The sequence below is a fragment of the Aotus nancymaae genome, unplaced genomic scaffold (assembly GCF_030222135.1).
Source record: "Aotus nancymaae isolate 86718 unplaced genomic scaffold, 86718_ANA_hifiasm-v0.15.2.pri h1tg000011l, whole genome shotgun sequence".
Classification (NCBI taxonomy): domain Eukaryota; kingdom Metazoa; phylum Chordata; class Mammalia; order Primates; family Aotidae; genus Aotus; species Aotus nancymaae.
Window position 1 is genome coordinate 30,428,046 of NW_026988422.1, and position 143,572 is coordinate 30,571,617.

At 43.1% G+C, this 143,572-nt stretch overlaps 3 protein-coding genes, 1 long non-coding RNA gene, 1 other non-coding gene and 1 pseudogene across 17 annotated transcripts in view; 5 read left to right on the forward strand and 1 right to left on the reverse strand.

The window, feature by feature from the left end:
• The first annotated feature begins 8,988 nt into the window (after positions 1-8,988).
• On the forward strand, positions 8,989-22,821 carry HOMEZ (homeobox and leucine zipper encoding). The gene is made up of 2 exons (XM_012466951.2): positions 8,989-9,098; positions 17,570-22,821. Exons 1-2 carry the CDS (start codon positions 9,059-9,061, stop codon positions 19,177-19,179), a joined length of 1,650 nt encoding a protein of 549 aa, XP_012322374.2. The 5' UTR covers positions 8,989-9,058; the 3' UTR covers positions 19,180-22,821.
• RNF212B (ring finger protein 212B) lies at positions 12,612-81,094 on the reverse strand. Of its 11 annotated transcripts, none has more exons than XM_012466986.2 (16): positions 79,850-81,094; positions 59,493-59,593; positions 56,686-56,738; positions 54,957-55,031; positions 36,524-36,639; positions 35,238-35,298; positions 32,317-32,345; positions 30,865-30,911; positions 30,605-30,647; positions 28,711-28,771; positions 28,280-28,328; positions 25,586-25,625; positions 24,572-24,669; positions 23,873-23,934; positions 21,527-21,607; positions 13,114-13,200 (listed from the first exon to the last, which is right to left on the reverse strand). In XM_012466986.2, exons 2-15 carry the CDS (start codon positions 59,590-59,592, stop codon positions 21,539-21,541), a joined length of 903 nt encoding a protein of 300 aa, XP_012322409.1. In that variant the 5' UTR covers position 59,593; positions 79,850-81,094; the 3' UTR covers positions 13,114-13,200; positions 21,527-21,538. The 11 variants fall into 11 exon arrangements, with proteins under 11 accessions (XP_012322418.1, XP_012322413.1, XP_012322468.2 ...); XM_012466966.3 differs by lacking the exon at positions 79,850-81,094 and adding an exon at positions 62,134-62,218; XM_012466980.2 differs by lacking the exon at positions 79,850-81,094 and adding an exon at positions 62,063-62,138.
• Positions 34,902-42,959, forward strand: LOC135274230 (uncharacterized). The gene is made up of 3 exons (XR_010342028.1): positions 34,902-35,016; positions 40,510-40,627; positions 42,629-42,959. It is a non-coding gene; the product is annotated as an uncharacterized LOC135274230 (long non-coding RNA).
• Positions 35,617-35,713, forward strand: LOC135274383 (U6 spliceosomal RNA; annotated as a pseudogene).
• Positions 81,095-90,158: 9,064 nt separating the features above from the next.
• Positions 90,159-143,572, forward strand: part of SLC7A8 (solute carrier family 7 member 8) — a 58,894-nt gene continuing 5,480 nt past the window's right edge. Inside the window, exons 1-9 of one of the 3 annotated variants that reach the window (XM_012466912.2) lie at positions 90,159-90,503; positions 90,908-91,100; positions 109,154-109,358; positions 110,939-111,090; positions 131,912-132,037; positions 134,490-134,643; positions 135,890-136,013; positions 137,390-137,493; positions 142,883-142,979. In XM_012466912.2, coding sequence (XP_012322335.1) covers positions 90,950-91,100; positions 109,154-109,358; positions 110,939-111,090; positions 131,912-132,037; positions 134,490-134,643; positions 135,890-136,013; positions 137,390-137,493; positions 142,883-142,979 — 1,113 coding nt within the window. In that variant the 5' untranslated portion in view covers positions 90,159-90,503; positions 90,908-90,949. Of the gene's footprint in view, positions 91,101-109,153; positions 109,359-110,938; positions 111,091-121,507; positions 121,643-131,911; positions 132,038-134,489; positions 134,644-135,889; positions 136,014-137,389; positions 137,494-142,882; positions 142,980-143,572 lie in introns of those variants that run through there. The other 2 variants (XM_012466904.3, XM_012466921.2) reach the window with 2 other exon arrangements.
• On the forward strand, positions 119,789-119,895 carry LOC135274366 (U6 spliceosomal RNA). Its single transcript, XR_010342209.1, has one exon. It is a non-coding gene; the product is annotated as a U6 spliceosomal RNA (small nuclear RNA).

Genomic DNA, 143,572 nt, shown 5'->3' on the forward strand with positions numbered 1-143,572 from the left:
TTTCATGGAGTGCTGCGGTACCAGGCCTGTAATGACTATGTTTCTTCAACCCTCCCATAGAGGGTGCACTCTTATGAGCAGGTTTTTGGGTGTTTTTTTTTTTTGTTTTTTTATTTTTTCTTTTTCACTCCTCCCCCTCTTGTTAGTTTTTTATTTTGTTTTTCCTGAGAGTCTTGCTTGCTCTGTCGCCCAGGCCGGGGCACAGTGGCGCAATCTTGGCTCACTGCAACCTCTGCCTCCCAGGTTCAAGTGATTCTCCCTGCCTCAGCTCCACCCCCCCCGCCCCGCCCCCCAGTGTCTGGGACTACAGGCGCACGTCATCACACCTGGCTAATTTTTGTATTTTTAGTAGAGATAGGTTTCACTATGTTGGCCAGGCTGGTCTTGAACTCCTGACCTCAGGTGATCCACCCGCCTCGGTCTCCCAGAGTGGTAGGATTATAGGCGTGAGCCACCATGCCTGGCCAATTTTCGTGGGTTTTGTTATTGTTGTTGTTGTTGTTTGAGATGGAGTCTTGTTCTGTTGCCCAGGCTGGAGTGCAGTGCCATGATCTTGGCTCACTGCAACCTCCGCCTCCCGGATCAAACAATTCTCCTGCCTCAGCCTCCCGAATAGTTGGAATTACAGGTGTGCGCCACCATGCCCGGCTAATTTTTGTATTTTTAGTAGAGACTGTTTCATCATGTTGGCCAGGCTAGTTTCAAACTCCTGACCTCAGATGATCCACCTGTCTCAACCTCCCAAAGTGCTGGGATTACAGGCATGAGCCACTGCACCCGGCCCCCAATTTTTTTGTATTTTTTTAGCAGAGTTTTTGCCATATTGGGTTTTGCCATGTCTGTCAGACTGGTGCTTTTGCCATATTGGGCAGGCTGGTGTCCAACTCCTGACCTCAAGCAATCTGCCCTCCTTGGCCTCCCAAAGTACTGGAATTACAGGGATGAGCCACCTCACCTGGCGCAAGCAGCTTTTGTTGCCAGTTGCTTCCTGGGTGCTTTACCACCAGTTTGTGAGCAATCTGCTTTGTGTGAGACTGTGAGAGAGACCTCCTTACTTACTACCCTTCTTTTGCTAGAAGCTTTTCCGGAAGCTAGAGGTGGTGCTGGTTAGAGAGCTACCTTATTTCTTCAAAGCCCTATTCTCTTTCTGCTGGAATCCCCTCTGGCTATGCAAAAAGCTGAGGGGAAGGAGCTTTGGAGGAGTTAGGCAGCCTTGGTGTAAGACACTCCCAACAGGATCCTATCATCATTTTGGGTAGTGCGAAATTCACCAGGGCCCAACTCGTCTCTGGCAGCCAGCACCAACTGCTTTAACCAACAGTTAAAGGGAAGAGCTTGAGAAAAGCCCTGCATTCTCCTTGGGTGGGGGACTCCTTCCTTAAGGAGGCCATCTGAGTTACATTCTGCTCCTTAAGTGCTGGGTGGAAGAGCAAAGCTCTTATCAAATGCAACCCCCTAAGGCAAAGAGGGAGAAATATGGAAAGGAAAAGCAAAGACCTCTGTCTAATTCAGAATGGAGTGATTATAAAAGAAAGGAGTCGGCTGGGTGCAGTGGCTCATGCCTGTAAATCCCAGCACTTTGGGAGGCTGAGACAGGTGGATTAGGAGATCAGGAGTTAGAGACCAGCCTGGCCAATATGGTGAAACCCTGTCTCTACTAAAAATACAAAAATTAGCCGGGCATGGTGGCGTGCACCTGTATTCCCTGCTACTTGGGAGGCTGAGGCAGGAGAATTGCTTGAACCCGGGAGGCAGAGGTTGCAGTGAGCTGAGATTGCGCCACTGCACTCCAGCCGGGGTGACAGAGTGAGACTCCATCTCAAAAAAAAAAAAAAAAAAAAAAAAAAAGGAAGGATTCCTTGAAAAAGATTAAGTTCTAACAGGATTGATTTCTACATCACTTGAATGATGGAAGAATCCAATTACCCGCAAAGTAATTGGAATGTTCCTAATAGGGAAGCCCTAGCCTGAGAATAACAGATGCCTCCACATTACATCATAATGGCCAAGTTGTGATGTCAGCACTGAGCACCCACTCTTGAGTAAGTGTTGTAAGTGAAGCCAGACATGCTGAAGAGCAGAATCAGCATAAGGAGCAGACACCCCAGGAGAGGTAAGTGGCTTATTGCCCAGAATCTCTGTGGCCCCAACCTCACTGCAGACTTCTCACATCTTAATTTGGGGTTAGGTGTATCTGAATTTTTTTCCAAAAACTTTTTTTTTTTTTTTTTTTTTTTGAGACAGAGTTTTGCTCTTGTTACCCAGGCTGGAGTGCAATGGCGCGATCTCGGCTCACCGCAACCCCCGCCTCCTGGGTTCAGGCAATTCTCCTGCCTCAGCCTCCTGAGTAGCTGGGATTACAGGCACGCGCCACCATGCCCAGCTAATTTTTTGTATTGACGGGGTTTCACCATGTTGACCAGGATGGTCTCGATCTCTTGACCTCGTGATCCACCCGCCTCGGCCTCCCAAAGTGCTGGGATTACAGGCGTGAGCCACCACGCCCGGCCCTCCAAAAACTTTCAATGCAGCATTTGCTATCCCAAGTCTATCCCAAATCCTCAATCATTACAGTTCTTACTGTCAGCCCTCCAGCTCTGGTATTTCTTAGGAAACAGAGCACAGGGTACTGGGGGATAATTTCCCCAAATGGCACGGAAACTCAGCACATTCGTTTGGTTAGTCCCAGGGGTAGATCCAAGTTTTTGGGTGCCTGAAGAGTGCAATATTTGGAGCCCCTTTTAAGAAAAATAAATACAAAATTAGGGGAAAAAAGTGAATATCTGTTTTAGAATGAGAAAAGCTGTCAACAATTTTTTTTTAAAGCTGTCAACGGTTATCTATCCAACAACCTATATATTTATTTCTCTACAATTTTTTTAAAGCTGCATGCTCTTTGATAGACTTTTCTATATGTTTTCCTAAATAGAAAAGTAATTCAGTGTTCCAGAAAGATTGATCATATTTCAAAAATCCCCCCCCCCCCGCTTTTTTTGAGACAGGATCTCACTCTGTCACCCAGGTTGAAGTGCATTGGTTGGACCATGGCTCACTGGAGCCTTGACCTCCCCAGGCTCAGGTGATCCTCCCACTTCAGCTCCCCGAGTAGCTGGGACTACAGGCACACCACCACACCTGGCTAATTTTTTATATTTTTTTGTTCCCCAGGTTGGTCTCGAACTCCTGGTCTCAAATGATCCACCCACCTTGGCCTCCCAAAGTGCTGGTATTACAGGTGTGAGCCACTGTGCCTGGATCCTAAAGACCTCATTTTAACACAGTTACCTCTTTTACCTCCAAACACAGTTACATTCTGAAGTACTAGGGGTTAAGACTTTAACATGAATTTTTGGGGGGATAGAGTTCAGTTCATTATGTTATACCTACGTGGGGATAATTTATTCACAAAAGTAACAGCAAAACACTTAAGTATACCTACTAAACCCACACTAAATGTATTCCTGCCAGGCATAGTGGCTCATGCCTGTAATCCCAATACTTTGGCTGGCCAAGGTGGGCGGATTGCTTGAGCCCAAGAGTTCAAGACCCACCTGGGGAACAAAAAAATATAAAAAATTAGCCAGGTGTGGTGGTGTGCCTGTAGTCCCAGCTACTCGGGGAGCTGAAGTGGGAGGATCACCTGAGCCTGGGGAGGTCAAGGCTCCAGTGAGCCATGGTCCAACCAATGCACTTCAACCTGGGTGACAGAGTGAGACCTTGTCTCAAAAAAAAAAAAAAAAAAAAAATGCAGCCAGGTGCAGTGTCTCATGCCTGTAATCCCAGCACTTTGGAAGGCCAAGGTGGGCAGATCATGAGGTCAGGAGTTCAAGACCAGCCTGGCCAACATGATGAAACCCCGTCTCTACTAAAAATACAAAAATTAGCTGGGCATGGTGATGCGTGCCTATAATCCTAGCTATTAGGGAGTCTGAGGCAGGAGAATTGCTTGAACCGGGACCTGGAAGGCAGAGGTTGCAGTGAGCCAAGGTCGAGCCACTGCACTCCAGCCTGGGCTACAGAGCAAGACTTTGTTCTCCAACAACAACGAAAAACAAAAACGCAAAAAAAAAAAAACAACAAAACACCACCACCAAAATGTATTCCCAACTCCTTTAGCCAATCCCACAATGTCCACTGCCACCTAACAAAAGGAGACATGTGATGGACGGGAAATCAAAGGAAAGAGAGCTCAATTTTTTTTTTTTTTTTGGACTTAAAAAACTTTTTTTATTTCAATAGTTTTGGGAAACAGGTGGTGTTTGGTTACATGGATAAGTTCTTTTTTTTTTTTTGGGAGATGGAGTTTTACTCTTGTTGCCCAGGCTGGAGTGCAATGGTGCAATCTCGGCTCACTGTAACCTCCGCCTCCTGGATTCCAGCAATTCTCCGGCCTCAGCCTCAGCCAATTTCTCCATGTTGGTCAGGCTGGTCTCGAACTCCCGACCTCAGGTTATCCACCCACCTTAGCCTCCCAAAGTGCTGGGATTACAGGCATGAGCCACCACACCCAGCCATGGATAAATTCTTTAGTTCTTTAGTGGTGATTTCTGAGATTTTGGTGCACTCATCAGCTGAGCAATTTTCACTGTATCCAGTGTGTAGTCTTTTATCCCTCATCCCCCTGCCCGGCCCCATCCCCAAAATCTATTGTATCATTCTTGCACCTTTATGTTCTCAAATAACTTCTAGGCTTGTTTGTTAAACAATCCAATAGTAAAGATAAACCTCTTACAAGAAATGTCTGAGAAGAATAATTTTGTTACTATCTTTAAAAGTGTGAAAGCAGCTAGAGGAGGAAAAAAATACATTAAACTTTAGCTCAATTAAGTTTAAGTTTACAGTCAAGACATGGGAAATTGTTAATATACTGGGTTTTTCTACTGACTTCTACATCCATTTAATTGCAGAATAAAAAATTAAGATTCAAAATTTTCTTTTTTAAAAAATTTTACTTTAAGTTCTGGGATATGTGTGCAGAACTCGCAGGTTGGTTACATAGGTATACATGTGCCATGGTGGTTTGCCACCCCTTCAACCCGTTATCTAGGCAACCTCAGTCTTAACCAATTACCATTTAAATATATTTTTTCAAACTTTCCAAAAACCTGTGATCATGTTAACACATTGCTGGGGCTCCTCCCATGCCTTGGATGAGGTCTGTGCAGGGAAGGGCTCTGAAACTGAGATTCCTTAACTATAGAACAAGGGTGTCCAATTTTTTGGCTTCCCTGGGGCTACATTGGAAGAATTGTCTTGGGCCTCACATAAAATACACTAACACTAACTATAGCTAATAAACTTAAAAAAAACCTCATAATATTTAAAGAAAGTTTACCAATTTGTGTTGGGCCGCATTCAAATCTTAGCCATCCTGGGCCACATGCATGTTGAACAAGCTTGTTATAGAGTATAATGTTAGCTCTGATAATGGAAGGGAAAGAAAGCTTTTACTAGAGATGAAGCATTAACATCTCTACAATGAGGATGACTGGAGTCCCAGTTCTTTAGCGGTGGTCCCTGGAAGAGCTGGGGTAGGTTAATGTCTTGCTAAATGTGGGACCCTTATCAGCCTGGACATCTCCCTCCCCTTCACTTCCCCACCACAGTCCATTCCATCTAAAGCTATAGGGAGAAATCCACATAGAAAGAGGAGCTTCAGCCTGCAGTCTAAAACAGGCAGGAGAGTTTCTTTTCCCTTTCTTGGATTCCCCTTGTTCCTAAATCTGTCTTTGATTCTGCCCCTGACTCCTGACTCTTGGCATGTCTTTCTGAGACAAGAAAGGTGACTGGGCCATCCACCTTCTATAATTCCAAGCCCATGATCAGTGACATTCAGAGTGACTCATTGAACTCTCCAGGGTCAGGTGTTTGGTTCCCGACAGTTCTTACCTGGCTTTCTAGCCAGACAAGCATGAATTTCTCTCAGTCAATGCAGTCTCATTAACTGTTGGGATTATGAGGGAATAACCTGTCCACTGGTAACAGAGTTGCTGCTGCTGCCTAAAATCTTTCACTTTTCCCTTCATTGCCACAAACCAATGAGGCATTGTGATAATCATGATTTAGGAAAAGGTCTGTGTATATCACCAGCCTTGGCTCAAACTCTAAAGGATCAAACTGTTGCTAACCTTAAAGCTGATTTATGTATGTCTTTCCATTTTTTACCCCGAGATGTTTTTGCCAGATACTAGTTTGAAGGATGTGGGACTGGCTATTAAGAGTTGAGATTGCTACTAAGTGAAATGAGGGAGGAGACGAGCAGGTGCAAATACAAGGGCAGCAACAAAAAAATAGAGCTCAGTTCTGCAGGAGAGATATGATGCCTGGCCACCTTAAAATAGCTCTGTACCTCAGGATTTAGCAACAAAGCATACGTTATGATGGTTTCTTGGAGGTATGTAAGGAGAGGGAGTGGTGAGGTCTGAGAATATGGGACAAAGTCTGAAATTGTTTTATATTATATATACAGCATTACAATACCTAAGTAGGCAAGAAGCGACTTTTTCAAAGACCAACATGAGAACAGAAGAGTCACTTCAGAAAAGATTGTTCCCAAGTTTTAGGCATGTTTACTAAAGAAAAGTTGTAATCAGAAGTCTTCCTGAGGATGGACTAGGTGTGGTGGCTCACACCTGTAATCCCAGCACTTTGGAAAACTGAGGGTGGATCACAAGGTCAAGAGATGGAGACCATCCTGGCCGACATGGTGAAACCCCATCTCTACTAAAAATACAAAAATTACCTGCGCGTGGTAGTGTGCGCCTGTAGTCCCAGTTACTCGGGAGGTTAAGGCAGGAAAATCGCTTGAATCTGGGAGGCAGAGGTTGCAGTGAGCCAAGACTGCACCATTCCAGCCTGGCAACAGAGACTATATCTCAAAAAAAAAAAAAAAAGTCTTTCTGAGGATTAGCAACTCAAGTAAATAGACCAAAAGCAACCCTTTAGAAAGGTTCAGTCTGGCTCGGTGGCTCATGCCTGTAATCTCAGCATTTTGGGAGGCAGAGTTAGGTGGATAGCTTGAGTTCAGAAGTTTGAGACCAGCCTGCCCAATATGACAAAACCTCGTCTATACAAAAAAATACAAAGATTAGCTAGGCATGGTGGCACGTGCCTGTAGTCCCAGCTACTCGGGAGGCTGAGGCAGGAGGACTACTTCAGCCTGGGAGGTCAAGGCTGCAGTGAGCCCAGATTGCACCACTGCACTCCAGCCTGGACGACAGAGTGAGACCCAGTCTCAAATACAAAATTTTTTAAATAGAAAGTTTCAGATTGCTCTCATGCTGTTTTAATTTACAGTTTAAATACAGGTTGTTGGGGTTCAGTATGTGCTCAGAAATTACCTCAAACTTGCTCACAAGTTACATTAAAGCAGAATCACATAAAAGTGTGGATGTAAGAGTACATTTGGTTATAGATTACAGAGGCAACATCCCTAACCCCTTTAGACATCATCTTATGTGCAGGAAAAGGCAAGGACTAGCGTCATTTATCTTCTAAGTTTTAGAGACAGGGTGTCACTCTGTTGCCTAGGCTGGAGTGCAGTGATGCAATCATTGCTCACTACAGCCTCCAACTCATGGGCTCAAACGATCCTCCTGCTTCAGCCTCCTAACTGGGACTACAGGTGCACTCCACCAAGTCCGGCTAATTTTAAAATTTTTCTGTAGAGATAGGGACTCGCCATGTTGCGCAGGCTGATCTTGGATCCTGGCCTCAAGCAATCCTCCCTCTTTGGCCCCCCAAAGCATTGACATTAAGTTTGTGAGCCACCGCGCCCAGCCCATTTATCTTTTAAGGAATATAGTGACTCAGGCAAGAGATACGGAGGACGGTGTGCCCTATCCTGTTTTATCTTCAAAAGGTCTTTCCAGAGACTTCAGAGTCAGAAGCTTTGTGAAGTTATGTTGCCAAGCTGACATGAGCAAGCCTGCTTCTTACATTTGTTACTTTGTCTCACAGAAGATGAGGAATCCTAAAATACAAATTTTGCCCATAACTTTATACTGTGTGGGATACTGCTTTGGTGAAGTCCGTTTTATTGTCATCCTTTTCTTTTTGTAAATTAAAAAAATTTTTTTTCTTGAGACAAGGTCTCGCTATGCTGCCCAAACTGGCCTCAAATTCTTGGGGTCATTCTCCCACCTCAGTCTTCATCCCTTTCTAGACAGCGAAAAACAAATATGCAGAGCTCCAGGTCCTCTTTTCTAGGGCAAGGAGGGGAGCCTGAGGGTCTGGTAGGTCCCAGTGAGGTGACTGCTCCAGCACTTTGTCTTTGGGAACATCTGTCTGGTGCCAGTTTGACCCAAGGAACGGCCTAAGTCGCCCGCAGGCTCCTAAGGTCCTCGTCTTTTCCGGGTGGCAAGACATCTGATCCATCTCGAGAACACGTTCCCGGTTGCTTTAGGCGCTTTGTTACAGCTGACGGGGCTGGTGGCGGTTGGGCTTTCCGCTGGGAAAGGCGCAGCTCGAGTGTAAGGCTCGGGAGGGGGCACTGAAACGGTCTTCTGGAACGCTTCCTTCAGGAGGAAACAAATTGGGAGTTGTTGGCGGTCCAGACAGTTCAGCAAAGTGCAGCGTTCCTTCTTGGGGAATTTCGGAAGGATCCTGGCCGGGTGTACTCCAAGGTCCGGCGCCGATAGGTCGAGGGTAGAGGGAGGTACCAAGCTGGGCAGCTTGGCCCCAGGGGGACATCTTCCCTGCCCCACGCATCCAATAGATGACCCCAGCTGAGGCCCACGCAGCCAATAGTCGACTTCAGCCGAGACCCACGCAGCCAATGGCAGGCCTGCTGTGCTTCGCCCGTGCCCGCCCGCCGGCGCCCACCAATCAGGACTCGGGCCACCTTGGCACCGCCTCTGGACGCCCACCCCACCCATCCGCCCCGCCTCCAACTTGCTCAGCAGGGCTGGGTACACCGGCGCGCTCTCCGGGACTGGGGGGCGGGGGGGGGCAGTCCCGGTTTCGGCCTTCGCGCGGGTGGGCTCGGAGCGGCCGCACCGGGCAGCAACCCCACTCCCACTCGGAGACCCCTGCCCTCTCCCCCACTTCCCCCCGGCCCATGGTGCGAGGCTGGGAACCGCCGCCCGGGCTGGACCGCGGTGAGTGATCCCCAGCCCCTTGGACTTCCCCTCCCAGCTCGTGTACGATCTCCGACCTCTGGAGCCCCATCCCCGCGCTGGTGGGGGGAGAATTCTAGGTTCGAAGTCGCCCGGTTCTCTCTTTTTTCTCCTCTGGACTTTTTGGTTCCCTGTTGTAACTAGGGGAGGGGTGAGTGTCTGCGTAGGGGAGGGAAACGTTGGGTTGGGGCGCCCTTGGCGAGAGTAGGATCGATATTCGCCTGCTTCATAGGGCTCATCGCCCCAAGTGCAACAACTTTTTGTTCCCTGACCCAGTTCGGAGCCTTCTGGACTGCCTGTGAAATGGAGGATAGGAGAAACGTTTCCTTCCCAGCCCCCTCCAACACGCCCCCCCCACAACCCCCATAGCTACCTCCTGGCGACCTCAACACACGTATAGAACCTGGCCTTGCTTCTGAGGATCTGGCCTTTGGGAATGAAAGGTTTAGAAGAAATTGCCCCTTCTGACTCCCGTACCCAGCCATACTCAGAAAACCAACCAGGAAACTGAGAACCCAAGTCCTCTGGGGTTCCTAGTGTTGCGTCCTATTCTGAGACTACTAAACTGAAAGAAGACTCAAGCTGAGACCTGTTTGGTAATGTGGGCCCAGAACAGGAGATTTTTTTTTTTTTTTTTTTTTTTTGTCATGTGAACCTCCTTCCCATCGTACACTTGAAGCCTTTTTATATTATATGATTAGGTTAGATGGTAGTAACTGAAAAAGCCAGATTGGGAATTTTAAAGATAATGAATATATATCTTAAACATTATAATTAAAAGTACGTTCATTTCACCAATCTTTTGATGTAGTGGTGAGACTGTTTTTGTGTCTAAGTCAGCTGTTCGGAGTTCCCAATCCTCTTTCTAATATTAACTACACAGGGAGTCTCAAAACTGGCTATATCCTGAGAACTTTTAAAAACTGTGGATGCCTGGGCCCCATACAGACTATTGAATCTGAATGGGGAGAAGGGTGGCCTTGTTTTTAAGCTTCCCAGGTAATTCCAGTGTGCAGTCTGAGACGAGAGCCACTCTGGCACTTTCATCATCTTTGATTTCCTGTTTTGCTTTATTTATAAAAATGAAGAAATTTAGACACCTTTGAGTGCAGAGGACTTTCAAGATTAAGTTCCACCCCTCAGTCTTTTACAGTTGTCTTGCTCACTCCCAACTCAACAATTTTTAAAATGCATATTCTTCTCTGTGTTATGTCTCTCCAAAGCATTTGACTTAGTTTTCATAGGAACAGTTTTTAAAAATCAATATTCCTGAAGGAACAATTTTAATGCAGTGAGTTTTCATAGGTTTATGTGAGATTTAATTACATTATTGTATAGACACTGAAAAGGTATGGACATAAGAAGGTTTGTAATCACACAAAACTGGCCCCAGCACACAGGACAATTGAATGAAGCAGGTGATTTTGGCTCACTAGTAGCCTGCTAGCCTTTAGTTTCCAGTGCACTGTGGGTATTGGTCATGTAATCCAGTGGTCAGTTAAGCCAGGCTCCTGGCCCAGTTGAGCACTGCTCCCTTCCACTCTTTCCAGCTAATATCACAAACACCTTGTCCCTTCTAGATGCACTTGAATTCTTGAATATTCCATCAACTCTTTACTTCATTCACATTAAGCTGTTCATCTTTAAGCAATTACCACTATTGCCTTTATTAAGTTGGAAGGATATGAATATGAGGCAGTAATCCTTAACCTGGCTTCTTTTTTTTTTTTTTTTTGAGACAGAGTCTCACTCCCTCACCAAGTGCCAGGCTGGAGTGCAGTGGTGCGACCGTGGCTCACTGCAACCTCCGCCTCCCAGGTTCACCTTAGCCTCCTAAGTAGCTGGATTGCCAGTGACCGCCACTCCTAGCTTTTTTATTTTATTTATTATTATTTTTTATTTTTAGTAGAGAAGGGGTTTTGCCATGTTGGTCTGGCTGGTCTCAAACTCCTGACCTCAGGTGATCCGCCTGCCTCAGCCTCCCAAAATGCTGGAATTACAGGCATGAGCCATCATGTCCATCCATAATCTGGCTTTTGGCAGTCACTGAAGCTCCGGAGTTTATTGTGTAAGTGTGAATGTTTATTTCAGGAAGGTTAGTCATAACTTTCTGAGGGTCTGTAACTTTTGTCTGATTCTCAAAGAGGTTCATGAACCAAAAAGTTAAGCATATAACCTGAATATCACTGTAAGTCTTTAAGGCCCTTAAAACCGTATCCCAAACACATTTCAGGAGTACTTCAGATTATCTCTAAATAAAGATTTCAGGAATTCTGCAGGATCATATCTAGTCTCCCACTTTATTTATTTTTATTTATTTATGTATTTATTTTGAGACAGAGTCTTGCTCTGTTACCCAGGCTGGAGTGCAGTGTCGCGATCTTGGCTCACTGCAACCTCTGCCTCCCAGGTTCAAGCGATTCTCCTGCCTCAGCTGTCCCAGTAGCTGGGACTACAGGCACATGCCACCACAGCCAGCCAATTTTTGTATTTTTAGTAGAGACGGGGTTTCACCATGTTGGCCAGGCAGGTCTCAAACTCCTGACCTCAAGTGATCTGCCCGCCTTGGCCTCCCAAAGTGCTGGGATTACAGGCATGAGCCACCACACCCAGCCTCATCTCCCACTTTAACCATCTCCAACTTTAACGATAAGCCTAGGTTCAAATCTAAAGTTCTAGAGTCCTCTTTTTCCTAGGACTGTATAAACACAGAAACTGGAAGTTTCAGACAGCCCATTTTCTCTGCCATCTGCTTAGGGATATGGAAAGTCCAAGGGAAAAGAAGAGTGTTATACTGACTCAGAGAGAGAAAGAGGGATACTTTTTTTTAATTTTAAAAATTTATTTTCTTTCTTTCTTTATTTTTGAGACAGAGTCTCACTCTGTCGCTCAGTCTGGAGTACGGTGGCAGAGTCTCGGCTCACTGCAACCTCCGCCTTCCAGGTTCAAGCAATTCTCCTGCCTCAGCCTCCCAAGTAGCTGGGACTACAGGCGCGCACAACCATGCCCAGCTAATTTTTTGTATTTTTAATAGAGACAGGTTTTGCCATGTTAGCCAGGCTGGTCTCGAACTCCTGACTTCGTGATCCGCCTGCCTCGGCCTCCCAAAGTGCTAGGATTACAGGCGTGAGCCACCATGTTTGGCCTTAAAATTTGTTTATTATTGATTGATTGATTGATTGATTGAGACAAGGTCCCTCTATATTACCCAGGCTGGTCTTGAACTCCTGAGCTCAAATGATCCTCCTGCCTCCCAAAATGCTGGGAATACAGGCATGAGCCACTGCACCCGGCCATGACTCCATATATTTTTATTAGTGATCTTTAGCAGTAGGACATATCTGGCATGTTTAATAAGGATACAAATGTAGAAGGTGTTCAGAATAGATGCTCATCACCACCACCACCACCTCCTCTGCCCTAGTACTCCTCACTTCAGCTTTTGATTCCCTTCTTTTTCTACCTAATCCAAAATGGACACACAAGAACACAAGATACTGTAGTGTCTTTATTGTGATTTTGATTACTACAGGTTCTACCCTACTTCTTATAATTCTCATGAGCCACCCTGGTTGTAGTTTTCTCCTAGTTCAAAGCCAGATTCTTCTAGGGAAGTACCAGCTATACAGCTGTGTGCTTTGATTTAAATCACCATTCTGTTTCAGGAAGTGTTCCATAACATGTTTTGTGTAAGTGAAAACAATATGAATAGTACACCAAATATGTTATTTGCAGTACTGTATGTTACATTGAACTATCAAGCTGATGCCGAGAATATGAAGGACATCAAGCCACATAAATGAAAACAAAATGCTTCCTTACAGCTTTTAATGCTTATAAATGTGCCAGCCTTATACTTATATTCCCATCTGCAGTGTTCATCCTCACACTGGACTGCTTTGTTCCTTCTGCTTTATTTTCTTTATCTCTAAACTGTTATCATGTCTTTATATAATAGGACACAAATGAGGTTAAGTAGATATCAAGCATTGCCATCATAAAGTATTCTCCAGCTTGTATTTGATGGTGTTCCAGGTGGGCCACAATTTGTAAATGGTAGTTTTCAGCTGTGTCCTGGATGAACCTGGAAGGGGAAAGGTGGAACTATCACATAGGCAACCGACATTCCAATCACAAAGAATTCAAATTATGGATGCAATTCTAAAGCAGTGGTTTTCATACATTTTTAAAGCAGCAAATATATTCTGAAATTGTATTTAAACCCCAAAATATTAAAAGTATAGAATCATGGATACCCTGGTTTCCTCATTGCTAGTTAGAATTAGGGCTCTGCAAAAATAGATTGAAAACACTGATTTTTAAATGATTCAGTCTTTGTCCCAGTTACCCCATTGTCTAGGAGGAGCGTTACTTTACATCAAAATCGCCTCCATGAAGTTGAAGTGATGATAAAAAGCTGCTATTTATTGAGCCCTTACTTTGTTCTTGGTAAAATGTCAAGTGCACTTTTTCAGTCATAAACTTTCTGGATAGGTGCTTTTTTGCTTTTTTCTTTTCTTTTTGAGATAAGGTCTCTCTCTGTCACCCAGGCTGCAGTGCAATGCACAATCTCGGTTCACTGCAACATCGACCTCCTGGGCTCAAGCAATCCTCCCACCTCAGCCTTCCGAGTAGCTGGGACTACAGTTGCGCTACCATGCCCATCTAATATTTTGTATTATTATTATTACTATAGAGACAGTTTCACCATGTTGCCCAGGCTGGTCTCAAACTTCTGGGCTCAAGCCATCTACCCACCTTGGCCTCCCAAAGTGTTGGTATTACAGGCATGATCCACCACACTCAGCCCAAAAAAAAAGGTGCTTTTTTCTGATGAGAAATTAAGGCTTACAGAAGTTAAATAACTTGCCCAAGGACAAGCAGCTTTCTAGAAAGTGGAGTTACATTAATTCGTCTCACCCTGGACATCCCTCCTCTAACAACAGTTGCTCTATGCCCTGCCTATACATAACACCTAGCACGTAGTACTATTACATACTCTCTGCACTGTCTTCATTTTGTTACACAGGAGGAAACTAGGCTCACGTAAGTTAAGTGACTTGCCTGAGATCACATAGCTGAGAAGTGGCAAAACCGGGATTCAAACTCAGGTTGGCCTTATCGAAGAATTCATATTTCTACCTATCATGCCATGCTACCTCCATTGACCCTCTTAAGGGGCTCTTCAAGCAATATTGCTTTCAGGGTCTGCATAGCCTCAGTTAGTTAGATTTGCTTGTTAAAAGGAAATGGTGACATGCATTAAAATACTTCTGAGTTTTAAAAATCATGGTGTAAAGTCCCTGATATCACATTGCTCTAAATTTATGGACTTGAGATTTATTTTTGCAATTCATCATGTAGCATTTACATAGGAATCCTGTCCTCTCCTTAGCAGATCTGGAGTAGTACTTAAAAACACAGATGGAAGGCCCAGCACGGTGGCTCACGCCTGTAATTCCAGCACTTTGGGAGGCTGAGGTAGGCGGATCACAAAGTCAGGAGTTGAAGACGAGCCTGGCCAACATGGTGAAACCCCGTCTCTACTAAAAAAAATTAGCTGGGCATGATGGTGCACGCCTATAGTCCCAGCTACTCAGGAGGCTAAGGCAGGGGAATCACTTGAACCCGGGAGGCGGAGGTTGCAGTAAGCCAAGATCATGCCACTGCAATATAGCCTGGCAACAGAGCAAGACTCCGTCTCCAAAAAATAAATAGATAAATAATAAAAAAATAAAAATCCAGATAGGATTCCCCTAAGAGTAAAGGGTGACGGATGTGTTAAAGGGTCTCTAGTGCCCACACAGGAAGCTGAGTTAAAATTGTCAACAGAATATTCTGGGAAATAAGCAGTTATTTCAGGAAAGAAGCACAGTCAAGGCTATCCCTGCAGTGCCCATACCCATAACCCTGGAAGCAGTGCTGCTGCTGAGTAGCTTGCTGGAGCTGGTTACAATTTATAATGAGCCTGTCCACCTGGTCTTGAGGAGAAAGCTGGGCTGAAAAGATAAGCGCAAGAGACCTTCTGCCCTGTGTGGAGGGGGCTGTGAGTGACTGAGGGAGCTCTCTGGGCTCCCTGGGGAGAAGCTAAGCTGTTGGAAGAGACAAAGGCTGGGGGAGGGGATAACCTTTGTTCCAAGGCTGACTTGGGGGCGGAAACATTTTCCTCTCCATTTTCACATGACCTAAAGGATTGGGGGAGTGAGCCTCATTTATCCTAGATCTCTGACCCATATCTCTTATTCAACCAAGAGATGGAAAAAATCAAGCTATCAGGTTTGGGCTTAGGGCTTAAAGGTACTATCATTCATTCGCCTTCCCCCAACACTCCACCACCAAGAAGGGAAAGGAAAAAGGGCACTGGGCAGAGGACAGTGTTGTCCTACCTTCCGGATATTCATCAGTTGTATTCTCAATCTATTGCTCCACATTCTAAATATAATTATAAATTGTTAGGATTCAAAGAGTTAGTAACAAGCCAGGCACAATGGTGTGCACCTGTAGTCCCAGCCACTCAGGAGGTTGAGGCAGGAGAATCACTTGATCCCAGTAATTCGAGGTTGTAGTGCATTATGATTGCACCTATGCATAGCACGCCAGCCTAGGCAACATGGTGAGACCTTGTCTCCAAAAGATATATAGCAGCTGGGCAAGGTGGCTCATGCCTATAATCCCAGCACTTTGGGATGCAGAGGTGGGTGGATCACTTGAGGTCAGGAGTTTGAGACCAGCCTAGCCAACACAGAGAAAGCCCGTCTCTACTAAAAATACAAAAACTAGCCAGGCATCATGGGGCATGCTTGTATTCCCAGCCACTTGGGAAGCTGAGGCAGGAGAATTGCTCGAACCTGGGAGGCGGAGGCTGCAGTGAGCTGAAACTGTGCTACTGCACTCCATCCTGGGCAACAGAGCAAGACCTTGCTCAAAAACAAAACAAAATAAAACAAAACAAAAACAGTTTTGAGGGCCAGGTGCAGTGGCTCACTCCAGTAATCTCAGGACTTTGGGAGGCTGAGGTGGGAGGATCACTTGAGGCTAGGAGTTTGAGACCAGCCTGGGCAACATAATGAGACCCTGTCTACAAAAAAATTTAAAATGAGCCGGATGTGGCTGCATGCACCTGTAGTCCTAGCTACTTGGGAGGCTGAGGTGGAAGGATTGCTTGAGCCCAAGAGTTCAAAGCTGCAATGAGCTATGATCATGCCACTGCACTCCAGCCTCGGCAACAGAGTGAGACCCTGACTCTTGAAAAAAACAAAAATGCGCACACATACACACAAGCCAGTTGAAATTCTTGCTTCTCTTGTTTTTGTGATCGAGTCTTCACTATGTGATTCTTGTTCCATGAATTTAGAAGGTGAGAGTTGGTGGATAGCTTCTAGAAGTGGGTTTGAATAGGAAACATAAAGGCTGTATCAGAGATATGATGGTGCCACTGCACTCCAGCCTGGGTGGCCTCAGTGAGAGAGCAATATTATCTCTTAAAAAAAAAAAAAAAAACACTGCTGGACACAGTGCCTCGAATCTGTAATCCCAGCACTTTGGGAGGCCGAAGCAGGTAGATCACAAGGTCAGGAGTTCAAGACCAGCCTGGCCAAGATGGTGAAACCCAGTCTCTACTAAAAACACAAAAAGTAGCCGGGCGTGATGGTGGGTGCCTGTAATCCCAGCTTCTCAGGAGGCTGAGGCAGGAGGACTTCTTGAGCCTGGGAGGTTGAGGCTGCAGTGAGCTATGATCACACCACTACACTCCAGCCTGGGCGACAGAGCGAGAATTTGTCTAAAAAAAAAAAAAAAACAAAACCACACACCAAAAAAAGCTATATCAGGATCAGTTTTCCTGCTTAACTTCTAAAGACAGACAGATTTTTTTTTTTTTTTTTTTTCTTTCTGAGATAGAGTCTCACTCTATCACCCAGGCTGGAGTGCAGTGGTGCGGTCATAGTTCACTGCAGCCTCGACCTCTGAGGCTCAAGCAGCCCTCCTGCCGTAGCCTCCCAAGTAGCTGGGACTACAGGCATGAACCACCATGCCCAGCTGATTTAAATTTAAATTTTTTGTAGTCTCACCTGTTACCCAGGCTAGTATTAAACCCCTGGGCTCAAGCAATCCTCCCACCTCGGCCTCCTGAAGTGCTGGGATTACAGGTGTGAGCCACTATATCTGGCTTTAAAGACAGATTTTTTTCTTGGTACAACACTCACCAGCAACATGACTCGGGGTAATTTAACATCTATGAACTTTAGTCCACAGAAAATGGGAATTAAAGCAGGATCTGATGACTTAAGTTTATGAAAATTAAATGAGAAATTGTCGAAGCACTTAAAAAGCAATACAACATGATACAAATAGAAATTTAATTGTTTTGGTGTCCAGCAGTTAGTTTGGTAGAATTGAGTAATGTGTCAAAAAGAGGAGACCCAGTGATTGAGCTGTTTCTCTTCTTATTACAGCTATCTCTGAAGGGCACAAATCAGAAAGCATCATGCCTCCTAATAAAGAGGCCGGCAGTCTCAATAGTTCACCAGCGGGGCTCATCTGCCTCCCTCCAATCTCTGAGGAGCTACAGCTTGTATGGACCCAAGCAGCCCAGACCAGTGAGCTAGACAGCAATGAACACCTGCTACAAACCTTCAGCTACTTTCCCTATCCCAGTCTAGCAGACATTGCCCTTCTCTGCCTGCGTTATGGGTTGCAGATGGAGAAAGTCAAGACTTGGTTTATGGCCCAGCGCCTCCGCTGTGGCATTAGCTGGTCATCTGAAGAAATAGAAGAGACTCGAGCCCGAGTGGTCTACCATCGGGACCAACTCCATTTCAAATCCCTTCTCTCTTTTACTCATCATGCAGGACGGCCCCCAGAGGAGATGCCTCCTCCAATGCCAGCTCCAGAACAAGTTGGTACTGGAATAGGTCCTCCAGCTCTTAGCAAGCCCACCCAGGCGAAAGGATTGAAGGTAGAGCCTGAGGAGTCCTCTCAGATACTGCCACTGCCACAGAGTCACCAGAAGTTAAAGGAGTCCCTGATAACACCTGGCAGTGGAGCATTCCCCCACCAATCAGATTTTTGGCAAGATCTTCAAAGCAGTGGCCTCTCAAAGGAGCAGGCAGGCAGGGGTCCCAACCAGTCACATGGTATAGGTACTGCTTCCTGGAACCACTCCACAACTGTCCTCCAGCCACAAGCTCGGGATAAGCCCCCACCAATTGCATTAATTGCCAGTAGTTGTAAGGAGGAGTCAGCATCTAGTGTTACTCCCTCTTCTTCCTCTACCTCTTCTTCCTCTTTCCAGGTACTGGCTAATGGAGCTACTGCCACCTCCAAACCCCTCCAGCCACTAGGCTGTATCCCACAGTCAGTGTCACCCAGTGATCAGGCATTACCCCCACACTTGGAACCAGCCTGGCCCCAAGGGCTACGGCATAACTCAGTACCAGGTAGGGTTGGCCCCACAGAGTACCTATCCCCAGATATGCAACGCCAGCGAAAGACCAAGCGCAAAACCAAAGAGCAGCTGGCTATCCTCAAATCCTTTTTTTTACAGTGCCAATGGGCACGGCGTGAAGATTACCATAAGTTAGAACAGATCACTGGTTTACCTCGGCCTGAGATCATTCAGTGGTTTGGTGACACACGCTATGCCTTGAAGCATGGGCAACTAAAATGGTTTCGGGACAACGCAGTACCTGGTGCCCCTAGTTTCCAAGACCCAGTAATTCCTACACCACCTCCACCATCCACCTGCTCCTTGAATGAAAGGGCTGAGACACCACCTCTGCCAATCCCTCCACCCCCACCGGATATGCAGCCCTTGGAGAGGTACTGGGCAACCCACCAACAGCTACGGGAGACTGATATCCCTCAACTGAGTCAGGCTTCAAGGCTTAGCACCCAGCAGGTACTGGATTGGTTTGACTCTCGATTACCTCAGCCAGCTGAAGTGGTAGTTTGTCTAGATGAAGAAGAGGAAGAGGAGGAGGAAGAACTGCCAGAAGATGATGAGGAAGAAGAGGAGGAGGAGGAAGATGATGATGATGATGATGATGTGATCATACAAGACTGAGTGGGGAGCTGGGGGAGGGGAGGTCTGTTACTAAAAGATGAACCAACGTAGCAACTGTTTAAACAAAGAAACCACATTTTTAAAACTACCTTGTGGCAGAGAACTAAAAAGTTTTGTGTTCTTCAGGGTGGGTGGCAGGGGAATGTAGTGAGGGTGAACTAGGGAGGATGACCATAGGGCACTAAGTAAGGCTGGGATTGGATCAGCAGAAATCCAGACTTCTAACCTCAGTGTAGAGTGTACTGAGGATCTGGAGAAACCATGGGCTGGGAAATGGCGCTTGCCCTCCTCATGTCTGCCATTCTTTTCCCTTAGTGTACTATAGAGAGGCCAGACCTTGGCCACACCTCTCCAGGAGGATTGGAAAGGAGTAAAGGATTCTAATTCGATTGATGATTCCAGTGCATCCCCAACCCTACCATCTTTCCTGGAATATAAGGCTCCCTTGCACCCCTTTTCTGAACACAAGTCTGTGCGTAATGCAACTGACTCTTACTTTTTTTCTTAATAACTGATCATTTCCTAGACAACTGAGATTCTCAGTAAGTCCCAGTCTCATCACAAATATTAACTTCCTTTTCCTCATACCATCATGATTTTATATGTTTCACCTGCTTCATGACTGAATCACAGGTGGCAGAATATTTTCATTTCTTATGCTGGGACCACTTTGCCTTGTAGCTTTTTCTCTCTTTCCAAAATCCTCACTCTGTTCACTATTTGTCTCAGGGTAAATCTTCCCCCACCGAGCTTGTGAAAAACTTTAATAATTGGGTGGAGAATAATTTAGAATGGATATTTATTGGAGGTGATAATTAGAAGAGAAGACCTTTTAAAAAGTAGAATTATGTTACAAAGGGGTGAAAGAGAGGCAACAGTTTCTCCTGGTTGAAGGGCAGTGGAGGTAGGTTTCAGGTTTGGTTTTACAAACCTCATAACTACCTCCTGTCCAGCTTGACAGAGACTAAGTCATCTTTTTGCTGTCAGTTTGTTTCCAGAAAAGAGACTTTTCCCTCTCTTTATAGGATCTGTCTTAGGGACAGAGGGACCATGGTCTTTAAGTGAATTAATTATTGATGTTTTAGAATGGTTTTCATCAGTTGGGATCAGCTATATGGCAAATAGGTATCATCAATGAGTTAACCATCTAAAAATAAAAGAGTGGAAGCCCTAAAATGCTAGAATAATAATAAAAAGGCCAAAAATAAAATTGTTTCTCTCTCATCCACTTTACTCTTTCTATGGTTTAGGGATTAATGGAACCAAATCCATTCAACATACTTTTATTGTTTGAAGGGGCAGGACTTATTGAGGTAAATTAAAAGAAGAACAAAAACTTTAAAAGTAAGTAGCTCAGCATCTATCATCAGGCAGATTGTTTCTCAGCCATCAAATAATGACTAAAATTTCTGAGGCTTCAGGAGTAACAGAGATACAAGAGTCTTGGAGGTAACTCCATTTGCTACAGAACAGGCTCTTGCCCAAAAGGGAAGGTGTCTAGAAATTCCTTTAAAAATAAATTCAGAGTACTAGAAAGGGTATGGGGATCCTAGTTCAGATAAACAAGATAATTCCCAAGACCTAATCTATTTCTGACAGATGCCTGCTATTTTCTGTTTTCCCAGTATTTTTGCTTAAGGCCAGTTTGTGAGTGGCTAACCTATTAAATTCCTCATTTCTGCCGTTTAGTACCCAAAGTAGAATACATGTTTGATCTCAGTGGTAGTGTTGTTTGCCATTCCACCATTCTAGAGCTTGTAATAGTGATAGAATTGTAGCAATAAAAGGACATCCTCTTAATTTTACTACCTGTATACTTTACTAAGCTGAAAATCAGTGTCTGTAACAGTTGTTTTCAATAGAAAGGAAAATTAACATATTTAATAGTAATTAAGCATAGAGGAAACAATAGGCAAACAGAAAAAGTACAAGGACAAAAACAGAGATGTTGCTTGTTAACACTGGCAATGGGAGAGTATATCCAAAGCTAAAAATTAAAACCAGAAATGAAACAGTGATGCGTATATGACCCACGACATCCCCATTCCCAACTGCAACCAAGCATGATGCCAAGAATTATTTTTACCATCTTTGTTTCAAGTTGTAGGAAATGAGGGAAGCTACCTATGTCTTCTGGAAGAGATATAAACATCATCTTCAAGCACTAGCCTTTTCTAAGACCTGACCACTGTCCTGGGAAGTGATTAGGGTGAATAGGGTAAAGATGAGGAAGCATAAGGTACAGAGTGAAACCAGGAAACAACGCCAGGGTACTTTTTCCAGAGCCATCACCCCAATGGGTACTAGATGCTACAGTCTATCCTTCAGCAGTATGTATAGATCAGACCTTGAAGATGATCTATCTGGAAGAACTCCATGCTCCTCTCCCACTGGGTAACCCCATCTGCCTCTGTTGTTGGTAGGGAGTCTGTAGCAGAGGACAAGAAGGTAGATGTGGGTGTTTATAACAACAAAAAGGGCAAGCAAGTCTCTCTCAACCCATTGTATGAAGCTTATTAAGACAGAAACCACTGCTGTTGCTTCCCCACAGTTTCTTCATTGCATGATAACTAAATTTTCCAAACTAGGATTTGCTACATCTAGTGTGACAATCTCTGGAATATTTCAGTGGCTTATGGTGATAACAATAATGATGAATATTTGAAAAACTATTTTGGAAAATCTGGGACGTATGACTACCATGCCCAGAGATAACTATCCAGGAGGCAGAGTTCTGAGGAGGTGGCATTTCCTTCAATAACTTTTAAAAACTTACACATTTTCAGCCAGGCATGGTGGCTCACGCCTGTAATCCCAGTACTTTGGGAGGCTGAGGCGGGGGATCACCTGAGATCAGGAGGTCGAGACCAGCCTGACCAACATGGCGTCTCTACTAAAACTACAAAAATGTAAAAAAATACAAAATTAAAAACAAAACTTTCACATTTTCCAAAAATACATAGAATAGTATAATGAACTCATGTGCCCATCATCCATCTTTAACAAATAATTCATGGCCAATCTTTTATTTCTACTCTCCCATGTCTCTCTCTACTAAATTACACTGATGCAAACCCCAGACATCATTTAACTTTCCATCCATAAATACTTCAGTATGTATCTATAAAAGAGAAAAGCTATTTTTAAAAATATAACTACAATATCATCATACCAAAAAACTCTCCAATATTAACAATTATTTAATATCAAATGTCCAATAGGTTAACTTTCTTCAACTGTCTCATGAATGTTTTTTGTTTTTACAGTTTGTTTCAGTCAAGATCCAATTAGGGGCCATATATTTGTAGACGGTTTATAGATCTTTTAAGTCTTTTTTCATCTATAGGTTAATCCCTCCATTTGTGAGGATCTTAGGGAGGAATGTTATTTCCCCAGTGTTGCCTCTTAAGGCTTAGACCCTAATTTCATTCTCTTTCTTTCTTTCCTTCTTTCTTTCTTTCTCTTTCTTTCTCTCTCTCTCTCTCCTCTCTCTCTCTTTCTCTCTTTCTCTCTTTCTTGAGATGGAGTTTCACTCTTGTTGCCCAGGCTGGAGTTCAATGGTGTGATCTCAGCTCACTGCAACTTCGGCCTCCCAGGTCCAAGCAATTCTCCTGCCTCAACCTCCTGAGTAGCTGGGACTACAGATGCACACTGCCATGCCCAGCTAATTTTTTTTTTTTAGATTTTATTAGAGATGAGGTTTCACTGTGTTGCCCAGGCTGGTTGCGAACTCCTAAGCTCAGGCAATCCACCTGCCTCAGCCTCCCAAAGTGCTGGGATTACAGGTGTGAGCCACTGTGCCCAGTCCCTAATTTCTTACTGATGAAAATAAAGGTCATCTTGGAATATGGGAGCAAAATATATATCTACCTTAGTATGAAGGAACTGTTCCTGGGGACACCAGGAGCTTGGAGTGAAAAAGGGGCCTAAATATGCTCAAAACTCAAGCCATTAAAAAAAAAAGGCAAGACTCGACTTTTTTTCTTTCTTGCGATTCTCCTGTCTCAGCCTCTCAAGTAGCTGAAATTACAGGCACAAGCCACCACGCCCAGATAATTTTGTATTTTTAGTAGAGACAAGGTTTTACCATATTGGTCAGGCTGGTCTCTAACTCCAGACCTCAGGTGATCCACCCCACTCAGCTTCCCCAAGTGCTGAGATTACTGGCATGAGCCACTGCCCCCGTCCTCGTGACTTCATTTAATAGGACTCTTTACAAACCTCTCCTTGTTACCAAGCCCTTTTTTGTTGCTAGAATCAGAATCATAGTCCCATAAATTTACAAAATATTATTCTAGCTATCTCTGGAAAAGTAAATGTGGTTTTTCCTAATTCAAATAGTACCTCTACCCAAAATATATATTTCATATAAAATACTATCTTGTGGAACTACTGAGAATGTCAGTGTGTCCACACTTATTTCACCCTGGCCAAGACCTCTCAGTATAAAGTCTCTCACTACCATGTGACTTCATTTTAAAAATCCCAAACCAGGAAGCTAATCTAACAGTAGGATAAAATCTGAAATTGAGACCATTTGGAAAATTGTGAACATATGGTTACCAGAGTTGAAACCCATGTTGCTCTTCACTGGTTATATTCCACCACCCTAAGACCAGAATGAGGCATTTAGTGTGCAGGCCTAACCATGTGAGATTTTATGCACAGACAAGTTAGACTAGCCAGGTCTCACCTGCAGGACTGGTAGCTGGAAACTAGGAAAACTCTCTAGTGTGGTTCTGCTCTCCCTCTGAGCTGAAGGATAAAATGGAACAGCGAAAGATAACTTACTTGGGCAGTTTCTTGGCAGTGTTACTTGTGGGTCAGGGTAACAAGGTAGTTCTTAATTGAAGGAACACTACTCAGAAGGGAAAGACAATCAGCAATTTAAGACATGGGTTATAAAGTCCGTTCTTATCCTGTGAGGACCAGGTACTGGCAGAGAGGTCTGAGATTTAACTATAAGTGGAAAGATAGGCAATATAAATATTTAGGTGAGCTAAGGAAAATGGCAAACACTTAGCAAGAGGACTAGTGGTAGCACCTTTACTGAAAAAGATGGGGAAAAGAATGGATATTGGCCTTATAATCCTCAGAACTGAGTGCCCAGCATTTTCAATATAGGGACTTTTGAGAAGCCAGTTTAATCCTATAGGCCAAACTTCTGGCTAAATAGTAAGACTTGACGGTGACAGGGTAAGTGCTCACCAGGGAAAATCCAGAGTTTCCCTTCACTGTGAAGGAAATGGGATGGCTCTTAACGAATATTAAGGAGCCAACTAGAGACAATGCTCTTTGGGGGCAAACCCCATCTTCTGTCATCTTGAAAAATCTTCATTTTAGTATATGTGTCTATAGTTGAAACTCCACTCCTTTGGAAATGTTAACTTACCAGAATTGTTGGGGGTAAGGACTCTTGTGTGGCCTGAAGGCTCATTTGGGGATGGTCCAAAAGAAAAAATCCCCTGTCCAGAGGAGGCAGATGAAGGTCTAAGGAAGGAAAATAAAAGCATCAGCAGAGAAAAGGAAAGGTAAAGGTAAAAATAAAAAGAATATTTAATGTAAGAGCCTATACAGTTAGGCCAGAGAGGAAAAACTCCCCTGCTTGCAACTAATAAATAATTTTTGCTTGCAACTAATAATAAAATAAGTTTTTTGGAGACAGGGTCTCACTCTGTTGCCCAGGTTGGAGTGCAGCAGTATGACTGTGGCTCACTGCAGCCTTGACTTCCTAGACTCAAGCGATCCTCCCGTCTTAGCCTCCCAAGTAGCCCATTAAGCCCAGCTAATTAGGTCTCACTTTGTTGCCCAGGCTGGTTGCCAACACCTAGGCTTAAACAAGCCTCCCACCTTGGCCTCCCTAAGTATAATCCCAGGATTATAGGTGGGAGCCACTACACCTGCCTGGCCAAAATACACTAATTTGGATGTATATTAAACACAGTGCTATCCAACTTTCTTTTTTGTTTATAAGGCATGTTATAAACTTCAGTGGTACAAGTCAGTGGAGAAGTAACCCTAGGAATGCTGGCAGAGTTTTGTATTTTCATTTTGATTGGTTTTGATTTTGAGACAGAGTCTCTGTCACGCAGGCTGGAGGGCATTGGCACCATCTCGGCTCACTGCACCCTCTGCCTCCCAGGTTCAAGCAATTCTCCTGCCTCAGCCTCCTGAGTAGCTGGGATTACAGGCATGTGCCACCACTCCCAGCTAATTTTTTTATTTTTAGTAGAGACAGGTTTTCACCATGTTGGCCAGGCTGGTCTCGAACTCCTGACCTCAAGTGATCCACCTGCCTAGGCCTCCCCAAGTGCTGGGATTACAGGCATGAGCCACCGCACCCAGCCTGCTGGCAGAGTTTAAGTATGAATACATCCCAAGAAAAATGAAGCACAGTGTTACTCACCTATAACATAAGCTGTGGGTTGAAGCTGGTGAAGGGGTTTCTGGAAAGCATAAAAATAAGCCTGTGAGATAATCCATGAACTGGAGAAGAGATTCTCCAGTTATACTGGGGTATACTGGGGGCCAAGGAAAAGGAAATGGAGATCAAAGATTTTTAGTATATATGTTAGGCTTGGGGGCTAATGGCAAGTGAAAAAGCTCACAAATCACATAGCAGTATCTCTAACAGGTGCTTTCCTCTCCCTTTCATGAGACTGTGGGCCGAGATCCCTCACTGCCTTCATGTGCTCTAATGTATCTGTGCCTTGGCTTCCCCTCCAAGATGGAAATCACCAGAAAGAATAGGTAAAGACAAAAAAATAGCTACAAGTGGCAGAACAAAGATCTCCAAAAATTTCCTTCTCCATAAAAACAGAAAGTTGGCATAATGGTCAGAATAAACTTTTTCAGAAATCTGGAAATTAACAAAGGGCTTGTAGTAATCTGGAGAATGTTTATTCAAGAAAAATACCAGAATGTTAGTAAAAACAGCAAGGTTTGTGGCATTTTAACTTGCTCTGTTGCCATTTCTCCTTCTCTAGCTCCATGGTAGCCTTGAAAACCAACAGGGCACACTCATGGTGAAAACCAACAGTCTGACAATCACTAGAGGGAATGGAACAGGGTTGGAGCTTTTTGGACTCATTCCCAAAGAACTGTCATTATTTGACCTATCTAGTGGTTCCCTGAAAGACCTCACCTTCAAGCTTGTCTTTATTTGACAGCACCAGGACTTAGAGCTCAGAGCTTACCAAGTGCAGAAAAACCTTTTCCCCAGTCTGCTGAAAACAATTAGAAGCACTTGTTTGGCTGCCTAAGAAGATAAATATCAGCTGGGACAAACAAAAGGCTAACCAAAAAGCATGACATATAGAAAACAAATAACAAAATGCAGAAGTCAGTCCTTCCTTATCTGTAATTACGTTAAATGTAAAGGAATTAAAAGGGAGAAACTGGCAAAAAGATGAAAGAAAAAACAAGTCCAACTATACACAGTCTACAAGAGACTCACTTTGGATTCAAATATGCATATAGGTTTAAAGGAGAAGGATGAAAAAATATATTCCATGCAAAAAAAGCAGTGAACAAGAGTGGCTATACTAATATCAGACAAAGTAGACTTTAAGACAAAATTGGCTGGGCTCACACCTGTAATCCCAGCACTTTGGGAGTCTGAGGCAGGTGGATCATGAGGTCAGGAGTTCAAGACCAGCCTGGCCAACAAGGTGAAACCCTGTCTCTGCTAAAAATACAAAAAGTAGCCAGGCATGGTGAGGCTGAGGCAGGAGAATTGCTTGAACCAGGACCAGGGAGGGGGAAGTTGCAGTGAACTGAGATTGCACCACCGCACTCCAGCCTGGGCTACAGAGCGAGAGTCCGTCTCAAGAAAAAAAAAAAAAAAAAAAAGACAAAACTGTTGGGCCAGGCACAGTGGCTCATGCCTGTAATCCCAGCACTTTGGGAGGCCAAGGCAGGCAGATCACTTGAAGCCAGGAGTTCGAGACCAGCCTGGCCAAATGGCAAAACCTCATCTCTATACTAAAAACACAAAAATTTGCCAGGCATGGTGGCACACGCCTGTAATCCCAGCTACTCAAGAGTCTGAGGCACGAGAATTGCTTGAAGCCAGGAAGTGGAGGTTGCAGTGAGCCGAGATTTTTGCCACTGAACTTCAGCCAGGACGACAGAGTGAGACTCTGTCTCAAGAAAAGACAAAAAAAGAAAATTGTTACAAGAGACAAAGGCATTAAATAATGATAAAGGGGTCAATTTATCAAGAAGAGAAACATTTATATATGCACCTAACAACGCAGTCCTAAAATACATAAGCAAAAACTGATATAATTGAAGAGAAAATTAGACAATTTGACAACAGGGACCAGGCATGGTTGCTCAGGCCTATAATCCCAGCACTTTGGGAGCCGAGGCAGGAGGATTGCTTGAGCCCAGGAGTTCAAGACCAGTCAGGGCAACACAGGGAGACCTCATCTCTACAAAGAAATTAAAATTAAAATTTTAAAAACTAGCCAGGCATAGTGTCACATGCCTTTTGTTCTAGCTATTCAGGAGGCTGAGGTGGGAGACTATTTAGAGAATTAAAAAAAAAAAAAGATTTGGGAATTTCAAATTATTTCTTGTGAAAGTCCTCTCTGATAGTATTCTCGAGGTACTGGCTAATGCCCTTGAAAATGGTAACAATAGTAATAGTTTTAAGGGGCTTTAGGTAAGAAATTAAGTAAGCAAACCTAAAACATTCCTTCACTGGAATAGTTTCATGTTTAAAACACAGCGAAGAAGCCAGATACCCTTCAGGCCAACAGTCGGCGTCTTGTGAACCTTCTTTTTACAATTAGCTTATACTGCCATCTTGTGGCAATTCAAAAAATTCCAAGTCAATTTTACTGAAAAGTTATCCTCCATCTCCTACCAGAGGTTTTCAATGACTTTCTATAACTCAAATCTTTATTTCCCTCTTATTAATTGGGGGGAAAAATCATTATTTGAAAAACCTGTAATATATGTATGGATACCTGGAATCACTGTCTGGAAAAAAAAAACAAGTGAAATGGTATTCTATTAGACATAGAAAACCAGAAATCCACAGATCTCTGCATAGAGTAGGTTGGCTTCTGACACCCTTTCTCCCTCCTCTCACCATTATAAGGGTTTCTTGGAGTTCTCCTTTCCTGCAGGCCTCTGCTTCCCTAATAGACAAATAATAAGCATCAATTAATATATCTCAGTTCTCTGGCTTCCCTATTCCCTATTTATCTATATCTACACATTCAAGCATATATTGTTCTACTACAGTGGGCAAACTAGTTTAAGAAAGAGCCATACTTTACTCTTTCCAAATGAACACCATGGACACTGTTATTTCAGTCCTAAAACACTTCTACTATTTCCACCCCTATTTATTCTGTGTCAGTTTTTAACATCAGGTCTCTGTTGCCAAAAGAAAATAGGGTCCAGTATGACATCAGATAATTTATGCCAAAACCAATATAATTTAAGTTCTCGATAAACCTTTGCTTTCATTTAATGTTAGAAACGTCAATCTGGAAAGAGAAGGTGAACATTGCTTACTTGTCCGAAGCTACCAAAGCCAGCCTCTCTATAAGGAATAGATTCCGCTGAGGAGGATCGACTGTATAAGGTGAAACAAAAAGAAAAAAAAAAGCAAAAAAACTAGTTTTATTTGTTGTTGTTGTTTTGTTTTTGTTTTTTTCAGACAGAGTCTCACTCTGTTGCCCAGGCTGGAGCACAATGGCACAGGCTCAGCTCACTGCAACCTCCACCTCCTGGGTTCAAGCGATTCTCATGCCTCGGCCTCCCCAGTAGGCAGGACTACAGGTGTGTGCCACACGTCAGGCTAAATTTTGTATTTTTAGTAGAGACAGGGTTTCACCATGTTGGCCAGGCTGGTATTGAACTCCTGACCTCAAGTGATCCACCCACCTCAGCCTCTCAAAATGCTGGGATTACAGGCATAAGCCACCATGCAGCCAGCCTCAAAAAACCTAGCTTTATATGTTGTTAGTACATATAACACTTCATTGTTGTTTTTTGGGAAAGGGGCATATGTCACTAATAAAATGTCTTCAAAGCTATATCGATGTGGGGAAAACAACTTTCTCTTCTAGTTTTGAGAGACTTCCTCTTGGCTCCCAGAAAGAGGGATTCCCTGACTTTGACACACATGGCCACCTTGGCACAAAAGCCTTGTGGTATGGAAAAACAAATTTGTTTGTATGTCCTCTTCTCTCTTTCCATCTTTCAGCATAGACTTAACTCCCTTAAGCCCAGACATCTGTTGGGACCTGACTCCCAGTCATTGGTTACCAGTGTGTCAGGCCATCTGGACTTTCCAGTGATGCTACTAACATGGCACCTGCAAAAAGAGCAGTGGTTCCCTTTCTAGATTGTGGATCTTCAGATAAATTCTGCCATTTTTTTTTTTTTTTTAGACGGAGTTTCGCTCTTGTGACCCGGGCTGGAGTGCAATGGCGCGATCTCGGCTCACCGCAACCTCCGCCTCCTGGGTTCAGGCAATTCTCCTGCCTCAGCCTCCTGAGTAGCTGGGATTACAGGCACGCGCCACCATGCCCAGCTAATTTTTTGTATTTTTAGTAGAGACGGGGTTTCACCATGTTGACCAGGATGGTCTCGATCTCTTGAACTCGTGATCCATCCGCCTCAGCCTCCCAAAGTGCTGGGATTACAGGCGTGAACCACCGCGCCCGGCCCAAATTCTGCCATTTTCTTTCTTTCTTTCTGAGACGTATTCTCACTCTGTCGCCCAGGCTAGAGTGCAGTGGCGAGATCTTGGCTCACTGCAACCTCTGCCTCCTGGGTTCAAGCGGTTCCCCTGCCTCAGCCTCCTGAGTAGCTAGGATTACAGGCACATGCCACCATGCCCAGCTACTTTTTTTGTATTTTTAGTAGAGACAAGGTTTCACCATGTTGGCCAGACTGGTCTCGAACTCCTGACCTCAGGTGATCCACCCGCCTTAGCCTCCCAAAGTGTTGGGATTACAGGTGTGGGCCACCGCGCCTGGCAAAATTCTGCCATTCTCATTTCACTTCCTGAAAGCAGGGTCGGCTTGTGAAAAGTTGTTAAACAACAGGCTAAATGTGAAATGTCAACCCTCACTCTAAACTTTCCCTGTTCAGAGCATCAGATGAAGACTTCATTGGGTTTTTTAATGGCTTTTTGATTTTTGGTAGTCCACTGAAGAAGGGAGTCTGAAAGTTGTATACTGTTAACGATTGTCTGCCCATGTCCTGCCTAAAATATCATGATCATTTATGGAAAGTATCTTTAATAAAGCCAGATACAGTTTGGCTTGAAAAAAAAAAACCTAGCTTTAAACTTCTACGTAGACCTAAAATTTTGTCAGTCCCAATCTGAGCCACATCTAGATATTTCTTTCATCTTCCAACTCTTGCCAACAGTTTTAATGTTGCTGTGTAGGCTTACCTGACCACTTGACTGCTATGCTGGGAACTGGGTCGTGGGGTAACTGAAAGAGAATAGAGTGCAGAATAAAAAGTTGCCGTCAATGGTGCACCCTGCCTTGCCTGGCCAATTTGTTGTGTGCAGTAATCTGTTATATGATGTTTTCATATTATACATAAAGTTAGGAAGATCACATTATTGTCTTTGAGAGGAGACCATCTTCTACATAGGGAAAGGATATTCATCTCACACAGATATTTAAGGAAAAAAATGTTCTTCACCTGACTGTGATGGGGAAGTAATGCCCACTGGTCGAGGTGTGGTTGACCTGCAAGTAACAAAAAGAGAAGCGGCTCAAATCCCCCTAAGCAAAAGTTAAGTGCCACTTTAGAGGATCAATCAGATCATTGTTTATAGAAATAATAGCTTCCTCTCTGAGCACAAATTGCTTATTCTCATGTATTATAGGTAGCATCCTCGCATACTGAAGCAACGTTTCTATATAAAACCCGTTGCTCTCCAACTCCCTAAGTGGAGCTTTCTCCACTTCTGTGTTGCCCATAATAAAAGTTGTAAAGTACACTTTTCTTCTCTCCTCAGTGCCTCACCAAGTACTCTCAGCCATACAGCTGTCCATCCATTCATACATCCCTCCATCCTCTCATCCACCTTAAGAAACTAGAAAAAGAACTAAACCCAAAATAACCAGAAAGAAGGATGCCATCCAACAAGCATATATTTGTGTCCATATTTCCTAGATCCTGAGATTACAAAGGTAACTAGAATAACTGAGAGGCTTACAGGCTAGTGGGAGAGATTAAAAAAACAATTGGAGCAGTGTTTAAGTGTCATAATGGGCTTATCAGAAGTACAGAAGGACAAAAGAACACTAGACTGTAACTTCTATGAATGTAGGGGGCCATGTCTTTTTAATCCATCAATGCAGAGCTGATATTAAAAATATTTTTAGGCTGGGCATGGTGGCTCACGCTTATAATTCCAGCACTTTCGCAGGCCGAGGTGGATGGATCACCTGAGGTTGGGAGTTTGAGACCAGCCTGACCAACAGGGAGAAACCCCGTCTCTACTAAAAAACACAAAATTAGCCGAGTGTGGTGGCACATGTCTGTAATTTCAGCTACTCAGGAGGCTGAGGCAGGAGAGAATCGCTTGAACCCAGGAGGTGGAGGTTGTGGGTGAGCCAAGACTGAGCCAGTGCACTCCAGCCTGGGCAACAAGAGCAAAACTGTCTCAAAAAAAAAAAAAAAAAAAAAAAAATATATATATATATATATATATATATACACACACACACACACACACACACACACACACACACATTTTCTTAACAGTTGGTAGAGCATACATATCACTAATTAGAAAGGACCAGTGGAATATATCCAGCCCCTAACACTGTACCTGATAAACTGTAGGCACTTAATATTTATTGAATGAATGAATAGACCATCTAACTCTACCTAATGCAATCTTCACAGAGGAAATGACTGAGTTGAATTTTGAAGGATGAGTAGGATTTCATAAGATGACAGTCCAGGGTGAGCACTACAATTAAAATTTTACTTCGGCACTTTTCAGTGAGTAACTCTTTCTCGGAGAAGTGAAAGCTAAATTCATTAACCATTTTCTTTCTCTCAGAGTTCATACAGCCAGGAGTCAAGAAAGAATAGGCATTTTCAGGGGACTGGGCTAGTACGGAAGCTGATAAAACTGACCTGCTTCCTTGGTACCAACTCGGAGATTCCTATAGGTTAAAAAAAAATAAAAGCAGAAGTGAAGAAAGCTGCAACTGAGGATCCTAATCAACAGATCTTTAGTCTTAATTGTTAGGTAACAAAGCTCAATGCCCCTTAGTCAGGGTTGCTAAGATTCCCAGTAGGGTGAAAAGTAGCTGCAGTATTTCCTTAGTAGCTTTGAGGGGATAAAATTTTAGTTCTTCATAAGTGCACATAGGGAATCCCACAGACTAACATGTGGGGAAATATGGAGTCTCTGGAGAGAGAAAGGGAAATGACATACTACAATGTGCTTGAATAATTATAGAAGTGGGATCAACAGGAAAATTATACAAATACACAGAACATTCTTAGGAAGAAAAAATACTTAGGAAGTAGAGTGTGATGCAGAGGAAGGGTCCTGAGGTGTCTTGAGTTTATTGAAGAGAAATTTTTGAGTTGCAACAGATGTCTCCTCTATAAGACAGCTTTCTTTTTTTCTTTTTTCTTTTTTTTAGAAAGAAAGAAAAAAAGATTGAAGAAGAGGAGGAAAAAGGAAAAGAAAGAGAGAGAGAATGGGAGTATTGCTTTCTTGCCCAGGCTAGAATGCAATTTACTAATGAGTTTTGAAAACCTCTTTTATACCGATAATTATACTTAATGATGTAGTCAGGAAGAAATAAGGAAAGAAAATAAACAAACAGCCAACCAATATTTCATTTAAACCTATGAAATGCTATGCGATTACTGAGGAGTGATTTACTTCCAATTATGTAGTCACTTTTGGAATAGGTGTGAGGTGGTAATATATGTTTTGTGTATTTGAAGTGGAGAGTTCTATAAATGTTTATTAAGTTTACTTGTTCCGGGTCTGAGTTCAAGTCCTGGATGTCCTTGTTAATTTTCTGTCTCATTGATCTATAGAATTGTTAGCTCTTCTTGTTACATTAATCCTTTTGCCATTATGTAATGTCCTTCTTTGCCTCTTTTGATCTTTGTTGCTTTAAAGTCTACCTTATCAGAGGCGAGAATTGCATCTCCTGCTTTTTGTTTGTTTATTTTGACTCTCTGTTTGGTTGGTAAATCTTCCTCCTACTCTTTGTTTTGAGTCTTTGTGTATTGTTGCATGTAAGATGAGTCTGGATGCAGCATACTGATGGGTTTTGGCTTTTTATCCAATTAGAATATATATAAGTTTAATACTGGTATTTGATGCTAGCTGGCTGTTTTGCCCATTAGTTGATGTAAATTTTTCATTGTGTTAATGTTCTTGCTTTTTGATATATTTTTGGAAAGGCTGATATTGGTTGTTCCTTTATATGTATAGTGCTTCTCTCAGAAGCTCTTGTAAAGCAGGCCTGGTGGTGGTGAAGTCTCTAAGTACTTGTTTGTTCGCAAAAGATTTAATTTTTCCTTCACTCATAAAGCTTAGTTTGGCTGGATAGGAAATTCTGGGTTGAAAGTTCTTTTCTTTAAGGATGTTAAATATTGGTCCCCACTCTTTTCTAGCTTGTAGGGTTTCTGCTGAGAGATCTGCTGTAAGTCTGATAGGTTTCCCTTTATGGGTAACCTGACCTTTCTCTCTGGCTGCCCTTAGTATTTTCTCCTTCATTTCAACCCTAATAAATCTGGCGATTATGTGCCTTGGGGTTGGTCTTCTTGAAGAATATCTTTGTGGTGTTCTCTGTATTACCTGGAGTTGAATATTACCCTGCCTTGCTAGGTTGGGAAAGTTTTCCTGAATGATATCCTGAAGAGTATTTTCCAACTTGGATTCATTCTCTTCATTACATTCAGGTACACCTATCAAACATAAATTAGGTCTTTTCACATAGTCCCATATTTCCTGGAGGCTTTGCTCATTCCTTTTTATCCTTTTTTCTCCAATCTTGTCTTCTCGTTTCATTTCACTGAGCTGGTCCTCGACTTCTGATATCCTTTCTTCTGCTTGATCAATTCGACTGTTTAAACTTGTGCATACTTCGCGAAGTTCTCATGTTGTGTTTCTCAGCTCCATCAATTCACTTATGTTCCTCTCTAAATTGTCCATTCTCGTTAGCATTTCGTCAAACCTTTTTTCAAGGTTCTTAGTTTCTTTGCATTGGGTTAGAACAAGTTCTTTTAATTCACGGAAGTTTCTTATCATCCACATTTTGAAACCTGCTTCTGTTATTGGAACACACTCTTAATCTATTAAGCCTTGTTCCGTTACTGATGAGGAGTTGCGATCCCCTGTAGAGGGAGAGGCATTCTGATTTTGGGTATTCTCTGCCTTTTTAGGCTGCTTTCTTCCTTTCATTATATATTTATCCCTCTGTCGTCTTTGTAATTACCGACTTTCTAACTAGGTCTCTGAGCAGACGTCCAACTTTTTGATTCCCAGCGCTGAAATCTGAGCAATCCACTGCGCTGGCCAAAACAGCGGTGTTAAGATTGATGGTGCTTTTCTGCCCGGGAATCTCCGGACTCTGCACCAAGAACTGATGCTCTAAGGCGCCAGCTAAACCGCCGCACCAGCCACAAGAGTCACCCTGGCGACCCGTGGGGCTCCTCCGCTGGGAATCTCTTGGTCCGTGAGCAACAAATATTCGTCTGAAAGTGTGGCGTCCTCTCGTTCTCTGCGCTTTCACTGGGAGCTAGGTGCCCGAGCTGCTAGTGATCAGCCATCTTGGATCTTCCTATAAGACAGCTTTCTAACTGGTATGTTGTGAATGGATTACAAGTGTGCTATATATTGATTCTTTCAGTCCTCCAAGGTCTGCTGAGACCTCATCCATTTACTATAGTGTGCTTATTGTACAAGTATCAATTTCTGTGTGTTCCATGATGAGAAAAAGGTTAGGAAACACTATTCTATACAGTCAGCTAGATAGATTAGAAAAGTAGGAGAGAAAATAATAAGGAAAATCTATTTCATTTACCTTTAGATTGGCTAGACGTTTCTTCAGTTCTCCATTCTCCTTCCTTAAGACTGATAATTCTCTAGGCAAAAGATGAAAACAATCAGCTCCAGCAGATCAGGGATTAAAAACCTGATTTTTTCTTATTATAACTATTAACATCTATTTAATGCTTATTGAGAAATGCTTGCAGCTATACAAGCTATTTCTATCAGAGATTTTGTGATTTAAGGGGACAATGGCAGGATTTTGATAATGAGAACAATCAGGTGGACAAAATAAGAGATAACTTGGTATGATTTCAAGGGAATTTGCAAAAAAAAATCCATTTCCTCTCTCCACACACACATCTCTGGCCTGCTGATGTCTAAAAATTTTTATCAAGGATTCCATCTTTTGATTGCTCTGGCAGCACATATACCAAAATTGGAACAATACAGAGAAGATTAGAATGGCCCCCAAAGACAGTTAACATGCAAATGCTTAAGGCAATTCATAAAAAAAAATAATAACAATAATAATAAATTTAAAAAGAAGAAAAAAAAATCCAGACCAGCCTAGGCAATGTGGAGAGACTCAGTCTATACAAAAAAAAAAAAATACAAAAATTAGGCAGGCATAGTGGTATGCACGTGTAGTCCCAGCTACTTGGGAGGCTGAGGTGGGAGGATCACTTGAGCCCAGGAGGTTGACGCTACAATGAGTGTTATCAGTGTGAATCAGCTATATCTGATTTTTCAAAAAGAAGTGGAGGGTTTTGTTTTGTTTTTTTTTTTGAGACAGTGTCTCACTTTTTCACCCAGGCAGGAGTGTAATGGTGTAATCATAACTCACTGTAACTCAGACTCCTGGGCTCAAAGGATCCTCCAGCCTCAGCCTCCCAAGTAGCTGGGACTGCAGGTGGGAACCACCATGTCTGGCTAATTTTTTATTTAAAAACTATTTTTTTTTTTAGAAACAGAGTCTCACTATGTTGCCCAGGCTGGTCTTCTCCTGGACTCAAGTGATCCTTCTGCTTTGGCCATCCAAAGTTCTAGGATTATAAGTGTGAGCCACTGCACCTGGGCTTTGGAAGCAGTTTCTGATACTGGGAAATAGAAGAGGAAAACTATAAAGTGAGAAGGGCCTCTGGAGGGCAGAAAGAAAAAAAATGGAGATTCAGGGGATCAAAAACTCTGTACCTGATTTTCCCAAACAAACAAATACATATGGAGCAATTTCCAGGCTTTGCAAACACAAGGAAATAAGGACTGTCACTTCTTAGATAGACAAAAAAAAGCTCTCTAGGGATTTGACTTGTTACTTACTTGTCCTGGCTGACCAGTGCTTGCTGTGCCTCCTGCATGGCTGTTTCTAACTTTGTAATTCTATGCTTATAAAAGGCGAGGAGGAGATCTGTTTGTTTCTTCTGGAAACTCCACACCTACTAGGGAAAAACAAGCCTTTGACATACTCTCCCATAACTCCTTCCTCTTCACTTCTGGCAACAAAGGGAAAGCCATCAAATCACACTTTATTATACTGCTCATTTTCTTCTAGAACATCTGGCCTAATTCACAACTTCCCAGAACTAGAGCTCAGCACTCAATTCCAAGGCACTGGCCTTCTACTATCTTTTTTTTCTTTTTTTTTTTTTTGAGATGGCATTTCACTCTTGTTGCCCAGGCTAGAGTGCAATGGCATGATCTCGGCTCACTGAAACCTCTGCCTCCTGGTTCAAGCTTTTCTCCCGCCTCAGCCTCCTGCGTAGCTGGGATTACAGGCATGTGCCACCCTGCCTGGCTAATATTGTATTTTTAGTAGATACAGGGTTTCTCCATGTTGGTCAGGCTGATCTCTAACTCCCTACCTCAGGTGATCCACCTGCCTCAGTCTCCCAAAGTGCTGGGATTACAGGCATGACCCACCGTGCCCAACCCCTTCTACTATCTTAATGAGAATAGTCTATCATAGTAGAATGACACTTTAAAAATAAGATTTTTCATCCTGTGCAGTAAGAGAGATTTTAACTGTTTTTCAAGCTTATAATTGGTTCTAACTTGTCCACTATTAGTTTGGATCAGCTTCCACATTCATAGCTATTACAGAGCTTTGGTGACCAATTTACTTTCCCTAAAGACACCTACACAGAGTCACCTGCAGGCTGCTTATGCTGCTACAGGAAAGGGTGGAGAGGCATAGAAGGAGATTGCCTATGCTTGAATTTTGTTTCTGGGCATGCACACATAATTTTATCATTTGCCTTGCTTTACCATTTGCTATGCTAATGTGTCTATCATAGGATTGCTGAATCGGATCAAAAGTTAATATTTAGAAAGTGTTTTAGCTTTGTCAGGCTCTACTTTTGAGTACACAGCAGTATTCATGTCTCATCTGCTTCCTCCCTGTTCAGACTATAAACCCTCTTTTGTCTAGGGTCCTTCTCTAGATCTTGGTACTTTTCTCATAAACTTTTTGTTCTCACCTAATTTTCAAATTGTTCTTGCCACCTTACTAAAGAATTGTACTTAAGCATTTCCTTTCTACTAAAGGTAAACTAAACTGTTCTAGATAGATAAGAATTTATTCTAGTCTATTTTTCAAAAACAAGCAAACAAAAACCCTTTAATAACGTTTTTAATAAAAATAAAATGTTTATTTTAAGCTACGAAAAAAAATGTTTCGGAGATTCGGGAGGCCAAGCCTGAGGCAGGAGGATTGCTTGAGGCCAGGAATTTGAGACCAGCCTAAGCAACATAGCAAGACCCTGTCTCTACAAAAAATAATTTTTAAAACTTAGCCAGGCATGATAGCACATGCCTATAATCTCAACTACTTGAGAGGCTGAAGTGGGTGGGTCGCTTGACCCCAGGAGTTCGAGGCTGCAGAGAGCCATGATCATGTCTCTGCACTGCAGCCTGGGCAACACAGCAAGACCCCATCTTAAAAAAATTATTTTAGAAAATTTGAATAGTGGAGGCCAGGCATGGTGGCTCATGCCTGTAATCCCAGCACTTTGAGTGATCTCAAGTGACCTCAGATAACTTGAGGTTAGGAGTTCGAGACCAGCCTGACCAACATGGTGAAACCCTGTCTCTACTAAAAATGAAAAAATTAGCCAGGCATGGTGGCACACAGCTGTAATCTCAGCTAATGGAGAGGCTGAGGCAGGAGAATCACCTGAACCCACAAGGTGGAGGTTGCAGTGAGCCATGATTGCACCACTGCACTCCAGCCTGGACAACAGAGTGAGACTCCATCTCAAAAAAAAAAAAAAAATTGTGGAGAAGCAGAATAAAAGTCACTCTGAATCATAGGAATTACCTAAAATGGCAGGGGTAGGGATGAATCTACATAACAGACAGCCACGTCACAGTGTTAGTATCCCAAATATCCTAATCCTACCCTTAGGGTTAGTTGGAAGCAAAATTAAGTTAATATCAGGCTAGCATCAAGAAAAGCCAAATTCTGCCCTAGATTAGTTAGTCCCTCCTTTGAGATTACCATGGGTCATAAGTGCACAAACAGACTCCACTGTGGAACTCCAGGGTGCCAGACTGGACTATGGGAGGGTCTTTTGCCAGGCCTAAGCAGACCTACTTTGTCTGCTTCTCCCCAAAAACTGATCATTCCAAGAAGAAGAAAGACCAGTCCAGAAAACAACCAGCAAGGAGTATTAGAGGAGAAGAGCAAATGATTTTGCCTGATGCCAGGGTACAAATGTTTAGCCTATTTCAAATACATTCACCGAAGAAGATTCTGAAATCTAACTCAGTAATGTACTTAAAAACTCAGTACATTACTTTAAAAAATTACCAATAGTTAGCAATGCTTCAAATCCCTTGGCTTCATGAAAAGGTTGGCCTCTTTCCTTTTTCCAAAGAAGATTAACTTTTGCTTGCTCACTTGCTTTTTTTTTTTTAATTTTTAAAATTTTTTTAGAAATAATATCTTGCTATGTTGCCCAGGCTGGTCTTGAACTCCTGGTCTCAAACAATCCTCCTGCCTTGGCCTCCCAATCACTTACTTTTTCTTAAAGGTGTGATTATTTTGTTAATACAGTAACGCAGAGCTGATAATAATAAAAGTAGTTCTATTGATGATAACACTTAACATTGTCTGGATAATGCAAGTGTTAAATATTGTTTGCTTTATTGAAACATTGATACCAACATTTCATTAGTATGAAACTACCTACTTCTAGACTCTGATTCCTTTCCTTTATCTCCATACTAGGACCAAGTAAGGATATTATGGTCTTTATGCTCTGGATTCCTGCCATTTTACTATTGATAGCATGTCAAAATACAAAATTACAACAAATTTAGTTTAAAGATCTTAACTGGCTTTGATTTGCAATTCTAGACTTGAGCAACACATTATTCTAAAAAACAGAATGAGTGTTCTGATGAACTGAGCAGAGGAGTTGGCTTTTTAGGCAGAAAAGGGCTGAAGAAAACAGAAACAGAGAACAAAAAGTGCATGGGTTGGTTCATAGTTACTTTCCTTGAAAAAAGTTAAAGCAGAGGGGACTTCTTTATTATGCTGGCTAAAACTGGCCTGTTTGGAGATTTGGCTATTACCTCTATCTCTCTCCTGATTTCTTGGAAGACCAAATAAACTGTCAGCATGAGTAAGTACATTTTGGTTTGGTCTGTTGGACCTAGTGCAGAAACTCAATCCAAACCAATGGTCTTGTATAAACTTTATTTTACATATAAAACATAATTTTTATTTTATATGCTTCAGAGAGTATTTTAAAACTTCAGTTCTGAATTAGGTCCAACAAAAGGTTGGAAAGAGTAAAGGAGAAATCACTGAAAGACACTGAGAGAGGCACAGTAATGGAAGCATAAAGGGGGAGCTTAGTAGGTTTACTACAATAAGACAAGATATTTTGGTCTAATGTGGGTTATTATAAAAGAAATATTTTTGTTGTTTATACAAGTAGGCCAGGTGCAGTGGCTCACGCCTGTAATCTTAGCACTTCGGGAGGCCCAGATGGGCAGATCACTTGAACTCAGGAGTTTGAGAGCAGCCTGGGCAACATGGCAAAATGCCATCTCTACCAAAAATACACACATACAAAAAAGTAATATATGCTTTGGAAATGAATATTAGTTTATCATTTTTGTACTAAAGAATGACCTTCCCAATTCTTATTTTTATTTTGATAGAGATGGGGTCCTGCTACATTGCCCAAACTGGTCTCAAACTTCTAGCCTCATGTCAGCCTGCAAGTGCTGGGATTGTAGGAGTGAGCCACCATGCCTAGTCTTAGGGGTTTTTTTTGTTTTGTTTTTTTTTTTTTTAGAGTCTTGCTGTGTCACCCAGACTGGAGTGCAAGGACATGTTCACAGTTCACTGCAGGCTCAACCTCCTGTTCTCAAGTGATCCTCCTATCTCAGCCTCCCAAGTAGCTGAGACAACAGGTACATGCCACCATACTCTGCTATTTTTTTTTTTTTTTTTTTTTTGAGAAGAAGTTTTGTTCTTGTCACTCAGGCTAGAGTGCAATGGTGCAATCTCGGCTAACTACAACCTCCATCTCCTGGGTTCAAGTGATTCTCCTGCCTCAGCCTCCAGAGTATCTGGGACTACAAGTGCCTGACACCACACCCAGCTAATTTTAGTATTTTTAATAGAGATGGGGTTTCATAATGTTGGCCAGGCTTGTCTGGAACTCCTGACCTCAGGTGATCCACCTGCCTCAGCCTCCCAAAGTGCTGGGATTGCAGGCGTGAGCCACTGTGCCCAGCCCACCCCATTAATTTTTAATTTTTTTTTTTAAGAGAAAGAGTCTCACTATGTTGCCCTGGCCGATCTCAAACTCCTGGGTTCTAGCAGTCCTCTCACTTTGACCTCCCAAAATGTTGAGATTATAGGTATGAGCCACTGTGCCTAGCCTTCGTTCTTATTTTTAAATGTCAGCATTTTTATTTAGTTGAAGATTTATTTTTGCATGCAATTTAATTTTTGAACATTTGTAAATAAGACACTGTTTTAGAAATTCACTTTAAAGGTATTGGTAAATTCATGATCTCTCTTTGACATTCAAAACCTATTACTTTGCCTTATCTATCTTTTGTGGAACTCCCTTATTCCACAGTATCTACAAGCAAGTCTTAGTGTTTTTGAACTATATGTCTGGATAGTCATTTGCTTGATAAAAAAAAAAAAATTCTCTTTAGAAGTACTCCAACTAAAGAAATGAGAAAGGAGATGAAATTGGAATTTTTTTTCTTTCTTTTTTTTTTTTTTGAGGCAGAGTCTCACTCTGTCTCCCAGGCTGGAGTGCAGTAGCACGATCTCTGCTCACTGCAACCTCTACCTTCTGGGTTCAAGCAATTCTCCTACCTCCAGAGTAGCTGGGATTACAGGCACGCACCACCAAGCCCAGGTAATTTTTTGTATTTTTTTAGTAAAGACAGGGTTTCACCATGCTGGCCAGGCTGGTCTCGAACTCCTGACCTCATGACCCCACCTTGGCCTCCCAAAGTGCTGGGATTACAGATGTAAGCCGTCTCACCCGGCCTCAAAATTGGAATTTTATAACTTCTAATGAATTAATGGATCTCTGCAAAGTTCATCAACGGCTACCCTCATAGAAAATAAGAGACATAAGACCTTAAGTACCTCTTGATGGAATACAACACTGGAATAAAGTGGTCTTGCCTCACCTTCCCCACTCCCGCAAACCAATGATGGTGATTAAGCCTAAACCTACCTATCTATTCACAGGAAATAGAGGACAGAGGAACATAGGAAATAACTCCATGGGTACAATAAACAAAATCCACACTGTGGACAATTCTGTAGGACAAAAGACTGTTTTCTTCAATAATAATTTAAAAAGAAATGAGAGAAAATTTATAATGTAAAAGAAATTTAAGAGACATAATAACCAACTGAAATATATACCTTTCCTCAATTCAAAATGCGGGAACATTTTAAAACTGAGACAACTGGAGAAATGTGAATGCAGACTGATTATTTGATAATATTATGGAATCGTTATTTTAGAACGATGTGGTTATATTCAAGAAAAAAATTGTATCTTTTAGAGATACACACTGAAATATTTACAGATTGAAATGATATAATATCTGGTTTTGGCTTTAAAATAATCTGGGTTGGGGTGGCAGGAGGTATAGATGGAGGAAAATTAGCCAATCACTGATAATTGTTGAAGTGGCATGACGGATGAATGGAAATGAAACGGTCCTCATAGAGTTTAACAAGAATTACATGCTTGGTTCTGGGCAGAAATATAGTTATAATTAATCAGGCTGCACTTTGGCCCACTTCCTTTTAGCTGCAAAAGTCACATCACACTAGATGCTGACCATTTGCACCCTCATTGTTTTCATAAATGGAATCTGACGTTAGAATCATAAGGCTTTTGCTTAAAAGTTGCTTAAGATATTTTTCAGATCCTGAATTCCAGTGGAACGGCTGATACCAGCCAGTCTGAAGACCCTGATAGAGGAATCAAATCAGAATGCAGTTTCTTCATCTCCCCTTCCCATGACTTCACCCTGCAGTTTTTAACCAATCAATGACCCCCACACCTTGGCTTACTACTTGTCCAACCCCTTTAAAACCTCTAGCCTCAAATTCCTCCTAGAGGCAAATGTTCATCTGTCTTATGATTAAACCTCTTTCTCTGCTGCAACCCAGTGTCTTGGTGTACTAACTTGCTGTTCACTGGGCAACGAACCTGATATGGTTCAGAAATTAATTATATTATACATATCATTGTACTATCATTATACTATTCTCTTTCAGGCATTTGAAATTATATGTGATAAAATCATAATAAACTATTTTTTTTAATGAGCTGATTTTGAGGAGGATCCTTTGAACAGGGTATATAAGAAATATATACATGGTCTTTGTCCCTGGTTTCTCACAGTTAACCAAAACCCTTGGCGTTTTCTGAGTGATAGGAGCATCTTTTCAAGCCCCTTTCAACCACACCTGAGTTTGTGTTAGTGAGGTGACTCTTGGTGGGCTCCTAGATAGCATCAAAATGGGGGCTTGTTGCCAGAGGAACCAAACACTGATTAGAGGGTTGGGGTCCCAACTCTTCTTCCCACCCCACCCCCACCCCAGACAACCAGAAAGGGAAAAGGGGCTAGAGACTGAGTTCAATCGCCAATGACCAATTCTTTAATCAATCATGTCTATGTAATGAAACCTTCATAACAATTCCTAAACAAGAGGGTTCAGAGAGTTATCGGGTTGGTGAACACTTGAAGATGCTGGGAGGGTAGTGCATCTGGAGACGGTATGGAAGCTCTGTACCTCCTCACATACTTTGCATCTCTTCCATTTGGCTGTTCCCATGATGCACATTTATTTATTTATTTATTTATTTTTGAGATGGAGTCTCACTCTGTCACTCAGGCTGGAGTGCAGTGGCACAATCTCGGCTCATTGCAACCTCTGCCTTCCAGGTTCAAGCATTTCTCCTGCTTCAGCCTCCAGAGTAGCTGGGATTGCAGACCCCCACCAGCACACCTGGCTAATTTTTGTATTTTTAGTAGAGACGGGGTTTCATTATATTGGCCAGGCTGGTCTTGAACTCCTGACTTCAGGTGATCCACTCGCCTCAGCCTCCCAAAGTGCTGGGATTATAAGCGTGAGCCACCACACCCAGCCTAATTCAGTCTTTAAAGTGTAGAAGTCAGGCATTTCCGGTATAAAGGTATGAAAGTATATGGTCTGTAAAAGAACTGCAAAGAACTAAATCTGCCTAATAGGTAATAAATAACCTTACGTAATAACTTGTGTTTGTACATGAGATATGAGGTGGTAGTTGTGATTGAAATTGAAGAGGTTGGCTAGATGCAGTGGCTCACACCTGTAATCCCAGCACTTTGGAAGGCCGAGGCAGGTGGATCATGAGGTCAAGAGATGGAGACCATCCTGGCCAACATGGTGAAACCCCGTCTCTACTACAAATATAAAAATTAGCTGGGTGTGGTGTTGCGCACCTGTAGTCCCAGCTACTTGGGAGGCTGGGGCAGGAGAATGGCTTGATCCCTGGAGGCGGAGGTTGCAGTGAGCCAAGGTCGCACAAGACTCCGTCTCAAAAAAAAAAGAAAGAAAGAAAAAGAAAAAGAAAAAGAAATTGGAGAGGTTAAGAGGAACCAGATCATTAAGGTAACAATGTGTCACTCTGAGGAGCCTGAAACTTAGGTAATAGGAAGCCACCAAAGGATTTTGAAAAGGCAGTTACTTGTTCAGATTTGTAATTGAAATAGATTATTGTGATGGGTCGGAGGGAACAGATTTGAGCAAAAAAGAACCCTAAGGATGCTTTCTTAACAAAAGCAATTGGAGGATTGTTAATAAGATGTCTGAAGTACCCACACTGAATGAGAGCCACAGCAGCCCACCAGGTGGAGGGTTATGTTTTGGGTTGCACAGTTTGTATGATCAAAGGAATACTACCTTACACTGGCCTAAGAAGAATTCAATACACTGTTTTGGAAGTTCTAAATACTGACAGACTAGCTTTTCCTTTTTAGGTAAAATAATCTCAAACTAAATAAAACTTTTCTTCAAAAGCACCATTGAGTATCTCTAATTTTTCTATTTTTACCCAAGCTAGAGTACACTCGTGCAGTCATGGCTCACTGTAGCCTCAGCCTCTTGGGCTCAAGTAATCCTCTCACCGCAGCCTCCTGAGAAGCTTGGACTACAGGTGTGCACCACCAAGCCCAGCTAATTTTTAAATTTGTAGAGACAAAGTTTCACTCTGTTGCCCAAGCTAGTCTCAAACTCCTGGCATCAAGCAATCCTCTCACCTTGGCCTTCCTAAGTGCTGGGATTACAGGTGTGAGCCATTGTGCCTGGTCCATTGAGTACCTCAGTTGTCCAAATTTTTAATTCAAATGAGGTATGGAGAAGCAAGCTCTGGTCTATTGATGAGATCAAATCTTGACCTGATTTTATTCCAACAGTAAATGTAGAAATTATGTATGTATATGTTAGTAAAAACATGTGACTTCAAAAATCTTTTTAAAACCATAAAATAGACCAAGGGTCAGCAAACGGCTTACCATGACCAGCTAGCGGTCTGTTTTTGTAAGTAAGTTTTATTGGAACATAATTAATACACATTTGCTTACATGCTTTCTATGACTGTTTTCATGCTACAACAGCAGAGCTGAGTAGCTGCATCAGAAATTGTATGGCCTGCAAAACTTAAAATACTTACTGGCCTGCTGTGGTCTGAATGTTTGTGTCCCACAAAAATTCATTTGTTGAGACTCAACTCCCAATGCAATAGTATTAAGAGATGGAGAGTTTAGGAGATGATTATGTCATGAAGGCTTTGCTCTTGTGAATGGGATTAGTGCCCCTATAAAAAAAGGCTCAGGGTTGGGCACGGTGGGCACACCTGTAATTGCAGCACTTTGGGAGACTGAGGCGGGCAGATTGCTTGAGCCCAGGAGTTCAAGACCAGCCTGGGCAACATGGTGAAACACTGTATGAATTTAAAAAAATATTTGCCAGGTGTGGTAACGTGTGCCTGTAGTCCTAGCTACCTGGGAGGGTGAGGTGAGAGGATCACCTGAGCTCAAGAGGGCAAGACTGCAGTAAGCTATGATTGCATCACTGGCCATGACCACACCACTGCACTCCAGCCTTTGTGACAAAGTGAGACCCTGTCTCAAAAAAATAAATAAAAAGAGGCTTGAAGGAGCCTGTTTGCCCCTTTTGCCATATGAGGATGCAGCAAGAAGGCATTATCTTGGAAGCAGAGAGTAAGCCCTCACCAGACACTGAATCTGCTGGTGCCTTGATGTTGAACTTCCCAGCCTCCAGAACTGTGAGAACTAAATTTCTGTTATTTAGAAATTGCCCAGTCTAAGGTATTTTAGTACAGCAGCCCAGACAGACTAAAACAGCTGCCAAGGATGTAAAATGGTAGAGCCACTTGGGAAAACAGTCCGGTAGTTCCTAAGAAAGTTAAATATAGTTACCATTTGACCCAGAAATTCTACTCATCAGTATATACCCAAGAGAAATCAAAATATATGTCCATGTGAAAACTTGTACATAAATGTTCCATAGCAACACAATTTATAATAGCCCCAAAGTCTGGCCCAGTGTGGTAGCTCACAGCTGTAATCCCAGCACTTTGGGAGGCCAAGGCAGGCAGATCACCTGAGGTCAGGAGTTCGAAACTAGCCTGGCCAACATGGCAAAACCCCATCTCTACTAAAAATACAAAACTTAGCTGGGCGCAGTGGTGGACACCTGTAATCCCAGCTACTCAGGAGGCTGAGGCAGGAGAATTACTTGAACCTGGGAGGTGGAGGTTGCAGTGAGCCAAGATCATGCCACTGCACTCCAGCCTGGGTGACAGAGTGAGACTCTGTCTAAAAAAAAAAAAAAAAAAGCCCCAAAGTAGGAACAACCCAAATGTCTATCGACTGATGAATAGAGAAGTAAAATGTATATCCATTTATGTAATAGATTACTATTTGGCCATAAAATGGAATTAAATACTAATAAAGTCCTAATGCATGCTACAACATGGATGAAACTTGAGAGAATTATACTTAGTGAATGCAGCAAGTCACAGAAGACCACACATTACAATTCCATATTTATGAAATGTCCTGAACAGTAAAAACCACAGGAGACAGAAGGTAAATTGGTTATCACCCGGGGATAGGAAGGGTGGGAAGGGCTTGGGAAGTGCCTGCCAATAAGTACAGAGCTTCTTTTTGGGGTTTTGAAAATGTTAGAAAATTAGGCAGTAGTGTTTGCACAATTCCGTGGATGTATTAAAAACCACAGAATTGTTAACTTTAAAAGGGTAAATTTTATGGTGTGTAAATTATACCTGAATAAAGCTGTTATTTAAAAAGTAAGTGATTACATGAAAACTAGTAGACCTGAAAAAAAAGTAGATGTGGTGTTTATATTTCCAGCTTGAAAACAATTTTTTAAAATACAAACTTCTTTTTACTTATATGATCTTTAACTATTTTAAAGTGTGTTTATGATCACTGAACCTTTCATGACTTTTCTGCATTATTATTATTATTATTATTTTGAGATGGAGTCTTGCTCTGTTGCTCAGGCTGGAGTGCAGTGGCAAGATCTCGGCTCACTGCAACCTCCGCCTCCCAGGGTCAAGCGATTCTCCTACCTCAGCCTCCCAAGTAGCTGGGATTACAGGCGTGCACCACCATCCCGGGCTAAGTTTTGTATTTTTAGGAGAGACAGGGTTTCCCCATGCTGGCCAGCATGGTCTCCAACTCCTGACCTCGTGATCTACCGGTCTTGGCCTCCCAAAGTATTGGAATTACAGGTGTGAGCCACTGCGCCTGGCCTGTTCTTTAAACTAATAAAAGTACAGTTTTCAGGTCAGGTGTGGTGGCTCACACCTGTAATCCTGGCACTTTGGGAGGCCAAAGTGGTAGGATTGCTTGAGGCCAGGAGTTTGAGAGCAGCCTGGGCAACAAGCAAGACTGTCTCTGTTTTTGTTTTTTTTTAAGTACTTTACAGTTTTTAGAATATTTCCATAAATATTGTCTCATTGGATCTTTACGAGAAGTAGGATGAGTATTATTATTTCATATTACATGTGAGGAAGTATGACTAAGTTCAAAGAAATAAAGTTATAAGTTAGCAGGCCGATTTGATCATTAGATTTTTACACCAACAGTTTTCCCAGCATTATCACTTTACCATATTTCATATACATTAAAGGAAAACTTCAATAGGGAAGATTATTAATTCTTTCAAAAAGTATTTATTGACTCCTTCTGTGTTCCTGGTACTGTTAGGAGCTGACATACAAGATGAGTAAGACTGATATTGCCGCAGCCCCCATGGGAGGATGCAGACAAGTAAACAGAAAGTTATAATACAAAAAACTGTTATATGCTGTATTTATCCATGTATATGTTTGAGGGCAAGAATGTTCCAGACAAATAAAACAGCATGTAGAAAGGCTCAGAGGCAACACATAAAATTATTTATATAAATAATAAAAATAGATTCAGTCTGTCTGCTTTATAGTTGGGGGAAGGGAGTGAGGATAAGGGATGAGACTGAAGAGAGAAGCAAAAAGCAAAGCATTATCTGGCTTTATAGGCCATGTTAGGGGGTTGAACTTTATCCTCAGAGCAAAAGTTGTACTAAATGGTTTTAAATAGGAAAATAACATGATTATACATAAATATATACATAATTTTTTTTGTAGAGATGAAGTTTCACTGTTGCCCAGGCTGGGCTGCAGTGACTATTCACAGGCATGATCCCACTACCGATCAGCACATTTCCAACCTGGGCCAGTTCACTCCACCTTAGGCAACCTGGTGGTCCCCACTCCCAAGAAGTCAACAAACTGATGCTGAACTTAATGCAGACACCCTATCAACACAGCATACTATAGCCCAGAACTCCTAGGCTCAAGTGATCCTCCCATCCCAGCTTCCTGAGGTGCTAGGATGACACCATGCCTGGCCATAGTTATATTAAGCATGATTCTTCTGGCTTCAATATGTAGAACTGATAGGAAAAGGAAATACTGGAGGCCAGATATGTTAGAAAGTTCCATAGTAATCTAGATGGGAAACTATGGTGACCTGAACTAGGAGGTTGGAGACAAAGTGAATAGATTCAATATGTTTTACAGCGACAGAACATGATTTGATAATGAATGGGATATGTGAATAGAAGATGAAATAAAATATGACTTCTAGATTTTTGGTGGATGGTGGTCATCATTAATCAGGACAGAAACAGGAAGAGTACTCCATTTTCCTGTGTGTATGTGTGGAAGGGGAGATGATAGGGTGGGAGGGTGTCTAGAATAATGAGTTCAGTTTGGGAAATGTTGAGTTAGTGGAGATATCTAGTTGACAAATGGATATATGCCTCTGAAGTTTGGGAGACAGCTCATTCATTCAGCAAAAATATATTGAATACAGCCGGGCACAGTGGCTCATGCCTGTAATCCCAGCACTTTGGGAGGCTGAGGCAGGTGGCTCACCTGAGGTCGAGAGTTCAAGACCAGCCTGATCAACATGGAGAAGCCCCATCTCTACTAAAAATACAAAATTAGCTGGGCGTGGTGGCGCATGCCTGTAATCTCAGCTACTGGGGAGGCTGAGGCAGAAGAATCACTTGAACCTGGAAGACAGAGGTCGCAGTGAGCTGAGATTGTGCCACTGCACTCCAGCCTGGGCAACAAGAGAGAAACTCCATCTCAAAATAAATAAACAAATAAATAAATAATAATAATAGATAGTATATATACAGAGTGACAGAGCAAGACTCCATCTCAAAAAAAAAAAAAGAAAGAAAGAAAGTAGGGAAAGTATCCAGGATAGAATTCTGAGAAATACGACTTTAAGAGATGGACGGAGGAAGAGGAATCCAAAAGTGAAAGAGGAGTCCAAAATTGGCTATGGTAGTCAAAGAAAATGTTTCAAGGAGGAGAAAGTGGACCTAAGATGCTGCTGAGAGAGTAAATATGATAATAACAAAAAGAATCCATTGGATTTGATGATAAGGATGTTTTTGATGTCCTTAGCAAAGGGTTTCAGTGAGACAGTGTGAAGCCAGACTGTAGAGGGTTGTAGAGAGGCTTGGGAAATGAAGAAGTAGACTGAGTGTAAATAAACACTCATCAATGCATTCCAATGTAGTTTCTTTCTCAAGACTCTAGTCAACATGTTCTTGTAAGAGGCACCAACAACTCTCATGGTGCCAGATCCAGTCAAGCTTGCTTTGTCCTCCTCTTACTTCATCTCTCAATAGTATTTGATCCAGCTATATTTTGCTTTTTGAAACATTTGCCTTTCTTGGTTTCTGTGACACCATGCTTTCTTTGTTTTTACTCTGATTGCTGCTCTTGGTTAACTTCTCATCCTCCACTTAATTGCTAAATATTGAAGGGACTCTCTGGGTGATTTCATCTAGTCCCAATGATTTAAATAAAGTCTATATCCTAATAAATTCTACACGTATATCTTGATCATATCCAGTCTTGAGCTATGCCATGGGCTCCAGAAAGGTAAATCTATCTTCCCTCATGACTTCTCCACCTGGATTTCTTTTTTCTTTAATTTCTTTTCTTTTTTTTTTTTTTTTTTTTTTGAGAAGGAATCTCACTCTGTTGCCCAGGCTGGAGTACAATCATGTGATCTTGGCTCACTGCAACCTCTGACACCGGGGTTCAAGCGATTCTCCTGCCTCAGCCTCCTGAATAGCTGGGACTACAGGCATGTGCCACATGCCCGGCTAATTTTTGTATTTTTAGTAGAGATGGGGTTTCACCATGTTGGCCAGGCTGGTATGGAACTCCTGACCTCAGGTGATCCACCCGCCTCAGCCTCCCAAAGTGCTGGAATTACAGGCATGAGCCACCGTGCCTGGCCATCCATCTAGATTTCTGACAAACATCTAAAACTTAATATGTCCAAAATAATATTTTCCCTCAAAACAGTCTTCTCAGTCTTGATAAAGGATAGGATCATCTCACTCAGCTGTTCAAGAAGAAAACTCAGGCAGCTTCCTTGCTTCCTCTTTTGCTCATCTCCCATATCCAAGTCAGCAAATTCTACTAAATTCTTTCTGGAATTCATATCTCTGAATTAACTACTCTTCTCCATTATTTTATTTTATTTTTTTTTTGAGACAGAGTCTCACTCTGTCGCCCATGCTGGAGTATAGTGGCTTGATCTTGGCTCACTGTAAACTCCACTTTCTGGGTTCAAGCAATTCTCCTTCTTCAGCCTCCCAAGTAGTTGGGATTACAGGTGCCCACCACCGTGCCCGGCTAATTTTTGTATTTTTAGTAGAGATGGGGTTTCACTATGTTGGCCAGGTGGGTTTCGAACTCCTGACCTCAGGTGATCCACCCACCTTCGCCTCCCAAGGTGCTAGGATTACAGGCGTGAGCCACCATGCCTGGCCCTCTTCTCCATTTCTATTTCCACCGCTTTAGCCCAAGCAATCTTGCTTAGATTTCTCCTGTGGCTTCCTAACTGGTTTCTCTGCTTCTATCTTAATCTCTCCTATTGTTCATTCTCTACTCAGCAGCCAGATTCTTTTTTAAAATCATATAACAGATGCCATTTCCTTGTGTAAAACCCTTCAACAGTGTCCCACTGCTCTTAGAAATATAAACACCTTCTTGTGGCCTATAAGTACCTATATGATCAAGTCTTCCTCTCTGATCTTGCCTTGAATATTCTCCCCGCTTACAGGCTCATGCCTGTAATCCTAGCACTTTGGGAGACTGAGGCAGGCGGATCATGAGGTCAGGAGTTTGAGACCAGCCTGGCCAACATGGCGAAACCCTGTCTCTACTAGAAATACAAAAAATTAGCCGGGCATGGTGGTACACATCTGTAATCCCAGCTACTTGGGAGGCTGAGGCAGGAGAATTGCTTGAACTCAGGAGGCGGAGGTTGCAGTGAGCTGAGATTGTGCCATTGCACTCCAGCCTGGGCGACAAGAGCAAGACTCCACACAAAAAAAAAAAAAAAAAAAAAAAAAAAAAGCCTTAATGCGTATTAGTTCATTTAGCAAACATTTCTTATGCACCCAATTTGTGCCAAGTACCTAGGTAAACATTGGATGACATGAAGATGATACTTGCCTTTGAGAAACTTCAGTGAGAGAAAGAGAAATAAGAAATAACAGAAATAAGTTCAGTAAGAGAAAGAGAAATAAGAAAAATTAAATTAAAATAAAACACTTGGCCGGGCATGGTGGCTCACTTCTGTAATCCCAGCACTTTGGGAGGCTGAGGTGGGTGGATCACCTGAGGTCAGGAGTTCAAGACCAGTCTGGGCAATATGGTGAAACTCCATCTCTACTAAAAATACAAAAAATTAGCCAGGTGTGGTGGTGCGCCTATAATCCCAGCTACTCAGGAGGCTGAGGCAGGCGAATTGCTTGAACCCAGAAGGTGGAGGTTGTAGTGAGCCAAGATTGCACCATTGCACTCAGCCTGGGAAACAAGAGCGAAACCCTGTCTCAAAAATTAATAAATAAATAAATTAATTAAACAAAACACTTTTTCAGAGTTAAGTATTTTGCAGAGTTAAGAGCAATGTGGGGTAGGAGGACAAAGGACAGAGCAAGACTCTGCCTACAGGAATCAGGGAAGGCTTTTATCAAAGAAGGAACAATTACTGGCATGGACTTGAAAGGTGGCTAGTTGTGGTTAAGGGTCTAGGGCATATGATCCAGGAATAGATGAAAACTTACAGGCCAGGCATGGTGGCTCACGCCTGTAATCCCAGTACTTTGGGAGGCGGGCGGATCACCTGAGGTCAGGAGTTCGAAACCAGCCTGGTCAACATGGTGAAATCTCATCTCTACTAAAAATACAAAATTAGCTAGGCGTGGTGGCTCACGCCTGTAGTCCCAACTACTCAGGAGGCTGAGGTAGGAGAACCACTTGAACCTAGGAGGTAGACGTTGCAGTGAGCTGAGATCACCCCACTGCACTCCAGCCTGGGCGACAAGAGTGAGACTCCATCTGCCCCCACCCAAAATAAAAGAAAGAAAACTAACAGATCTATATGCGGTCCTCCAATCCCTTAGAAAGATTATCTTGAGGTGAGTAAAGAATTCAACACAGGCAGCTTGATCAACTATTAGCACAGAGTACAGCAGATTTAAAATGGCCTTAAATCATTGTAGAGATTGGAGATTGTAAAAACATAAATCAATATTTAGAGCAACATTTCATTCATTCATTCAACGACAACATTTTGAATGTCCACTACTTATTAAGGACTATTAAAAGAGAACAATAAACAAAACGAACCAATTCTGTCTTCATGGAGCTTACATTCTAGTGCAGGATTCAGACAACAAATACATAACATAATGTTAGAGAAAAGAGCTATGATGAAAAAAAAGCATGGTAAGGAGTAGAAAATGTTGGGGCTACTATTTGAAATATGAGAGTCACTAAAGGACTGACTGAGAAGAACGTTTCAAGCAGAATCCTGAATGATACAATCTAGGTATTGGATCAGTTATTCAGCTACACAAATGAGGAAAACACATTTTCAGACTTTGCTGACTTCACCAAACTGGCCCTTCACTAAAGTGATGATTAACTAACCCTTTCCATTTATTTTATCTTGATTATTTGACCATGTGTAATTGGTCCCATGATCAGGCAGGTTAGGATTCAGACTACATATGATTTCCCTACTGATCATTAACTAAGCCCAGGTTTATTTATTAACCAAAGGTCTGCTCTTTCTCTTGTTCTATGACCTTGTTTACATTTCTCCTTGAGTCTCAGCTGGATTTTAGTCTCCTTATAATGTTAAATATAGTATATGTCAAATATGATGGCTCAACCAAGCAGCTAAAGGCAGCAGGCACCAAGCCTTAATTCCCCTTATTCTATCTCTATGTGAAGACTGAGAGTCAGGACATTGAAGAAAAATTAAATCTTCAACCAGAAAATGACTAAGGATCATCTTCAGGTTTTGTAAAGGGGCACTTTCAAAAGAATAAGAAGTAAGAGTATAGAAAGGGAACAGTGATAAAAGTTCAAGAAATATGCCAAGGTAGGAATTCTATGAGGCTATAAAATACTCTAAGAGAACTGGGGAGCAGAAAGAAAAAAACAAAGTTTTTACAACTTGAGAACTCTCTCAAATGGTTGTCCTGCCTTCTCTCTGCCTTCTACATTCCTATTGCGCCTAACCAGGTCAATTGTATGCCAACCTATCATGCATCAAGAAAAGACAAATATTTCCTAAAATTCAGGCAACCAGTTACAAGCACTAAATGAAGAGCTAAGTATTACTAAATAGGGTTATTGAAAAGTGAGAATGGGAAACAAGAAATACTCTCATGAACTTAGTGCTATAAGGTAATGGTTGAGAGTTAAACCATCAAACCCATTGTTTGCAGGGTCAGGCCTATATACTCAAAGCAATTTTTAGAAGATGCATCTATCTGCTGAGAAAGATGATAAAGCTCCCTAGATAACCAGGCATGGTAGCGCATGCCTGTAATCTCAGTTACTCAGGAGGCTGAGGCAGGAGAATCGCTTGAACCCGGGAGGCAGAGGTTATGGTAAGCCGAGATGGCGCCACTGCATTCCAGACTGGGCAACAGGAGCAAAACTCCATCTCAAAAAAAAAAAAAAAAAAAAAAAGCTCCCTAGAACAATCTTTAGTCTTAGAAATTAATTAATACAACTAGGAAATACAAGGCAAGATGTTAGCTACATAGTGGCTTTTACAGCCTATCACAGATTCTGGGTCAGTAAAAAGTTAACTGATTGAAATTTGTATCAAGGAAGAAAGCAAAGAGAGCAGTCATCTCCCTCCCTCCACTGTGTATAAATGCAGTTTAAAGAAACCCTTTTTTTTTTTTTTTTTTTTGAGATGAAGAGTTTTGCTCTTACTGCCCAGGCTGGAGTGCAATGGTGCAATCTTGGCTCACTGCAACCTCCGCCTCCTGGGAGGCCTACCTCAGCCTCCCAAGTAGCTAGGATTACAGGCATGTGCCACCATGCCCGGCTAATTCTGTATTTTCAGTAGAGACGGGATTTCACCATGTTGGTCAGACTAGTCTCGAATTCCTGACCTCAGATGTTCAGCCCACCTGGGCCTCCTAAAGTGATGGAATTACGGGTGTGAGCCACCGTGCTCAGTGAAGAAAACCTTTGATAAAGGAATAAGATGCAATTACAATTTCCCTGGAGAATCAGATTTTCTTTGCTTTTGTTTCTCATACCTGAGAGATGTGACTAAAATACTGCAAAGCTGTCTCCACAGGACTTTTGAAAAACATCTTCTCCTGAGGCTTCAGCTAGGAAGAGAGAAACACAATGGAATAAAAATACTGACGAATATGACAAAGGATGTACCACCTTTTCTAATGTACCTGGTATTATTTCCACTGTGTTTAAAAGGGAAATCACAATGTAGATTACATGTCCAATTCTCCTTATCTTGTGGTTCTGTAACAGTGGTTACAAATAATGCTTCTACCTGTTGTTTATACTTTTTTTATTTTTTTGATAGAGTCTAGCTCTGTTGCCCAGGCTGGAGTGCAGTGACCCAATCTCGACTCACTGCAACCTCTGCCTCCTGGGTTAAAGTTATTCTTTTGCCTCAGCCTCCCAAGTAGCTGGGATTACAGGTGCCTGCCACCATGCCCAACTAATTTTTGTATTTTTAGTAAGGCGGGGTTTCACTGTGTTGGCCAGGCTTGTCTCAACTGCTGACCTCATGATCCGCCCACCTCGGCCTCCCAAAGTGCTGGGATTACAGGTGTGAGCCTCCGCAGCTGGCCTGTTCATACTCTTTTTACAAACTGCTATCTGCAAGTTTGTTTCTTTTCTTTTATTCTCTTTTCTTTCTCTGTCTCTCTCCTCTCTCTCCCTTTCCTTCCTTCCTTCCTTCTCTCTCTTTCTTTCTTTTTTCTCTCTCTTCTTTCTTTCTCTTTCTCTCCTTTCTCTTTCTTTCCTTCCTTCCTTCCTTTCTTCCTTCTTTCCATCTGTTTGTCTGTCTTACTCTGTAGCCCAAGCTGGAGCAGCACAGTGGTGCTGTGACATGGTAAAAGCCTCATAAAACTGCATACCTTAACTATACTTCAGCTCCTGTAAATAAAACAAGGGGGAACGTGACATGGTAAAAGCCTCATAAAACTGCATTACCTCATCCATACCTCGGCTCTCTGTTTAAACTGCTCTCTGTAACCCTAAGGTGACAGGCAAGCAGTCCAAACCCACGCCATCTTGGTCCCCGCGACTTGTAATAAGTAACTAAGGTCTGTAATTTCCACCCTACCCAGGCAATGTGTAAATGAAGGCTTATCTTAACTTCTGTGAACCACTTAAGTAACAATTGGAATGTCTGAAGCCCCTCACCCTCACCCTCATCCAGGAGGTGGTTTACAGAATGACCAAAGTCCACTGGCCCTCGGAATGTCCGAAGCCCCTCGCCCCCACCACTGCCCAGGAGGTGGTTTATAGGCATAAAAGGTCTTGACACCCTCCTTTCGGGGCCACGGGTTGGAGAGATGTAAGTCCTCCGTGGCCGCCAGCAATAAAGACCCTGCAATTTAGCATACTTTTGTCTTAGTGTTAATTTTCTATGCTCGCTCTGGTACAACAGTGCAATCTGGGCTCACTGCAACTTCTACCTCCTGGGCTCAAGTGATGCCCGTGCCTCAGCCTCCCAAGTGGCTGGAATTACAGGCCTGGACCACCATGCCTGGCTAATTTTTTGTATTTTAGTAGAGACGGGGTTTGACCACGTTGCCCAGGGTGGTCTCAAACTCCTGAGCTCAGGCAATCCCCCTGCCTCAGCCTCCCAAAGTGCTAGGATTACAAGCATAAGCCACCGCGCCCAGTCTTCTTTTCTTTCTTTTTAAAAGAATTCATCATCTATACTTTGTGTATACTTCCTACAGGCCAGAAATTGAATGAGATGGTTTGTGGCAGGGGAGAAAAACTTACATTATCAGAAAGAGCCAGATGCTTGCAGGCAGTTCCGCAAACAGCACATTTTTCTGGGAGGAAAAGGGGAAAAAATGTTGGATTCTTATGAGCATGAGGTAAGATTTAAAGACTCAAAGTACATGGCAACAATCTAGTATGCTAGCAAGAGAAGAAAAAAAGGGTTCTTACTGAATTTAGAATATCATTGTGCTATAAAAGGACATCAACTTAAGCTCTGTTCTCTAAACAAGTGTTTCCAAACTAGTATGTTGAGCTACAAGAAGGGCTTTCACACTGTACCTCTACCCATCTCTCTATCTTTTAAAATTTTATTTTACATTTATTTTGAGACAGGGTCTTGCTCTGTCACCCAGGCTGGAATGCAGTGGCACAATTACTGCTCACTGCAACCTCAGCCTCCTGGGCTCAAGTGATCCTCCTGCTTCAGCCTCCCAACTAGCTGAGACCACAGGCGCACACCATCACTTCAGTTAACTTTTATTTTGTTATTATCTTTAGAGATGGGGGTCTCCCTATGTTGCCCAAGCTGGTCGTGAACTCCTGGGCTCAAGTAACCTCCTTGGCCCCCCTGAAGTGCTGCGTTTATAAGCGTGAGCTACCATCCCAGCACCCCCCACCCCATCTTTTTGTAAATTCCCAATTTTCTTCTGTGGGACAGAAGGGACAATTCTAAACAAAAGTACTGGAGTACATTTTCAAGAGTAGGGAAGAGTACAAGATACCAATGACCTTAATTTCAAGTTACTCTTTTTTATTCCATTGACCTGACAGCAGGCACACATTGAGTACTGTAAGAAACTCCCCAGTTATCCCTGTCTTGTCATTACTTTGCTAATATTTGTTAATCTTGCTTTGAAGCTCTGCTACTCTCATTCCCCAATTAACTCAATCTGAAAGAAGCAAAAACTGAGATTCCTAATCTTTCACAGTAAAGTGAAATTTTAGTAGTGGGACTGGTTATTGATTAAGACAAATGCCATGTCAGGAGAAAACATCACATGGCATATGCTTCACATTGACAAACCACTCCAAAGTGAGCTGCTGTTACCATAGTAAACAGCTTTTTACTTTAGCAGACAACTTTAAAAGGTCATGAGATTTGCACAGAGAAAAAAAGCTTCCCCAGAGGCTACTTAACTTGACTGTTATTTATCTGGGGACTAAAGGTTTTTCGCAGTCCATATTGTTGCCAGAGTGAGCTAGCAAGTGCAAATCATTCTTCTCTTAAAAAAAAAAAAAATGGCTCACATCTGTAATCCCAGCACTTTGGAAGACTGAGGCAGGTGGACCACTTGAGGCCAGAAGTTCAAGATCAGTCTGGCCAATGTGGTGAAACCCTCTCTACTAAAAATACAAAAGTTAGCCAGGCATGGGGGTGCACGCCTATCATCCCAGCTACTCAAGTGGCTGAGACACGAGAATTGCTTGAACTTGGGAAGCAGAGGTTGCAGTGAGCGAAGATTGTGCCACTGTATTGCAGCCTGGGCAATGAAGTGAGACTGTCTCAAAAACAAAACAAAACAAAAAATTCCACAGGTCTCCATCACCTGCAGGATGAATTTCAGGCTCTTTAGCCCAGTGTATAGAGCTTTCCATCATCTGGACACTGCCTACTTCTCTAGCCTCATCTCACCACTTCTTACCTTACTGTTTATACTGTACCAATCCCAACTATGTGTAGTTCCCTGCAATATGGTTTAATGATGTAATATGTCTTTGAACATGCTGTTCTCTTAAACTAGAATAAATCTTCCCTGCTTTATCCACTTGGCAAACTCCAGTTTATCATTCAAAATCCTATTTAAGCATCACTCTTTCTGTGATCACTCTTCCATGATCAAAGCACCCTACCCCAAGTCCCTCTTCTGGGGATTTACATACCTTGTAAGTATTGCAGCATTAAAACAAACAAACAAAACTTAAATTTAAGTCTCCTTTCTAAGACTTAATAGCAATGAGAACTTGCTCAAATCAGTTATCCTCTCTGAGCCAGTCTCTTCCTTTGCAAAATGGTTTTACTAATAATTACCACCTGGACTTGTGGTGAGGATTACATAAAATGGCACATATGAAACTGCTTTTTAAGCTGCAAAGATATAATCATTTCAAATAAAATTGATGTCACAGACTAGACCACTTCCCCTTTAGAAATGGCTCTTCTAGGCTGGGTACAGTGGCTCACCCCTGTAACCCCAGTACTTTGGGAGACTGAGGTGGGCGGATCATGGGGTCAGTAGTTTGAGACCAGCCTGGCCAACATGGTGAAACTCCGTCTCTACTAAAAATACAAAAATTAGCCGAGTATGGTGGGGCGCACCTGTAATCCCACTATTAGCAGGAGGCTGAGCCAGGAGAATCGCTTGCACTCAGGAGGCAGAGGTTGTAGTGAGCCGAGATTGCGCCACTGCACTCCAGCCTGGCGACAGAGCAAGACTCCATCTCCAAAAGAAAAAAAAGAAAAGAAATGGCTCTTCTATCAGCCAAACTTTCCTCTATTCCTATCCATTATACTTATTCTCTTTTCCCTGAAGAGTCTGATGCCTTGTGGCTTTCCCTGCCAGACGTCAAAATACTAATGAGTACATTTTGGTCCTCAAGTAATAGATTTGCTAAATCATTTGCTAAATAATTTAGCACCATTCTTTATTAATGGATTCCTTCAATTTCTAAAATTGACAGTTTCCTATAGTATCTATATCACCATTGACCTAATAAGTGATTTTTATTCTAAGTCATACATAGAAATGGCTCATCCTTACATGAAAACATTTTTCCTTGAATCTGAAAATAGTTAAGTCACTCACCCAGAGTCACACACTTTTTACAGAATATATGGCCGCAGCTGGTGACGAAGAAATGGGCTCCATCTTTTCGGAAGCACTGGTTGCAGTGAAACCAATCCATTCTGGAGCAGATAAAGAGAAGAGTAAGAATAACCTAGGGTATAACGTAAGTATAGCTGTTCCAAAATCTATGTAGCCATGCTTGCTTAGCTTCTGATAGCTTTTTGGGATGTGGACATATCATTGTGGGTATTCCAACTGGTTGTAAGGAAATACGTGTACCTATAAAGTGGAAAAAAAGCCAACTGCCTTTTCATAACAGCAGACTGTTATAACATTTTATATATAAATGTGTGTGTATATGTATGCATACATATACATATATGTGTATATATGTATATATCTATATGTATATATACATATACACACACATTCGGAAAAGTAAAGGACAGACAGTGGTGAGACTTTTTTTTTTGAGTGGTAAGATTATGAGTATTTGTGTGTATGTGTGTTTTGCCTTTTTGTCCCCCCAGGTTTCCTGAATTAACACATGTGCCAATTTTTAATTAGAAAATACAATCCTGGCCAGTCACGGTGGCTTACGTCTGTAATCCCAGCACTTTGGGAGGCTGAGGCGGGCGGATCACCTGAAGTCAAGAGTTCAAGACCAACCTGGCCAACATGGTAAAACCCTGTCTCTACTAAAAATACAAAACTCAGCTGAGTGTAGTGGCACACTCCTGTAATTCCAGCTACTTGGAAGGCTGAGGCAGGAGAATATCTTAAACCCAGGAGGTGGAGGTTGCACTGAGCCAAGATCACACCACTGCATTCCAGCCTGAGTGACAGAGCGAGACTCCGTCTCAAAAAAAAAAAAAAAAAAAAATACACACACACAAACACACACACACACACACACAAATGACCCATCCATTTCTATTTTAACAATGTCCTGTGATATAGTGAGAATGGAGCCAAGAAGAGGTAGTAAACCAGATAGAGAAGATCACATATTAGCCACTTGGGACACATTTTATCTAAGGGAAACAGGGCTGATGATAGTATGGTCTTAGCTTGTATACTTTCCTTCTACTCTACAGAAACTCAGAATCATAGACCTGAAAGGAGCCTTGAAAAGTCACTTAATGGTTTGTTCAGTCCCACCATTTTTCAAAAGAGGTACTTGATATTCAGTGAAATTAAATGACATGTCCAAAGTTCCATCTTTAGTTAGTGGTCTCCTGATTCCCTATGTAAAGTTCTTGCTCCCACATTAAATAGCTTTTGTGTTAGACATGGTAACCCTATATCCTGTATTTTCTACCAATACCAGTTTAATATACTTTGTTAAATACCTGAGTAAATGTGACTTTGTAAGATACTTTTCTTGTGGGATTATTATTAGGAGGCAATGTCTGGCTCTGTCTCCAGGCTTGGAGCACAGTGGCAGATCAGGGCTCGCTGCAGCCTGGAACTCCTGGGCTCAAGCGATCCTGCCACCTCAGCCTCTGGAGTAGCTGGGACTACAGGAACCCACCACCACGCCTGGCTTTTTTTTTTTTTTTTTTTTTTTTTTGTAGCGACAGGGCCTCTGTGTGTTATCCAGGCTGGTGTGGAACTCATGGGCTCAAGTGATCCTCCCACCTCGGCCTCCCAAAATGCTGGGATTATAGGCAGCAGCCACTGCATCTGGCCTTTTCATAGGGTGTGTGTGCGTGCACGTGTAACAGCGGAGGGATACAAACTTCGTAAGATTTTTAAATGAGGAAATTGACATATCAAAAATACAGAGCTGGCCAGGTGCGGTAGCTTACGCCTGTAATCCCAGCACTTTGGGAGGCCGAGGCAGGTGGATCACCTGAGGTCGGGAGTTTGAAACCAGCCGGACCAACATGGAGAAACCCCATCTCTACTAAAAATGCAAAATTAGCCGGGCGTGGTGGCATGTGCCTGTAATCCCAGCTACTTGGGAGGCTGAGGCAGGAGAATCGCTTGAACCCAGGAGGTAGAGATAGTGGTGAGCCGAGATCGTGCCCTGCACTCCAGTCTGGGCAACAAGAGCGAAACTCCATCTCAAAAAAAAAAAATACAGAGCTGAGCTATAAGTAGTTCATACATGTAAAGAAATGATATGTTTACTTTAATAAACATGCTATTTAAGAGTATAATCTTCATTAGTTTGGCTTACCTTAAAATTAAATTGGGAAAATAATCGAAACAGAAGGTAATTTTTTTTCTACACTAGTCTTTTCCTTCAATTTTTTTTTCTAGTCGTTTGTGGAGATGTCTGTTAAATGAAGGCTAGTTTGCACCACACTTTAACGTATTTTGCCACATAAGGCAAGATTTGCGATAAAAAATTTTTACTGAATAAACAGCTCAACGCAAACGCATCCCACAATGCCACGAGCTTCGGAGTCCTATTTGTTTGCTCACGATACACTAACTTTCACCAGCAGGTGAGTCTCGTTCTTTATGCTCTGGTTTGTTTAAGGGCAGCAACTATGTTATCCCCTGAGTTGACTGGATGAACCCAACATAAAAAAGGCAGTTAAGAGGGTGACTAAGGTGACCCCGAGGGCAAAACTCGCCTGCTTTTTAGAGGTGATGGGGACTCAGCTGTCTCAAATTTCCCAGTTCTTTTTCTGGCTACACTCCCTACCCGCTTGGCCGCTGTGATTCCAGAAGGCCTCAGATCTCAGGAAATCATCCGGTTCTCCTCACGAAAAGCTGGAAATGGCGGGAAAATAAACAGCTGGCCTGGCACCCGCAAGAGGCTGGGCGCAGCGGAGGCGGTGTGTGCGATGTGGGCGGTGCCTGGCGGTGCGCTGAAAGAGTGGGCGTGGCTCCGTGGCGTGGGCGGGGCCCGCAGAGGCGTTCGCTGGGCGAGGAGCGGCTCGCGGTGGCGGGAGAAGGGTGTAGGAGCTTTTTCCTAGCAGCCCAGGAAAATTCACCTCACTTAGAAGATTGAGGACAAATAAACACTATAAAATAATCCCATACATGTTACTGTGGAAACAAAAAGGTGAAAATAAAACCTAATTAACGTTCCAATAAACGATGAGAACGCGTTATAAAATGTGGTCATAAGGCCAGGCGCCGTGGCTCTCGCCTGTAATCCCAGCACTTTGGGAGGCTCAGGCGGGTGGATTACCCGAGGTCAGGAGTTTGAGACCAGCCTAGCCAACACAGTGAAACCCCGTCTCTACTAAAAATACAAAAATTAGCCGGGCGTGGTGGTAGGCGCCTGTAGTCCCAGCTACTCGAGAGACTGAGGCAGGAGAATCGCTTGAACCCAGGAGGTGGAGGTTGCAGTGAGCCAAGATCCGGCCAGTGCACTCCAGCCTGGGTAACAGAGAGAGACTTCGTCTTAAGAAAAAAAAAAAAAAAGTAGCCGGGTGTGGTGGCGGGTGCCTGTAGTCTCAGCTATTAGAGAGGCTGAAGCATGGAGGCTGCCATGAGCCGTGTTCATGCTGCACTCCAGCCTGGTTGAGGGAGCAAGACACTGCCTCAAACTAACAAACAAAAAAAGAGAGAGAGAGAGGGAAAATAAGATTGGCACCAGATTTCTCCACAGAAGCATTCTATGCTAGATAACAATGAAACAGTATTTTCCAGATTTTCACAGAAAGAAACTATGATCCAAGAAATTTATATCCCCTTATATTGTGTTCAGATATAAAGACCACTAGCAAAAAAGCATGCAAATGAGCTTTTCCTGAGGAATCCACTTAGAGTAGTAGTTCTCAAACTTTTTGGTCTCAGGCTTTCTTTACATTTTAAAAATTATTGAAGACCCTTCAAAGAGCTTTTGTTTATGTAAATTGTATCTACCAATATTTACCAAATTAGTAATTAAAAGTGAGAATATTTTAACATTTATTAATTCATTTGAAAACAATAATGAACCCATTAAATGTTAATATAAATAACCTATGGAAAATATATTTTCCAAAACAAGAACAATTTAGTGAGCGGAGTGTCATCGTTTTAACATTTTTGTAATCTCTTACTATGTAGCTTAATAGAAAGCTGGTGGAGTCCCATATTTGCTTCAGCATTAATTTTTGCAGTATGCTGTTTTGGTTGGAGTGTGTGAAGAAGATTTGGATTCACTCAAATATGTAGGGGAAGAAAATCGTATTTAAATAGCCTTTTCAGATAGTTGTGAACATTTCTCTTTGATACTACATTAAAATTCCGGAAATCTGAGTTTGTTAAAAGTTAATTGCAAAGTGGGATCTGAAAACCATATCAATGAACTTTTTATAGCCTGTCATATTAAAATTCTTTGGTCTGTCTTGCATTTTAAACGTATCTTTTGCCCATGCAGGATTTTGTAACATCATACATTTAGACCAAACTGGTCATTTGAAAAATGTTGGTTCACTGAGTTATATATACATTGGCACATTTTGTTATAGAATATTAAAAATCTCGGACTCCTGACCTCGAGTGACCCACCTGCCTTGGCCTCCCAAAATGCTGGGATTACAGGCTTGAACCACCATGCCCAGCCTTAGTTTTTCTTTATATCTTCTATTTCTTTGCTGGGACTTTCCACTTTAAAAAATTTCTATCAATGTTTTTGTAATTGTTTATTGAAGCTTTTTAAAAAAAGATACGGAGTCTCACTATGTGGCCCATGGATTGCATTATAGCATAATACAGCCTTGAACTCCTGGGCTCAAGTCATCTTCCTGCCCTAGCCTCTCAAGTAGCTCGGACTATAGGTACACCCAATTCACTGAAGCACTTTTATGGCAGCTCCCTTAAAATCCTTGTTAGATAATGCCAACATCTGTGTAACACTGAAGTGTTAGTGCCTGTTGATTGTTGGGGTTTTTTTCATTTAAATTGAGATTTTCCTGGTTTTTGTATGATGAGTGCTTTTTGATTATATACTGGACATTTTGAGTATTATTTTGTGAGACTGAATCATTTTCTCTCTATCTCTCTTCCTCACTCTCTACCTCCCTTCCTCACTCCTTCTCTCTCTTTCTTTTTTCGTTTGGCATGAAGTCATCCTGTTTATGTGTAGCACACAGTTTCTAAAAATGGTGAATGTTTAGCTCCCCATGGGGTCTCACTGACACCTTTCCAGGGAAAGCTGAACGCTAACTCCCACCACCTTCTTGCTGCTGAGTTGTGGTAGAAGTTTAGCACTCTGTGGTGCTTTGCTGATACCTAGAGGGACAGGAGAATGTGAATTGTCTCAATACTACTTCTTTCCACCTCATGGCTCCTGGTGGAATTTTTTATTGGAAATGCATTGAATCTCTAGATCAAATTGGGAATAATTGACTTCTTAACAATATTGAGTCTTCCATCTCATAAACAAAATATATCTCTTCATTTATTTAGGTCTTCTTTAATTTCTCTCGGTAATGTTTTATAATTTTTAGTGTATAGGTATTTCACATATTTTGTCAGATTTATCCCTAAAATTTCATATTTGCTGATACTATCATAGATGATATTGTCTGAAATTTCCTGCTAGACTGGAAAAAAGAAATTATTTCAAAAAATTGTAAAAAGAAATAATTAAGTAAATAATTTTAGAAAAATAAACAAAAACTAAAAATAGTATTGTCTTTTAGCATTTAAATTTCTGGCTTGGCATGGTGGCTCACACCTGTAATCCCAGCACTTTGGGAGGCTGAGGTGGGAGAATCACATGATGCCAGGAGTTTGAACCAGCCTAGGCAATGCAGCAAAACTCCATCTCTATTAAATTAAAAAATAAAATTTAAATTTTTGATTGCTTATTGTCAGAAATACAATTGATTTTTATTATTGATCTTGTATCCTACAAACTTGTCAAACTCCATTATTAGTTATAGAGCTTTTTTGCAGATTCCATTTTATTTTCTATATAGCTAATCATGCTATCTGTGAGTAAAAACACTTTTAAGTTTTACTTCTTAAGCAGAACTCAAAAAAAAAAACAGTTTTACTTATTTCTTTCCAATTTGTATACGTTTATTTTTTTCTTGCCTAATTGCAATGGCCATCCATCAGCATAATGGCAAAGAGAAGTGGTGAAGGCAGACATCCTTGTCGTAGTCTTGATCATAGGGAAAAAGCATTCAGTATTTCACCATTATGTATAATGCTGGCTACAGTTTTCTCCTAAGTGCACTTTCAAGGATGTTCCCTTCTATTTCTGATTTGCTGAGATTTTTTAAAAGTCAGGGTTGAATATTGGATTGTGTTAAATGCTTTTACTGTATCTGTTAATATAATTTTTGCGGGGTGGGCTGGATACGGTGGCTCATGTCGGTAATCCCAACACTTTGGGAGGCTGAAGCAGGCAGATCACTTGAGGTCAAGAGTTCAAGACCAGCCTGGCCAACATGGCAAAACCCTGTCTCTACTAAAAGTATACAAAAAAATTAGCCAGACATGGTGGCACATGCCTGTAGTCCTAGCTACTTGGAAGGCTGAGGCAGGAGAAATGCTTGAACCCTGGAGGCAGAGGTTGCAGTGAGCCGAGATTGCATCACTGCATTCCAGCCTGAGAGGCAGCGGGAGACTCTGTCTCAAATAAAATAATAATAATAATTTTTATTTTTTAAGTGTGTCACTATGGTGAATTACATTGATTGTTTTTGTTTTGTTTTGTTTTTTTGAGGCAGAGTTTTGCCCTAGTCGCCCAGGCTGGAGTTCAATGGCGTGATCTTGGCTCACTGCAACCTCCGCCTCCAGGGTTCAAGTGACTCTCCTACCTCAGCCTCCTGAGTAGCTGGGGTTACAGGCACCTGCCACCATGCCTGGTGAATTTTTTGTATTTTTAGTAGAGACAGGGTTTCACCATGTTGGCCAGGCTGGTCTTGAACTACTGACCTCAGGTGATCTACCCACCTAGGCCTCCCAAAGTGCTAGGATTACAGGCATGCGCCACCACACCTGACCACACTGATTGTTTTTGAGTGTTAAACCAATTATGTGTTCATGAGATAAATTTGTTAATGATATATTATCCTTTTTATACATTGTTGGATTTCTATTTGCTGCATTTATGTTCATGAGAGGAATTGGTCGTTAGTTTTCTTGTACCATCTTTGTATGATTTTGGTATCTGAATAATGCTGACCTCTAAGAATCATTGGGGAACTATTCATTCATTTCTCTTCGATTTTGGGGTAGTATTTGTGTAGAATTGGCATTATTTCTTTCTTAAATGTTTGGTAGAACTTACCACTGAAGTCATCTGAGCCTAGAGTTTTCTTTGTGGGAAGATTTTTAGCTACAAATTCAATTACTTTAATAGATATAGAGATATTTGGGTTGTTTATTCATTTTGCCTGTGTTTTAGTAGTTTATGTCTTTCAAGGAGTTTGGCCATTTTTATCTAAGTTGTTCAATTTGTTGCTTTAAAACTGTTTTTACCATTCTCTTATTCATTATCTTTTTATAAAATAAGTTTTTTATTTTGCAATAATTTTAGATTTACAGAAAAGTTGCAAAGATAGTATAGAGAGTTCCTGGATATCCTTCACCCAGTTTCAGTTTTCCCTAATATTATCATCCTACATTTCTATGTGATATTTATCAAAACTGAGAAACCAATATTGTCACATTATTAACTAAACTCCAGACTTTATTCAAATCTCAGATTTTCCCACTAATCTCCTTTTTCTGTTCTACAATCCAATCTTGTATGCCGCATTGCATTTCTTTGTCATATCTTATTAGCATTCTCTGGTCAGTGACGGTTTCTCAATCTTTCATTGTGTTTCATGACCTTGACAGTTTTAAGGAAAATAGGTCAGGTATTTCGTAGAATGTCCCTCAGTTTGGGCTTGTCTGATGCTGGTATCATGATTCAACTTAGTCATAGGGGTGTTTGTTTGTTTGTTTGTTTGTGTTTTGAGAAAGTCTCACTCTGTCGCCCAGGCTGGAGTGCAGTGGTGTCATCTTGGCTCCTGCAACCTCCGCCTTCCGGGTTCAGGGGATTTTCCTGCCTCAGCCTCCCTAGTAGCTAGGATTACAGGCACACACCACCATGCCTGGCTAATTTTTGTATTTTTAACAGAGACAGGGTTTCACCACATTGGCCAGACTGGTCTCAGACTCCTGGCTTCAATTAATTCGCCCACCTCGGCCTCCCAAAGTGCTGGGATTACAGGCTTGAGTACTGAGCCAGGCCAGTCATGGATATTTTTAAAAGAATACCACAGAGGCAAAGTGCCCTCTCATCATGTCATATCGGCAGTACCTGATATCCATATATCAAACTGGTGATATTAATTTTGAGCACGTGTGTAAGAGAGTGGTTGCCAAGTTTCTCCACTGTAAAGTTACTATTTTTCCCTTTCTATAATCTATTCTTTGGAAGAGAGTTCCTAAATCCAGCCTACCCTTTAAAGTGTTTAAGCACTACCTCCTGCAAGAAAAAGTATCTACATATATTATTTAAAATTTGGAAGTCGAAGTCTTCTGTAAAATTTGTTTCTACTCCACCATTTAGTTATTTAGTCAATCATTTGTTTATATCAGTATGGATACAGGTACATTTTACACATTGGATTATATCTAATATTAGATATTTTTACATGTTTTATACATTGGATTATAATCTAATATTGTCAGAGGTGTGTGAACCAGAGCAACTCCATCTTAAATAGGAGCTGGGTAAAATGAGACTGAAACCTACTGGATTGCATTCCCAGATGGTTAAGGCATTCTAAGTCACAGGACAAGATAGGAGGTCAGCACAAAATACAGGTCGTAAAGATCTTGCTGATAAAATAGGTTGCAGTAAAGGAGCCGGCCAAAACCCACCAAAACCAAAATGGTGACAAGAGTGACCTCTGGTCATCCTCACTGCTACACTCCCACCCAGTGTGATGATAGTTTACAAATGCCATGGCAACATTAGGAAGTTACTTTATATGGTCTAAAAAGGGGAGTCATGAATAATCTACCCCTTGTTGAGCATATTATCTATAAATGACCATAAAATGAGCAATCAGCAGCTCTGTCCATGGAGTAGCCATTCTTTTATTCCTTTACTTTGTTAATAAACGTGCTCTTACTTTGTACTGTGGACTCACCCTGAATTCTTTCTTGCTTGAAATCCACAAACCCTCTCTTGGGGTCTGGGTCCAGACCTCTTTCCTGTAACAATACTATGCTACTTATTTTGTTGCTCAAATTATTCCAGCTTTGGCCATGGAAGAGTACTTTCAGGTTGACTCCTCTGTCATTTGTGTGTGTGTGTGTGTGTGTCTGTGTGTGTGTGTGTGTGTTAAGAGATAGGGTCTCACTCTGTCACCCAGTCTAGAGTGCAATGTGGTCATAGCTCATTGCAGCCTTGAACTCCTGGGCTCAAGTGATTCTCCAGCCTCAATCTTCCAAGCAGCTAGGACTACAGGCACACACCTTCTCTCTGTACTAATTTATGTATTTATTTGTTTTTGGAGAGACAGGGTCTCAAACTTCTGGCCTCCAGCGATCTTCTCATCCAATGTGCTGGAATTACAGGTATGAGCCACCACATCTGGCTGACTCCTAAGTCTTTTGAAATGTGCCAGACTCAGCTGGGTGCGGTGGCTCACACCTATAATCTCAGCACTTTGGGAGGCTGAGGCGGGTGGATCACAAGGTCAAGAGATGGAGACCATCCTGGTCAACATGGTGAAACCCCGTCTCTACTAAAAATACAAAAATTAGCTGGGCATGGTGGCACACACCTGTAGTCCCAGCTACTCCGGAGGCTGAGGCACAAGAATTGCTTGAACCCAGGAGGCGGAGGTTGTGGTGAGCCGAGATAGTGCCATTGCACTCCAGCCTGGGTAACAAGATCGAAACTCTAACTCAAAAAAAAAAAAAAAAGAAAGAAAAGAAATGTGCCAGACTCATTTTGTGCTTTCCTTGCCCTAGCTCTAAAATCAACCATTTCTCCAAGGAGCCCAGGTTGCCCTTATTGTGAAAGGAAAATAAATTAAACCATTGAGCTACATGGTTAAAAGTTTAATTAAAAAGGTAACACCCCCAAGATGCGTGTATGTGTGCATGTGTGCATGTGTGCATGTTTTTATTTGAAAGGCCTTCATGTTTTTGGTTTTTCGTTGTTGTTTTTCTCTCCTAAGATCATGTCTTTTTTTTTTAACAAAAGTTTTTTTTTTCTTTTTCTTCGCAGTTATCTGAATACTGTTTTCACCTGATTGGTTTTTTGGGGGGGATAAAAACAGTTATTGCAAAAGAGGCTACTCTTGGGTTTTTAAGACAGAGTGTAGTTTAATTTTATGTTTAATTTGGCTCAAAGAAAAATAAAAGCGTCTTCCTCTAGCACCACCAGACTTTTTCTCTCTGTACCTCATGATGTAAATTTTGCTATTTGATTTTCACCTGAGTTGTTTCTTTTAATGTGCAAATTTAAGGCTATTTAGCTGACAACTGCCTAGGGTTATAAAACTGGTTATCAATAATTTGAAAGTCTAAAATAGGAAAAAAAAGAAAAAGGGGGTGGTCTTTATAAATCTATAAAATGTACTTTAATCGGCATGCCTAATACCTCTTTATATGTATTTAGGTGTTGCATACAAAATGTTTCACTACCAAAAATATATAAAGGAGCTCTAAGTAATTGGCTTAAAGAAAAATAAAAGCATTTAAATCGGACACTAAAAAAGAAAAGACTAGTCAAATGCGTTTTAAAGTTTATGTAATAAGTAAAATCTTCAATAAATAAGCTACCTTTAAAATTACTGGTAAAGTACTATTAGAACTGTCTTAAGAATTGCCAGCACACATTTTGATTTGTATTTATTAATCAAGCAAATTTCATACTTGTCCCTGCTAAATACTGTAAGATGTCAAAATTTGGCATAGGGGTTACAAAACTATAAACCCAGGCCAAAACAGAATGATCTATGCTTGTGTATTTTTTAATAAATAAGACATTGATATGGGTTTAATAAAAATAGCTGCATTTTGAATTTAATACAATTTACTATAACTTCTAATCCTGTGGCTTTAGGCAGTCTGGTCCACAGAAAATAAGTAGGTTTGTTTTGGGAAAGGACTGTTATCATCTTTGTTTCAAAGCTAAACTATAAACTAAACTCCTCCCAAAGTTAGTTTGGTCTGTGCCCAGGAATGAACAAGGACAGCTTGGAGGTCAACATCAATATGAAGTCAGTTAGGTCAAATCTTTTTTACTGTCTGTTATAATTTTGCAATGCAGTTTCATAACTTTAAATCATGACTATCACAGTTTTCATAAATAATCTAGGTAAACAATTAAAATAAAATAATTAGGTAAATGTAATGAGATAAATACTTGTAAACAAACTGGTCATAAATTAGAAATAAAGTTCAATTAAATAACAAGTATTTTATTATTTGAGTATTTTCCAACAAATATATATTGTAGGAAAATATTCTCACTAAAAAAAAGGTGAAAAATTATTGTCTAATTCAAAGCTTATTTAAACGTTATGTATAAAACAAGGTAAAGGAACCAGGAAATAAAAACAGATATAAAGAAAGTTATGAAAATAAAGAGATTTTGTGTGTGTGTGGTAAGAAAACTTAAAGAGAAATAATTTTATATGAGAAAGAATCTTATATGGCAAATTTTTAGTGCTGAAATAAAATGACTTACTTGTTGTTTAAGAAGGAGGGATGTTCAGGACAAACCAGAAAGTCCAAATATTATTATTAACTTTTGGTTTGCTTAAGAAAAAAAACTGAGATAAAACGTTTTTTTAAACTAAGGTATTATATCCATGTATCTTTTAAAGTCCTTGTTGACCTCTACAAGGAAAAGTATGAAACACTGCTGAAAGAAATCATAGACGACACAAATAAATGGAAACACACCCCATGCTCATGGATGGGTAGAATCAACATTGTGAAAATGACCATACTGCTAAAAGCAATCTACAAATTCAACACAATCCCTATCAAAATACCACCATCATTCTTCCCAGAATTAGAAAAAACAATTCTAAAATTTATATGGAACCAAAAAAGAACCTGCATAGCCAAAGCAAGGCTAAGCAAAAAGAACAAATCTGGAGGTATCACACTAAATGATTTCAAACTATACGATAAGGCCATAATCACCAAAACAGCATGGTATTGGCATAAAAATAGGCATATAGATCAATGGAACAGAATAGAGAACCCAGAAATAGACCAGGTGTAGTGGCTCATGCCTGTCATTCCAGCACTTTGGGAGGCTGAGGTGGGAGGATCACAAGGTCAGAAGATGGAGACCAGCCTGGCCAACATGGTGAAACCCTGTCTCTACTAAAAATATAAAAATTATAAAAATTACCTGGGCATGGTTGTGTGCACCTGTAATCCCAGCTATTCCGGAGGCTGAGTCAGGAGAATTGCTTGAATCGTGGAGTTGGAGGTTGCAGTGAGCCAAGATCAGGCCACTGTACTCCAGCCTGGGTGACAGAGCGAGACTCTGTCTCAAAAAAAAAAAATTATACAGGAAGCATTGTCAAACATAAAATGGTGTTTGGTTTCTTTGAGCTATATTTGTATAAATGTTATTGGTATGTGCTCCAAAATTATGAGAAACTTCTAATCCTAATGTAACTTAGTGTACATTATCAGCAACAATAAATGTTATGCTAAAATTATTGTGTGTCACAGAGGTGACAAATTTCCTTGTCAATTGTGTTTTTGACTATGGTTGCCCTAAAACTTTCTGTCATCCACAGACAATTGTTGTCTTGTTTTGGTTCTCTTTAGAAGGTGGTTTTATAATCAGCTATTAAACTCTAACAGGTGTCCTTGAATGCAGGCTTCTGATAACTTTGGAGATTGTGACATCAGAATAGAGAAAAAAACTTTCAGGACTCATGGAGAGCTAAAACGTTCATAAATATCAAGCAGAACAGGAATTAACTGCATGGCCTGAATTAATCTTTTGACTTTTTGCTTAAAATGTTGCTGATCCTTTGTTTTGCTTTTCAGAGTCTTAAAACTTTTCTTTTGAGCTATTGACAGCTTTCAACAATTTAGTATACTCCCATGAACAAAATTTGGAGCATATTTGTTTCTCTCTACTTGATTTTCTCCAGAATTTAGAAACTATTTGTGAGGCTTTGTTTGTTTGTTTGTTTGTTTGTTTGTTTGTTTGTTTGTTTTTGATGGAGTTTTGCTCTTGTTGCTCAGGCTGGAGTTCAATGGCCAGACCTTGGCTCACTGCAACCTCCGCCTCCCAGGTTCAAGCTATTCTCCTGCCTCAGCCTTTTGAATAACTGGGACCACAGGCATAAGCCACCATGCCTGGCTAATTTTTTGAATTTTTAGTAGAGGCGGGGCTTCACCACGTTAGCCAGGATGGTGTCGATCTCTTGATCTTGTGATCATCCACCCGCCTCGGCCTTCCAAAGTGCTGAGATTACAGGCATGAGCCACCACCCCCAGCCAGAAAGAGAAAGAGAAAGAGAAAGGTGCTTAGTAAATATTTGATGAATGATGGAATAGGAAAAGAAATTATCAGGGAGAACCTTACCCCACTTCCAGATGCATTTTAGCACACTCAAACAGGAATACATCTGAAGAATAAAAGAAGCTTGGAGACATAATGAAGAAGATTGGTAGTTACGTAAAGTTGCCAATGCTGGGTACCCTAGAAAAAAGATTCATCTAACAATTAAATCATTTCATTCAACAAATATTTTCTGAGCAAATGTCATGGACCAAGCACTATTCTAACCACTGGTGATAGTGTAAGGAAGAAGACAAGTCCTGGCTCTCCTAGAGTTTACATTCTTCTGGGGTTCTAGTGGGACAATTTTATCTAAGCTCCCACAGTATCTGAAGCACAAAACTAGGTAGGGGTAGGGGTGGGATGCAAAGACATGAAACCTATTCCCTATTTGGGAATCCAAATATATATACAATTTATTTCACACACTACAAAGCAGAGTATGTAATAATTTCAGAAATGTTAATGCATCCAATCAACAAATAATACCATTTTATGAATCAACTGTACATGGTAACAGATATAGCTCTTGCCTTCAAAGCACTTCCAGTATAGTAGGAGATAAATACTTTTTCAAAATCTCACAGATAAATTATAACCATTAAATATATTAAGTACTGTCATAAAAGACCAAATACCAGGAACTATAAGAGCATATAATTTGGGAAGGCTTCCTGAAGGAGTATGGAATATTTTTGAGAGTATAGAGAAAAGAGAGATCAGGCTCATTGCTTAGAAGCCCAGGTATTTGTGAAAGTTTCATTCTGCAGAGATGGATGGGAGGGGCAATCCAGGCCGAGGAAATGGGTAAGTAAAAGTTAATATGGGAAAGTATAGGGTGGTCCAGCGTGGCTGAGGGACATCAAGAGATATGGTAGAGAAAAGAAGATGTTATGGGACAAAAACTGGAGAGAGGGATTGAAGCCTCCATCCAAGCCTCCATCCTAGTCATTATTTTCTCACCACTAGCTTAGAAAATAGTCTACACAGACAACAAAAAGAAAAAATAAAATAAAGTATATATTTATTGGATTTATAAATTCAATAAATAAATCCAAGCAATAGGTAGATCCACTGAATTACCCTGAAATTTCAGGATAATTTTGTGGGTAAAATGAAGATTGACAATTGCATGAAGTTGCTACCAAACAGTACCATTGGAGAAGGCCTACCTGAGAAATTATTGAGCACTTTGACCGTGCCAGATATATATATATATACACACACACACACACACAGACACACGCACACACACACACACACATAGGTATAGATTTAGGTTGGGGGGGTTGTTTGGTTGCTTTGGTTTTATTTGTTTATTTGAGACAAGGTCTTGCTCAGTTGCACAGGCTGGCGTGCTATAGCATGATTGTAGCTCACTACAGCCTCAAACTCCTGTGCTCAAGCAATCCTCCCAACTCAGCCTCCCAAGTAGCTGGGACTGCAGGTGCACACCACCACACCCATCCCAAGTATATTTTTCAAACTTCCTCTGCTGATTGTGATGCATACTCAGCTAGTCTTAGGGACCACCACTTTATACAATGGGGAGCCATCAAAGGCTTTTGAGCAGGTTGGAAATATGAGCAACCCATGTTTTATAAAACAGAACTCTGGGGACAGAATGAAGGGATGGAGGGTCACAGACAGGGAAATTAGTTGGTAGGCTATTGTAACGGGATCAAAGAGAGATGAATAATTCTGGAATAGGGCAGCAGCTATGGGATGGGAAGAAAACAGCTGTGAGACAATTTTCAGAGGTAGGACCAATAGGACTTGGTAACTAATTGGATATGGGGCTAAAAAGGGAAGAGGGAAGGAAAAAGTAGGAAGTCTTCAGCCTGGATGATTGAAAGCATGATGCTGTGGCCATGGCCCACAGAAATGGGGAGCACAAGAAGAAGAATAGCTTTGGCCAGGGAACTGAGAAAAGCTTGGCTTTAAACCCAATGACTGGTACATGTCCAGAGCTCTGAGCTGGATCCTGTATTCTTCTCACTGTATTCTCACTGAATTTTTTCATTATTTTATTTTATTTTGTTAATTAATTAAATTTTATTTTATTTTATTTTTGAGACAGAGTCTTGCTCTGTCACCCAGGCTGGAGTACAGTAGCACAACTCTGTTCATTGCAAGCTCCGCCTCCCGGGTTCAAGCAATTCTTGTGCCTCAGCTTCCCAAGTAACTGGGACTACAGGCACATGCCACCACACATGGCTAATTTTTGTATTTTTATTTATTTATTTATTTATAGACGGAATCTCACTCTGTTGCCAGGCTGGAGTGCAGTGGCACAATTTTGGCTCACTGCAACCTCCACCTCCCGGGTTCAAGTTATTCTTGTGCCTCAGCCTCCCAAGTAGCTGGGAGTATAGGTGCCTGTCACTACACCTGGCTAATTTTTGTATTTTTAGTAGAGATGAGGCTTTATCATGTTGGCCAGGGTGGTCTCGATCTCTTGACCTCATGATCCGCCCACCTCAGCCTCCCAAAGTGCTGAGATTACAGGTGTGAGCCACCACACCGGGCTTTTGTATTTTTAGTAGAGAGAGAGTTTCATTGTATTGGCCAGGCTGGTCTCGAACTCCTAGCCTCATGAGATCCACCCACCTCGGCCTCCCAAAGTGCTGGGATAACAGGCGTGAGCCACCATGCCCAGCCGCTTATTATATTTTTCTCACCCTTTCTGGGTGATGACATCAGTGACCACTTGTGTTCTAATAATTCTTAAATCTGATTTTTTAGCCCAAGTCTTTCTCCTGGGCTAGAAATACCATATATCCAACTGTCCACCAAGTTTTACCACATACATGTCCTATATTCATTCATTCAGCAATTTTAAACTGAGTACCTACTTAGTCCTAGGCACTGTACTGGGCCCTGGAGACATTAGTGAGCAAAAAAGTGCCATTGTCCCTGTACTCATGGAGTTTGCAGTCTAGTTGGGGAGGTAGACATTAATCATAAAATCACTCTAGTTAATATAGATACTGTGTGATTCATGTACAATCACAAGTGAAGACTCTGAAATAAAGAACACAACCTAGGGCCAGGAATGGGGTGTGGGGGTGCTTCTTCGAGGAAGTAATACCTGTGCTAGATCAGAAGGATGAATAGCAGTGAACTAGGCTAAGAGGAAAGAGAAGCCTCTAGGCAGAAGGAAAAGCACGGACACACACTAAAAGCCCCTTGAGCTCTGGAAGAGTGACTCATGCCTGTAATCCCAGCACTTTAGGAGGCCTAGGTAGGAGGATTGCTTGAGACCAGGAGTTCAAGACTAGCCTGGGCAACATAGCAAGACCCTATCTCTACAAATATATATATATATATATATTTTTTTTTTTTAAGACGGGGTTTTGCTCTTGTTACCCAGACTGGAGTGCAATGGTGTGATCTCGGCTCACCACAACCTCCGGCTTCTGGGTTCAAGCGATTCTCCTGCCTCAGCCTCCCGAGTAGCTGGGACTACAGGCGCGTGCCGCCATGCCCAGCTACTTTTTGTATTTTTAGTAAAGACGGGGTTTCACCATGTTGACCAGGATGGTCTCGATCTCTTGACCTCGTGAACCACTCGCCTTGGCCTCCCAAAGTGCTGGGATTACAGGCGTAGCCACTGCACCTAGCCAAAAATATTTTTAAAATTAGCCTGGCATGGTGGTGCAATCCTGTAGTCCTAGCTACTCAGAAGGCTGAGGCGGGAGGATTGCTTGAGCCCAGGAATTCAAGGCTGCAATGAGCTATGATCACTCCTCTGCCCTCCTGACCATGTGACAGAGCAAGCCCCTGTTTCTTTTTTTTTTTTTTTTAAACCTTTTGGGAGGTGCATCTGAGGACTGAAAGGAGGTTGGTGTGGCTGTGGCACAGAGAGCAGCAGTGATGCAGAGTGGGCTTGGAAGCCAGCCAGAGGTTGGGCCATGCATTTTGGCATGATTACTCAGGCCTCAGAGTGAAGAATGGGGAGTGAGGGGAGGCTGGAGAAAGAGCAGAAAGAATAGTGACAAGAGATAGTGGTGCACTCAAAGGATTGGTAGTTACAATCAGAAATACATTTTTTAATCTTTTTATATTTTTTTGATTATTGATATTTTACACCCATTTCCTGACACAGAAATAAATTTTCAGCACTTGGTAAAAGGCACTTTTCCATGGTGGCTACGTGTCTAGTCTCTGCTTTGGAGAGTAAATGCTAAGCCAGGTGCTCTAATTCGTAAGGAAGTTTTCAGACGTCAGTAGACAGCGGCAATTGAGGATGTGACCAAGTGACCATAGAAAAGAATGTGATCATAGAAAAGAACGTTGTACCTTTTCTCCCTCATGGCACAGTGAAAAGAGCAAATGCCGTGAGGTCGATCAAGATTTAGAGTCCAATTAAAGCTCTGCCATTGTGTGTGTCCTTGGCAAGTCACGTAACCTTGAACCTGTTTCTTCCTTTGTAAAATGCAAAACAACAATGTTTACTTTGAAAGGTTGTTTGGAAGGTTAAATGAGATTAAACATGATGGAATGCCTTGCTCCATGAAGCGTCTGGCACATAGTGGTTGCTCAATACATGCTAGTCCCTTCCTCTGTCCAGGCGCCATCAGAACAGGGCAAGGACCCATCTCTACTGAGGAGTATTAGGAGGGTGGATGTGCTGTCGGGAGAGCATAGGTTTCATTTAAAGTGTGGAGGTCCCGGGAGTGTTGGAAGAAGACACTCAGCTCATGAGATCAGTGCATGAAATGGGGGAGAATTAGCACTAAATTGAATTACTGAATAGAAATGAGACTGTAATGAAGGAAGAGCATTCCAAGACCATTGGTTCTAGAGCAGTGAGGGTAAATAATGGGAACAAAGGCGATTGAAGCCTTAGAGGTGGACAGAAGAGACATGGTGAAGATGGGCTACGGGTCAATCACTTATAATTCCATTTGGCTCCTCTGAAAGCTTAATTTTATTATTATAAATCTTTCATGTTTTCTAAATCTTTAAGACTTTACATTTACCTCAAAATACTACTTTAACTGCATCTCATGGGTTTTTAAATGCAGTTCTTTCTTTCTTTCTGCCTCTTTAGAGACAGAGTGTCGCTATGTTGCCCAAGCTGGTCTTGAACTCCTAGGATCAAGCAATCCTTCCACCTCAGCCTTCCAAATAACTGGGACTGACTGTAGACACGCACCACAGTGCCTGGCTCCTATATACATGCTTTCATTGTCAATTAACTTCCAGTTATTTCATAATTTCCATTATTATTATTTAACTGAGTTATTTAGTTCATTTTCAAATTTACCAAAAGTCTTTACCTTCTTTTCTGTTTTAATTGTTGATTTCTAATTTAATTGCATTGTGACCCAAGAATCTGTGTGATGTATGATTTCACATCTTTGAAATTTATAGAGTTCCTCTATGACCCAGTAAATCAGAATGTTTTAAAATATACCATGCATACTTGGAAAGAATGTATAGTCTCTATTTTTTAATGCACAGTTCTTTAGAAATCTGTTAGATCAAGCTTGCTAATTTGTTGTTCAAATATTTTTATCTGTTAACTAATTTTTCTGGCCTGTTTTGACTTATCGGTGTTTTTTTCTTGAGACAGAGTCTCACTCTGTAGCCCAAGCTGGAGTGCAATGGTGTGATCTTGGCTCACTGAAACCTCCACCTCCCAGGCTCAAGTGATTCTCACGCCTCAGCCTCCCACATAGCTGGGACTATAGGTGTGTGCCATCATGCCCAGCTAATTTTTTGTATTTTAGTAGAGGTAGGGTTTCACCATGTTGCCCAGGGTGATCTCAAACTCCTGAGCTCAGGCGACCTGCCCACCTTGGCCTCCCAAAGTGCTGGGATTATAGATAGGCATGAGCCACTGTGCCTGGCCAATTTATCAGCTTCTAACAGAGATACATTAAAATTTCTCCCAATGATTGCAAATTTTTCAAATTTGTTTTTCAATTCTATCGATTTTTTTATTCATATATTTCAAGCCACATTTTTAGGTACATAGAAGTTCAACATAGTCATATCTTCTTGAATGTTCTTTTTATTATTTTATATTGGTTTCCTTTATACATATTGATGCTTTTTTGCCTTAAATTCTAATGTGACTGATAATACCATTGCTGCCATTTTTTATTTAGTACTTGTCTGCTACTTATTTTTCTCTTTTCTTTTTAATTTTTAAATTATAGTATATGAGACCAGGCTTGGTGGCTCATGCCTGTAATCCCAGTACTTTGGGAGGCTGAGGGGAGCAGATCACCTGCCGTCAGGAGTTCCAGACCAGCCTGGCCAACATAGTGAAGCCCCGTATCTACTAAAATTACAAAAATTGGCCAGGCATGGTGGCAGGTGCCTTTAATCCCAGATACTTGGGAGGCTGAGGCAGGAGAATCACTTGAACCCAGGAGGCGAAGGTTTGCAGTAAACCGAGATCGTGCCATTGCACTCCAGCCTGGGCAACAAGAATGAAACTCCATCTCAAAAAAACAAAACAAAACAATTATATGGTTTTAAAAGTCACATTGTACTATAAAACTTATAATAACTACCCCCACTCTTCTCTTTCCATCTTTCCTTTTTTTGTTAAGTCTTCTATTAGTACGCATTATTATGACTATCTACGTATTCTTTATTGCTGAGCCAAATCAAACAATCCTTTGAAGTTAATACTTGCCTCATGTTTTCATTTGCTTGATTTTCTATGTCACTATTCCTCGTTCTTCTTAGACTCATTTGATAAAAACATAAATGCACCCCCTAGATACTATGTTCCAGGCTGTCAAACATCAAGTAATCCTCAGCTGCATTTTTATTTTCTGGGAGACATCCTCTTGAGTCCCCCATTCTGCCCTCCCTCTGGAGGGGTGGCTCTCTGGTCCTGATACACTCTCTCATCCTAGGAATTCTCTTTGACTGTCTCTAGTTGTGGTACCTTATTCCTGAACCCAGGGTCTTCCTCCTCCTTTATTTATTTCCTTATTTTGATGGTGCACATTCTCCAATAGCTTTCTGAAAAAGGACACAAGGGAGGTAAATGTGAGATCTTGTATTTTGACGGGGATTTTCTTTTATACCCACCTTTGACTGATACTTTGGCTGTGTATAATTTTCTGAGTTGAAAATCATATTCCTTCTCAATTTTGAAGACATTGTTCCATTTAAACTTCTAATAGTGTTGCTGCTGAGAAAGGTGGTGCTATTCTGGTAACATTCTTTATGTATAACCCATTTTTCTTCAATGGAGGTGTTCAGGATCCTCTGTTTGGTTCTCAGTGTTATGAACCTTCCTCGTGATGTGCCTTGATGTGGACTTTCTTTTTTTAATCTTTCATTGCTGTAGGTGCTCAGTGTGCTGTTTCAACATGGACACTCATATTTCCCAGTTCCAGAATTGTTTCTGCATTATTTGCATTATTTCTTTGATTGTTTTCTCCTCTCTGTTTTCTGTTACTTTGCTCCCATTAGTCAGGTGTTGGAAAATCCTGAATTAGTCCTCTAATTTTATTATATTTTGTTTTTTCATTTTTTAACCTATCTTTTAGAGATTTCTCAACTTTATTTTCTAACCCTTGTATAGAATAGTAACTTCTTTCATCATATTTTAATTTCTAAGAGCTTTCTATTGTTTTCTGAGCATTCCTGTTTCTTTTTATGGAAGCAACACTTTCTCTTACCTCTCTGAGTATAAAAAGTACAATTTGGGGGAGGTTTTCTTCCACCCCAGTGTCATCTATGTTTGTTATTGTCTGCGGCTTTCATGACAGAGCTTTCCTCAAATGTGCAGTGATCCTTTGTTGGGGACTGTAGTAACTAAGCTATACCTGGACTTCAAGAGGAAAGAAAAAGATCAAAACTGTTTCTATTTAAGGTCTCTGGAGTTCTTGAAGGCAGATGATCTTTGTTCACCATAATATCCCATGTCTAGCACAGTAAACAGTTGATAACTATAGACTGAATATGTTCGTGAAATTAATGAATACATCTAGGTATTTGTAATTCACATTTTTTTTTTTTTTTTTTTTTGAGATAGAATCTTGCACTGTCACCAGGGCTGGAGTGCAGTGGCTCCACCTCCCAGGTTCACGTGATTCTCCTGCCTCAGCCTCCCGAGTAGCTGGGATTACAGGCGCACACCACTACCCCTGGCTAATTTTTTTGTATTTTTAGTAGAGATGGGGTTTCACTATGTTGGCCAGATTGGTCTAGAACTCCTGACTTCATGATCAGCCTTGGCCTCCCAAAGTGCTGGGATTACAGGTGTGAGCCACTGTGCCTGGCCTGTAATTCACTTTCTTTTTTTTTTACACTTTCTATTGGAAGAGCTTTCTCTGTTAGTCTGATAAATTGTGTAGTACTAGAAATCAAAAAGGCCACTTTCTGTCACCATGGATTTTATATTCTACATCAGTGATCTCCAAACTATAGTTAGGCCAAAGTTTCAAGTGACCAGGTCTATAAATTTTCCCCTAACTAAACTTTTGGGTTTTCTCCCAAACTTTGTCACACATTTCTGGTACAGGAGAACACAGTTGATTATTATGATTTGGTGAAAAAGAGGTAAGACAAATAAAGCTATACTTTTAAAAATTGGTCTTACGAAGATAATTAAAGGCATAAAGGCATAGCTATCACCAAATTAGTGACTATCGTTTCTGGCATTCCCATAATTAGAATATTCTTGAATGCATGGCCTGAAAGGGCAGACTCTGTAAAATCCTCCTTTAGAAACAAGAATTTAGATTTCCAGTAATTTAAATAAAATTTATCTTGAAAATATACCTTTACTCTCCTAAAGATTCACTATACAATGAATATCAAATAAATATGTATTTGTTGAGTGCCTTCTATATGCCAAGAACTTCTCTCAGCCTTAGGGAAATAATGCTAAAGAAACAAGCAAAGGTTTTATTTATTTGTTTTTTATTACAGAAAAATTTAAACACCTACAAAAGAAGATAGTCTAATGAACTATTACTCATCATCCCACTTAAACAATATAAACTCAGTCTTTTTCAACTGGTAACCTATCCTTCCCTTTATCCTTCCCCCTATATTATTTGAAACAAATCCAATATGTCAGATTATTTCATCCATAAATATATTGGGATTTATCTCTAAAAGATAAAACTTTTTTACTATCATTACCTCCAAAAAAACCCAACTAACAACATCGATAATTCAGAGCTTACATTTTAATAGGAAAGACAAACAAGGAACAAACAAGCAAACAAACAGACATTAATGTTAAGTAGTGACAGGTATTATAAAAGGCAAGGTACAGGTGATGAGATGGAGTAGACTTTTTTTTTTTTTTTTTTTGAGACAGGGTCTCACTTTGTCGCCCAGGCTGGAGTGCGATCTCGGCTCACTACCACCTCCGCCTCCTGGGTTTTCTGCCTCAGCCTCCCAAGTAGCTGGGACTACAGGCACACACTGCCACCACACCTGGCTAATTTTTGTATTTTTAGTAGAGATGGGGTTTCACCATGTTGGCCAGCTGGTCTTGAACTCCTAACCTCAGGTGATCCACCTGCCTCGGCTTCCCAAAGTGCTGGGATTACAGGAGTGAGCCACTGTGCCTGGCCTGAGACAGACCTTCTATTGGGTGGCCAGAGAAGTCCCCCGTGAGGAGGTGATGTTTGCAGAGGGATGTGCATGATGTAAGAAAGCGAGGATGCCCCGACTGTCTGCAGGAAGACTGAACCTGACTAACAGAGGCTCCTGCTACTGCCAAGCCCTGAGGCAGAGCTTAGTGTTCAAGGACTAGGAAGGAGGCCTGTGAGACTGGAGGAACAGATGAAAGGAAGAAGAGAAGGATATGAAGTCCAAGTTGCCACCAGGGCCTTCAGGTTTGATTCTAGTTAGCTGTGACAGGCAGCGTTGGAGGGTTTTGAACAGGGGAGGGACATGACCTGATCTGTGATTACAAAGGATCATTCTGGCTACTGTGTAGAGAATAAAATGTAGGAGAACACTGTGGAAATAGGGAGACCAATGAGAAGTCTATTGAAACAGCCAGGGTGAGAGCTGATGGCGAAGTGGTGATGAACCAGGGTGGTAGCAGGGGAGATGGGAAGAAGTGATTAGTCTCGGCCAGGCGTGGTGGCTCATGCCTGTAATCCCAGCACTTTGGGAGGCCGAGGCAGGTGGATCACAAGGTCAGGAGATTGAGACCATCCTGGCCAGCATGGTGAAACCCTGTCTCTACTAAAAATACAAAAATTAGCCAAGCATGGTGGCCGGCGCCTGTAATGCCAGCTACTCGGGAAGCTGAGGCAGGAAAATTACTTGAACCCGGGAGATGGAGGTTGCAGTGAGTCGAGATCATGCCACTGCACTCCAGCCTGGGCGACAGAGCAAGACTCTGTCTGAAAAAAAAAAAAAAGTGATTAGTCTCTCGATAGTTGAGAGATTTGATTTGAAGCTACAGCTAACAGGGGTTGGCTGACAAACCAAATGTAGGATATATGAGAAAAAGGTAAGTCAAGGTTGACACCAAGATATTTGTCCAGACCAACTAGTGCCATTTACTAAAGTGGAGAATACTGGGCAAAAATCAGATTTGGAGGGGGAAGCATGCACTCTCTTTTTGGGCTTGAGGTGCCTATTAAACACTCAAAACAGAGACATCAATTAGGTGGTTAGATAGCTGACTCTAGAGTTTATTCAAGAGGTTAGGACTGGATCTATAAATTTGGAAAATATCAGTGTAGACCTGCTACTCAAAGCCATGGGACTGGATGAGATCACTCAGCTAGAGAGGGAATAGAGGAGAAGAGAAGAGGTTGGGGAAAGAAAAGGATCCAGCCAGGAGCCTAAAAAGAGACAAATGAGGTTGGGGGGAGCCAGGAGAGTGGGTGCTCCTGAGCCATTAGCTGGCCACATGCTGCTATAAGATCAGTAAGATGAAGACTGAAAAATGATCACTAGATTGGACTATATCAGTGGTCCAATTAAAAGGCTAGCTGTTTGTGACCTTGACAAGAATGGATTCCATGAGGTGATGGGAACAAAAGCTTTGAGGTAGTAAATTCAAGCCCCAGTGGAGATGAGGAAGTGGAGACGGGAGCAGGGAAGTTGGGTGGTAGCTGAAAGGAATGTAGCATCAAGGGAAGTTCTATTCATTTTGTTATAGATTTTGAGATGAGATCTCACTCTGTTGCACAGGCTGGAGTGCAGCGGCATGAACATGGCTCACTGCAGCCCCAACCCCGTGGCTCAAGTAATCCTCCCGTGTCAGCCTGCTGAGTTGCTGGTACTACAGGCATGTACCACCACGTCCGGCTAATTTTTTTTTTTAGTAGAGATGAGATCTTGCTATGTTGTCCAGGCTGGTCTTAAATTCCTAAACTCAAGTGATCCTTCTGCCTTGGCCTCTCAAAGTGCTAGAATTACAAATGTGAGCCACCCAGTCCAGCCTGCTTATTTTTCAGTAGGAGTTATTACAGCATATTTGTATGCTGATAGAAATAACCCAAAAGACAGTGAAAAACTGATGATGCAGGAGAGAAGGGAATAATTTCAAGAGCAAAGTCCCTGAGCAGGGAGATAGGACAGGGAAGGTAATGCACAAATAGGGGAGATACATAGGAACACAAAGAGCACATTCATTTCAATAGGAGGGAAGGCAGAGTATATGGGGAAAGCTACAGGTAGATTGACAGATATAGTAAATGGAGCATGGGGAAGTTCTCTTCTGTTAATTCCCATTTTCTCCACGAAACAATAGTTAAAAATGTCAACTAGAAATGAAGATTTGGGGTGTGGTATTGGTTTGAAGAGAGGAGCAGGTAAGTGGAAAGGTCAGTTAACTACAAGTTGGTGGTAGAATTGTTGGCAGTGTTAAGGGCCAGCTTGAGATCTGTGCTCTATATAAAATAATCTTCAAAGTCAAAACCTTGATTGTCTTTTTCTTCTCTTTCTGTGGTCCAGCCCATGTACAGGCACCAAGGGCTACATCTTGCTACAATTAGTTGGTATATCAAGGAGTCAGTTGGTAATTATAATTTTTCATTTGTTATGCATAATGAACATCAACACTAACTTATACATTCATTCAATCAATCATATTTGTTGAGTGCCAGGCACCATTTTAGGTACTAGGGTTATATCAGTGAACAAAACAGGTCTTTGCCCTCAGGAAACTTGTCTTCTACAACTTAAAAAACCTGAGGCCCAGCATGGTGGCTCACAACTGTCATCTCAGCACTTTGAGAGGCTGAGGCTGGAGGATTGCTTCAGGTTAGGACTTTGTGACCAGGCTGGACAACACAGTAAGACATTATCTCTACTAAAAAAATTTTTAAAATTAGCCAGGAATGATGGTGAGCACCTGTAGTCCCAACTCCTTGGGAGGCTGAGGCAGGAGGATCACTTGAACCCAGAATTTCGAGGTTGCAGTGAGCTGTAGTCACACCATTGCACTCCAACTTGTGTGACAGACTGAGACCCGGTCTCAAAAAAAAAAAAGGAAAAAAAAAAAGAGATATGAGCCCTCATTTTTGTTAAACATAATGAAAACCAATTAGGAAATTGAAGTTTTTATATTTAAGTACTCAAAACCGGAGTCACTTAAATCCTTAGAAAGAAGACTGTTAAGGCCTTATGACAGATTGGGCCCAGCAAAGGAATCAAGAAAATGCAGAGATCTTGCTAATGTGGAGACCTTGCCCACCACAGGGAGTGCCTCTTTCTTTCTTTCCCACTGGTGCTGGGCTGGCTGGATGGAATCCCACCAAGCGCAGCAGACAGAGGAATAATCTGCTGGAATTTTTGTCTCTCGTGTCAGAGCAAGGATTCATCATTATCTCCAGAAGAGCTGAATTAATTAACCATCATAACAAAGCAGGGTCTGCTGCATCCAAATTCTCAGGACTGCATAAACCCTAGAAGACACAACTTCCTTTGAACTTATGAATATGCCCAAAAGGCAAACAGAGCATACACTAAAAAGGCTTAATAACTGACTAAGTCTCCTCATTTCACCCTTCTTTCTTCCTGACCTATTTTGGCCTTTTCTTTTTACATTTTTTTCTTCTTTTCTCATTAATTTTTATCTGCTTTTCATTTTCTAATGAAATAAAGGTTTCTAAAACTACTGGCTCAGGAAGCCCCCATCTAATTGACCATAGGCAGTCATCCCTGGGACTCTGGGAAGAAAGTTAGTTTTATTTTAAAGCAGGGTTTCCTTCTGCTTCAAACTAAAGCTCATAGCTATGGGGCACCTAGATATGAGAAGAAGAGTGGGGTGAGAGCATGGACTGTGAATTGACTCCATGGAGAGATTTGGGTCCTTCCTTGGTAACCTCAGACTTCACAGCTCTGTTACAAAAAGCAAGAATAAAGTGTTGTCTATTGGATCCAGGGAAAAAATCAGGAATGGAGTGGATGAGCTTTGTGCTCTAATTCCTTTGCATTAACAGACATGTGTAACTTGTTTCAGAAAGGGAATATTAAGCCAGGTGTGGTGGTGCAAGTCTGTAGTCCCAGCTACTTGGGAGGCTGCAGTGAGCTGTGGTCACACCACTGCACTCCAACCTGTGTCACATCGAGACCTGGTTTCAAAAAAAAAAAAAAGGGAGGATCACTTAAGCCCAGGAGTTCGAGGCTGCTGTGAGCTGTGATTGCACCACTACACCCCAGACTGGGTGACAGAGTGAGACCCTGTCTCTAAAACAAGGTAGGGGGTGGGGTAGGGGAATATTAGAAGATGACTGCCTTGGGTTTGTGTGTGTGTGTGTTTTAACGATTACAAGCAGCATGTCCCCATGCCATAACCTTTTCTGTCCAGTAGGTGTCAGCCACGCACAGCCTTTCTCTTCCTAAATCCATATTTGTAAGAAAACAGCCCTTTCATCCACAATTTTCCCTAATTAAAAGGATCAATGTCTTCCTATCTGAAGCATGCAAAACAACTGAAACAGTGGCTCCAATACTGGAAACAGAACTGTACTAAGCACTTGGGATATGGCCATACTGAGGACTGTGCAAATGGGGTGACAAACGTTGGGGGTGCCCAGGTGAAGTCCTGTGAGTCTCACTGAGCAGGTAAGTGCTAGCATCAAGGTGAGTCTCTAAAAGGCACAGTTAAGATACCAATCAACCCTCGAGTGAAAGAAGTTGAGGCTTCGACCAGTAGCTATAGCATCCTGAAAAAGTGCTCAGCGTAAACCATCGATCTCCCATTTGCCCTTGAATAGACTGTCTTGTCTTTAACCTCAGATAAAACATTTCTTTGAGCCTCAGGTTTCTAATTTTTAAAATCTTTAAAATGACTGCCTCGTCTGCCCAAGATACTTCCTCAGGAAAGTGCCATAATTACAGGCATGAGCCATCATGCCCAGCCCCTTTCCTAGATATTATATTGCACCAGTAATAGACAGTAATAAGGAGGAAAAAATGAGAAAAAAAAATAAGATATTGTTCAGAAAACCATTTGTAGACTGCAAAGCATTATTCAAATGTAGAGGGTAGAATAAAAATAAAAAGGCAAATGCAGAAGAGTTATGAAAAAATAATACAATGCTCAAAATTTAATAAACATTAGTTTGTAATTTTTCACAGATTTTTGTCAACATGTTACACCAGGCTCTTTTCTCTCTCTCTTGCTCAGTGTTAGTCACATGGAATTTTGACACACTTAAGAGTTTATGTCACAAAAAGATTCTAACCTAAAGAGAGGCACTTAATATAAACAATGATCACTTTGAAGGTGGGGAGATGCCTTTCCTAGCTTTGTTTGTTTGTTTTGGTTTGGTTTGTTTTAAGACAGGATCTCACCCTGCCACGCAGGCTGGAGTGCAATGGTGCGATCTTGGCTCACTGTAGCCTCAACCTCCCAGGCTCACGTGATCCTCCCACCTCAGCCTCCTGAGTAGCTGGGACTGCAATAGCCACCACATTTGGCTAATTTTTGTTGTTTTTGTAGAGATGGCGTTTCACCATATTGCCCAGGCTGGTCTTGAACTCCTGAGCTCAAGCACTCCACCTGCCTTGGCCTCCCAAAGTGCTAGAATTACAGGCATAAGCCACCATGCCCAGCCCTTTTCCTAGATATTATATTGCACCAGTAATAGACAGTAATAAGCCACTTATAAATTCCAAGTGCTAAAGAATAGAAATACTAATCTTAACAACTCTTCCTTTCCAATGTGTGCATCTAGTACTACTGTATTCCGAGAATGTATTTGATCCCATAACCCCCTTAGCTTCTTAGTTCATAATTTGAGAGGGCTAAAGCTTGCCATATTGTTGTCAGTTTGCACTTGTTTTGGCAAGAGACCTCAAATTCATCACATTCATGTTTTATCTCACATTAAGGTTTAAATTAGAACTACCAAACATTAGTGAAAGAACTCAGGTTTGAGAAGCAGAAACATTATTTGTTTTATACGGTGATGTTGAAATCTGAACAGAAGTCTTCAAATCTGAATGCTTCCAAATGAATCCATCAAATTTTCCCTCAGTGCTTTCTAAGGTTGTCAGGAAAGGCTAGAGGCAAATTCAACATTTTTTCATTTCCCATGACTCATTCCTTCCCATGGAGTTTTGTGCTATATATTCCCTGCCTTGTGTTTTCTTTTCTTTTCTTTTTTTTAATCTTTTATACCCTACTCCTCCCACCCCCACCCTTTTCTTTTTCGTTTTCTTTCTTTTCCTTTTTTTTTTTTTTTTTTTTTTTTTTTTTTGCTGAGACTTTCAATTTGCTGTATCTTGAACTAGCAAAAGGAGAAGGAGAGGAAGTTCCTCCCAACCTTTGAAACCTCTGAATACTTGCTGAGTGATCAAGGGGGCAGATGACTGCTGATTGGACTTTACCCCATTAAAAAGGCTTGTGTTACGACAGCTCAGCCAACCTCATTTTAAGGAATTAAGTATTTATTTTCCTTAAAACCCAAAATCTTTTGGAACATTTTCCAGAAAGTGAGGCCAAATTTCTGTAGTTAGGGGTCAGTTTGGGGGAACTTTATTTTTTGGACCCACTTTAAAATTAAATAATTTTGCATAATATATTTAATAAGGCTAAAAATAACTTTATTTTAGACTTATAGTGTTGTCCACTATATTGCTTAGTGCTGTTTTTTCAAAATACTTTACAATTACAAATAGACATCATTGCTCTCACCTTAAGGCAGCATTTCTGAGTGAAATTCTTCAGGCAAGTGGACGTATAATTTCAATATGGTAATAAGCTAGTTATTCTAACATCAGCAAGTCTGTTTTATGATCGCCAATGTACTGATAATTCCCCACGTGTGCTTTTCAAATAGTTTATAAGTTCAAAAATATTTGAAGTTGCAGTACCAGAGTTTGAGTAATTTTTTCCATGTTTCAGTCAGCTCTAAATAAGAGCTGTGAACAAGGCTACCTGGTGATTTTATTTTTTTTCTTTTCGTGTGTGCATGTGTTTTCTGTTCGTTTATTTGTTTGTTTGGCTTTTTGTTTTGTTTTGTTTTTGAGACAGGGTCTTGCTCTGCCTCCCAGGCTGGAGTGCAGCGGCGCCATCATAGTTCGTTGCAGCCTTGACTTCCTGGGCTTAAGCAATCCTCCAGTCTCAGCCTCCTGAGTAGCTGAGACTGCAGGCCTGTACCACTGCACCCGGCTAATTTTTAAATTTTGGTAGACGGGGTCTCGCTCTGTTGCACAGGCAGGTCTCAAACTCCTGCACTCACGTGATCCTTCCCCCTCGGCCTCCCAAAGTGTTGGGATTACAGGTGTGAGCCACCGCGCCTGGCGATTTTGTTTCTTCTGTACTCTTCAGAGCTCACAATTACACTAAAAGAACCTTTTTTCCCACTGTTAATTCCTTCCATTTCCCTCCCTCACCCGTCGATTCTTCCTATGTTTAGGAAATTCCAAGATGATGTCCCTTTAACGTTCTCTCCTGTATTCTCAAATGACCCAGTCTTAAATATTTTAATACATCGGCTAGTTTATTTCAGATGGCATTAAAAATATCTGCACAACTGTTCCCTTATTTATCAAGTTCACAGATGCTGTATGAGCTGTAACATTATACTAGCTAATGAGCTCTCCCGGAACAGTTGTCGTGGAAGGAGTTTACTTCCACTTGGTTACAAGGAGAAAGATGGAGAAAGCGAGAGACGATTGCAAAAAGAAATAATTTAGTCCATTTTCTCAATGGCGTTTGGGGGCTCTGTGCTAATATTTACATTGCAGAGGAGGGAGGAGACGGGACTGAGGATGGAGGGGAACAGAGGAGGCGGGGGCGGAGCCTCGGCCGGCGAATAAAACCCCTCGCTGAAGAGAAGCACGTTAGTGTGTGGAGGAGCCACTCTGCCGAAACCCAGAGGGATGGGGCAGGCAGTGCCGTAGGACGGGATCGAAAAGAGGAAAACAAGGGCACGAAGACCAGCGAGAAAGAAGAGGACATCTGGCAAAGGCGGAAGCAGAAGACGGGGAAGGGAAAGGAAACCCAGAGCAGGTGGAAACCAGATCTAAAGCAACACTGTCAGGTCACGGTTTGTTTTTCTAGAAGAGAAAAAAGTACCCGAGGACTGCTCTTTTTTCCTACAGTTAAGGAAAACTACTTTTGTCTTCATCATAAAAGAAAAACCTAGGGGGAGGTAAAGGCCATCTCCTGTTTTATTAGGGGGAGAGGTGAAGGGAAATCCAGGCTCTCTTTTTGAAGCGTCTGAAATAAGCCACTGCCTGGTGCACAGGGCAGAACCATCCTGGTTTCTGAAGACACATCCCTTTCAGCAGATTTCCAGCCCAAGTCGCTGGCACAGTTCTATTTTTATATTTAAATGTATGTCTCCCTGGCCTTTTTTTTTTTTTTTTTTTTAAGCAACGCTTTTCTTGTTTGTAAACACGAGTGACCAGAAAGTGTGAATACGGAGTAGGAATATTTTTCGTTTTCTCCTTTATCTGCTTACCTTGTTTAGAGGGTAAGTGTGGTCCCTATTTCGGAAAAGGACGTTTTAATTCAAAGCTCTATCCCAATTTATTTACACGCATACGCATTTAGAAAGGGAGGCAGCTTTTGGAGGTTGCAATCTTACCGAGAAGGATGGAAGAAGGAGCCAGGCACCGAAACAGCACGGAAAAGAAACACCCAGGTGGGGGCGAGTCGGACGCCAGCCCCGAGGTCGGTTCCGGAGGGGGCGGAGTAGCCCTGAAGAAAGAGATCGGATTGGTCAGTGCCTGTGGTATCATCGTAGGTGAGTTCCATTCCTTCCCACCGACCCCTCCTCTCCCTCTGGTGGTCCTCTTGTGAGATCTTAACCCTTCGAAAGCATTATTGTTCTTCCTATTCCTTGGAAAAGGATTATCAGTCTCCTGAGCTGTAACCCATCTCCACTGGTCAAGTTTGAGAAGTATAGGAAACATGTCATACATCTCTTCCTCCAAACCAGGCAAAGATTCTGCCCAGTGTTCATGGAATGGAGCAAATCGTGGTCAGAAACCCGGCTGATGATTAGCATTGCCTGGGAACTCCTTAAAAATACAGGCCCTGGGCCGGGCGCGGTGGCTCAAGCCTGTAATCCCAGCACTTTGGGAGGCCGAGGCGGGTGGATCACGAGGTCAAGAGATCGAGACCATCCTGGTCAACATGGTGAAACCCCGTCTCTACTAATACAAAAAATTAGCTGGGCACGGTGGCGCGTGCCTGTAATCCCAGCTACTCAGGAGGCTGAGGCAGGAGAATTGCCTGAACCCAGGAGGCGGAGGTTGCGGTGAGCCGAGATCGCGCCATTGCACTCCAGCCTGGGTAACGAGCGAAACTCCGTCTCAAAAAAAAAAAAAAAAAATACAGGTCCTGGTCTCTACACTTGGAGGTTCTGGTTAAATAGGTTTAAGGTGGGACTAAGGGACCTGGACAAGTTTGTATGCAGCTATTCTTTCCAGACTGAGTACAGGCTTTTACGGCATATTTGGTAGCTATTTTGCTGTTTTATGTTAAGTGAAACTATGGGATGGGTATTAAAAATAGCAACAGCAATGCCCTGCCTTTTTATTTGAGCTTTTTCCATCATATGCAGCACTTTTACTGTGTGAAGTAGCTATGACAGGGCTGTTATTCCCATTTCACAGATGGGGAAGTTATGAAAGAAAAGAGGGGACAGATTGTGCCTCTCGGTATATGTGGAGTTTGCAGTAGAATGTGGAGTTGAGGAGGAACTGATGAGTAAAATATGTGTCCCAGCTGGGAGGCAATGAAGGTGGGGAATCTGGTGGCCCCAAGAAGGCCAGGGCAGGCCACTAAGACCCCCTGACTGCACTTGGCAGGACAGGGGTCCCAAACACAGCTTCATCTCCAGGTAGCCCATCCTCTTTCCAGAGAAGTGTTGGAGATGGATGGCAAGCAATAGTTCACTATTCCTGCCCTCACTTCAGAGTGAGAATTTGTTCTGCTCTCTTTGGTAGAGGGCTTTACTTTCTTCCCAGAAAAAGGGGCGCAGGACAGTCAGGCATAGAAATGCTTCTGTCATCTCTCCAGAGTTCCTTTGTGAAAGCTCATTGTGTCCTGGTGCCCCTGAACCAGTTTCTCTGGCTGACGCCATGTTCCATGCTGTAGCTCAGATATATTCTGGCATCTGAGCAATAGTGACACTGGAGAACACTGTTGAAATCAAATAAAATCAGTACAGTATTCAGATAATCCTCTTCACCTCTTCACCCGGAACTTCAGTGACCAAACTCCCTTGAGTCTCTTTTCAAAATGGAATCCCATCCCCCGACTCCTCCCACCCCCTGGAATCCTATTTTATGTGATTCTCTGACTCTGGGAAGTTTTCCAGACTATCTACAGTTATAAGAAAGATAACATTATAAGAAAAAGTAGAGTCATGATCTGAATCTCTCTACTTTTTCTCATGACATATTTTTTTTTTTTTTTTGGCCTCTCCTTTACTTTATCTCGATTGCTCAAAAAAATGAGAACAGCCAAGTATTCAGTATGTATAGCACAAGCCAGTTTAAAGTCTATGAATAGCCCAGAGCCCGATACCTCTTTCACCAATTTGACTGACAGAATTAAGCATTTTCCTCCCTCTAGGAAGGTTCTGACTTATACACAGATGTGCACACAAGCACAATTGAACTTCTTTCTTCCTGCCTTAGCCTGGCTCACCCTTCCCAATATAGGTTCAGGTATTCAAGGGTAGAGGGTATTTTCCTATATACTGATATTTTTGCCTCTTCCTTTCACATCTTTTTCTAAGACTATGAAGAAATAGGAGTGTTCAGGTATAATAAGTACAATTTCTGTGGGTATATGTTACTACTGATTCGTCTACAACCTTATGGATGGTACTTCAATGTGAGAATAATCTCAAAGCTCCCCATGGTGGCATTACAGTAACAAGAATGGCAACTCTGGTGTTCTGTGGTGAAATTTTGAGATTCCAAATATGTCATTTCAGAGAAATTGAGATATTTTTGCAAAGTGTGAGAATCCTTGTAGCGTCAATAGGCACTATTCTACCCCAACTCAAGCTGGATACAAGATTCCCCTTTAAGATGACACAGAGGACAAAATCCTTTCTGCTTCCCCTCCTTCATGGCTGTTGAGTCACAGATGTGCTGAGGAACTGCCCTTTTCTCTTCTAGAGAAGTTTCTCAGTGGATGTCGTGATTCAAGTGTTTTCAAGACCAAATGCAAAAATAGAAATGGCATTTCTGTGTAGATTTCAGGGATCTGGTGTTCAATGTCAACACTGCAGAAAAAAAAGAGAACTAAAAGGCAAAAAGAGAAAGGAAATTTTCTAAGTGAATCAGGTGATATGGTATGGAAAAGTAACATTTGTACCAAATCTCTCTTTTCTTTTTTTTTTTTTTTTTTTTTTTTTTTGAGGCAGGGTCTTGCTGTGTTGTTGCTGTGGCATGCTCACTGCATCACTGCAGCCTCAAACTCTCAAACTCCTGGGCTCAAGTGATCCTTCTGCCTCAGCCTCCCCAGTAGCTGTGACCACAGGCATGCACCACTACACCTGGCTAATTTTAAATTTTTTCTTGTAGAAACAGGTTCTCGCTATGTCGCCCAGGCTGGTCTCCAACTCCTGGGCTCAAGCAATCCTCTCACCGTGGCCTCCGAAAGTGCTATGATTACAAGCATGAGCCACCATGCCCGGCCCCCAAACCTTTTTTATTTTTTATTTTTTTCAATTTTTATTTTTTTTCAGGGGCTATGACAAAGGGACATTTGTCCCCTACATCTTTTTTTTTTTTTTCCTTAATAAAGACGGGGTTTCACCATGTTGGTCAGGCTGGTCTTGAACTCCCGACTTCAAGTGATCCGCCCGCCTTGGCCTCCAAAGTGCTTGGATTACAGGCGTGAGCCACCGTGCCCGGCCTTTTTTTTTTTTTGAGATGGAGTCTGACTCTGTTGCTCAGGCTGGAGGCTCACTGCAACCTTCGCCTCCCAAGTAGCTGGGATTACAGGCGCCCACCACCACGCCCAGCTAATTTTTTCTTTTTGTATTTTTAGTAGAGATGGGGTTTCACCGTGTTGGCCAGGCTGGTCTCGAATTCCTGACCTCATAATTCACCCGCCTTGGCCTCCCAAAGTGCTAGGATTACAGGCGTGAGCCACCGCACCCAGCCTCATTTGCCCTAAATCTATCTCTCTCATACAGAACTGACTTACAGGGATAATTTAAACTACATGTTTCATAAAATTTTATTCATAATCATTATGGATGATTGAAAGTAGGGATAACAGAATGGTAGGTATTATAGAAATATACAATGAATTAATAGAAGACCCATGCCAGAGACATCCTTATAACCTGACTGGGAAGATGAGATGCATATGTACTAAACAGAGAACATTGAAAACTAATGACATGGGTTAGTTGTGTAAGAGCTGAAGAAGGGCAAATTTAGGTGAATGGTGGGAAGCAAGGAGAGAGAGGTTCTCACTAAGAAGGAGATTAAGAAGCATCTTGAAGGATTTGAGGAGAAGATGAAGTAGGGAAGCTGATTCCGGGAGTTTTCTTAGGTAAAAGCATAATGACTAAACTGTTATTTCCTTGATCAAAGATTGTGTCCTTAAAAAAAAAAGAATTGAACCAAGAGAAAAATTGAGCCAGGTGTGGTGGTGCCTACCTGTAGTCCTACCGACTTACTTGATCGTTTGAGCCCAGGAGTTTGAGGCCAGCTTGGGCGATAGAACAAGACCTCATCTCCGTTTTTTTGTTTGTTTGTTTGTTTGTTTGAGACAGAGTCTTGCTCTGTCACCCAGGCTGGAGTGCAGTGGTGCGATCTCGGCTTACTGCAACCTCCACCTCCTGGGTTCAAGGGATTCTCCTGCCTCAGCCTCCTGAGTAGCTGGGACTACAGGTGCATGCCCCATGCCTGGCTAATTTTTGCATTTTTAGTAGAGACAGGGTTTCACCATGTTGACCAAGATGGTCTCAATCTCTTGACCTTGTGATCTGCCCACCTCAGCTTCCCAAAGTGCTGGGATTGCAGGCGTGATTTTTGAGACAAGATCTCACTGGATAACAAGCCAGGCTGGAGTACAGTGGTACAATCGTAGCTCACTGCAGCCTCAAAAGCAATTTTCCCACCTCAGCCTCCCAAGTAGCTGGGACTACACACACTCACCACCACACCTGGCTCATTTTTAAAATTATTTTTAATTTTTTGTAGAGACAGAGTCTCCCTGTGTTTCCTAGACTGATCTTGAACTCCTGGACTCAAGCAATCCTCCTGCCTCGGCCTCCCAAAATGTTGGGGTTACAGGTGTGAGCCACTGTGCCCAACAAGACCTCGCCTCTTAAAAAAAAAAAAGTGTCTTATACATTTCTGAATCTTTAGTGTTTAGCATAAGGAATAATTACTCAAATAAGTGTTGAATTTAATGGATTCTAGGACAAAAATCTGAATAAGAAACACTTATCTGCAGGGCTACTGGGAACCTGGCTTGAAAATCTTTAAGCTAGAAATAGTTTTATCGACCTGGACAATTAGGTTGGTCCATTTTAATCTTTTAACATCACGCTTGCCCTAACCTAGCCAGGTTTTTGCTCTCCCTGTACTTGGCTAAGGAAACCTGTTGGCAGCGTATTAACGTAGATTGCACCATGAGTGTGGAGTCCTCCCAAAGTTGAAAGAGGGTGTGAAGGAAAACACAGAAGTTAATTTATTAATGATACCAAACTATTGCCTTTTTGTTTTTGTTTTTGTTTTGAGACAGAGTCTCATTCTGTTGCCCAGGCTGGAGTGCAATTGGCACGATCTCAGCTCACTGCAACCTCCACCTCCCCGGTTCAAGCAATTCTTCTGCCTCAGTCTCCCGAGTACCTGGGATTACAGGCACCTGCTACTATGCCTGGCTACAAAGCTACTGCTAACAGCTGGGTTTATTAAGCACTTAGTGTATGCCAGGCACTCATCCAATTACCTAACATACCTGAACTTGTTTGTCACTCACAATAGCTCATTTGGTAGGCATTTATTATCTCTTCCTCCAGATAAGGAAATAGAGGCTCAAAGAGGAAAGCAACTTTGCTGAAGGTCACACAACTGAAAAGTACTGGAACTGGGATTCAAACCCAGAGCTTGTCTGAATCCTGAATCAAGTTCATAAGCATTATTCTCCACTATTTCTATCTCCTAAAGGAGTGTTTTCTTTTAGAATCTGGACAGAGGTCCTTATTCATTTTTATAGATGAATAAATATTCATTTTATAGCAATTAATGTTGTGTTCCCAGTAAGAAAGGTTCCCAGTGTAGTGGGGAGCTGGGTGGTCAGCTGGGAGTGGAAGAAAGTAATATTCCCAGTACAATTACAGGAAGACTTGGAGTGAGCCTGAGGGGCATCTGGCCAGCACAAACCATGCTCGCATTCACTCCTGCACATGCACACCTTTCCTTTATAGACCAGCATTCTTTCCAGCCACGTTAGAACCACCACAGAGTTCCTGGCCATTTAAGTACTTTATACCAGTCACATATATAGGTATGTAACAAGAATCTATGTCTTGAAGGCAATAAAAGGAAAACCTTAAACAAATTAAATTTAACAGAGTTTAATTGAGCCGAGAACAATTCGTGAATCAGGCATCCTCCTGAGCCAGAACAGGTTCAGAGTTTTCTGGGGCAACCTCATGGTTGAAGAAGATTTATGGGCAGAAAAAGGCAAGCGACATACAGGAAATGGAAGTAAGGTACAGAAACAGCTGGATTGGTTACAGCTCTACGTTTGCCTTATTTCAATATGGGTTGGACAGTTGGCTGCCTTTGATTGGCTGAAACTCAGTGAATGGTACAAAAGTAGGTTACAGTCTATTTACACATCCAATTAGTTACGTTTCACTACATATGGAGAAACTTTTAAGTGGAATTTAAAATATGTAAGGAGGCAGCTTTAAGCTAAACCTAATTTAACGAAGGTGAAGCTTGTTGAAGAACTGTAATAATAAAATTAAAAAGTATATAATGCAAGATAATTTTGTTTTCAGCACAATTTATGTTTATGAGGGATCTTGGTATATTTGCTACAGAACAATACTGGAGAGCTGGGCACAGTGGCTCACACCTGTAGTCCCAGGACTTTGGGAGGCTGAGGCAGGTGGATCACCTGAGGTCAGGAGTTTGAGATCAGCCTGACCAACATGGAGAAACCCTGTCTCTACTAAAAATACAAAATTAGTTGGGCATGGTGGCACATGTCTGTAATCCCAGCTATTCGGGAGGCTGAGGGAGGAGAATTGCTTGAACTCAGGAGGTGGAGGTTGCGGTGAACCAAGATCTTGCCATTGCACTCCAGCCTGGGAAACAAGAGCAAAACTCTGTCTCAAAAAAAAAAAAAAAAAAAAAAGAACAATACTGAATACAGGTCTAGCTACTAGACCACTATCTCCCAACTAATGTGATTTTTTAAAGTAGTATTTATTGAGCTCTTACTAAATGCCAATTTTTTTTTTTGAGACAGAGTCTCACTCTGTCTCCCAAGCTGGAGTGCAGTGGTGCAATCTCGGTTGACTACAACTGCCCCCTCACCAGGTTCAAGAGATTATTCTGCCTCAGCCTTCTGAGTAGCTGGGATTACAGGTGTGAGCCACCATGCCTGGCTCATTTTTGTATTTTTAGCAAAGATGGGGTTTCACCATTTTGGCCAGGATGGTCTTCAAACTCCTGACCTCAAGTGATCCACCTGCCTCGGCCTTCCAAAGTTCTGGGATTATAGGCGTGACCCACTGCACCTGGCATAAATGCCAATTCTTGAGCTATAAGCTCTTTGCATATATTATTTTATTCAATCCTCACAACAATCTTAAGAAAGTACTTATTGTGATTATCTGTATGTTAAAAATGGGGAAATTAGGCCAGGCGTGGTGCCTCATACCTGTAATCCCAGCACTTTGGGAGGCTAAGGTGGGTGGATGAACTGAGGTCAGGAGTTTGAGACCAGCCTGAACAACATGGAGAAACCTCATCTCTACTAAAAATACAAAATTAGCCAGGTGTGGTGGTGCATGCTTGTAATCCCAGCTACTTGGGAGGATGAAGCAGGAGAATTGCTTGAATCTGGGAAGGTGAAGTGATCTTGGTTGCAGTGAGCCAAGATCACGCCATTGTACTCCAGCCTGGACAACAAGAGCGAAAACTCCGTCTCAAAAAAAAAAATCGGAAAATTGAGTCACAGAGCGGATAGCTAATTTTTCTAGGATTACACCACTGATAACTGAGTTGATTTCATAGCCAAAATACTTAATCATTACCCATTTCTAATTGGTAACCAAGAGAGGAGGAGGCTGATGTGTATTGCATGATGGGGCAGTTGGCCTGAGATTGGAGTTCAGAAAGACCATGGATGTCTGATACTGAAAAAATTGGGGGGAAAACATTAAAGGGTTTCTGTCAACAGAGAAGTGTGGCTATGAGTATAACTGCACTGAAATGGCACTGGGCAGTCTTGGAAAAATTTCAAGTATAAAAGATCTCACACCCATGTGGTCTCTACCACTTTAGAAGATTTTGTATTTTAGTCTCTAATATGATGTATTAGCTTCTAATCCCAAAAATGTCTACTGGATGTTGACCAGAGGGAAGGAGTGTGAAAACTGCTTCTTGAGTTTGTACTTCAGTTAAAAAATACACATACTCACACACAAACCATGGAAGGATTAGGATTTGGTTCATTCAGGATGAAAATGTGATTAAAACTCTCATTGTTCTCAAAGAAAACTCTGGGAGAGAAGCCAGCTAGGAGGTATTTCAAAACAAACACATCTTGGTGAGTAGGGAAAGGCTATATACCCAGCAATGTAATAATAATAAGTAGCTACCACTTACTGAACACTTACTATGCACCAGATATATAGTGCCTGATCAGTACTTTATGAGCGTTCTCATCTAATCCCACAAAATAACTACTGTTATAGAAGTGAAAGGTTCAGATAGGTAAATAACTGGGTGATGGTAGAGCCTAGATTCCCACCAAGGTCACTAAACTCTGAAGCAACTGGGCTTAACCAAAATGCTCCACAGTGTGGAGTGCAAGGTGGTTGGGACCAGGAATCCTGTTGGATGCTTCCTGCCTCCAGGAACCGGAGCGCTCAAGGAGTAATTTGGTTGAATCTGCTACTGTCAGGGCAATAATACATTCCCTCAAAGAGCAGAGTTACACAGAATGACTGACTAGCAGGAGATGCTTAGGGTCAAGGAAAGAAAGTAGGAACCTGGCAGGTAAAAAACTGCATCCAAGAGACACACCAGACAGCCATTTTAAACAACAACAATTGGCAGGGTGCCGTGGCTCACGCTTGTAATCCCAGCACTTTGGGAGGCTGAGGCGGGTGGATCACGAGGTCAAGAGATCGCGACCATCCTGGCTAACATGGAGAAATCTCATTTCTACTAAAAATTCAAAAATTAGCCAGGTGTGGTGGCAGGCACCTATAGTCCCAGCTACTTGGGAGGCTGAGACACAAGAATCGCTTGAACCCAAGAGGCAGAGGTTGCAGTGAGCCAAGTTGCACCACTGCTCACTCCAGGACTCTGCCTCAAAACAACAACGAAAACAAAAACTACTGTACCCAAGTGAAATAACCTTCTTGGAGAGGCCAGCACTATATATACACTTTTCTGAGTTAAATCAGCTAATTGAAGTGGGGTAGAGTTGTGGGACATCTTGGCTGGGGCTTCTCAAGTTGCCAGGCTACAGAGGTTTTCTGTCTTTTCTGACGGGTAATACCTCAGAAATTTCTGTTGTTTTGTTGTTATTGTAGGAGAAGTAGATGGATCTAGAAAAGCAGGTACATGCAAATGATCCCAGGAGTATATCCTGAACTACAGAAGACAAGAACCATTCAGGAACCCTGGGGGCTAGAAACTGTTCCTTTCCAATGTTTAACTCCCTGCTGAGCATACAGAGCACGGAGGACCATGCCTTTTTTCCCTCCCAGAACACGTCCACAGAGCAGGCCCCTGGGTCCCTTCTCCCTGGAGATCTGGAAATGGCAAACTGCAGGCTACTCTCTGCAGCAGGAGTGGGAGCAGCTGGACATAGGATTCAGAATTATTCCATATTTTAGCAAACACTCACTGAGCACATTATATTCTAGGCCTTGTACTAAGCACTGGTGAATTTTACTTCTAGGAAGCAAAATAATCCCTCGAGTCTATTTTAAGCTGTTTTATTTATAGAATGAGTGAAGTTTGAGCTGAAAAGCTTTATCGATCACATCTCATCCCTCATCTTTGTCACAGTCACATGTCTTCCGATTGGTTTGCTCCCTGCTTTAAATATCTTCAGTGTCAGCAGTGATGTCACTTCTGGGGAGAAGGTTTCACAATGTCTGAAGATGGACCAGGCAACCTCACACTGCACATTGCAAAGGCAGATTACTCAGGAGCACCACTGCTGCAGAATTATTACTTTTCTCGTCTGTCTCCATATTTTAAAGGTGCTTGTTTGTACATTTAGGAAATGCACGAACATTTCAGCTGCTTCTTAAGAATATAATTCTGCAGAACGTGTTTAGTAAGCAGCTGATAATGGCAGGTCAGGTTGACTCAAGGAGATATTTGGACCCTGATACTGAAAGCAGAAAGCTTAATGTGAATTTTTCCATGATTTCCATCAGCATGTCATAGAATGGGAGGAACCACTGATTAGAAAACGGTGGGCTTTAGAGATAGTCTTAAGTTTGCTAACCGCTTCCCTATTTACAATCTTTGTAATCTTGAGCAAGTTAATTATCAGTCTACTTAGCTGTGCAATGGAAGTTTCTTGTGGGAAAAAAAGCTAGCCAGGTGCGGTGGCACGTACCTGTAATTCCAGCACTTTGGGAGGCTGAGGTGGCAGGATCACTTGGATCCAGGAGTTCAAAACCAGCCTGGGCAACACAGTGGGTCCCTGTCTCTACAAAATATTTAAAAATCAGCTGGGTGGGGTGGCACACGCCTGTGGTCCCAGCACTAGGGAGGCTGAAGTGGGAGGATTGCTTGAGCTTAGGAGGCAGAGGTTGCAATGAGCTGTGATCATGCCACTGCACTCCAGCCTGGGTGACAGAGTGAGACCCTGTGACACACAGAAAAAGTAAAAATTAAAAAAATAAAACAAAGCCCTTGCACTCCTTTAACTCAAAGAGAGAAACAAATTAATATTTATTGGAAGATACCATAGTGCATCAGTATGTTGTAGAATGGGAGGAACCACTAATGGTTAATGGTTCCCACTCCCAGTGCACATACTCAATAATTCTGGTCCTGAAACTTGAATTGGTCTGATCCAGTAAGAAGACTGACCATTTCAGCCCAAGTCTGATCTGCTTAGCAACCAGCCAGTTGCTTTTCCTTTTCTCTTTGCTGAGCTGAGTCTACTCTCTCATCAGCATCAGTCTGATACTTCCCTCTTCCAGGAAGACTTTTCTGAACAGCCCATGCCAGTAATTTTTTTTCCACCCATTAAAATCTTGTTGTATATTGCAATAGCCCTCATGCAGCTTCTCCTCTGCATGGTGGTATCAGCTCTGTGTCTGTGCACATGTGTCTTCCTTTCCACACAGTTCCTTGAAACCAGGAACTGTGTCTCACTTTCACATCCTATAACTGTTTCCAGCACTAGTACATGTTGAGTATTGAATAATAGCAGTCAGTCAGAAACAAACCCTCACTCAAGATTGCCTCACAACAATGTGAATACACTTAACACTGCTAAACTATAGACTTAAAAATTAAGATGGTAAATTTTGTTATGTCTTTTTACCAAATGAAAATTTTGTTCTGTTTAAAAATGAGTTATTCCTATGAATATACATTTTTGTGCTTAGCTTTAAAAAAATAATCATCCAGGCTCAAATTTTAAATGGATTAGAGCTTAACCAAAGGTAACAGTGCTGAGGTTGAGAAGCCCTGTTCTACTTTCAAACTTCAATGAAGCCCAGATATTTCATTGTGGGAAGCTGTCCTGTCTGTTGTAGGGTGTTTAGTGCCATTACCAGCCTCTACACATCAGGTGCTGGTAGCTCTCCCACCCTGGTTGTGACAACCAAAAGTGTCTCTGGATACGGCCAGCTGTCCCCTTGAGGTGTGGACAAAGTTGTTCTCAGTTGAAAACCATAGAGGAAGACAAAGCCTCTCACTGTGGATGCCTGGCTCCCCAGTCGGGCAGGGAATGCTGGAGTCAACATATGGGTCCTTCATGGGCTTATTTGAGGGCTCGACACTCAGCACCCCCGCCAACCCCCAGGCTACAATTCCTGTCTTTCAGTAGCTGGTGGTTGGCTCCATCCGTTTCATTAAAAGTCCATGTGTGAACAAGTGCTTCCCAATTACCATCCAAAGCAAGCATGTACAGAGTGGGCGCTCAATAAATACCTTTTGAGATGCAATTACCTGCTGCCTGCCTACCTGTGGCATCTAAAAATTATACCTAGACCAGCAGACAAATGACTCAGAGGATGATGCTTCATAGTCCTGGCTGTGCGATGCTGTTTTGGAGCCAAACCTCCAAACCAAGTCCATTGAATTCTTCTAGGATTGGTCTCTGTCCCTACTGCTACAAAACCTAGCCATTCCTTATATTTATTAGCATTTCACAAATTATAAAGTGCCTCACATATAGACTCTCCCTTGATTCCCCACAACTACCCTGTTGAGGTAGACAGGGCAGGAACAATGATTCCCATTCTGCAGATGAAAAGAGTGATTTTCAGAAAAATTCAGGTCACACAGCAAAGCAAGGACAAAGTGGCTCCTCCAGCTTTAACTCTAGTGCCCTTTTCATGTTTTCAATAAGGAATGCACAACAGCAGAGTTCTGCAGCGCCTTCCACGTCTCAATCTGCAGAAGACGTTGACTCCTCAGGGCATGTGTCAGAGTCTTGACCTGCTACCACCCCTGAGGAGCTGTTTGTACAGTCCTGATGGGAAAGTGTAAACAGGGTGAGAGGCATGGTGATCTCCCAGGCCTGGCGTGAAGATCAAAGCCTGGCCCCCGCATGCCAGACCTGCTTTCATGCTGTTCCCCTAGTACTGAAATGCTCTGAGATCCTCTCAGCCACTCTGTGGAAGAAACACAAAGCAGATTCACCTAGCTTTCTCTGAACAGCATGGAAATGGCCAAAACCTCCAAGCCCCAGGAGGAGGCTGTGGCTAGATTTCGAGACTAGCGTGAGTAAGGAAGGTCAAACCTTTTGGATCTGAGGGTCTGTTGGACGTTAGAAGTCTCTAATTCCATGCCTTAGGAAATTCTTTGATGGGTATAACATTCTAGTGTGGACAGGCCTAGATGTGAGTAATGCTTTAATGAAAGTCACATGGGTATTGGTCTACAGATGGGAGAGTTAGTGATTATTCACGGCAAATGTGGGTTTTCTCAATTCCGGCAATTTTTCTAGTGAAGACTTGCCCATTGTGACAACATGGCTCCTTTTTAATGAAATGGTATGCTTGGCTTTTCTTTGACAGAACAAGCCAAACTGGGTTTCATTGTCCAGGCATCCTAGAATTCATTCTTCACTAAAGATCTTTGTGATAAGATGATTACTTTAATTGGGGGTGGATGGAAGCAGGACTAAAACTCTAACCTTGAGTACCTCAGCAATACCAGATGGATGTGCATCTCATTCTCAAGTAGCTTTGTAGACAGTAGGTCTAAGGCTAAAACACTGCAGGAAAAATCCCACAGTAATCAACTTCCTTCCTATAGCTCATCAAGAAATGTTCATTGGCCAGGCGAGATGACTCATGCCTGTAATCTCAGCACTTCAGGAGGCCAAGGCAGGAGGATCACTTGAGGCCAGGAGTTTGAGACCAGCTGGGCAACATAGTGAGACCACCCCCCTACTCTAAAAAAATTAAAAATTAGCTAAGTGTAGTGGCACACACCCATAGTCCTAGCTACTTGGGAGGCTGAAACAGAAAGATCACTTGAGGCCAGGGGTTTGAGGCTGCAGTGAGCTATGATCACACCACTGTACCCTAGCTTGGGTGAAAGAGTGAGACCCATGGCCAAGCACGTAATCGTAGCACTTTGGGAGGCCAAGGCAGGCAGATCACCTGAAGTCAGGAGTTTGAGACCAGCCTGGCCAACATAGTGAAACCCCATCTCTACTAATAATACAAAAATTAGCTGGGTGTGGTGACACACAGCTGTAATCCCAGATACTCAGCAGGCTGAGGCAGGAGAATCGCTTCAACCTGGGAGGCGGAGGTTGCAGTGAGCCGAGATCGTGCCACTGCACTTCAGCCTGGGTGATAGAGTGAGACTCTGTATCAAAAAAAAAAAAAAAAGAAAAAAGAAAAAAAGAAAGAGACCCTGTCTCCTAACATCGCCAAAAAAGATAGGTTCATAGTCAAAGTAGAGAAGCCCTTTCTCAGTTAGTCTTTTTCTTTTGTTTTCTTTTAATTTATCCCCTATTAACTAACCTCAACAGGGAGAGTTAGTCTTTTCAAAGCCACTGCAGGAAAGTCTCACTTAGACAGTGTCCAAGTTGAAAAGCCCAGCTGTTACTGTAAAAGTGTCTGTTGTGCAGTTTCCAAAGGAGAAGCAGCATGGAGTCATGGAGGAAAGTCTGGGTCAGGAGTCCAAGGACTTAGCTTCTCATCCAGGCCTTGCTACTTATGCAGTGCATTACGTTGATAAAGTCCCTTCACCTCTCTGAGCCTCAGTTTTTGCAATGGTAAAATAAGAATGATAGGACCTGCCCTGTGCACCTAAGAAAGTAGTTAGGAGATCAAGTAAGGTAATGGATATGAATGTTTTATAAATCCCCATTGAAGGTGGTACTGGAATAGAAGGAAAGAATCAGATCTGCTTTCCAACTCTTTAATAAGTGACTTCTGTGAACCATTCCCATCGCCTATGTAGTACAGCATGGAAGACTGACCCCAATGTATTAGGAAGACCTTTTATTTTCAGGAAAAAGCTGGAGGCTGTGACACAATATTTAGGTTCCAGTCCAGCTACAACGAACTTACCCTATGATTTAGGCAAATAACTGCCTTTCTAGGTCTCAGTTTCTTCATCCATAAAATAGGGATAATAATACTGTCCTCATTTTCCCTGTTTGAAAAATAGGAATAATAGTTGTTCTACTTTCTTCCCCTATAAATTGGAGATGGTAGGCTGGGCGCAGTGGCTCATGCCTGCAATCCTAGCACTTTGGGAGGCCGAGGCAGGAGGATCACTTGAGGTCAGGAGTTCAAGACCTGGCCAACATGGTGAAACCCCATCTCTAGTAAAAATACCCAAATTAGTCAGGTGTGGTGGCACATGCCTGTAATCCCAGCTACTCGGGAGGCTGAGGCACAAGAATCACTTGAACCCAGGAGGCAGAGGTTGCAGTGATCAAGATCACGTCACTGCACTCCGGCCTGGGTGACAGGGAGACTCCATCTCAAAATAAATAAATACATTGGAGATGGTAGTAATAGCCATTCTACTTTCCTTAGCAGCAAAATAAGTGGGTTGCTCTATTCATTGTCTGCAACATACGCTTAGCATTCTCACAGGATTTGGATGTTCCAAAGAAATAGATATACTAAATTGCTATGTAGAGATGCACAAATGGTGTCAGGCATCATTTATTAATTAAGCATTATGGTATGTCTACTAGGGGACACTTCACAGATAGATAAGGGAAAGCAGCATAGTTCTTGCTTTCATGGTGCTTACAGTCTAGTGGAGGAGATGGATATCAGGTAATCACACTAAAGATTGGATAAAAGTAGTAGACACTACTGTTGAGTAAATGTAATGTAAATTTCCTTTGCACTCTAGGACGTATCTCTGCTGTGAGTGACATTCTTTCCCCTGCAGAAGTCCCAGAGGCTGCTAAGGTGGAGGAAGTGTTCTTGACTTCTAGTTTGCTAGGGGGTGATTTCCTAGAATCTGAGACACTCCTTTTTCTTTTCTGTTCCCTAGCACGCAGTTTACAGTTGTGTAACTCAATTTTTTTTTTTTAGCTTTTATCTTTGTAATTTTATTTATTTATTTATTTGAGACAGGGTCTTGCTCTGTCACTAGAGTGCAGTGGTACACTCACAGCTCACTGCAGCCTCGACCTCCCAGGCTCAAGTGATCCTCCCACCTCAGCCTCCCTAGTAGCTGGGACTATAGGTGCATGCCACCAAGTCTGGCTAATTTTTTAAAATTTTTTTGTAGAGATGGGATCTTCTTATATTGCCCAGGCTGGTTTCGAATTCCTGGACTCACACAATCCTCCTGCCTCAGCCTTCCAAAGTTCTGGGATTACAGGCATGAGCCACCAATGCCTGACCTATCTTTGTAATTTTAATTTGGTCAAAATTAAGGTTTTGAGGGGAGAAACCCAATTTTTATGAAGTGAGGACTCTTATTCCAATGGCAATCTGCAGTGACCCTCACAATCACTCTGGCAGCTCTGCCAGAATTCTTGAAGGTTGGGGCCTCCAAGAAGAAGTGAAGGCAAGAAGTGGGCAGTTAGTGTTGCACATCCCATCTTCCAGTGGCTCCTGCGATCTAGAACAAGGGAAAGAACACACACACTCGAAACGTCAGAGCAAAAACAGAAGAGAAGCACTTACCGATCCCTGCTGCAGTGTTTGTTTTCTAAGAACCCTTAATGGAACATTGACACTCTTCATTCCTGAAAAGATCAGATCTATTTAATAACACCCATCCTCACTTGCCCTCTTACAACAGCCATTCTTGGCTCTAGGAAGCACCTAGCTATACACTTCTCCCTTTTCAGTACCTTAAAAGTGCCTTAACAAAGTCACACCTTGTTTTTCTGCTGCTATTGATTGTTTTCCTAACCCTTTGAGCTGGTTTTATAACCCTAGCTCTATTGCTTTCATCTTGGCTGGCTTTGAAATGCCCTATAGATTGTTCTTTTGATAACTTCTTGCTAGGCAAGGAATTTACTATCATCTGTCAGCACTATTAGCAAAACTGTCTCTAGGTCTCTCATTTCCCAGCACTTGATGTCTTCCAGGGAACAGCAGCGCATTTGGTTTGGCAGGTGAAGAATCATTTGACAGGGGGAACATGTTCTAAGTCCTGGAATACTACAAGCAGGTCTGTTAGTCTCTACTAACCCAGCACTTCTGAACAGAGCATATGGGGACTGTTTGAGGAGAGAGGAGGGCTGAAAGATGTCCTGTTGTCCTATCATAGAACTTTACATAAGCTTACAAGAAGAGGAAAAGTCTGTAAGGACTGGTGGCACTCAGAATCTCCTTTTTCTATCTTCTCTTTGCCTGATAGTTATATCATTGATTTGATGATGAGAGATTACTTCTTTTACTTTCATTTCTATAAGCAGCCCTGTTCTGTCGGGAAAGACTGTGAGCACCAAAATTAGGAAGACATATTTAAGATAGATAGGTGCTTCCTTTTCATCTGTATCTAACTTGAGCCTGTGCCCTCTGATTCTATATTTCAGTGTCAGGGCTAGATTGAGGTTGAGTTATGGTTGATACCTGAATGTCCGTGTTTTAAAGCTGAGCATAGAACCTTACAATCTCCATCTCACTGGCTCCAAACCACTACAGAGAGATCTTGGAGGGGTGAGGTATCCTTAGAACACATTCACGTCCAGCTGACCTCAGGATACTCTAGCTCTGCCTTCCCACCTGCATCTGTTTGGTCTCTGCTTCTTTGCTCAGGCATTTAGTGGTGCAGCTGGGTAGGGCATGAAGCAGCACTTTCAAAGCACCCACCCAATGGACCTTAATGGCCTACTATACCACAAGAAGTAGACAGAGGAACAGCTGGGAGGAAGCGTCAGGAACGGCCTCCATACTCCTACTCCTCTTCTGCCTAACACACACAACCCAGCAGCCAGACATTCAGTACTGGCTGCGGGCCTCACCTCTCAGGAGAAAACCAGCCCCTGCACACAAGCAGAAGTGGATTAGTGGAAAGAGCGCTGGATTAAGTATCAGGAGACTGACTTCTAGATCCAATTTTACCCATCAGTAGCTGTGGAATTTGGAGAAAGCCACTTAACCCCTCTGTGTTTTAATCTCTAAGTTTATAAAATGGAGAGGGAAGTACCTGCCTCTTTCCTCTCCCTGAATTCCATAAGATTGTTATGAGGGTCACATGAAACATTGGTGGGTAATGACCTTGGAAAGAATATAGTGCTGAGGCTTTGCACATATTGCATTCCTACATACCACTTCTAAGCTACCAGGACTGTTTTTATAGGGTTATTTTATGTTCTTCACCAAGGTGGGGCTGTCATGTGGAAGCCAGCCTCCAGGAGTATTTTCTACACTCCTAACTCTTGAAAACCCCCAATGTTGGGGTGTGACCACAATCTGTCTAAAAATAATGCCCTTTGGCTAATTTCTGAAGCCTTCTAGTGGGCAGGTGGTCTCTGAAAACAGCCCACTTTTCCAGCTCTGCCATTTTCAGCCAGTCTTGAGGCCTTTGTCACTTTGGGTGGACCACGTGTCGCTCAGCTGGAGGGTCCTGAGATGTGATACTTCACCGTCACTTACTGCGATGCAGACCAAGCCAACTCACTTTGTATCACTGAGACTCAGTTTCCTCCTCTGTAAAATGTGAGAAATGATATCTAATTCCATAGTGTTGTCCTGAGGATTAAATGAAACATGGAAAGTACCTGACCAAGTTCCTGGTACATGTCAATTATCTGCTTCTCTTTCCCCTGCTTCAGGGAGAATTATTGCTGGGCACACCTGCCTGCAAACCATTTACATATCTCCAAAGCATTTCAGAATCAGATCAGAGATGAGACCACCCTGCAAATGCCAATCCTGCCAACCGTCTCATCTCTACTCTCTCCCCTTGGTGCCCCATGCAGGGAACATCATCGGCTCCGGAATCTTTGTCTCACCAAAGGGTGTGCTGGAGAATGCTGGCTCTGTGGGCCTTGCTCTCATTGTCTGGATCGTGACAGGCCTCATCACAGCTGTGGGAGCCCTCTGCTATGCTGAGCTCGGGGTCACCATCCCGAAATCTGGAGGTGACTACTCCTATGTCAAGGACATCTTCGGAGGACTGGCTGGGTAAGAGGATCTGTGGAGGCCTGAATGGTCTAGGGGAAAAGGAGAAAGACGTTCAGAAGGAGGTCAGATTGGAAAAAGCCAAGGCCAGGGCTTTCCAGTCTCCAGTGTGCCAGAGGGTGCTAGAGAGTGGAATGTCTCTTCTGCTTTCCTGCCATGGTTGCTAGTGGAGCCTTGTGTCCCCTTGAGGCTCCTGAAAATGATGGAAGTTCCAGATTTGTTGTTTTGATCTTAGTGGAAAGGATTCTTTTTTTTGAGTCAGAGTTTCACTCTTGTTGCCTAGTCTGGAGTGCAATGGTGCGATCTCAGCTCACTGCAACCTCCACCTCCCAGGTTCAAGCAATTCTCCTGCCTCAGCCTCCTGAGTAGCTGGGATTACAGTTGCATGCCACCTCACCCAGCTAATTTTTTTTGTATTTTTAGTAGAGATGGGGTTTCTCCATGTTGGTCAGGCTGGTCTCGAACTCCCGACAGGTGATCTGCCTGCCTCTGCCTCTCAAAGTTTGGGATTACAGACATGAGCCACCGTGCCCAGCCAGTGGAAAGTATTCTATGAGTGGAGCAAACAGAACTGTATAACAACACTACTGACCATAGATTCCCAGAGAAAGCACATCCCAAAAACAAGGCCCTTCTATCTTGACAAGTGAGAGTGGCCACCTAAGGTAGAGTGAATCTTCTTCTCTCACTCCCATGGATAATGGCCTCCCTCTAGAGTTTGGCCCTAATCTTAAGTTTCCTCAATTTCTGCATCCCTGCCATTGATAAACCCTCACCAATGGGCCAAAGAGTATGGAAGGCGCTTCCCCCACAAACCTCCACTTGATACCTCTCCTGATCGTTGCTTATATAAGCATACCCTTAGTTTGTCCTGTCTATCAACATTCTGGGGTTGCAAATTTTGTTTTTCCACCACTGGATGCTGGTGGCCACAGTAATGGAGAAGAGATGATGAAAGGAGAGGAGAGAAAGAAAGAATGCCAGCCAGACACGGTTGCTCACACCTGTCATCCCAGCACTTTGGGAGGCTGAGGAGGGCAGATCACCAGGTCAAGGGATCAAGACCATCCTGGCCAACATGGCAAAACCCCGTCTCTACTAAAAATAGAAAAATTAGCCGGGCATGGTGGCAAGTGCCTGTAATCCCAGCTACTCGGGAAGCTGAGGCAGGAGAATTGCTTGAACATGGGAGGCGGAGGCTGTGGTGAGCTGAGATCGCCCCACTGCACTCCAGCCTGGTGACAGAACAAGACTGCATCTCAAAAAGAAAGAAGAAAGAAAGAAAGAGAGAGAGAGAGAAAGAAAGAAAGAGAAAGAAAGAAAGGAAGGAAGGAAGGAAGGAAGGAAGGAAGGAAGCAAGCCAGCCAAGACTTGTGTTGGTGCTTGTGGAAATTTAGCTCTTCATCATTAAACCATTTTATTGTCATTGCAGAGGGCTGGATGTCTCATTTGTGGGCAGGGCAGAGGCTGGGCTCTTCAGCATCCCTGAAAATAAAAAGGATGCGTGAGTTGCCTGGGCTCTCCCCTGATGGCTCTGCCTCCCTGCCATGCCTAATGGCGGGAATGTCCCGTTTCTCTTTCAGGTTCCTGAGGCTGTGGATTGCTGTGCTGGTGATCTACCCCACCAACCAGGCTGTCATCGCCCTCACCTTCTCCAACTACGTGCTGCAGCCGCTCTTCCCCACCTGCTTCCCCCCAGAGTCTGGCCTTCGGCTCCTGGCTGCCATCTGCTTATGTAAGTGCCATCTGGGCCTTGTTAGCAAGACAGCCACTTTTATTGTGTTTATTATTATTATTTTTAGAAACAAGGTCCTCACTCTGTCACTCAGGCTGGAGCTCAGTCTCATGATCATAGCTCACTGCAGCCTCGAACACCTGGGCTCAAGTAATCCTCCCACCTTGACCTCCCATAGTGTTGTGGTTATAGGTGTGAACCACTGCGCCTGGTCTGAGAGACAGCGCCTTTTAGCCTTCCTGGTGGTCTATATGTCTCTGACTCTCCTTCCTTCTCTCCGATTTTTTGTTTGTTTGTTTGTTTGTTTTTTGAGACAGGGTCTCACTCTGTCTCCCAGGCTAGAGTGCAGTGGTGTGATCTCTGCTCACTGCAACGTCCGTCTCCTAGGTTCAAGCGATTCTCCAACCTCAGACTCCTAAGTTGCTGGGATTACAGGTGTGAGCCACCACGCCAAGCTAATTTTTGTAGAGATGGGGTTTCACTATGTTGGCCAGGCTGGTTTCGAACTCCTAACCTCAAGTGATCCGCCCACCTCAGCCTCCCAAAGTACTGGGATTACAGGCCTGAGCCACCTCGCCTTGTCTCCTTTTCTTTTCCCCATTATTTTTCTTTCAATTTCCTACAAGTGTATTTTATATGAATGGATTCTGCATACAATTGTCTGGTGTTGAAAAAAAAAAGGAAACTTAAGTACCTCCTTGGAGGCACAGTAATTTTCACTGGCAGAGTTCTTGGCATTAGGCAAAGCACTTTCACCTATATCATCTGATTTGAGCTTCATGACAAATCCATGAGGTAAGCTGGGCCAGTATTAACATTTTCCCAGAACAGATAAGGAAACAGAGAGCTAGGCAAGTGACTCGCCCAGGGAGGCAGGCCGCACGGAGTGCGAGGGCTCCTGATTTCTTCTCTGTCCAGTGCACTGCACTGTGCTGGCTACTCCCAGCTGTTCCTAGGAAGATTATCCTGGCTTCTTGGCAACAGGTCCACATCTACTTCTACCTCAACTTGTCAAGTCATACTTTTTTAACTCTCTTGGAGGAGAGTTTGTCCATGGTCCCTGCCCTTGATGAGTTTTCTAGCTAGGAGAAAAGCCATATAGATGGATACTGTGGTTAGGATTCAATTGCAGTAAAAATTCAGAGAAGGGAGCTAGCATGGTGGTGCACACCTGTAGTCTTAGCCACCTGGGAGGGTGAAGTAGGAAGGTCACTTGAGCCTGGGAATTCTGGGCTATAGTGAGCTATGATCACACCTGCAAATAGCCACTGTACTGCTGCCTGGGCAACATAGTGAGATCCTGTATCTAAAAGAAAAAAAAAATTAAAAACAATACTAACAGTAAAATTCAGAGAAGGAAAAAAGATCTCTATGGGCTGGAATAGGTTAGAGGCTTTCTAGAGAAGTTCTGAAGAGCCATATTTCTAGGAAGTCTCAAAGCTTAATCTCTGATATTAGTGATCTCAATGGATTGGGGTATTTTTTATCTTTCATCAAAAACTAACTTCTAAAGTAAATACTTAGATATGTTTCAGGAGCTCCACCTCTAGAGTTCCCTCGGTCCCTGCCTTCCCACACCTTTCAACACACATACACTTAGCTGAGGTCAGTGATCATCCCGGCCATACCCTTTCCCAGGTCCTGACACTTTTCCTTCTGTCCTGCTATGGGATGAGGAGGAAGAAATCACTCACCCACCCCAGAAGCCTCTTAGAAGGCAGGCAGCTGGGACCCAAGAGGCTGTCTCCTCGGCAATGATCCCTCTTTGGCAATGGTAGTCAACCCTGGGACAGACCACCACCCAGGCCATTTGCAACATGGGGCCAAGACATTTGTTTGTGGTGTATTCCTTGTGCTTGGTTAGGCCTGCTCACAGATCTGAATGCAGGCTCCAAAACCAGGCTGCCTGGGCCTGCGTCTCCAGTCCACCACTTTCTCACTGCAGTGGTAAGTGCTGGGCTAAATCACCTGCCCACCCTACTGTGAGATGAGGAGTGTAATCCTAGCTGTCTCAAGAGGTCATGGCCACAGGTATTGCATGAGAGAAGGAAGGGAACACCCTCAGCACAGTGTTGGACACCCAGTACCCCAGTCATGTCAGTCACTGAGGGTAGGCTAGGGCAAGTCACTGAAGGTGGGCAAGATGCTGGGGCCACTTCATCTTTGCATCCTAGCTGGATGAGAGGGGCAGCGGGGAGGAGCGAGGGCGTGGGAATGCAGGAAGAGTGCTGTTTCTGTCCTCAGATCTCCTAATGGGAGGGTGGGAAGGGGGGCCACAGAAGTGCTGGCCACTGCTGTTTTGGTGTTTCTTTACACACAGACAGCTTCCTTTTTCCTGCTGATGCTGCTAAAGTGGGTCAGACAAGAGGCCACACTTACCCTCCTACTAGAAATCAAGAACCCCCGAGCCTGTTCAGTTTGTACCCTAAGAGAGGAGCAGACTACAGGTTGATGAAGTTCCCAGGCAGCCAGAGCCCATGGCTTCCTTTGCATTCCCCAAAGCTGCCAAGGGTTTAACCGCTTGCACAAATACCCTCCAGGGCAGTGTAGCCCTTTGGGTGTCCCCTCAGACCAGAAAGATCCAAACCCTCCTGGGAGATAAGAACAGCACCTGCCCGTAGCCCTGCTCCAGAATGCCAGGTTGCACAGTCCTCTCCACAGCCTACCCCTCACCTAGACACTGCTAGCACCAAGCCAAGGAGAAATTTAGGAACTGGCTGATGACAAAAATGACAAGGGCCCCCTCCCCTATTCCTGCAGCCAAAGATTCAATAAAGCTTATCTAAGTCCTCTGCCTCCTCAGCAGAACTGCAAGGAAATTATCTCCAACTTAATAGCAGCCAATCTTGTCCTCCCAAGATAGGACTTTTTCAACATCCTTGAAATATGTGTTCAAATATTTGTCCACCTTCATAAGCAGAAAAGTCTTAAATCCTTCTGATTCCCAAGTGTATTCCTCCTTATTTCCTTTAGAGGAAATGGGAACCAGCTCCACACCTCTCCACTGCTGTGTCCCTTTCCTCCTAGTGAAGGAAGGCCATGTGGAGCTGCCATCCCTCTCCCCAGCAGGGTGCACACGTACATGCCTATAGCTATACACAAACTTCCTCTCTCCCTTTCCTTATGCCTGACACTCCCAGCTGCTTTGAGTCTGTGTACAGAGGTTCTGTTATCTGGTTTGTTGAATACTTTTTTAACCCACTTCTATAGGCCCCTCAAATCCTCTCTTTTTTGTTTTGTTTTGTTTTATGGCAGGCTTTACCAGATAAGAATCAAATCCTCTCTTAACGTATCCAGTAAAGCAAGAACCAAGCTGTCAGGAAGACTTGGTTGATGCTATGTTTTTTTTTAGACAGTCTCACTCTGTCACCAAGGCTGGAGTGCAGTGATGCCATCTCGGCTCACTGAAACCCCCACTTCCCGGGTTCAAGTGATTCTCCTGCCTCAGCCTCCCAAGTAGCTGGGATTACAGGCATGAGCCACAACACCCAGCTAATTTTGTATTTTTAGTAGAGATGGGGTTTCCTCAAGTTGGTCAGGCTGGTCTCGAACTCCTGACCACAAGTGATCCACCCACCTCGGCCTCCCAAAGTGAGGCCACTGTGCCTGGCCGGTAGATGCTATCTTTCATTAAATGCTGGTACCTTTTATTCCAGCACGCCTCCCACCCACCCACCTACCCCCACCATCATCCAGCCCTCCTCATCCTTTTAGCAGGTGCTAGGCAAGCCAACTGCATAAAATAAGCCCAGCCTGTGGCTCTTTTGAGACACATGTTAGAGAGCTCAGGTGTGGTGTGAACGTATGCACATGGGGAACTCTGCTTCCTGCTGTCCCGTGGTGGCATGCTGATGACTGTGAAACCAGAGATTTTGAGGAAAGGCCACCCTCTGTGGAGAGGTCATTGGTGTATATGGAGGGCACTGCCAGGGCGCTGGGCCCAGCAGGGACAGCCCGTGTGGTAGAGCCCCTGGCGAGGGTTTGCTGGGGAGGGAGGAGATGAAGTCAAGTCTGGTTCCATGGTGGGGTGGTTTTGGAAGAGAACTGATGAGAAATGATGTTGGGACAAGCCAGGTGGTGGGGGTGGAGAGGCGGAAAGAACCTGCTGAAACTGGCTCGCCTGCCAGATCCTGGAGCGGGTGGGAGAGAGGAGAGGGAGAGAGAAGGAACTGCAGACTTGGATCACACTTATGCAACTGCAGCTGCCACTTCGTGTTATTCTATTATTTAGGTCAAAGCTGATTACTCACTGCTGAGTCAGCAGAATATCCCTAGCCACCCGTCAGTAAAAAAAAAAAAGAAAAGAAAAAAAGAGAGAAAGTATTTTACATTTTAATTAAATAAAAAGCCTTTCTCCCTTCTCCAACATAAGTATATTAGTGGGAGAGGAGGGAGTTAGGAGGGGACTGGGAAGTGTTAGAACCTGGTTTTAGCGCCTTTTGTGATTTACCTGTGTTTCTCTACTTTTTTATTATTTCATAAGTAAATTACTATATTCCCTCTATAAAAGATCCAAGTAAGATATAAAAAGAGTCAGCAGCAGCTGGGTGCGGTGGCTCACACCTGTGGTCCCAGCACTTTGGGAGGCCAAGGCAGATGGATCGCTTGAGGTCAGGAGTTCGAGACCAATTCGGCCAATATGGTGAAACCCCCATCTCTACTAAAAAACTACAAAAATTAACTGGGTGTGGTCATGGGAGCCTACAATCCCATTTACTCAGGAGGCTGAGGCAGGAGAATGGCTCGAACCCAGGAGGCAGAGGCAGCAGTGAGTCAAGATGACGCCACTGCACTCCAGCCTGCATAACAAGAGTGAAACTCAGTTTCAAAAAAAAAAAGAGTCAGCAGCAATAGCTGCTCTTATCGTCAGCCCCTGGCCAGTAGCTGCAGTCATAGTGGATAGTTCTAAAATACATCTATTGCTGTATGAATCTGGGTATATAGACCTATATATTGACAGGTTATTCCTACAGCTTGCCGTTTTATCATGTAGCCACTCTGTTAGTTACCTGGGTTTCTAGTTGTAAATAAAGTGTCCACAGTGATCCAGAGGATGCACTGGGTCCAGGGGACACCCTTCCCCAGGCTCCCATCTGTGCATCTGTGCAACCCTCTGCATTTTTCTTTGGGATCTGTTTGTCCCCTGCTTCTCTTGGAGACTGGGTCACCTTTCATTCAGTCAGCTCCTGGCCTCCTTCCTCTCATTTGGGGTTGGAGTCATGTCCAGCACCTGAAGTAGAATCATGTCTTTTCATTCCAGTTCCCCACTTCTGCCTTGAATGTCTTGACCTAAAGAAGCTCCTTCTCCTTCCTCAACCTCAGGAGAAAGGAATATCCTGTATGCATTTCTCAAGGAAAAAAAATGCTTCTTATCTTGTTTTCTATCTTTCTACTGAGATTCCTAAGAGGCTAGCTTTTTCCAGGCCTTCAGATTTTTCTTCTTCCTTGAGCTATTTGGAAAGGAAGGGACTTCACGTGCTGCTTTGAACTCCTGAGTTGCTCTGCAATTCCTTTACAGAAAGCTTCCAGCTGCCTGGTGTGGAATGCTGTCATAGAGAATAAGTTGTTTTGCAAGTCTCTTGCAAATTTAATCAATCCCTTGCCCTGGCACAGTGGCTCATGCCTGTAATCCAAGCACTTTGGAGGCCAAGGCGGGCGGATCACCTGAGGTCGGGAGTTCAAGACCAGCCTGACCAACATGGTGAAACCCCGTCTTAAAAAAATAAAAAATAAAAAAAATCAATTCCTTGACATCAGAGCATTCAACAATCTTTCCTTTGAAAGACCCCATCATGAAAGGTCTCATGGGCCATAGAGAGATTGGGCTTTCCCATCAGAGGAATGAGGTTTGAAGGGTTTCAAACAGAGGACCAACATCTAAATCCCTTAATCTCAGTTTATTTTCCCTTGAGCCTTTGTATTCTCTGCTCCCAAACTTCTCATCCTCAGACACTAAACATATTCCTTCAGACACCTGGGCAGCACTGCCTTCTTGCCCTTCCCTAGATCCCAGAGAGTTCTTTGGGTATCTGATCAGCCTTGTATATATGAATTCAGACAAATACAGACTGGCCTACATTTGATTCCCATACATCCAAGACATCATTTTTCTCTGTACACGTTCTAACTAGCCAGTATTTAAAATCTAAATGTATTGAAAATCTCTTGATTTTTACTCAATGACCGATTTGACTAACATCTCATTTTTCATTTTTATGATGCCTTAAGATGAAAATTATTCTGTGAGCAGATTTTTTTTGGGGGGGAAACTAAAAAATTTCATCAGCTAATCTCCATACTGAACTCTTACACTAAGAGGAGATAAGGTATGATTTATACGGTCTTGGAAAAGATTAGTCTAGTGAAGAGAATGGTATGCAAAAACATATAATTACAATACAATGTGATGGGGAAAAAATGTGGGAAACACAGAGAGAGGGGCTTCAAAGTTGGGCGAGGGGGCTTGGAAAGGCTCCCAGCTTGAGGTCAATGTTGAAAGGTAAGTAGATTTTATCCAAGAAACAGGGAATCACTGAAGGATTTAGAGCAGAGGAGTAACATGATTAGGTTCCTATTTGGGTAAAGAAAAGACTGTGAAACTTGAAGTGGAGAAAACAAGCAGAATAGGCATTTGTCCAGGCCGGAGAGGTGGTAGCCTGAACTAAGAATGAAGTGACAAGGATGGAGAGGTGACAAAAACAAGAATGATTTAGGGGTAGAATCAGCTGGATGTATTGATTAATTGACTGCTAAGGGAAAGAATCTAGTTTGTCTCCAAATCAAAATGAAATATGTTTCGACTTAAATGTCTCCAGCATTGATGACAAGCAGTTAGAACGTGTCCTATGTCTGCATTCCACGTCCTCCCTAGAGCCCCAAGGAGTGCTGAGCAGTTCTCCGGTTAGAATCTCCCCAGGGTGGTGCTCCCAGGATCCTGCTCAAAATTTTGCCTGTTCTAGAGCAGTACAACTTAGAAAGGGATTAGGACTCTTGGGAAATGTTATATAAATGCAACACTTTATTCATCAAGTGCTCATGATGGGCTAGTTACTGTTCTTGGCACAGAGGAGACATCAATGAGCCAAAAGACTCTTTCTCATGTGAAGCAGCAGCCGCAGATTTAGCCTTCTCTCTTAACACGTATTATACTGAACCCATCTGTGTGTCCTCTACTGATGCCGCAGGTAATACAGAATCAGTCAAACATTATTAAATATTTGAGTTTCTGTCCTGCTTCAGGCACTGTGGCAGGCATAGGCATACTTAGTTCTTATACTAAGGAACTCACAGTCCAGTAAATGTTCCTGACAAGTATACAGGTTATTCCAGTTCCCCAAGAGGACAGCATCCAGGCAGCTCCTGCAAGAAAACTGAGTACGGGACTGGGGTTGAAGAAATTCTTGGAGAAAGTGACATTAAGTTGAGGCTGAAAGACCAGTTGGAAATAGCCAGGAGGGAGGGTGGAGTAGAATGGGTGGGGAGAATATTCTAGCAGAAGGAATTAACAAATGTCAAGGTCTAAGGACAGGAAAAATCACAGCTGTTTGTGGGAACTAAAGGTTGTTCAGTATAGCCACACCATAGACTCGGAGGCAAGCAATGTATAATAGAAGCAAGGACGCCATCATGAAAGGCCTCATGGGCTTTCCCTTAGGAGGAATGAGGTTTGAAGGGTTTCAGAGGACCAACATGATCATATTTGTATTTTAGGAGAGTCGTGCTGCAAGACTAGAGGATGGATTGGTGAGGGGAGTAAGATCAGAGGCAAGAAAAGACTGATTACAATGCAGTTATAGGGATTCAGGTTAGAGATGACCATCATGTGGATCTTGGGGCAGTGAGAGTTGAGAGAAGTAGATGTATTTGGCATTTAGGAGGTAGAATTGGCAGGACTTGGTGATTAAGGGTGAAGGAGTCAAGGACTTCATGGTCTTGTTAGGGATACAGGTGAAGTAAATCAAGTACAACACTGGTTCGTATTGTCACATTGTCTGAACTGGTGTGGTTCAGACTGGTCAAGTTGACCCCTCTGTCTTTGTCACCCTTCCTACTCATTCTCCAACACTTAAGATCTGTTGCTGGGACTTGAGGAAGCATCCCCTGTGCTTTCGGACTCCATGTCTATAATGGCAGAGTAAGTAAGCTACCTGAGAAGTCAGTCTTCTTCTTAGTTTCAATGTGCTTCAACTGCTGGCCCAGATCACCTCCTCTTTCCTGACTTCCCATAGTGTCTCTTCTCAGACTGAAGTTCTGCTGTTCGGGGAGTGTGTGTGCCTACACAGCCCATGCCCTAGAAATTGGGGAATGAGGGGCTTGTTTCTGGGAATATGTCTACCTCTGATTGGGAGAATAGTGAATGGGATTGAGGTTTCCTGAAACAGGAAACGCTTTTAGAGTTCAGCTTCCATCAGGTATGGTAGTGATTTGCCTACTTTCTTGTACCAGCCTAGAAACTTAAATTCTCCTCTGGCCTTTTGTTGCTGACTGTCAAGGATCACTTTGTTTTTCTCAGAGGAGCCAGGGCCCATGGTTTATAAAGTCACCCATTAATTGTGTCTGGTAATGTTTTAAGGGTTAATGTGACACACCAAATTTATATCACATACCTAAGAACATAAAATCAGAAGGCCTACGGGAGTGAGGCCCAGTGGTACTTGGAGCTTTGGGGGAAAGAAGAAAGGGCATCTCTGTTAAAGTTGTGCTCACTTTAGCAGCAAATATACTAAAATTGGAGCAATAGAGAGAAGATTAGCATGGCTCCTGTATATGGGTGACATGCAAATTTGTGAAACATTCCATATTAAATAAAAGAAAAAAAGAGTTTCGCAAGTTTGAGTAGCTACCTTTGAAATTGGGTTATAACTGAACTGTTTTGGGGGAATTTTGCAGCCTCAGTCCAGGTTTATAGAATTTAGCGAACACCAACAGAGCCCACAAGCCTTCTGGTCCAAGAACCAACTAAACCTCACAGGATCCCTACCCTTTCTTCCAATACTGAAATATGTTGGAGGGCCAGGCTAGCCCTCCTGGGCTCAGTGCAGACTCAACAGAACACATTCTCATCCCCCTTGCTCCATGTCTAGGGGGCATCAGCCCTGAGAATTGAGGTGTGAGATAGCAATTTTTCAGGCCCATGTTGAAAAAGTAATGAGTAGGATTAATAGGGTTCCCCACGGTGGCATGGCGGGCCACCCCTGGATTTCCTGGTGTCTTCAGTTTTTCACTCCCCAACCCCGGCCAGCTCAGGAGCCATGTTTAGCACATGCTGAAGAGAGAACTACTCAGCTCTTGGAAAATGCTGAGCTGGTTATTAGTGCTTCTTGGCTGAACTAAGTACTGGATGGTGATTCAGCAGAAACTCCAGGTCCCGCAGCTGGCACAGGAGCTAACAGGATAAGAAGGAAGGGGATGAGAGAGCCAGGAAGGGAGGAGGGGAGGGGATGGGGTAGCATGGGCAGGAGCTTAGCAGGAAGCATTTGGTTAGAACTGTGTGCCTCTGGGAGCACTCGCAGCCCTCCCAGCTTCTCTGCACCCTCCTCCTCTGCTGGTGTGTCCTTGGAAGAGAGAGGCCCTTCCGGAAGGCCCAGAGCACCTCCTCTCCTTTGGAGGGGGTTCCGAGATTTCTAAAACGTTGTAAGTGCTTGGAGATGAAAAGGGCTGGAGAAGGGGAAACGTTACTATAGTGCGATAGGCAAGATCTGTTTCAGAACCACACTCCCCACTGTGTACTTTATAGACCCTGGGATCAAAGCACAGTTTGTGAGGAAGGGCTGCTTTGATTTTTTTTTTTTTTTTTTTTTTTTTTTTTGGTTGGTTGCTGTTATGTGGTTTTTTGTGTGTGGGTTTTTTTTTATGTTTTGTGTTTCACCAGTCAAGTTATATGTATAAGTTCACCAGACAAGTTATATTACATATACAATAATAAAGGTGCCAAAGACTTTATAATGTGGCTCCTCACCCGCCATGAAAAATGTCTTGGCTCTGAGGTGGGGGCTAGCTGGGAGTAGAGAAGGATTCTACGAGGGTTCTGTGAAGCTGACTCCGTGTCTCCCCACTCCCCCACAACCTCCAGGCCTCTATGGGTGTTTGACGAGGAAAGACTGTTCCGTGTGGCCTGTGTGGTTGGAACTGGAACCTTATCAGAGCCTTGGGTTGTGTGCGTTAGAGTTCAAACAGGCCTCCGTGTTTTCTTTGCCTATCAGTGCCTTTTGGCAGCTGGCACTGCTTACCTCCTAGAACTGGAAACGGCTGAGGTTGGACAGGCCAAGCCGAAGCTGCTTTCCACAATTAGAAACACGTGCCCAGTTCCTTCCACGAGCGGGGAGGCGGCCAAGGAGCCCAGTGCAGCCAATCACAGAGCCGAGCGTAGCCACACCCCCGCCCCCGCAGGCCCGGCTCCCCCGCAGCTCCAGCCTCCAGCCCCGTCGCCCAGACCCTGAGGGCTGCGGGGAGGGACGTGTCTCACCCCTTTTGCTACAGCTGGAGGACAGGGATTTTGTGGGAACTGGCCAGAGCCTGGCAGAAGGCACAGAAGCGCACGCCCCAGCAAAAGGTGAGGCTGAGACGCCAACCCTCCTGGCAGGCCATGACCCAGGTGAAATTTATGGCTGTTTCGGAGGACTGGGAAGCTCCGTCCGGAAAGGTGCCTGTTTTGCAGGTCTGGAGAGGAACAGGGCGTTCTGACTTCTACAAAGTGGCGTCACTGCTTCCTTTTTCAGCAGCCGTCTGCTTAGTACATTCCATCTTGTTTTTTTCAGGCCTGGCCTCTCTCTGTTCTGCTTCTCTCAAGCCCTTTTTCTCTCCCACTCATCTGCATTGTCCTCCCCTTGCTCCCTCCCGCCCGGTGGTTTCTTGTGCTCTTTCCTTCTCTTCTTCACCATCTGTCTTTATGGACGTTGGCAAGTCTAGACATTTTTTCCCCTTTCTACTGCTCGTTTTCACTTATCTGAACAGACAAGGAAGACAGGCCTGGTTCTGGAAATGTTAAAGGAAAACAAGCCTTTCCAAGCCAATCCAGCCCACTCCTGAGAAAGGTGCAAGCCAGCGAGACCGAGAAATCCAAATGGAGTTCCAAGAGTTTGGAGGGAACATGTTATGACAGTGACATTGATAAGGGGGCTGGTGGGAGAGGACCCAAGGCAGAGATCTCTGTGGGAAATGACTTTCTAGAGCCCTGAGAGCGATGGATGCCATTTTCTTGGTTTCTGAGGCAAATACTGTCTAAGTCTTCCCTTTTGCCATATTGGCATCTTCCTTCCTGCTACCCAGAAAGCAGTCCAAGCTGGGGCTCACTGGTGTCTTGGTGACACACTCAGAGTCCCAAGTGGCACTGGGAGTAGTGACCATGGGTACCACTGACCCAAGCAGGGGAGAGATGACGTGGGAGTGGCCAAGGGAAAGCAGAGTGATGTGTGTACGATGAAGGAAGGCAGAGCAGAGACAGAGCAAGCAACTGGGAATTGGGCTGTCCCAGTCTGGTCTTTGCTGCAAATTAGCTGAGGTCTAAATTCACTCACATATAAAATGAGGTTCTGGGCCAGGCACGTTGGCTCACACCTATAATCCTAGCACTTTGGGAAGCCAAGGCCAGCAGATCACTTGAGCCCAGGACTTGGAAGCTGCAGTAAGCTATGATCACGCCACTGCACTTCAACCTGGGTGACAGAATGAGATCCCATCTCTAAAAGAAAAATAAAATGAGGTTCTGGGTCTCTAAGGTTGTTCCTGTCTCTGATCACCTATGAGGCTGGAAATAAGCTTTGGGTGGTAGGGCGCAGGCTTCAAATATTTACCTCTAAGGTAAATATTTGAGTTGGCTACAAGGAGAGTCCCAACTGGTTCAATCTTCTCAGCACTGTCCTTATTACAACCAATCCAGCCCATATCCAGATGGCCTTATCCCAGCCTTTACGCTGTCAAACCAGAATAGTGTGCTTCATCAAGTGGCAGCTGGCTTAGAAGAAATGACATTGGTTCAGGGATCCATGTGAGAATGTTCATTGGCTCCCTGAGGAAGGCACAATGGCCCAGCTCGGTGAGAAGCCAGATCCCTATATCCAAAGCAAGGGAGCACTTGAGAGTCACTGCCAGGCATGGTGGTGCACGCCTGTAATCCCAGCACTTTGGGAGGCCAAGGCAGGTGACTCACTTGAGCCCAATAGTTCCAGACCAGCCTGGGCAACGTGGCAAAACCCTGTCTCTACAAAAAGTACAAAAATTAGCTGGGCCTGGTGGCACACCCCTGTAGTCCCAGCTACTCAGGAGGCTGAGGTGGGAGGATTGCTTGAGCTGACTGCGGACAGTCTGACAGTATCTGTGGTTTTTTGGTTTTTGTCTTTTTTTTTGAGATGGGGTTTTGCTCTTGTTGCCCAGGCTGGAGTGCAATGGCGCGATCTTGGCTCACCACAACCTCCACCTTCTGGGTGCAAGCGATTCTTCTGCCTCAGCCTCCCGAGTAGCTGGGATTACAATCATGTACCACCATGACTGGCTCATTTTGTATTTTTAGTAGAGATGGGGTTTCTCCATATTGGTCAGGCTGGTCTCAAACTCCTGACCTCAGGTAATCCACCCACCTCGGCCTCCCAAAGCGCTGGGATTACAGGCATGAGCCACTGCGCCCGGCCTGTGGACCATAGGTTTTACACAGAGAAAAGGGAGGCTCAAAGAAGTTAACTGAGATTATATTACTAAGCTGGGAAGGGGATCATGGCCACTGAGTTCTTCAGGTTCGAAAGTTCTATGATTCTTGGATTCAGACCTGCCAGGTCCTCTGAGAGAGTCATCTCTGGCTCCTTCCCTTCTTGCTGCTGGTGATCCTCCTCCCATTCTTACCACTTCACACCTTACACAAGCTCCTCTGAGCTCTGCTCACTTGTTCCACACCCAAAAAGATGCCAGAAACCCACATCATCTTTCACTTACTGGGTGCTACTAGGTAGAGCTGAGGGGAAGAGTGATAAGGTCACAGCCTCAGCTCTGGGACAGTTGCAGGGACTTAACACCAGCTCCACATCTCCCCAATCCATCCTTAAAACTTTCTAAATGAAGATGTATTTGTTTATGCTAATGATTCATTGGTGTTCTATTTCATAATGCACTAAAGAAATTAAATTGTCTCTTTACCTATAGTTTATAATACTGTCATTCATTGCTTATTGATGTCATTATGCAAACATCATAGAGTGTACTGACATGAAACTAGATGGCATCACCTACTATACACCTAGGCTACATGGTGTAGCCTGTTGCTCCTAGTCTATAAACCTGTGCAGCATGTTACTGTACTGAGCACTGTAGGCAGTTGTATTTGTGCATTAAACATATGTAGGCCAAGTGCAGTGGCTCACGCCTGTAATCCCAGCACTTTGGGAAACTGAGGTGGGCGGATCACTTAAGGTCAGGAGTTCGAGACCAGCCTGGCCAACATGGTAAAACCCCATCTCTACTTAAAAAAATATAAAAATCAGCCAGGCATGGTGGTGCACACCTGTAATCCCAGCTACTTGGGAGTCTGAGGCAGAATTACTTGAACCTGGGAGGCAGAGGTTGCAGTGAACCAAGATCATGCCACTGTACTCCAGCCTGGGTGACAGAGCAAGACTCTGTCTTTAAAAGAAAAAAACCCCACACACAAAAACATATCTAAACAGGGAAAAGATACATAAAAATATGGTCTTATAATCTTATGGGACCACCAAGATATAAGTAATCTCTTGTTGCCCAAAATGTCATTATGTAGCACATGAGTATATTGATATGTAGTATACTGATTTAGGGCTAAAAGTTCCCCAAAAATGTTGCTCCTGTTGATCCCTTCTGAAATATGTAATCCATTAACCACATGTGCCTCACCACCTACTGAGTCAGGCTGGGTTGACTCAGCCTGGAAGGGTGCAGAGCGCACTCTGCCAAGGTGTGCTTTGACATTGTCTACCACAGGGCAGTACACAGTGTGGACACCCTGTGCCCTCCGACGTGAAGAGTGTACTCAGACTTGGGACTCTTGGGATAATAATCTCTGGGATTTCTATCTCGATTTCTTGTATGGCCTTTGATTGTGGCTTCTGGTCAGTAAAATAAGGAGACCAACAAAATGGTGGGGACAGAAAACAAAGGATTCATGTCTGTGAACATCCTGGCACTCAACTCGCCTTGCAAGAAGTTTGTGATTCTTGGGCTTGTGTTTGTGTGTGTATCTGGGTTGTGTATGTGGGCCTGAAGTTGTGAGGAATATAGAGGAGACTGGAGGAGAACCTGGATTAGATGAAGGAGGGATATTGTGTCATTTGCCCTGGATTTCTCTAAAAGGAAAGAGGGAAAACATTGTTAGAGTTACAGGGCAAGGCTGTTTGCTACTGTATTGAATTACCAAATGGAGGAAGAGGAAATAGGAACACTCTAGCTGTGACATCCCAGCTACAGTTGGGAAGATGGAAGATGTGGGAAGCTGCTTTGTGGTGTGGAACTTTGCCAACCAGGTGAGCACATTGGTGACCTCAGCTTCACTGCCCACTTCTAGAGAGCGCCACCACTTCCCTCCTTGCAGTATCTGGTGTCCCACAAGACCTATGGACCGACACTCCTCTGGGCTCCTGGTGTGTGTTGCCTGGTTTCTGTTTAAAAGCTTTTCTCTTTAAAGGTATGTCCCTGCTGTCTGGTCTTTTTGCATAATATCTGTCTGGTATCCATTTTCTATTGCTGCTGTTACAAATAACTGCAAACTTAGTGGTTTAAAACTATACAAATGTACTATCTTAGTCCTGGAAGTCAGAAGTCCTAAACTCTGGTGTTGGCAAACCCGAATTTCTTCTGGAGGCTCTGGGGAGAATTCCTTGCCTTGTCTAGCTTCTAGGGACCTCCTGCATTCTTTAGCTCATGACCCCATGTTTCATCTTCAAAGCCAGCAGCATAGCATCTTCAAGCCTCTCTTTCTCTCTGTCTGATGTTTCCATGATCACGTGTCCTTTTGTAACTCTGACCCTCTTGCCTTCCTCTTGTAAGGACTCCTGTGACAACATTGGGCCTTCTGGATAATTCAGGATAATCTCCCCATCTCAAGATCCTTAACTTGGCCAGATATGGTGGCTCAGGCCTGTAATCTCAGCCCTTTGGGAGCCTGAGGCAGGTGGATCACCTCAGATCAGGAGTTCAAGACCAGCCTGTCCAACATGGTGAAACCCCATCTCTACTAAAAATACAAAAATTAGCCGGGCACGGTGGTGGGCACTTGTAATCCCAGCTACTTAGGAAGCTGAGGCAGGAGAATCCTTTGAACACAGGAGACAAAGGTTGCAGTGAGCCAAGACCGTGCCATTGCACTCCAGCCTGGGCAACGAAAGCAAAACTCCTTCTCCAAAAAAAAAAAAATCCTTAACTTAATCATATTTGCAAAGTTCCTTTTGTCATTTAAAATAACATAGTCACAAATCTCAGGGATTAGAATGTTGATACCTTGGATGACCATTATTCTGCCTTCAACTGCCCACTTCCTAAAGAGATCTGCTGTCATTGGCAAGGGGAGGAAGTGAAAGAGAGACTTCTGTAATTCTTGGAGATCAAAGTCAGAGGTCAGGGCTGGGATGGGGCTGAGAGCACCTTCTCTGCAGGGAACCCGGCTCTCCACAGTAGGCAAGCCAGTTCCAGGTCTGCAGCAAGGACTCTGAATCCCTCTGCCTGTCCTGCAGAAAGCATTGAGCCCATCTCTCCTGCTTGGCAGCTGGGAGGCCCTGGACCCTGGGGAGGGCTCCAGATTGCTGGAATCTGAGTTTTCCTCCTCCTGCCTGACTCATTCTTTGTATCTCTTCTGTCGCCTTGATGTTGAGTTCTTCAAACTGGGTGGATTAAGTAACAAACTCCTGACTTCAGCATCTTCTTGAACTCTTGTCTTCTTAATAGTCTTTCATCTTATTTTTTTAACCCAGGAAGCAAGAAAGAAAGAGGGAAGGAAATGCCCAAAAAGTTCATATAAACCTGGAATTCCATGAGGGCCTCTAAAGAAGCAGCAACCATTCCCACAACTAGGTTACAATGGACAAGAACCAGGGTCTTAGGACTTTTTATTTTGTCCAGCTAGACCAGGATTATATTTGTCCAGCTAGACCAGACCATGTTGCCAAGGTCTCTTTCTCTTACAGGAGGCATTTCTGATTCCCCTGAGCTGAGTTAGAGGCTCCTTATAGATACCCATTAGCTTCTGTGGATAGCTTTGCCACCACCTCATTATTTTGTGGGCATCTCTTAGTTCACCCGTAGTCCCTGTTACACTGTCAACTTCCTGAAGGCAGGGACTTGTGTCTTATCAATAACCTCCCCACCAACTAGAATGCCTGCACATGTAGGCCCTGCATGAATGACGGATGGGTGGATGATAGATGGATGGATGGATAATGGATGGATGATGGATAGATAGATGGGTGGATGGATCTATGATGGATGGATGGATGCATGGATGACGGATGGCTAGATGGGTGGATAGGTGGATGGATCTATGATGGATGGATGGTTGGATGGATGAATAGATGGATGCATGGATGATGGATGGCTAGATGGATGAATGGGTAGATGGGTGGATGGATGGATGAATGAATGCATGGATGCATGGATGATGGATGGATGAAACGGCCCTCACATTTCAAGCTGCTGAGGTCAATGTTCCTCATCTACATGTGGCTTCCATGAGGTTGCTGTATCTCAGGCATACATAATTCAGGGTCTAGCCAAGAAGAGAGGGAGAATATCATTGTCAGCAACAGAGGGATGCCAGGCTGCAGCTAGCCAGCAGCAGGGCTCCTGAGCAGGGCAGGAGCTTGGCGAGCATCCACTGACCTTTCCTCTCTGGATGGAGGCTCAGGTTTCAGTCTGCTGTGCAGGAAGCTGTCTTGTGGTACCAGGAGACTGATACCCTCTTTCCCCTCAGTCACATGGTGTGATCACCCAACTGCAGGGTGAAGGGCCAGATCTGGGGCCTGCAGCCGTTGCTCCAAGGAGATTAGGTGTCATAAGTAGTCTGTCTATCCGCACCCACCTCATTCTCAGAATTTCTTTTTGTTTTGTTTTTGTTACTGTGAAGGTGAAAGGTAATATTAGTCAAGGGCTCGGTTCTTGGGAAGTAGTGGAGATAAGGTTAGGCAAGACTGAAGATAGCCACAGATAGGTTATTTGACAAAGCATCCCTCTCTCTGTCACCCCAGGAAGACCACAGAGCTGATAGTTTGAAGGTGACTTTCTGCCTGACTCAGTAAGGTCCATCTTGTAAGGAGATGATTTCATGTTTTCTGTCTCAGAACACAGGGAGGAGGAGGAACTTCTTTGAGTTGTCCCGCTCTGCCCTTATTTTCCTCAAGCCCTGACTTCTCCTCCCCTTGGAGAAGGATTTTCTTCCCTGAGATCAAGATCCAGTCCCTTGTTGTATAATCCTTAACTATCCCTGAGGCTCATGGGTTTTGTTTCCTAATCTTGCTTCCTTCCTTTTATCAATCTCCTTTATCCTTTGGTCATCACTGATGTGTCTGCCTGAATTCCTAGGTGCAGGGGCCCAGCCTTGTTCCCTGCATGCCTCAGGGCCCTGGGGAGAAGCTGAGATCACAGACCTGGTTGTTTAGAGTGGTTTAGGTTGGATTGTCACCAGGCACATGATCCTGAAATCCTTATTGAATTGAGTAAGACAAACCAAATGTGTATTTATCAGGATGTCAGTCCATCTGGAACATTCGAGTATTTACAAAGTGTTCTCCCTACTCAGGCACTTAAAACCCTTCCTCTGACAACATGTTTTGCTTCTCCTTATATGACACCATCTTGGAAAACAGCTCTTCCTTGAGGAGTCAGGAGCTTCTACTCTTGAAGTCAAGCTTCCTGTTGCCCTTTGGCAATGTGAAGCCAACAAGGGATTGTGTCTCCTTTTTACGAGGTTTCTGGGGAGTATGAGAGGTTGGTGTGCATTGTGTAGACTGAGATGATATTGGAAGGCTAATGAATTGTGGTATTTTAAAATTCCTTTATTAAATAATTGCTGAACACCTACTATTTGTAGGCACCAATGATATGTCCTGAGATTTAAAACATGAAAAAATTTACTTGCCCTTGGTGTTTAAAAAAAAAAAAAAAAAAAACATGAAAAAGTCACAGTCCCTCCCGCACTGGTCTACCAGAAGAGAGGACAAAAAAGAAGCAGATCATAGATCGCTTTTTTGGTTTTTTTTGAGATGGAGTCTCGCTCTATTGCACAGGCTGGAATGCAGTGGCCCAATCTTGGCTCACTGCAACCTCCACCTCCTGGGTTCAAGTGATTCTTCTGCCTCAGCCTTTCAAGTAGCTGGGATTACAGGCGCTAGCTACCATGCCCAGCTAATTTTTTTTAGTAGAGATGAGTTTCATGGTGTTGACCAGGCTGGTCTTGACCTCCTGACCTCATGATCCACCCGCCTCGGCCTACGTGCTGGGATTACAAGCATGAGCCACTGTGCCTTGCCAGAAGCAGATCATTTTAATACAAAGAAACACATGCCGGCCAGGTGCACAGTGGCTCACACCTGTAATCCCAGCACTTTGGAAGGCCGAGGTGGGTGGATCACTTGAGGCCAGGAGTTCAAAACCAGCCTGGCCAACATGGTGAAACCCTGTCTCCACTAAAAATACAAAAAAAAAATTAGCCAGGCATGGTAGTGGGCACCTGTAATCCCAGCTACTCAGGAGGAGGTTGAGGCAAGAGAATCACTTCAACCCAGAGGGGGAGGTTGCAGTGAGCAGAGATCGTATCACTGCACTCCAGCTTGGGCGACAAGAGCAAATCTCCATCTCAAAAAAAAAAAAAAAAAGACTTGCCAACATTAGATATAAACAAAGTGGTCTTGGATTGTTCTGGAGAGAAGGAACAAACTTTGTTCCTCATCTACAAAACATGGCTGATATATCTTCCGTTGCAGGCATGTTGTTGTTGGAATAAATAACATGCTAAATTATGAAGACTCACAACAGGTGACATTTGAGCTGGATCTTGAAAGAGGAGAAGGGGTTTGCCAGGTGGAGATGGTGCACAGAGGAAGGTTACAGACAGGTGATGTCAGGACCATCCTACCCTAACAAAATGTTCTCGGCATCAAGTAAGGTTGGGAAATACTTGCAAAGTAGAAGCACCATCTAAGAATAAGGTATTGATGGCTGGGCGTGGTGGCTCAAGCCTTATAATCCCAGCACTTTTGGAGGCCAAGACAGGCAGATCGAGACCATCCTGGCTACCACGGTGAAACCTCATCTCTACTAAAATACAAAAAAAGAAAAAAAAAACTATCTGGGTGTGCCTGTAGTCCCAGCTACTTGGGGGGTTGAGGCAGGAGAACTGCTTGAACTGGGAAGGTGGAGGTTACAATGAGCTAAGATCACTCCACTGCACTCCAGCCTGGGTGACAGGGTGAGACTCCGTCTCAAAAAAAAAAAATAAGGTATTGATAAATCTTGATCAGCCATTCAAGTGAAGCCAGAGCCACCACACCCAGCTAAGTTTTAATATTTTTTGTAGAGAATTACAGTTCTCTGTGCCACCAAAGATTTGTAAATGGATGGCAGATAAGCCATGAAAAGTTGCTCAACATCATTAGCCATTAGGGAAATGCAAATCAAAACCATAATGAAATACAACTGCATGCCTATTAGAATAGCAAAAAAAAAAAAAAAAAATTGTTTTTTTTTTAAACTGACAATACCAAATTCTGGGAAAGATGCAGAGCAACAAGAACTCTGACGCGAGAGTGGGAGTGCAAAATGAGACAGCCACTGTGGAAGAAAGTTCGGCAGTCTCTTATAAAGTTAAACATGTTCACTGTATGTCCTACAATCTCATTCCTGGGGTTTTACTCAAGACCAGTGAAAGCTCCACTCAAAGATCTCTACCTCTACAATCCACAAAAAGAAAAAAGACTTCTACGCAAGTATTTATCGCAGCTTTATTCATAATGGTCCCACACTGTGAGCAACTCAAATGTCTATGGAAAAACAAACAGATGCTTTTATATCATAGAATGCTATATGGCTATAAAAAAGGAACAAATTGTAATATAGGCAACAACATGTGTAGATTTCAAAAGCATTATGTTAAGTGAAAGAAGCCAAACCACAGAAGACCACGTACTATATGATTCCATTTATGTGACATTTTGAAAAAGGCAAAGCTATAAGAACAGAAGTCAAAGTAATGGTTGTAGAGATTGGAGAAGATTTGGCTAACTGACTACAAAGGAGAATGATGCATAAGGAGACTTTTCAGAGTGTTGGGAATGTTCTACATATTAAGTGTGGTAGTGATTAAGCCATTAAATGCATTTGTCAAATCTCATCAAACTGTACACTTAAAAAGGTGAGTTTTAGCAAGATGTAGATTATATCTCAATAAACCTAAGTAACAAAAGATTCCCCTAAGCCTCTATTACCCCAAAATCAGGCTCAAGAAGGTGCATCCTGAATCCCACCAGCTGTTCACAGCCTCCCTTGCACAAATAATAACTTGAAGACAAAGCCCATACTCGTGCCCTGATCAGATGTGATTTTCCCCAAAAAGCCAGTGCCTACACTTCCATGCCTACTTCTGGCTTCCAGCCCTCAGCAGGGCAGGCTCTGCCCAAGCTCTAATTGGGACACGTAATCCCTATTTGTAACCCGTTAACCTTGCCAAAGTCTCTGGTCCCTAGGGCTGAGCTTTCAGGATATCTGGCTCACCTACTACAATCTTATCATCAGGACAAGGGAGCACTTCTGCTTGTGTGCAGTGGATATCACGTAGCCTGATATGGCCCCTGAAGGTCTGTTTGGGGGTCTTTCATTTCAGTGCTCCTCACATGGGTCAACTGTTCCAGTGTGCGGTGGGCCACCCGGGTTCAAGACATCTTCACAGCTGGGAAGCTCCTGGCCTTGGCCCTGATAATCATCATGGGGATTGTACAGATATGCAAAGGTGAGTATCACAGGAACAACAGGTACTGCCCAGCTTTCCTCCCCTTGAATGTACACATCCTCTCAGTCCAGCTTTAGAAGTGTGCACACCCTGAGATTTCCCCAATTCTAGCCTTGAGTGACTTCTCTTCTTCCCTTGCTTGACAAAAGGGAAGAAGAAACCATTTTCCCCAAGGTGGTTGGGAGTAGGGAATGTTCTCCCTAGACTGCAAAAGTCAAGTCTCCCATGCTCACCTCATGGCTCTAGCACAGCTAGGTAAAGACCCCACATCTCAGCCGAGTGCGATGGCTCCCGCCTGTAATCCCAGGACTTAGAAAGGATGAAGCAGGAGAATCACTTGAGTCGAGGAGTTCAAGACTATCCTAAGCAGCATAGTGAGATCCCGTCTCTACAAAAAGTTTTTAAAATTAGCTGGGCCTAGTGGTGCATGCCTGTTGTCCCACTTACCCTGGAGGCTAAGGTGGGAGGATCACTTGAGACCAGGAGTTTGAGGCTGTAGTGAGCTATGATTGTGCCACTGCACTCTAGCCTGGGCCACTGAGCCAGAGCTTGTCTCAAAAACAAAAACAAAAAAAAGACCCCAGATTTCTATATTCCTACTGCCTTTTTGCCCCAACTCCAGAGAAGCTCCCTGCATCTTCTATTGAATCTTGTTCATATCTTAAAGTGGAGGACAGAGGAAGGTAATTCTATGTTTCAAAATTACTTATAATCTCTATGAGAGAGAGCTCTGCATTCCTGGGGCCCCTGCCAACATTCCCCACTGGATTTGGCTCTTTCCAAGACCGAGGCTGTATTTGGTTTCCATGGGACCATGGCACCATGGGGCTCTGCCCAGTGTCACTGCCTCATGGAGAAAGTTAGGTGACAAACAGGGAAACTTCATACAAGCCCTGAAGGCAGTGTGAGCAGCCCAGACTTCTACTCCGAGAAACATAATTAAGTTTCTGCTATATAATGTGCTTGATTATTTTAAAAAGTTAAATTAAGTTCTTTAATGGGTTTTATATTACTTTCAGGCATTTAGACTTAAGGAAATCACTGTGCTATCTTGTCAAAAATAGTGAGTCCCTCCTAAGATGGCCTCAGTTCTTTTTCCTGGTCACCCTAATCTCTTTATTTCCTGTCCCAATGCTAAACTGCAGATGAATAAGTAACATATGATCAGTTACTCTCTATCTCATTGAAACTTTAGCCAGTCAGCGGACGATTACGAAGGTCCACAGTCTATAGCACACTGTGCTAGGAGCTGGGAAGGAAGTTTAAACAGCTCTTTGCTAAAGAATTCCCATCCTTGGGGAATCTTGAAAAGAGAGATGGCTGGGTGCAGTGGCTCACGCCTGTCATCCTAGCACTTTGGGAGGCCGAGGCAGGCGGATCACTTGAGGTCAGGAGTTTGAGACCAACCTGGCCAACATGGTGAAACCCCATCTCTACTAAAAATACAAGAAAAATTAGCTGGGCATGGTGGTGCATACCTGCAATCCCAGCTACTCGGGAGGCCGAAGCAGGAGAATGGCTTGAACCTGGGAGACGGAGGTTGCAGTGAGCCAAGATTGCGCCACTACACTCCAGGCTGGGTGACAGAGCAAACCTCTGTCTCAAAAAAGGAAAAGAGTGACCAAACACATACCTCAGAAAGAGATAGAAGAATATCAACAAAGCAAGCAACAAAACAAGCTGGAATTAACATAGAATTATGGAAACTTACGTTTCAGTGTTTCTTGTTCCGGATGCTTGCTTGTTTTTTGTTTTTGTTTTCATTTTCGTTTTCTTTTTTTTTTTGGAGACAGGGTCTTGCTCTGTCATCCACACTGGAGTGCAGTGGCACAATCATAGCTCACTGCAGCCTCAAACTGCTGGGCTTAAGTGATCCTCCCACTCAAATAGGTGAGACTACAGGCATGTACCACCATGACTGGCTACCTTTTTTAATTTTGGGTGGAGATAGGGGTCTTGCTATGTTGCCCAGGCTGGTATCGAACTTCTGGCTTCAAGCATTCCTTCTGCCTTGGCTTCCCAGATTATTTGGATTATAGGTGTGAGCCACTGTGCCCAGCCCTGGATGCTTTCTTCATTAAAATGTAGAAACTTAGGTATCAGAGAAAGTGGTCAGGAGATTATCAATGATGCCAATCCTGTATTTCCAAAGCCCATTTTACCCTAACTGTTCCTTTTAAATAACCTTGCCTTTTACAACAGGAGCATTGAGAACTGTGCTTTGAACCTAAACCCTCATTTGGACTCATAGTGTCCAGGGTCTCGGAAGTCCTGGACCTGAATTTCCCTTCTCCCTTTATCCCCATTTCTCCAATATGTTGGGTTCACTGGAGACAAGACAGAGTTGGTGGTATTGCCACAGGGAGGGGTGAGAGATGGGCCAGTGCAGGCCAGGGGCTGCTGGGCCCACGTCTCGTCTCACTGACCAGCCTCCTGCTGCTTGTGTCCACAGGAGAATACTTCTGGCTGGAGCCAAAGAATGCATTTGAGAATTTCCAGGAACCCGACATCGGCCTCATCGCACTGGCTTTCCTTCAGGGCTCCTTTGCCTACGGAGGCTGGAACTTTCTGAATTATGTTACTGAGGAACTTGTTGATCCCTACAAGTGAGTTGAAAGAGCCTGGCTATTCCCTCTCCCTTGCAGGGCCACAGCACCTGCTGCTGGAAAGAGGGAGCAGGTGCCCACTGCCCACCTCGCCTTCCTCAACTCCAGTTCCGTCTGTGATCTGATCTATCCTGAAGTCGTAGTTCATTTCCCAGGAACGCAAACCATTTGCTGTTCACCCCACCAGGAGGATAAAAGGATCCAGTGACTTTCCCAGAGCAGACTAGAAGCTAAAAACTGTCCTGCAGTAACACCACTCCCTTAGAGAATGAACTGTGCCCTGAGAGGCTTCTGGGAATCTTGCTTGTTTCAGGACAGGCTAGTCTTGGTGTCTTGAGGCAGGTGGGAGAGGTGCGTTGTGGAGATTCAGGTCAAAATCAACAGGTGTGCAGCATATTTGCAGCCTGAGTTGTTTTATTGCCTTCATTTTTTTATTTTTTATATATTTATTTATTTATTTATTTTTGAGACAGAGTTTTGCTCTTGTTACCCAGGCTGGAGTGCAATGGCGCGATCTCAGCTCACCGCAACCTCTGCCTCCTAGGTTCAGGCAATTCTCCTGCCTCAGCCTCCTGAGTAGCTGGGATTACAGGCACACGCCACCATGCCCAGCTAATTTTTTGTATTTTTAGTAGAGACGGGGTTTCACCATGTTGACCAGAATGGTCTCGAAATCTCTTGACCTCGTGATCCACCCGCCTCGGCCTCCCAAAGTGCTGGGATTACAGGCATGAGCCACCGCGCCCGGCCAACCTTTATTTTTTTAAACTTATTTTTTCTTTTTTTGTTTTGTTTTTCGAGACAGGGTCTCACTCTGTCACCCAGGCTGGAGTCTAGTGGTGCAATCACAGCTCACTGCAGCCTTAATCTCCTGGGCTCAAGCAATCCTCCCACCTCAGCCTCCTGAATAGCTGGGACTACAGGGACAGGCCACCGTGCCCACTTAATTTTTTAATTTGTAAAGATTCGGTCTCACTATGTTGCCAGGCCTGGCCTTGAACTGTGCTCAAACGATCCTCCTTCAGCCTCACAAAGGGCTGAGATAACAGGTGTGAACCACCACGCTCAGCCTCATTTCCTTTAAATTATCCTGCCCATAGTGAGACAAAACCCACCTCCCAGGAAAAGAAGCCTCACAGAAGGCTGCAAGGCTAAGCGCATGGAGAAAGAAGATACTCCCCAGACTCCATGGCAAGGTGGGCGTCCCAGGTGCCAGCCCTTCCCCTCACCTCCTCTCCCTCTACAGGAACCTTCCCAGAGCCATCTTCATCTCCATCCCACTGGTCACATTTGTGTATGTCTTTGCCAATGTTGCTTATGTCACCGCAATGTCCCCCCAGGAGCTGCTGGCATCCAACGCCGTCGCTGTGGTAAGAAATGGAAGTCTCAGTCTCTCATACCAGAAATGTGGACATAGACTTACCTGCTGCAGCCCCACTCACTTGTCCCTGATCCATGGCCCTGTGGAAGTGGAAATCACCCCCAAGTCTTCAGGGCAGAAACCACATATGTCATTGACTGGGGTATCTTTTGCCCAGGAGCAAACTGGTGGCTGGGTTGTACCTAGAACAGCTACAGTGGCAGAACCAAGTCATTGCCACAGAGACCACATGGCCTGAGAAGCTAAGACATTTTCTGGCTCTGTACAGAAAAAGTTTCCCAGCTCCTAATCTAGAGCACTTTAAGCTCTAAATGTGAGAGTGGTATGAAGCAGACAGGCCCCTCCTCCGAAAGACATAATCTTGCACAAGACATGCCATTTCTTTCTGCCTTCATCTCCAGAAGCAGAAGTCGGGTGTGCTCTTTGTGGAAGGAGACAGTGCTGGTGCAAGGGGTTGGGATCCTCGCCATCTGAGAAGGACCTGGGAGGCACCTTGCTCCCTCTCGGGGCATCAGGCTGGGCCACCACCCACCCTGCCAGTCTCTTCACTGGCCTTATCTCAAAAGACTATAAAGAAAGAGGTTCTCCCATCTCCTGGGGCAGCCTGTTCTTATGACCAACAGCCTTCTATTCTGAACAATCCCTCCTCAGTGATGTGCTGTAAACCTGGCTCAGGGAATATAGAAAAGGCGGGTCCCCTGCATTGCATAGTCCTTGAATACATGAAGATTTGTCTATAGCTTCACAGCCTTTTCTTTCTCAGACGAAGGAGGGGCTCATTCTGATTGTTTTACGCCCAGCTTATCTGTTTTGATGAACCGAGAAATTCTCACCCTGTGATTCTAGATTAATCCCTATTTTGCAGTTAGGAAATGGAGGCTCAAAAATCATAAATTTTGCTCAAAATTTTGCTCCTCACAGCTCCTAGCTGGAGGGCAAGGATTTGAGCCTGGATCTGCCCGACAAGCCTGTGCCCTTCCCTGTGCTGGAGAAATCAAATAATATATGTGAGGCCTGGATCACACCACCTGGCTTCCAATGCTGGCCCTCCGCTTGCTGGGTGATCTTAGGCAAGCTACTTAATCCCTATGTGACTCAGTTCCTCATCCATAAAACAAGAATAGTAAGTGTTAGTTCATTATTATTATTACCACTGTACACTACCTCCTTCAGTTAATTAAACTAAAACATGCATTAACCCTTCCTGTGTAGCTGTCACAGGATGGGGGCTCTCAAGGAAATTGGCCAGAGAGAATTGGCAAGGGTGGAGATGGGAAAAATGATTTCCCAGAATGAAGTGGGAGCTAAGGGGTCAGGGAGTGGTAACCTCTCCTTCTTTGCTTATCTCCTGGTTTTCTCTCCCAGACTTTTGGAGAGAAGCTTCTAGGAGTCATGGCCTGGATCATGCCCATTTCTGTTGCCCTGTCCACATTTGGAGGAGTTAATGGGTCTCTCTTCACCTCCTCTCGGTGAGTGCTGCCTGGGCCCTTCCCCGGCCAGGGGCCGCTCTGCTGTGCACTTCGCTCTGTTTGTGTATGGTGGGCTTGTCTCTGTCAGCAGGGGTCTATGTGGGCATCTGGAGGGTGGGCTTGCAGAGGGGTGATTGTTCATGTGAGGGTGTGTGTGTCAGTGTGGATGCTGAGGAGTGTGTGCTGCTCACGTGGTCACCTGCAATGTGTGTGGTATATGGGTCCTAGGTGCTTTACATGTAATGGCCTGTCTCATTTCAAAAGGAGCAGAAGATGGAGGAGGCCGCCAGCCTGCCTGATGCAGCCCCCAGTCAGGGGCTGTGGTTGGCAGCAAGACAGTATATTGGCTGCAATCCTAAAGCCCCCATTTCTACTTGCCTGGAAACAGGCTGCTGCTGGCTGGCAAGGAACCCCATTTGGAAAGGGACCAAGAAGGAGACTTGTGCCTGGGGCCTCTGGGTCTGGCCTCCCATGAATGTTCTGGAACTAGCTGCAGGTGGGATGGGATCACCCTGATTGCCCTGAGAATACAGAGCTCCTTCCTGCTCAACAGAGAGGCAGCTGTAGAGGCCTTTTCGAGGCCACCTATGAGACTCAGGTGGAGAATGTGAAGTGAGAGGGTGGGGAAAAGTGGAAAGAAAACATTTGTCCAACGAAAGAGACTTTTAGCCTTGACCACCACTTTGGAACTCTCTCAGAAGTCAGTACGAGCCAGTCCACGAGTCCCAGCTCCTGCCTCCTCACATGCAAGGACCTGGCCCTTTCTTTTGCTGTCTTCAGAATGGGCTGTTGAGACTAACAGATGTTGAGTGACTTCCATTTGTGTGGTTCCAGGGGTTCTCCCAGGTTCTTAGAAAGCACCCCCTGCTCTCAGGGCACAGTCCTGCTCCAAAGATGAATCCCTAAGTTCAGCTGCTTCCAAAGCCATCACATCAGGGAGGAGTTCCTGTGAAATAACAAAGGAGTGCGATGTTTCTAGGGCCGAGGGCTGGAAAGAGGTGGTGTGGGTGTCCCCTGCACCCTGGGACCCTATGACACTCACCCACAGCAACCTCGTGTGCATGTTACACAGGAGCAGTGGCCACATGGAGGCCCCCGCCGAGGCCAAGCAGTGGAAGAACAGTGACCCATGAGGCTCCCTGAGATCTATTGGAGGAGAGTGACTGGCTACAGTCACTTTAGAGTGGGGTTTGTCCCTCAGGCAGGCCAAGCAGCGGTCTGCATGCATGTGGTCTAGATGTGTGTGCATGCAGGAGACGGTGGCGCATGGTGTGCTCCACCTCCAATTCAGAAGCGAGACCTCACCCACCCAGGCCTCCTCTGCTCATCTTTCCAGTTCCTTCTTCCTTCCTTCTCCTTCCCTTCTTCATCTCTTCTGTCACTCCTTTTGTGTGGATGATCCTTCCTGAGGAGTCAGAGTGTGTGGATGTGTGTTATGCTTAATGTCATCGTCTCCTCTGTTGTCAGCTAGCTGGGCAAGGACTGTCTCTTGTGAACTTGACACTTGCAAATGCTGTTGGATCTGGACGATTACACTTGGTCCTGTCTGCATGTCAAGGAGGGACGTGAATGCAGGACCCTGGCTATGTGCACGATGAGCCCCACAGAGCACTGGTGCATGAAACTGCCCTGTAGAGGGGCAATAGCATGGGAAAGGGGACGGGGATGCGTATGGCTGCATGAAACTAGTGACATTGGCCTAGGGAGTTCGTGAGGGTTACTGCTTATGGGTACTTGGGGATACGGTCAACTCCACACTTCTGATGAGCTGCTGCTGTTAGCTTCAGTCTACTCCATACACAAATTACAAAGTAAGTAACAATTCTCCTCTGAACTCCCAGTGTGCTGAATCTGTGCCTTTTTGTTTTTATAAGCTATACCCTTCCTCTCATCTCTTAGGTGAGCCTTTCCCTAGGAAAAAGAAAAAAGTGGTCCAATTTGCACTGACATGTAAATGACTGTTAACAGGTTCTAATATTGCCTTTTCTCTTAGGAGAGTAAAAGGGAAGAAGGGCTGATTTTTATGTTCAAGTTTCATATTCATATGTATATAATAGATGTATATATTTTCAAGGTACTTGTGATGTTTCAATACATTGATATAATGTATAAAAATAAAATCAGAGTAATTGAGATATCCCATCTCCTTTAATATTTTTTCTTTATGCTGGAACATTCAAATTATTCTCTTAAAATTTTTCTTTTTAAAAATAACTTTTGGGGCTGGGCATGGTGGTTCATGCCTGTAATCCCAGCACTTTGGGAGGTTAAGGTGGGAGGATTGCTTGAGCCCAGTAGTTCGAGACCAGCCTGGGCAACAAGGCAAGACCCTGTCACTACAAAAAAAATTAAGAAAGAAAAATAAGTAAAAAATAAAATTGATTTAAACATCAATATCCTAGTTGTGATAATATAATTTTACAGCATGTTACCGATGGAGGAAACTGGGCAAAAGATACACAGGATCTCTATTATTTCTTACAACTGTACTTGGTTGTAAGATTCACTGAATGTGAATCTATAATTATCTCAAAATGAAAAGTTTCATTTTTTTAAGTTAACTGAGCATGGTGATATGTACAGTGCCAGCTACTCAGGAGGCTGAGGCTAGAGGATTACTTGGCTAGAGGAATTGGAGGCTGCAGTGAGCTTTAATCAACACTCTACTCCAACCTGGGTAACAGAGCAAGACCCCATCTCTAAAAATTAGAAAAATAAAAAGTTTAATTTTTTTAAGTTAAAAAAACCCTTATTCTGAGTATAAATATTCCATCTATTTTATTTATTTTTTCCTTTCCTTTTTTTTTTTTTTTTTTTTTAAGACAGCGTCTCACTTTGTCACCCAGGCAGGAGTGCAGTGGTGCAAATACAGTTTACTGCAGCCCCAACCTCCCAGGCTCAAGTGATCCTCCCACTTCAGCCCCCTAGTAGCTGGAACTACAGGCATGCTGTACCAGACCTGGCTAATTTTGTATTTTTTTTGTAGAGATGGGTTTCACCATGTTGCCCAGGCTGCATTTTAGAATTCTTTCAAATTTTTCTGTAATGTATAAGGAAGAAAATTAAAGTTAATCATAATTTCACCACCCAGAGATAATCAGTTAGCATTTTAATGTATTTTACAGGCCCATAAATAATTTTAAAATTAATTGGCATTTGGATGCCGTGGTGCACACCCATAGTCTCAGCTACTTGGGAGGCTGAGACAGGAGAATTACTTGAGTTTGGGAGGTCAAGGCTGCAGTGAGCCATCATTGTGCCACTGCACTCCAGCCTGGGCAACAGAGCAAGACCGTGTCTCAAAAAAAAAAAAAAAAATTAATTTGCATTATAGTTTTCTATCCTGCTTTTTCATTTGATGCTATATTGTGAGCATGTTCTTATATAATCAGTTTTTTTCAAAAACATTGTGACTACATAATGTTCCTTTTTTTTGAGACAGGGTTTCACTCTGTCATCCAAGCTGGAGTGCAGTGGCATGATCTCAACTCACTGCAACCACCACCTCCCAGGTTCAGGTGATTCTCCTACCTCAGCCTCCCAAGCACCTGGATTACAGGCATCTGCCACCACATCTGGCTAATTTTTGTATTTTTAGTAGAGATGGGGTTTCTCCATGTTGGCCATGATCTCGAACTCCTGACCTCAGGTGATCTGGCCACTTCAGCCTCCCATAGTGCTGGGATTACAGGCGTGAGCCACCATGCCCAGCCCATAACATTCAATTTTATGCCAAATTTATTTAATCAACCTCCTATTTTTAGGCACTTAGGACATTTCCATGTTTTTTCTTTTTCTTTTTTTTTTTTTTTTTTTTTTGACACAGGTTTTCACCCTGTCGCCTAGGATGGAGTGCAGTGGCACAGTCACAGCTCACTGCTGCCTCAGTAGCCCAGGCTCACATGATCCTGCCACCTCAGCCTCCTGAGTAACTAGAACAACAGGCACACGCCACCATGCTTGGCTAATTTTTTTTATTTTTATTTTTTGTAGAGACAAGGGTCTTGCTATTTTGCCCAGGCTCGAACTTCCGGGCTCAAATGATTCTCCCGCCTCAGCCTGCCAAAGTGCTGGGATTACAGCTGTTAGATACCATGCCCAGCCAAGATATAAATTTTTTTAACTCAATCCCACAAGACAAGATATAAACTTTAAGTACAATTTACATACCATAAAACATGCAGGCTGGGTATGGTAGCTTATGCCTGTCATCCCAACAGTTTGGGAACCCAAGGTGGGAGGATCATTAGAGCCCAGAAGTTTGAGACCAGCCTGGGCAACATGACAAGACCCTGCCTCTATTTTTTGAAAAAAAGCAGATTATAGGCCGGGTGTGGTGGCTCATGCCTGTAATCCCAACACTTTGGGAGGCCAAGGAGGGCAGATTACTGGAGGTCGGGAGTTCAAGACCAGCATGACCAACATGGAGAAACCCTGTCTCTACTAAAAATACAAAATTAGCTGGGTGTTGTGGCGCATGCCTGTAATCCCAGCTTTTTCAGAGGCTGAGGCAGAAGAATCGCTTGAACCCAGAAGGCGGAGGTTGCGGTGAGCCAAGATCGTGCCATTGCACTCCAGCCTGGGCAACAGGAGCAAAACTCCATCTCAAAAAAAAAAAAAAAAAAAACAGATCATAAACGTTCATTTTGATGAGTTTTCTAGGGATATTTTTACTTGTGTTTGTTCGTTTTTGTTTTTTATTGTTGTTTTTTAGAGCCAGAGTCTCACTATGTTGCCCAGGCTGGCTTTGAATTCCTGGGCTCAAGCAATCCTCCTACTTCAGCCTCCCAAATAGCTGGACATATAAGTGTGTGCCACTGCACCTGACTTCAGTTTGATGAATTTTCACAATTGTAGACAGCCATGTAACCACTACCCAAAGCAAGATATAGAACATTTCCACCACCAATTCCCTGCTCCCACAGAGACAACTACTCTTTGAGCAGGATAAGAGTGTTTTTAAAGCTTTCCATATGCGGTTCAGTCTGAGTGTATCGGAGAATCTGCATCCTTTGAGGATGTGAGGAATGCTTTTAAAGAGATGAAGACTTTAGGCAGCAGACAGAGGCTGCTCCTGCAGCCTTCTGGGCATTGGGAGCACCCTACTAAGTGACAGTACAATCATCAGTAACCCTGAGCCACTCGTACCACATTCAGGGGCTCACATAACCGGGGTTCATCCACTTTTCCACTGGCTGCCTCTGGTTTGCCTGCACCTGCATTTGTCACACAGGTTCTGTGACTGGTGGGGTGGAAAGTATGCATGTGAAGGCAGGTGCCTGGTTGAGGGGGGATGCCCCTGTGTGGGCAGAAGGTAGGCATGGATGAAGGAGCTCAGGCTTGGTGGTCCATGGGTTATCCCAGGCTGATCTGCTTTTCTCCCTGCCAGGCTGTTCTTCGCTGGAGCCCGAGAGGGCCACCTTCCCAGTGTGTTGGCCATGATCCACGTGAAGCGCTGCACCCCAATCCCAGCCCTGCTTTTCACAGTAAGGGCCCTTCCTGCTGTAACTGTCCACACACCTCCCTCTCTTCGTGCCTAGTCTAAGCTGGGAGTTCATGCTTTTCACATACACCCCTGTTACCCTTCCAGTCTCCTGCTAGGTCTCACTGGATCTAGATGATCTGGCAAATGATACTCATCAGCTTTGTTAATATCAAGAGATATAGCAAGGGAAGATCCTGAGTCTTGAAACACCAAAGGCTCTTGGGCTGACTTATTTCTGTTCTCCCATCCTTTTGGGTCAGACTGAACTGACTACCTCAGGATTCAACAGCCTCAAAAAAATATGTCTCCCTTGACTGTCCTAACACCTATTACTGCAGGGTTGTGGCACTGGCCTCTGCTCCTGGCTGGTCCCTGCATGCACCCACTCTCCCCATCAAGCTTCAGGGCAGCCTGCCAGTCTCTTGACAAGCATCACCGAAATGAACTTAGTGTTAAGGGTCCACCAAATAATAAAAGTCACAGAGGAAGACTGATAAACTGAAAATTGTGAAAAGGAAACTTGGGACAGGAAAGAGATGGGAGTAAAATGTCCCCAGAGTAGAATCATTTAGACAGAGCTAAAGGAAGGAACAA

Coding starts and splice junctions, on each gene's coding strand:
- HOMEZ (XM_012466951.2), top strand. CDS start 9,059: ATGGTGCGAGGCTGGGAACCGCCGCCCGGGCTGGACCGCG. Junction 9,099..17,569: donor GCCGCCCGGGCTGGACCGCG/GTGAGTGATCCC, acceptor TTCTTATTACAG/CTATCTCTGAAGGGCACAAA.
- RNF212B (XM_012466986.2), bottom strand. CDS start 59,592: ATGGATTGGTTTCACTGCAACCAGTGCTTCCGAAAAGATGGAGCCCAT. Junction 35,299..36,523: donor GCACTGGTCAGCCAGGACAA/GTAAGTAACAAG, acceptor TCTTTTGCCTAG/AGAATTATCAGTCTTAAGGA. Junction 24,670..25,585: donor ACCCACAGCTTATGTTATAG/GTGAGTAACACT, acceptor TTCCTTCCTTAG/ACCTTCATCTGCCTCCTCTG.